Source organism: Lathyrus oleraceus, chromosome 6 (assembly GCF_024323335.1).
Source record: "Lathyrus oleraceus cultivar Zhongwan6 chromosome 6, CAAS_Psat_ZW6_1.0, whole genome shotgun sequence".
NCBI classification, from domain to species: domain Eukaryota; kingdom Viridiplantae; phylum Streptophyta; class Magnoliopsida; order Fabales; family Fabaceae; genus Lathyrus; species Lathyrus oleraceus.
The window spans coordinates 71,630,091-71,774,269 of NC_066584.1; positions in this window are offsets into that span (position 1 = coordinate 71,630,091).

The following is a 144,179-nucleotide window of genomic DNA, read 5'->3' on the forward strand; positions in this document are numbered from 1 at the left end:
GACATTTGTCACTTGTTAACGATACTTCATTTAAGTCAAGCATATAGACATTGTTCACACGAAGACCATTAAACATGCTCTTCTTATCATCAGTATGCACAATTTTGCAACAATCTTTTGAAAATGATACATTGTATCCTTTGTCGCATAACTGACTGATGCTAAGTAGGTTATGTTTAAGACCTTCGACAAGCAATACGTCAGAAATAGTAGTGGAAGAGGGATTTCCTACACTACCTTTACCAAGTATTGCTCCTCGGTTATTGTCACCATAAGTTACATATCCCTTCTTCTTAGCCACGAAGTCAATGAAGAGAGATATGTCTCCTGACATATGCCTTGAGCATCCACTATCGAGAACCCATCTTCTCTCGGTAGTCTCGAGGCATTGTACCTGTGATAAGATAATTAACAAAAGGAGGTACCCAATGGCTTATTGGGTCCTGAGTGGTGAGAAGCAAATTGGTTGCATTTGGGCATCCATTGATAAATGCCTTTAGGAACTAAAAATCTCCTAAATCTACACTTAGCAATGGAATGACCTTTCTTGCAACAATAAAGACAAGAGAACTTTTCATTTTGATTACTTTTGCTATCTTCATCCTTTATAACATATTTGTACTTTTGATATGGATTAACCATACTTGTTCGAAAATTAGATTTATCAATAGCAAAAGTAATCTTGGGCTCAAGAGCCTTGTTAAGTTTGGCTTTTAGGTTCCTTACTTCACCTTGCCAAATGTAACAAGTATCACACCCAAAGTTCATCATTCTACTTTTAAGGTCCTCATAACTAGTTTTTGTGCTTTTCACTATAGAAGCCTTAAGTGCCTCAAGTTTCCTTTCGGATTCTTGGATTTTTTGTTCTAAATGAGAAAAAAATTTCTTATTTGAGGCAAGCCTTTTAAAGGCCTCTTTTGCTTCATAGTGTAAAGTTTCAAAAGCAGTTTGTAATTCTTGGTGGGACATACTAGAGGAGTTTTCGTATTTAGAATGTCGTACCTGTTTCTTCTTATTCTTTTGATGAGCAGAGAGACATAGATTTGCATTTTCATCTTCATCACTTGAGCTTTTATCGTCGGAGGAGTCGCTATCGCTTTCCCAAGCAATATATGCCCTCCTTGGCTTTGATGGTTTCTTATGCGATTTGTATGAATCTTTTTCTTTTGTCTTTTTATTCATCGGACAGTCTGGTTTGTAGTGACCCGGCTTTCCACACTTGTAGCACGACCCTCTAGTTGTTTTTCCTTTGAAGTCATCATTTTTGGAGAACCTAGATTGCTTCCGGAAGTTAACTAAGTTCTTCTCGGAATGTTGGATGCCGTTCTTTCTCACGTAACGGTTGTAGCGTTTGACGAACAGCCCCATATCTTCACTCTTGTCCTCTTCTTCTTCGTCACTCGTAGAATAATCACTTTGCTCTTTTGCTTGAGACTTTGAGGAGGAAGTCTTTAGAGCAATTGATTTCTTTTCGCTCACCTTGGCTTTGTCTTTCTTATCTTTCCTTTCATGTTGTTCCAAGCTTAATAGAACTTGTTCGTGCTCTTGTAGTTTGCCGAACAATGTTGTTAAGTCCAAAATGGTAAGATCGTTTGCCTCTTTGATGGCGGTCACTTTTGGCTGCCATTCCCTGTTAAGACATCTTAAGATTTTATTAGTAGCAACATCATTGGAAATAGGTTTACCTAGTGAATGTAATCGATTGATTAGATGAGTGAATCTCTTTTGCATGTCGGCAATGGTTTCCCCTTGCTCCATGAAAAAGAGATCAAACTCTTGCGTTAGTGTATTGATTCTAGCCAATTTAACATCGTTCGTCCCCTCATGGGCAATTTGAAGTGAATCCCACATGGCCTTAGCAGTAGGACAATGGGATACACGATAGTATTCGTCTACCCCTAATGAGGAGATTAAGATGTTTTTGGCTTTCCAATCATAGTTGTATTTCTTTTCATCATCATCGGTCCATTGTGCTTCAGGCTTAGGCACTATTTCATTATTCTCATTGGTCATGGTTATTTCAATTGGACCATTGAGAATAACATTCCATATTTTTCTATCTATGGAATTTATGTGCACCCGCATACAGTCTTTCCAATAACTATAATTTTCACCATTGAAAACGGGAGCTCTATTGTAAGCCCCTTTAGGTTCGTTAGCCATTTTCTATCAATGTTGTATTTTTGAAGCACGGAGTGAACCGGAGCTCCTGATACCACTTGTTAGACTATGGCACGGATCTAGAAGGGGGGGTTGAATAGATCCCAATTAAAAACTTTAGTCGGCGCTACCAATTTAAAAGAAAAATTGGTTTTAAAAATGTTTTTAGGTGCGGAAGCGGCCGAGGAAAATTAGTCTAAAAACGAACCGTTATTGGAAAACCGGATATGCGTTAAGCTAATGGATATTTGATTGAAAGAGATACAATTCACTACACACAAAGCACAATCAATTATATAGTTCACTTATTTGCAAGCCTAGTTCCAATGAATCAAAATACCAACTTGAAACTCAATGCAAACTTAAGGCAATTTTGGCTTAGGCAATTTTACAAACACTTGGTGTGCACAAACACTCCAAGTGATTTTTGAGTTGAGTAAGTGTTTCGATTTATCCTAGTACAATATGTTATTGTACTTAGTATTCCAACAACAGTTTGCAACACTTTCTCAACTTAAATCAATGTTTGTCAGAAAATTGCTTAAACTAAAATCACTTAAATTTTAAGCTGAAAATTAACTTGTGCAGAAAATTAAAGAAGACAGAGATTTGATGAGGCAGTTCCCCCGCCGTCCTCGCTTCGGGGTACGTCTGCCCTCAATTCTAAAAATAGAATTGAGATGATCAATAGATATAACCTGTGATGTTTAATCGTTTTTACAAGGAGTGCAGAGTATGTAAACAACAGAATTTCGCAATATGTTGAATGATACTTCTTCTCCTTGCCCCTTGATTCAAGATGAATCAAGACCTTTGATTGTTGATGTTTGACCTCCGTTTCCTGCCGCTCGTTGATGAACCTTCCGTTCTTCAACCCCTTGGCCCGGCTGATCACGAACACGAACGAATCAAACCCGAATTCTTCACTGCTCAATCACCGACTCCGCTACTAAACTGATGAAGACTTTCTCTTATCAGTTACCTTCGCTCAGCTGAATGATAATGAAGCAACCCGTCCAAAAACCCCCAAACGCAAACCGGTATTGGAGGATAAAACCCTAATGGTTTTATTCAAGAAAGAACCTGCCAAGACTTCAACTCGAACTCGATTCTTCAATCGCTACCTCGAACCTTATCACCTTCAAACTATCACAAATCGCATCAAAAGTTATTGTGTGCAGTTGATGAATTTTGAACTGTTGAAGATGAAGATGATGAATCTTTGACAACTATTTCACTCTTTCTTGTTTCCTTGAACACTTGTACTCAAAAATTCAAATGTTGGTTAATAGAAGTGTTTTTACTTCTATTTATAGTAACAGACAAAACCAAACAGACAGAACAGAAATTTAAACTTTGAAATAACTCAGAAAACTGAGTTTGCGCGCGAACGGTCGACCATAGGGTCAGCGCACGCTGACCCGTGGGGCACGCGCTGACTGCATGCGTCGACGCAAGGGATTTTTGCGCCGACCCGTGAGTTAAGCGTCGACCCTATGCGTCGACGCAAAGGGTTCTTGCGCTGACTCCCTCCAGTTTGGCCAGAGCCTTTGCGCCGACCCGTGAGCTTTGAGCTGACCCCTATGGTCGACTCAAAGCCTTTAAATCTGCAAAAAAGCTGTGGTTAGTGATTTTCACATATTTGGTCATGATCACGCTTTGTTTATATGTCTTTAATGATTATAGTAGCTTTAGGATAACGTGAAAAAGGATATGGTAGGTAACGTGATGCATTTGTTCGTAGACTTGCATGGTGGTCTTTTGTCATCATCGAAACTTGACATCGTATGTTGTATGAGACTTTGTCTTTACAACCGTGAGAACATTGATCCCTTTAGAGTACCTGTTATGCAATGTTATGTTATGCTATGCAATGTATGAAATGTTTTCAATGTTTAAAGTCCTTGAAATGGTTAGTACAATGCCATGATGTCATGATGTCATGATGTTACGATGTTAAGTAAGTAATAAGCACAAGCAAGTCACACAACAATCACCCATAAGTTTTAAGGCTTGCATGAGTTCCATAGGTAAGTACCCTCCCCACTGAAGTTTGGTTGGTTCAACCTGTCCTAGAATAGTAATCGGGTTCTAGAAGGATCTCAAATCATTGACCTTTCTTTAAGTCCACTTCAGTGCAACACCAAGTGGTTGACCAAAGCTTCCCTAAAGTCCAATCTCAAAGAGTGTAGTATCGAGTCTCAACCAACCCCAGTCGGAACCGAAGTCAGTTATCTCACTACTTTCTAATGGCTAGGATGAGTCAATTAGGGTTCTAAAGGTCTGGTTAATGCTTTGATGACACCACGCGGAAGCCAAATTTTTCCTCAAGTAAACATGAGAAACATCAGGACATCCAAAGTGTCACATTAACCGTAGCCATCATTTTGACCATTCCAGTATACGCCGGATAGTCGCGATGATCTTTTGCTACTTACCTAAGGTACACTAGATCCGGGTGTAGGATCTTTCACTCAAGCATAAAATACCCAAGCAATCCCTTAAAAGTAAATCAGACAATTTAAATAAGTGATCTTGTTTTTAAGGTAACCTCTCTTTTTAATTCTCCCCAGCAGAGTCGCCAGTTCTGTCATACGGTGAACTGACTTCGTGTGTTTTTGCTTTGGAAAGCAAATGTCGCGGATAGCAAGAGTCGCCACCGACTTTTCTTTTATCCAATAAGGAAAGGCGGAAAAGAACAGGAAAGACCTTAATTAGATTTTGGGTTCGGGAGGTACATTATACAAAGGGAAGGTGTTAGCACCCTTTGTATCCATGGTTATCCATGGGCTCTTAATTGCTTGATCACTTATATTATTTTCCTTGTCTGAAAAAAAAGTGCTTGTGAATTGCTTAGAAAATGTTTTGAAAAGAGAGTTTAACTTTGTAATGATTCTTGTACGAATGTATACAAAGTATTTATCTCGTTTAATTTTGAAAGCTGTTTAGAAAATATAACTTGGTAATGATTCTAGTATGAATGTATACCAAGTGGTGATTTTCTAGTAGATGTTTTGCAAAGTGTGAGGTGTGAAAAGTATTTTGAGTTGTGATCCAGCATTTAGGAGTTATACCTACCCAAGGTCTTTATGGGCCTTTCCTATCCTTATGAGGGTAAAACTGTCCTTACTATTGAGAAGTAAGTAATCTTATCCCTTTGGATGTAAAGGGACATCGTAGGGTCATCGATTGGTCATTGAAGGCAACATTTGTAAGGATACCTTAGCATTCGGAGGGATGATCATCATTTAACCGTAGGCTACACCGAAGGGTCATCGAGGGACAAAATCATATATTCGCAGGCAACATCCGAGGGAAAATGATTTATTTTATAGGGACATGATGATTTAATCGAAGGGTCTTTGCTAAGTGTATCCCCACATTCGCGGGACATGACCGTAATACCGTAATATCGTGAGGCAACAAAGAGAGGTCCGAGATCACATGTTCAAAGGCAATATTTTATAATCAATTAGGTAGTTATAATCAATTAGGTAATTAGGTCCATATTATAATCAATTAAGTAATTATGAGGAATCTCCACATTAAAATCAATTAGGTAATTAGGATGAATCTCCACAAGGGTATCCCACAAATAAAGTGGAATACCTTAGCCAGCTACCTTTTCCGGGAGTATGTGAACCCTTACAAAATTCAGCAAACAGGTCAGAATACCAAATCAGGGTGCGGTCAAGAGTTGCACCCAACAAAAGGCATCACAACAGAAATAGTGTTAGGCAAATACTGCATGATTACAATAAAACAGATCAGATAGGCAAGAATCAGAACGAAAAAATCAGCGACTGTCACGTTCGCTTCTGCCTCGCCTAGCGACGGCTTAGCGAATGCTCGCTACATGCTCGCTTAGCGATGTGCTAGCGAGCGGCTGCGGGTTCTGGTTTTAGAACAGTACGATTCCAGCAAGCTTCACGCCCTATGGCATCCATCACAGAAATTACATGGTTAAACATTCAAGATATTCAGGCATATTTAAATCCACATGCGAAACCTCAAATATATTTATGAATTCAATTATAATATCACATGTAAATTAAGAACATAAAGCGGTAATAGTAATGCAAACCTGTTTGCAAATGAATTGCAACCTTGAATTGGCAAGTCGGATTGAGTTGGGCGGAGGTAACCTTGGTGCAGATGAGTTTCCTTCAGGGTTTCCTTTAGGGTTACTCTGAATTCTCTGGGTTAGCCTCCAGGGTTTGCTGTGTTGCTTCTGTTAGGGTTTCCTTGCTAGGGTTTCTGTCCGTCTGCCTCTGTCTTCTTTTTTCTCCTTTTTCTGACTGAAGTGTTGGTATTTATAATGCTTTTTCGTGACCTAATGGGCTCAGAATGAAGCCCAGAATTTTCTGGTATTCGCAAGCTTCGCTAGGCGAGTGGAGTAGCGAAGGGTTCGCTAGGCGAAGGAATGGCTCGCCTAGCGAGCAAGCCAGTTTAGGCCATTTTCTGGATTTGGCCATCTATGTGTTGGGTCTTTATTCTTTTAAGGTCAATGCCTTGAGTAATGAGTTGGAGTGCCTTAAAAAATGTCTTGCAAAATTAACGGGCAAATTTTGGGGTATGACACACCCTACGTAGTTTTATTTTATATTTAATTTACGCAATAAATTATGTGTGGGGTTTAGGGTGTTACATTAATTGTATCAGAGGAGGTCGGTCCGTTTGGACATGTTGTTTAATTATGTGTGTTTCCTAGTATGTGACATGTGTGTGAGAACATTGTCAATGCTTGTTTTGTTTTCAATTTGCAGGTTTGGAATGAAACTAGTGGGGGAGAAGCGTCAGCTTCTCTTGGATATTTCAACTATATAGAACTTGGACATTATGTTACGGCATACAAGAGTGTAATGTTGGCTAGTTAACATGTTTTGAGAATGTTGTGCTTTTCCTGAACTCAAAGAGAGGTCGGATTCGAGGATGGTATCGGTTAGCAAAATGGTGTGATCCTTGAGGGAATACGGTCAGGTGTTCTCGTTGGTCGCTTCCTTGTGAGGGGGGAGGCGATGTTTTGGCCAGAGATGAGCTAGTGGTGTGTTGAGTATCGTGACGTGTTCCCTGAGGATGTGTACAGTTTGTATTTTGCTAGAACAAGTTGATGTTATTCTTGGAATGAATTGGTTGGAGTTAAACCAAGTGTTTACCAATTGTTTTGATAAGTTGGTGCAGTGTGTCGCTGATTGTAAGAGCTCAAGTGATGGTAAAGTTGTGTTTGTCCTAACACTGAAGATGTTGTGGATTCGAGATTCTTGTCTGCCGGTCAAGTTGGGAAGTCTTTACGGAAAACGATCAGGTATTGTTAATATTGTTTCTTAGAGAGTAGAGAGCGATGTGATAACTAGTGTTATGCTAGTGGTGTGTGATTCTTGATGTTTTCCTGAAGATATATTTGACTTACCTCCAAAGCGTGAATTTGAATTTGATGGAGGTGAAGAGTTACGTTTGTATTAGCTAAGCAAGTGAGAGATTATGTGAAGGATATGGCCCAAGTGTTTGTGATGTTAGCTTCATTGGAAGCTAGAGGAAGGGGAGTAGTTCGGGATCTTCCTGGAGTGTGTGAATTTCCTGAAGTGTTTCCTAAAGACATCAGTGATTTGCCTCCAGAGCGCAAAGTGGATTTTTCTATAGACTTAGCACCTGGTACTAGTCTGGTGTCGATGACTCCTTATAGAGTGTCTGCTTCAGAGTTGGGGAATCGAAGAAGCAACTAGAAGATTTGCTTGAGAAGAAGTTTCTTCAACCAAGTGTTTCTCTGTAGGGGTGTGTCAGTGTTAGTGAAGAAAAGGGACGATAGTATGAGGCTATGAGTGATATGTGAATTGTATTGTAGGCATTGAAAGAGAGATATTTGTACGCAAAGTTTTTCCAAGTGCGAGTTATGGTTAAATAAAGTGAATTTCCTTGGTCATGTGATTCTAGTGGTGGTATAGTTATGGATCTATCGAAGATAGATGACATGTTACAATGGGAGACTCTGAAGTCTGCCACTGAGATTAGAAGTTTTTCTTGGATTGACTGGTTACTATAGGAAGTTCATTAATGTTTTTTAAAATTTAGCATTGTCGTTAACTCAGTTGACTCGAAAGGGTTAAGCCTAGGTTGGGATATGCATTGTGAAAAGAGTTTCCAAGAACTCAAGAAGAAGTTGATGTCTGCTCCATCTTTGATTTCGCCAAATCCAAGTGAGTCCTTTGTTATATATTGTGATGCTTCAAAGATGGGTCTGGGAGTTATGTTGATGCAGAATGGTCAGGTTGTGGCTTATGCTTAGAGACAGTTGAGATTTCATGAAAGGAATTACCATACGCATGATCTTAAGTTGACAACAGTGACATTCATGTTGAAGATTTAGAGGAACTACCTATTTGGCTCCAAATTCAAAGTGTTCAGTGATTAAAAGTGTTTCAAATATTTATTTGATGAGAAGAGTCAAATATGAGGTAGATGAGATGACTTGAACTTCTTAAGGGTTATGATTTTGATTTGAGTTACCATCCGGGTAAAGCTAATGTTGTAGCTGATACGATGAGTAAGAAGTATTTACACAGGTCGATGCTTATGGCTCAAGAGTTAGAATTGATTGAGCAATTCAGAGATATGAGTTAGTTGGTGGAGAAACTCCTAACAGTATGAAGTTGGGTATGTTGAAGCTGACGAGTGGTATCCCTTAAGAGATCGAAGAAGTCAAAGATCTGATTTGAGTTAGATAGATCGTCTCACATTAATTAACCAAGGTACTGAATGTGATTTTCGAGTTGATGAAAATGATATGATGATATTCAGAGATAGAGTTTGTGTTTCTGATGTACCCGAATTTAAGAGGAGTATTCTTGAAGAGGGTCACATAAGTGGATTGAGTATTCATCCTGGTGCTACGAATATGTATCAAGATTTGAATAAGATGTTTTGGTGACCAGGAATGAAGAAAGAGGTTTCCGAACTTGTGTATGCTTGTTTGACCTTACAGAAGTTAAAGATCAAACATCATAAGTCATTGGGTTTGATGCAACCATTGAATACTCCAGAGTGGAAATGGGATAGTATTTCCATGGATTTTGTAACAGGTTTGTCGAAGACTTCAAAAGGATGCGATTCAATTTGGGTGATTGTGGATAAATTGACCAAATCGGCTCATTTTGTACCGATGATGATAAATTATCCTTTGCAGAAGCTGGATGAATTGCATATAGATGAGATTGTGAAGCTGAATGGTAATCCTTCAAGTATTTTGTCAGATAGAGATCCGAGATTTACATCAAGGTTTTGGGAGAGTCTGCACGCTACTTTGGATACTAAGCTGAAGTTGAGTTCTTCTTATCTTACGTAGACGGACGATCAAATAGAGAGGACTATCCAGTCTTTGGAGGACTTGTTCGGGGCTTGTGTGCTAGAACAAGGAGGTACTTGGGGTGGCTACTTATCGTTGATTGAGTTTACCTACAACAATTTCTATTCTAGTATCAGAATGGACCATATGAGGCGTTGTATGGTAGGAGGTGTAGAACTTATTTGTGTTAGTATGAGTTGGGCGAATGTTTTGTGCTCGGACTTGAGATTGTTCACTTGACGACTGAAAATATCAAGATGATCCAAGAAATGATGAAAGTGTCGCAGATTCGTCATAAAAGTTACCATGACAAGACGAGGAAAGCTCTTGAACTCCAGGAGGGAGATCACATGTTTTTGAAAGTTACACATGTAACTGGTGTTGGTCAAGCTTTGAAGTCTCAAAAGCTCACGTCGCATTTTGTTGGTCCGTACCATATTTTACAAAGGATATGAGAGGTGGCCTATCATATTGCTTTGACGTTGCCGCTTGCTAATCTTCATGGTGTGTTTCATGTGTCTCAGTTGAGGAGATATATTTCGGATCCATCTCATGAGATCCAGGTGGATGATGTGCAGGTCGGAGATAATCTGACGGTTGATGTATCACCCGTGCGGATAGAGGATCGGGAAATGAAACAGATGCATGGTAAAGAGATTGCCTTAGTAAAGGTAGTTTGGGATGGACCAGTTGGTGGGAGCATGACTTTGGAGAGTGAGAAACAGCTGAGGGAGTCGTATTCGACTATGTTTTCCTCATGTAATTTTCGAGGGCAAACATTTCTTAAGTGGGGGAGAGTTGTAACACCCCGAATTTAATTAATTAATTAATTTGAATTATTTATATTTTTATATGACTAATTGGTGTTTTAAATTAATTGTATATGATTGTGGGGGTAGGCATCCTTGAAATAAAAGTATGAGGGGAGTAAGAGTTTGGTATAGTTGTTGATAATTAATTAGAATTCTAATTAGTGATTAAAATAAATAGTGTTTTATTTGAATTAATTAAATACATAATAAAATAACTAGAATATGAGCATCTAAATTAAATAATGAAATTTAGTTATTTTACTTATTTAATGGGGATAATGAGAATTTTTAATAATTAGCCTATAACTATTTTATGTAATTGGTTGAAATAAAATAGAAGAGTAGAAATAGTAGGGAGAAAAAGAAGAATATTATTAGTATTATTTTATTAAAAGAAAATTAGAGTCAAGAGGGGTATGGTGGTAAATAAGATGATAAGTGAGGGTAATAGTGGAAGTTCCTAATTGAGGGGGGATTAGGTTAATGATAAAAAAGGTTAGTAAGAGAGTTTGAATGGTTTTACGTAAAATAGAATTTTATGGTGAGAAGAGGCAAGGGTTAGGGCTAAAGGAAAACTCCATTGTTAGAGCTTGAAGTGTGCATCTTATTGGAAAATCTAAGGTAAGGGTGAGAACTTGTTTCAATAGTAAAGGGTATGATAGAAGGTTAGAATGGAGGAACCCTTAACCTCCTTAGGATTAGGTGTTTTGATTCATAATTTTGAATTGGGATGCTATGATGGTTATTATGTGATGATTATATGATGAATTTCGTGTGCATTATATGCGTGTATTTTTGTGTTTTGATGATTGAATATATATTCACCATTGTTGCAATTTCGAAGGTTTTAGGCATAATCTTAAAAATATGATTAAATGATTTAATTGTGTTAAAACTGTAAATTAACTTTAGATAACTAGAGTATTACATGAGTTGTAATTTTTTAAATATTTTCCTTTTTACGGAATCTAAATCGGAGGTCCGGAAGGCCTCCAACAATGAAAAATGCAGAAAATTCTGCATTATGTCCGTCACAATCGCGAACCTTTTTTATGTTTTTCGGTCGAAATCGTTTTGGCCATTACTTTTGATCTATAAGTCAAACTCGAGTGTCGTTTGAAACATTGAATATCTGAAATAAAGGGCTATAACTTTGTTTCAGGGATAAAATAATTTTGATGATTATTTCATGGATGATTTTAGGGTTGAAGAAGATGAAAATTGTGTTGGAAATTTTAGAAAACAATAACTTTTTAGTAATGCCTTCGTGCATGGTTTTGATCATAACTTTCAACTCGTGAATCATTTTGGGTTGGGGTTTGAAGCATTAGAAATATGACTCTAAGAGATATAATATGATGGTGATAAGTGAATTGTTTGAGTATTATTCCTATGCCTACTCTGTTGGTGAAGTTTTTGTTCATACGTTCGGTTAATGAATTGTTGACATATCCCGACGATTTTGGTCATAACTTTTATTCTGTAAGTCCGATTTTGATGTTGTTTGAAGCGTTAGAAAGCTAATGCTCATACCCATAACATGGTAGTGATTGTTGATATGTTTTAATAATATTAACATGCCTAGTATATTAATAAATTTATTGGTTTATACATTTGGTTGATGAGTCGTTGCATTGTTGTAATATCGTGGTGTGATAATTATGTTGTTATGTCGATGATGTTAAGATGTTGACGAGTTGCTTATGTTTATTGATATTATTCATACGGTAACACGAATTGGTTGTTGCAGATGAATGATGTGATGCATTAATGATGAGATGTGTGTGGGGATCCTTTAGGTGAACCTTGTTGTGTTAATGCATGTTATTTGAGAGTCATGCATCTTGGTGTATGATCGGATGCGAGTAGCTAATTCTTATTATGAGAGATTAGTGAAGCGTTACCTATGTTGATGGTAACGATTTTTGGTGAGCCTCGATTCCATTGTGATGGATCGAGTGCTAGTAGCTAATTCCTATTATGGGGGAATTAGTGAAGCATTACCTATGGTGATGGTAGCGATTTTGGTGTGCTCCGGTTCCAAGAGGGAATCGATCCTATGGTGGGGATCATAGAGTGAGATGAACCTGAGTGTTCATATTTGGTACCACATGTGTGTCAAGTCGGTGTTGAGTACATTGCATAAGTGTTGCATTTGTATTGGTTGTTGTTGATGTGTTGTTGGATGAGATGTTGCTGCATATGATATTAATGATAATTGAGATGTGGTTTTGTATGATGTTGACGATAATTGAGATGTTGTCATGTATGATGTTGATTATGATTTAGATGTAAGAATGCGATATATTGTTGTACATGATTGTGTAGATGTTGTACTCTATTTTTCATTTTATATCGTTATTATTGAAATGAATTCTCACCCCTTCTCTTTGAATGTTGCATTTACATGGGCATCGTGTAAATACTCAAGAGTAGTATTGTTGAAGTAAGTAGAAGGTAGCTCTTAGATTACTTCTTTATTTTTTCGTTTTTACTAGTGGTACCTTGCTCTGATCATGTAACATCGGGTTGGGTTAAATGCCTATTTTATTCCTTATGTCTGATTATGTTGAAGTCATAAGAATAATTTTGTTGTTGAGAATTCTTAAGATGTTGAGTTGATTGATTACAACTATCTTATTTTGTTATTACAATTGAAGTTGAGACTAGATGTTATTACTTGCTTTATCTTCCATAATTGTGATGATAATTCTGCTGCAATGATACTTTAAAATGGAAGTGAGCATACAGTGACAAGTTATAAATGTCTTATTTTGTAAATATATAATACCAATAAGATGAGAAGGATGTCATGTAAACATCCTAGGTATGATTCAAATAAGTAGGATGTCGTGTAAACATCCTTATTAGAAATGTGTGTATTGAAATTTACTGTTGAAATCCGTGTTATAGAGCAGGTCATGCGTGTTATAAATGTGTGCTACGTGGTTTTATTTTATATTTAATTTACGCAATAAATTATGTGCGGGGTTTAGGGTGTTACAACCTCAATGCACATGTTTTACGATATATAACCCTTGCATCATCACCAACTCTATCAACATCCATAGTTGCAGCCATGTGGTTTTCATACAGATCCACCAAGAATGTAAATCTAGCATGACATCCTCTAGTGTCATCTATCTCCTATTGGGATTTTCCTGGGTTAACTCCCAAATAATTCATTGTGATGTCCAGTGCCTCAGGTTTACTCGCTCTATAGTAGTTTTATTATTTTCTTGTGATCGAAAGATGTATGAGGCGTGATGCATCATAAAGTGTGACGTACATCTCATTGATCGAAAGATGAAATGACAATATCTTTATGTGTCATCTCTCCATAAAATCAGACAATAAACCGTTGTTACTATAATCATATTTAGTCTTGCATATATCCTACATCCCAGATAGCTGCAAGACATTCTAAAACCATTGTTCATTAGGTTGCACCAGCTTTGCAACCTTTCTACTGTGGTTTGTACATTTTAACATATCACGACATTACAAAAAATAAATACATTATCGTCAAACAGTTAAATATTATAACGAAAATGTTCAAAAAAGCAATTAAAGATGTATGCTACCTCTCCCTCCCACATGTGCCTAGTAGCATGGTCTGGATACATAGGAAATAATGAGTGGTCTTTGGGGACTCCTATAAAACCATTAGGCACAATAGGATATGAGGCAATAGGGGACACATGAATTCAGGAAGACGATGTCAGAGACACATGAACCCAAGAAGACTATGTGTTAGCATCAAATGAAGTTTCTTCAATTATAGGTCATAAGGGTCTAGCTTTCTCCATGCAAAGGGAAGCATGTTGGTTTACTCTACCATGTCTCATTCTTTGTTGATTTCTAGTCATTTTTCATATAAGCAAACAAGAAAAATCATGTCATAACCAAATAAGGTATTGCAAACCAAACTAAAAAAACAGGTAAGTCTAAATTTCGTTATTCAGATTAAGGGTTCATATTTCAAAATTTGTACTAGATAAAATCATCATAGACGAAGTAGAAACAGAGCATGCACGGACCCTAAGCTCTACTGTTCAAAATTTCAAAGCAGGGCAGTTCAGGACAAACAAATATGACATATTTATTGCATATAACCTAATGTATCATACTTATAAACTATTTAGGTAATGCAAGCATGTCAAATAAAAAAGGTATTGAAATGGACAACTTATCAAATGTTTGCTCTATTTGATCTTGGATTGATTATAGTATTGTGGGTAGAACTTAAGAGACGTGCTAAGCTTCAATTCAATGGAGTAGAAGTTTTGAGAAAGCTTGAAATTTTTTGTAACAAAAGTATGCTCTAATTTGCTATGAGTTTGCTTTGTTTCTTGAAACGAAAAAAGGGAGAGAGAAAGGTTTGAGCGCAAATACTTAAACAAACACGTTCAAATTTCAATCTCTGTAGAAATTCAACCTCCCTAACTTACGAATTTGCTATGAGTTTGCTTTGTTTCTTGAATCGAATATGTTTTAAAATGCGTGGTTTCGATATTGAGCATATGTGTGGTGTGTTGATGTGCGTCTGGAATTCAACCTCCCTAACTTACGAATTCAGGTTCTAAAGTCCATAATTTTTTAAACACCTACTTTGGCATATTCTAGAGAGAGATTATTGTGTATTTAGCGCGCCCAAACTTTAAAATCCTGAATATATAAGTATTTTTTTTAGAATTTTGTAGGAGTGTGTGAGCAAAGAGATTTAACTTGACACCTCCCCCAATTAAACTCCCCCCTCCCAATACTTTCATATTGCCAAAACTGCCCCTCATTGTAATTTGAATGAAATTTACGTTTGAAATTTTCGGTAGGCAAAAATGAAACTTTCGGCACGTGCAAAATTTCTGGTAGTGTATTTTAAATTTCCAGCATACCGGAAATTTCACAATTTTCGGTATGTTCCAAATAATTCCGGAAATTTGAAATTTACTGGTTGATAATGGAAATTTCAACCAAAGTGAAATTTTTGGTAGTGTTATTTGTGTGAAATTTTAAACGCTCGAGATTTTGCCGGTAGTTTTGGATGACTGTGATTGCACCGACAATTTTCTATGGTCCAAAGTAAGTGCAAAGTTGTATAAATATGGGGTGACCTATTGTTTGATAAAAAAACATCTCAAAAAATGTATATTCCTCAATTTTTGATTAAGGCATAAGTGTACTTCAGCGGAGTTTCACCTCCCATAGAGTTTCGGCTTCCGGATGACACCGCATCTCTCGCCGGCCTGACGTCCAAGTTGAATGAATTGTTGTCCGATAGAAAAAACAGAAAGGTGAGAAAAATCTAGTTTCGTGAAGATTATATTGATACTGACGGAAGGGTGAAATACAAACTTGTTAAGTTGAAGACAGATAAAGATGTGAAGAATATGCGAAGATCATTTCGCTGTAGGATAACAAATGGGTTGATCGAGTTAGATGCTAAGATTTAAAGGTCTTTCGACGATATAATCAAGATGATGAAATGTCTAGAATCATCTCGTAGTGTCTAGGTTTTCTTATTTATCATTGTTTTTGAAAGTTATGTAATTGTTTATCAAATGTTAGTTTATGCTGATGTATCATGAATGGAAGATCAAAAATAGTATGTAATAAAAAAGTTTATGATGAAGATGTATGAGTAATATACAAATAATACAAATAATACATAATATATAAAAGATGTCTAAATATTCCCCCATCGGCTATGTGTGTTGTCTGAGCTAATCCAGTATAAACATCGCCATTTGGATTCATCAAATCCATGAGGTTATCCATAATTATTATAATCATCTGGAGACGTTGTTGGTCATCGACATCTGTAGTAGGCGGCGACACGTCATTAACAGGTATTGTAGCGGGGTATCCGTTACCTTTAGATTTATTGACTAAATCAAAAGTAAATCATACAATTCGAGTCGCCACCGCACTTCTATTTATCCAAAGGAAAGGTTAGAAAGCGAACAAAAACCGAGAAGTTTTATCAAGTCAAAAACTAATAAAAATGCCAGGGATCAGGGTAAGGGGGTTGGTTATGCAATGGGAAGGTTTTAAGCACCCAAAACATCCTAGGTACTCCTAGGGAGCCCTTCTCACAATTGTTGCAAGATAGGTTGGTATTTGTGAAAAATTGTTTGTGCAAATATGATTGGGGAGATGAGAGAAGAATGTACAAATTATTTACAATTTTGTGTTTGAATGGATAAACCCACTGCCTACGTACCATCTTAAAAAAGATTAGGATCAAAACCTCGTAGTTTGGGGTAAAAATCTCAAACAAGTTGGTGAATTGATTGGTTCAAAAGCCTTAAGGTCTTTTGTTATGAAAAGAAGTTTGGAAAATCAAAAGCATAGTGCTTAGGTTTTTAATTTTGAAAACAAATGTTAATGTTTGCACAAAAGTTATGGCTTGGGTTAGAGTGGAGGGAAGAAGAAGAATGGCTAAGTCCTAAACATACAAAGATGAAGGAAGAGAAATAAAACCACAAATGGAGTTCCCTTCTTGAGATCATAGTGATGATCCAAGTAGCTCCCATGCTTTGGAATAAGCAAGCAAATAAGCAAATACTCAAACAATCAATCACATAATAATCAAACTCCTAGGAATCTTCCAATGGCTTTTGTATCTCTCACTTTGGATGCTCATGACAATGGTTCTTCAATTTGGCTCAAGTTGGAATCCCTAGCACAAGAACACACACATCAAAAAGTTCTAAAATACAAACAAAGAATGGGCAAGAGGGAGTTTAGAAATTAGGATCCTTTTAAGTTCATCTTCAAGATTAAGCATTCTAAAGGCATGCATCTCAGTTGCTATTTGACATTATAACACTTTAAAGGCATGAGGCCTAGTTGCTCTTTGACTCCACTTTGCATAGGGAATATCCTAAAGTCTAAGTCCTTTTATCCATTTGATTTTGGTTCACAACAATCAAAACAAAACACAAGCACAATAGTATATACACAATGAAATTCTAGTTAACAGACTTTCGATGTCACACGGGATGTTATGACATCCAATTCTGCGCAGACAAGAATTATGCAGAACTTAAAAAGTAAGTGCAGTAAATAACACAAGGAATTGTTTACCCAGTTCGGTGTCACACACACCTACGTCTGGGGACTACCAAGCCAGGAAGGAAATCCACTATTAGTAGTATTAATTCAGACCTTAAACCAACAGTTTAATCCTATCACTTAATACCTACCGAATGCAATTTCAATCTTACACTAAGATCAGAGTTCCTACTCACTCCCCCTCAATCACCTCAGTGATTACAACCTTTAATTAGATTAAAGTTAATGGTGAAGTCACACTTCAAACAACTCTTGATTGTGCTTAATAACTTTAATCAAGATACACAACACTCACGCTTAAAAGCTTAGAGTGACACAACACTTACAACTCAATGAACACCCTAGTCCAATGCAATCATCTAGGTGATAATTGCTTGGCTCACAAGATACACCTATTACAAGACACACACAAAAATACAACAGTGAAGTATGATGGACCAATAAAATATTCACGCCTAAAAAACCCACGAGTTCTGAAAGAAGGATTGCCATCCTTTTATATTGCAACACTTGGGCCTTGTACTTGTATTTCCTAAAATTAAGGTTAAGCAAGTTAACCTAATTTCCACATATTAGGGTACTAACAAATAGGCTATTTGTTAGGTTCATTAATTGTAGCTCAGTTGTTAGTTTCCTGGATTTTAGCTCAGCTGTTGGACTCCTGAAGAATAGCCTGAGAAAAATACTGAAACAGAAAAACTAACCATCCTACACTTTAGCATATGCTGTCAGGGATGAATGTCACAACATTCAGTTTGACGACCAGAACATATACCATATGCTAAGTCTGTTATTTTCCTAAAAACAGACTGTGCTAAATGCTGTACTGTAGCATACCAACCAGTCTATACTTCAATATCAGCTTACAATAATAAATGTCAAAACATCCAGTTTGACATTTACACAATGGCCTTATGCCAGGTCTGTTATTCTCCTGAATAAACAGACTGAGATACATACTGAACTGAAGCAGAAAAACCAACCTGCCTATTATTCAGTATATGCTGTCACTAATGAATGTCATAACATCCAGTTTGACATTTAGACAGTAGGCCTTATGCCAGGTCTGTTATTCTCTTGAATAAATAGACTGAGATAAATACTGAGTTATAACAGACAACCAACTATTCTAAACCTCAGTATCTGCTGATAGGGATGAATGTCACAACATTTAGTTTGACATTCAGTAAATCTTGTATTAGTTAAACCTGCAGCATACTACTCAAGTATGTCATGACATCAGAGTACAGTTAGATGTTCTAACACAAAATGCAGCCAATCAAACAGCTCCATGTCGCATCCTGCGAAAAATCAACCGGCGAGGCTCAAATGAAAACAACACACAGAGCCGCCACTGCGCGTTATTTATCCCAAAATAGGGAAAGGAAACGCTCAGAGAAACCTGGAAAGAACATGGTCTCGCGACCAAAGAGAAAGGGTAAGGGAGTCGGTTACGCAAGGGGAAGGTATTAGCACCCCTCACGTCCGTCGTACTCGACGGGATCCACGTCCTAAAATAAAGAATAGGTTGCTAAACATCACACACACACACAGGGAACGCAGGTGGGGGTTAAGAGGAACGAGCTCGATAGGGTATCGCACCCTATGCCTACATATCTTGTCTGGAACAAGAATCAGAGCCACTGTAGTTCGGCTTACGCACGCCAAACAACACAAAACATACAAACAAGCAAGGGTGGCAAACATGGAGCCCGACAACCACTTAATGGAATTACGTCAGCATCCGAACCAAAACACGCGTAAAACGGCAAACGTGGAGCCCGACAACCAATCATTGGACTTACGTCGGCATCCGAACCAAAACACACAATCAGATAACAAGTAAACACACGCAAAAAAGGAAAAGGTTGCCCGGAGTGGTCTCGCACGACCACCTGCCTACATACCTCGTCTGGAACAAGGATCAGGGCGATGTAGTTCCCCTGAAAGGGACTGAATTGCTAGCCAGAAACCAGGGAAAGACACACTACTAGGGAGCTGGACTCGAGCCTAGTGTTGTCATGCATCGTTTACCCTAAGTTCGGTTTTCTATCCTACTTGCATAAGCAAACTACTCCTATCCAGGAAAGAAGCAAGCACACAAGCATACAAAATAATTCAAGCATACATCAAATGAGAACAAGCACCTCAAACAGATATCCACATAGCACGCACTATAACCAAACAAGTGGGCTCACACAATAGGTTTGACTGCCTCAGCAAGTCATCTGTACAGGCTGTGTTTGCTCTTAACCTTGCCATTACGAGGCTAAGGTGAAGCAGCTGAAAGGTGAAGTGAGGATCAGACCTCACAGCTCTTATCCCTGACCAGGGAGAGCTTCTGACAAATGAGCATGGGTCCAGAATGGGGGAACCCTTCTATACTCAGAGACTCTGACACAATGTGCACTGCACAAGATCTTGGGCTTGTGATCTCAATGCTACAACCATGTAATGGGAGCAAGGAGAAGACTCAACTGAATAGTGGGGGATAGATTGCATATCCCTACCTTCCACCAATTGCCTTGATTAAGGACTTTACCTGCTTAGGCACAATATTAAACAATCACAAACATCGCCTCTTAAGGAGGACTTCAGACAGTTTGCCCGGTCAAATAACAGACCGGGTCTCCAGACTACATGAAGTTAGGAAGTTATACCTCAATGCAAGTTGCTTAAGCAAAGCAAAGCAAAAGTTCACAAGGAACTGAGCAACTAAAAGTACCTGGAAACAGTCAAACACAGTTAGTACTCAGACATACAAAAATAAACAGCAAGTATTAATCAGTCAGACTATACAAACTAATGCACAACAAAGGCAAGCTATGAGCTCAGGCCCAAGCTTCACAACCTATAAAACAATGTTATGTTAGTGTAAAAACATCAAACAACATCATTTCAATCAACTTGGATCATTCTCCATGAGCCTTATGCTATTCATCCTGAAAAATCAAGCAAATATTAGCAACTAGACCACTAGGCCAAGCCTAGGGTCCAAAAGTGACAAAAATTCCTAAACAGCAAGGTATCTCTAACCAAACTCAAATTAATGTCAAACAAAAGCCAACACAATTAATCCCATGTCCATATCATTCACCATGTTCATGTTATGCACAAAACAAGGCAAACTAGCTCAAATGAAGCATCAAACATGCAAACAGAACTATTGCATTCAAATCCACATCAAAACAATTCTAAAAATTCTCAAATAATTTACACCTAAACAGGACCTAATCCAGGTCTAGCATGTCAAATTTTAGCCTAATTGGGCAAAGGGAACCATGTCAATGGAAATCAACAAAAACAGACACAATTTCATGCTCCAATTCACACTATCAACCCATGCATTTACCTCAAAAATTCACAAGTCAATGAAAACAGTAAAGAAATGAGTGAGACCAAAACAGGGACGTCACATCATGTGTCTATTACAAACATATCAAATTTCATGATCACACAATACCATATGAGCATTTCACATTGATTCTACCAACCTATGTCACATGAACTTGCAAATTCAACCACCAGAGATGAAAAATAGCAATCAATTTGAAAATGCCACATAAAATTCCACAAAAATTCACATAGCATCTTAACATGTTAATCAAGCATCATGCAAAATTTCACATTAATCCAACAAGTATAGGTCACTCAAAAAAATCCAGCAAATTGACATAATGAGGTGTGACACAAATTGTCACACCTAAGTTCCAAAATTCATAACTCAATGACCAGGAATCAAAAATTCATAAAGTTTACATGGAAATAAACATCAGCCAGTCAACAATCATCACAAAAATTTTCAAGAATTTATTTGCAACTATGAGAATTTCATGAACAAAATGGCAAAGTGTATCAAATTTACATACATGTGAAACAAACCTAAGTCAAACATAATTTCTACCATGCACAACTTTGACCAATAGGTCAAAAAACATCTACAGTCAACAAGGAAGTCAAAGAAAAAATTCTCATATTTTTCTGAATTTTCTATGATTTTTTATGAATTTTTTAACATGTTAATGATTTTTTTAAGAATTATTTGAATTAATTAAAGGTACAGTGGCACTATCGTAATTAGTTACAGACGGGGGCGGTAAACACCGTATTTGAAAATTCAAACGGAATTTCAGATCAAATGCTGCTTTGTTCATCGTTTTCGCCCAGATTTTCCAGAAAAAGCAAGAACATGAAGATCCATGAATCTCAACCAAAATGAACAAATGGATAGCCGTTGGACTCGTCTAAACATGTAGATCTCAAATATCAACTTAATCTAACCTAAATGTTGCTATATCACGCGAATCGATCAACTTAGGGTTTTGGTTCGAAACTTCAAATCCAGATTTCATGCGCTACAGTTATCTATTTCTAAAACTAATCATATCACTGAACTCTACGTGGAATGAACTTTAAAACGCACATAAGCTTCAAACAAATCATGAAATTCGAAAAATTGCAAAACCTGGAACGGCAGTGTCGTGTTGATGTTCTTGACGCGTTTTGGCTTCAAACAGATACGAAACAAGCTTCAAGAAGTTGAATTCCAGGCTCAGGTTCAATTGATTCCACTCCTAGCGCGCGAAAACTCAACTTGCCATTGATGGAGCTCGTGTGTGCAGTCACGATTCAAGGCCTTTTCCAATCCAAACTCCACAAACAGTTGAAGATGATGATGAAAGGAGATTGATGCAAAAAGAAATTCGAAGATTGACCAAGATTTGGAGAAGTTTGATGAATTTTTAGGTTTTGTGTTCTTGAGGAATTTTGAGAGAATGAAGAGTTTTCAGATCTGGTTTTGGGATGTGTGTGTTTCTGTTATGATTTGGAAGTGATTAGAAATATATATGGTACCTTAATCCAAGCTTAAACATGTAATTAGCCAACTTGCATTTGATTAGTGAAAATGTTAATTTTCAAGTGAGGGACAAAACGGTATTTTCACATACAAGCCAATGCCAGCTCATGGACAGCTCACACACTCTCTAAATGACATGTGTGAGCTGTTGCAACTTGTCTCACTCTCATTGGATGCATATTTCTCATTTTCACCATGTGATTGCACTTTGTCCAATTTTGCACTTTCATTTTACAAGTCAAATTCCAAACCATGAGGCCTAGCCATGAAATGATGATTCCAACAAGTTTCAAATACCATTTGTGAGGTGTAGCAAAAATCCCCACTCAAAAATTCCAATTATTTCACAAGTTGGACAATTTTGCCCCTGGTCCATTTAACTGTCCAGTTGAAATTTGACTTTTTGCATTGACCACTTTTGGAAAAATCCAATTATGCACCATGAAAGTACATGTCAAATGGAGTTTGTGCATATAAAGAACTTGCAATTTGGACAAACCATGTGGAAGTTATGGCCTCCTGATAATGGGTCATTTTTGAATTTCACTGAGCCATAACTTGACAACCATACATGGGATTTTCAAGTTCTTGGACTTTTTGGAAAGGTGAGAACAAGATCTACAACTTTCATGTTGAACAAATGTTCATTTGAAGCTTCCTTGGACATGTAATTTTGAGGTCAAAAACTTTCCATTTTTGGAAACTTCAATTACAAGTCACTTTCTATTTTTGGCAGTTTTTGTCCTGACTTGATTTTCTTCATTCTTAAGCTTTGAGATGTCAAATAACCCTTGTTCCAACATGAATGAAGTGCATCCAACTCATTTCCACCCCCAAATCCATCAGATCATGTACAGTTGACCACAGTTGACTTTTTCAACTGACAGATGAATTAGGCAATGCATTGATCAAATTAAGCCCCAATCTCCAACTGAAATAGCTCAAGGGTGACACCCTAGCCTCAATAAGCACAAAATAATCACATTATGAACCCCATATCCATCACAGACCCCATCTCCTGATTGAGCCCTGACTGGCCCAATGCAACTGATTAGGGTTGACCAGTGGTCAAAACCCTAATCTCAAGGAATCTTCTTCAATCACTTGATTCTTCTGATGATAACCAACCATGGTGATGATGATGTATCAATTCAATCAAGATGAAGACCAATATCCATTGAGAACCATGAGATCCTAATTCACAGCCCAATCCTCAGATGGCCAATGATCAATCAATAAAACCCTAGCTTGCACTTTGACTTTCTCATCTCCTGATCAAGACTTGAGAGGATGGCTTGCACAATGTAACCACATGATATGCAATATGCAATGCCTAATGACCTAAAAATGATATGCAATATATTAATGCTAGTCCCAAGAGAAGAGGGCAAATTTTGAGGTGTTACAACTGCCCCTATTCAATCCACTGTGAACCTGTCGATATAAATAGCCTCGGCTTTCAGATGATCAGGATGAAGAGTGATTGAATACCAAGAACAGACGAACAATTTGCACTCTGATGGGAAAATAATTAACAACACCTGTCAGAATCGGCGAAGAAGCAGTCTTGAAGAAAAATCCGTCGGGAACGGAGAAAACTCGGCTTGAACCCCAAAACAACAACGTCGACCTGGATACCAAAATAAATGGTAACGCAGGGATAACCATGGCCTGAACACCACTCATCCGCTCGGGATTATTATTTCTCTTTTTCCGCTTTTCTTGAACCCCAAGGTTTTCTCTATTTTTTATTTTCTTGAACCCCGGAATTTTCTCTTTGCGCAAACGATCCTCGGACCTCTGCATTTGAACCCCACTCTCCTTTTTGCCAAATAATGAACCCCAATCTCCAGTCTGAACCCCAGTCGCCTGACGATAACTCGCGATCGCTAATATGAACCCCGTTCTCCAGAAAATGCCGCAACATCTCCTTTTCTCCATTTGAACCCCATCTCCAGAAAATGTCTCCACATTTCCTTTTCTCCATTTGAACCCCGTTCTCCAATCTCTCGTGATAATTCCGCTGGCAACGCCGGAAATAACACCAAACACCACTCTGAGGGCGACATATCAGAGGGTACACCTTCACAAAAGGAAGGTAACATGTGCATCTCTTCTTCCGAAGACACCCGGAACGACCTCCACTGGCATCCGCCAAAGTCTAAGGTGACACATGAACAGAAGATAATCCCAAGGACCTCATCCTGGATATAGTCTTCAACTCTATCTCCATTTGAACCCCAGAAAATGCCTCAGCATATACTCTTCTCTGATCGAACCCCGATCTCCAGAAAATGTCGCAACATCTCCTTTTCTCCATTTGGACCCCGGAATCGCGCTGATCGCGTAACGTCTTCTAATATCATTTCCATCTCTGTCCGACGGAAACATTTCCTCCAATATCGCACTACTGGGGGAACACTACTGATCTGACGTCATGGTACCACACTCCTCAGAGTAACACTTTCAACCAGACACTGACTGATGACTGGGAGAAAACTCGACGTTTACTGGACATCGAACAATGATGTTGACAGGACATCGAACAATGATGTTTACAGGACATCGAACAATGATGTTGACAGGACATCGAACAACGATGTTGACAGGACATCGAACAATGATGTTGACAGGACATCAAACAATGATGTTGACAGGACATCAAACAAGGATGTTGACAGGACATCGAACAATGATGTTGACAGGACATCAAACAATGATGTTGACAGGACATCAAACAAGGATGTTGACAGGACATCAAACAAGGATGTTGACAGGACATCAAACAAGGATGTTGACAGGACATCAAACAAGGACCGACCAGACATTAAACAATGACTGGGAAATAACTCGACGTTTACTGGACATCGAATGATGATGTTTACTGACACCAAAGAAAGCTCGACCAGACACTTACTGATGACTGGGAAATACTGTTGTTCCAAACTCACAATGCTGAACTCCTCGGAGTATCGTCTTCACTATCCGGCAAAACCAAATCCCAAGCGGTAACCACGGCTTGAATCGCGCTGATCGCGTAACATTCTCCAATCTTCATTCCCATCTCGGCCCGACGGAAAATCTTCTTCCAGTATCGCACTACTGGGGTACATCTCTGATCCAATCATGAGGCTAAACTCTTCGGAGTAACACCTTCACTGTCTGACACAACCACTCCTCAAACGGTAACCACGGCTTGAGACTAGCTCTATGCTTGCAACAATGATGCATGATCTTTTTTCTGCGTAATGCTCCATACTTATGGAAATGCTACGCGATTTATTATTTTTCTATGCAATATGCTATGCTTATTCTACATGATGAATGCATACAAAATATCCCCTCAAGGGATTCTGCTGGGGAGCACGAGACACTCCGTTGAGGAACTCGACATTGCTCCAACTCCGCCCTGCTGGGGAATACCACTGCTGCTGGGAAAAGGTAACCCTTGCTGGGGAAGAACCTCCTTTGCACCCAATCCGCTCGAGAAACTGCTGGGGATAAGCACCACCAACACTCTGTGGGGATACAACAGTTTTTGACTTGCTGGGGATATCAATCCCGACTCTGCTTCGAGAAACCGTCACAGATACCTGACGACTTCACTGGGGAAATGCTCACAGATACTCTGCTGGGAAAATAGCCACCTCCAGGCCTGGAAACTGGGGAAGCATCGATCTGACACCTGCTGGGGATAACCATCCTGACCCTGCTAGGGAAACGAATACTACTCCGCTGGGGACAACCCATGCAATCCATAGGTAGAATCAACTCAGCTGAGGATGCAAAAGTTCGTCCGCTACGGGAACTTGTCCAATCCACTGGTAGGATGCACACTGCTGGAGATATATTTCATTGAAACCCGCTCCACTCGGGGATAGCAACCTTCAGGTCTGGCTGCTGAGGAAACACCATTGTAAACCTGCCGGGAATAACCATCCCTACTCGGCTGGGGAAATCACAGACCTTGGATCTGCAGGGGAGCTAGTCCTATAACTCTGCTTGGGGACCTAGCTGGGGAAATGAGAAAAGTTGGTACAGAACACCCGTCGACTTATCGAACCATGGTATCCACCTTCCAGTCTCGCATCAGCTTTCCACTTTTGAGAATTCCCCGACTCGTCTGGACCTTTTCTGCTCCATCATCTTGTACTCCAAATCGCCCCGCGCTCGACGAGAAACGTACTCCTGGGATTATACAGAAATTTCAATCTTTCGACTTTGAAGAGTCTTCTTGATTAATTTCAAAGGTCGTCGTACGCCTCGTCGTCTCTCCGTCCTCTCTCATGCACTCGTCCCTGGTCGGACTCTGCGGGGAATTACATACTTCCAAGTCTTCCGACTTTGAAGAGTCTTCTTGATTATCATCAAGGATCGTCGTACGCCTCAACGTCTCTTCGTCGTTCTTTCATACATTCGTTCCTGAGCGAACTCTCTGGGGATCTGTTACAAAGCCTCCACATCAAACCTGCAAGTGAGTGAAGAATATCTAACTGTTCCTGCAAAACAGATCGTCAGATAAAACCGTGCCCCAGGCGTGTCAAGATTTCAACACTTGGGTCACTCAACCTTCCAAATAAGATTTCCAGTTTCAATCTTATAAACATGCATTGGAAGGAACCTGTATGTCTTAAAAATGCAAAATTCTTTATCAAAAATATCTGGATGTTTTTGCAATCAAAGCGGTAATGAAAAACAAAAACAAAATTATTTGACTGAATATGCATTTTATTGATTGAAAAATGTGGCTCAAATTGAGCAATACAAAGGAAGCAACTCCTGAAAAGAGGTAATTGCGCACAAAAGGAAAAATCTATCCTAATGGCAATGTGAAACCCGTGATCTCATCGAGTTCCAACTCGGTTACACCCCATATGTCCTCAGACTCTCCATGCTTTCTGCCTTCTGAACAAGATGATTCCGACTGATCCCTACCGGGTATTATCCGTGATGCTTTAACCAAAGTGCAAACGATCATGCTGGATGCAGTTGTTCGTTTCAATCCCTCTTTTGCCTGGACCGCCCTTTCGGGTTTTCAGTCCACCGGGATACCCATTTTTGCCCAAGTCGCCTTTTCAGGTTTTCGACTTGCCGGGTGTACAATCTTTCATTTTTATCCCTAATTTTTGCCCGAACCTTTCTTTCTGTTTTTGGTTCGCCGGGATGCCCATTTTTGCCTGGACTATTTTATTCTTTTCGTCCAGTGGGTCTCTTTACACGAAGTATTTTTTAACTGCGTCCGCATTCACAGGGGATGGAAAATCCTCGCCATCCATGGTCGTTAACAACAAGGCTCCGCCAGAGAAAACCTTCTTGACCACGAATGGACCTTCATAATTCGGCGTCCATTTGCCCCTTCGATCGTTTTGAGGAGGAAGGATCCTTTTCAACACCATATCACCTACGTGATATACCCGAGGTCGCACCTTCTTGTCAAAAGCACGCTTCATTCGTTGCTGGTACAACTGCCCATGACAGGTGGCCGCTAGCCTCTTTTCCTCTATCAGGCTCAACTCTTCGTACCGGGTCCTTACCCATTCAGCCTCTTGCAACTTTACGTCCATCAGGACTCTCAAAGAGGGAATCTGAACCTCAACCGGTAGCACAGCCTCCATCCCATATACCAATGAGAAAGGAGTTGCCCCAGTAGACACACCGAAGATCAATACCCAGGATACCAGTTTCCTACTCAATCACACCGTCGTTGGTGTATTCAAACGTTATCCGGGCAACAAAATCTTATTCTCCTTAACCTCCCCATCAGACATCAGAATCCGTTCGGATTTGGGGTCAGGCCCCTCCTCCGGGATCGGTCACTCTCAATCTTTCGATTTGAGTACCTCGAGATGTCCTCATCAGGGAACTCAAACTTCATCGGTTGATAACCTCAACGGGTTGCAGAGAGATGTAATCAGACAATACACCCCTTGATTGCTTTCTGAGCGGATCACAAATCAGTCAACATTCTTTTGCTCTCCCGCCACCCGTCCGGTCGATGCTGGCTTCTCAAACACATACTCGATCAGATCCATCTCGGAAATCCACAAAGTGGCATGAATCAGCATATACTGTCTCAGTCGGCGAGCAACCTATGCCAAAGTACATCAAGTTTTCTCGAACAGTGAATGTATTGTTTCACAGTCGATAAACTTTTTGCTAAGGTAAATTGCATGCTCTCTTCGACAAGACGCATCATGCTGACCCAATACACCTCGTAGAACCCTCGAAGGCCGTCAAGTACAGATTAACAATTGCTCATTCCACAGGAAGTATCAGAATCAGAGGTTCCTGCAACTTATTCTTTTTTATTCTTCAATGCCCCTTGGCAATCATTATTTCACCTGACCGTTTGATCTTTTTTTTCAACATCTTGAATATAGGTTCGCACGTGGCTGTTAGATGGGATGTGAACCATGACAGATAGTTCAATCTTTCGAAGAAACCACGAACCTCTTTTCTTTATCATCGGTTCAGGCATTTTTTTTTTTAAAGCAGGATGAACCTCGATTCCTTCCTTACAATGAACCCCAACATCTTACCGGATCGCACTCTGACAGTGCACTTATCTGAATTCAACCTCAATCTGAATTATCTCCACCAGATGCCCCCTCTTCTGTTTCGGGACTTTGCTATCATGTCATAGCGTAGCATTCAACTTCATGATGAATCATATCATGAAACAAAGTCACCATGGCTCTCTGATAAGTAGCAACGGCGTTCTGCTTCTCTGGAGGACAGTTTTCTCTCCATGGTAGCTTGTGCACAATGACACCAGTATTCGACCCTGGCATATCCTGACATGACCAGGTGAAGGTATCCACGTGCTCCTTCAACAAGGCTACCATTCTGCTTTCGACTCGCCTCTGAAGCGGCTCCAATTTTCACTTCCTTCCTGACCTCGGTGGTGCTTGGAATAACAATCTCAATCCGCTCCGCATGCGGCTGAATCACCCTCTCCTCTTGTTTCAACAACCTGGCTAATTCCAGCAGATCACAATCTTCTTCGCCTTCTTCTTCGGCCTGATTGCTCGGATTGTCGAAGTCATATGAGGGGTAACCAAATTGTTATCAACGAGATTCAGAGAATTATTTTTGTGAATTTTGGGACGAGACAACTCAAAAAAGGAAAATGAAAATAAACATTGCCATTTTTATTTGTTTTTAACTGCAAAAATAAATGAAAAACAGGGAACACCGCTTTTTGACTGAAAAACATCCATTTATTAATGATGCAGAAAATGCAAATTTAAACATGAGGTGGCCCTTACAATGAACCATTACGTGTCGGGCAACACGTATGGCTTTCATGCAGATAAAATCAAAACAGAAATCATTACTCTTCCAGATGAGTAACAGTGCTGATCTCTTAAGCCTTCCAGCTTCCTGGTACGCACGGCTTTATCCAACCATTGATCTTGCAATTACCATCAGTCTTTTCACCCACTGTACAGGCGTGATCCAAATCTTCAGCAATTGCGCTCACCATTGCCTGACCATGTGTCGGCATGGGATTAGCATTAACGTTGGGAGATGGAGCAAAGTTGATAGCCTTGGAGTCTACCAGATCCTGGACAACATTCTTGAATGCTCTACAGCCCTCAATGTTATGCCCCGGTGTTCCAGAATGAAATTCGCACTGGGCGTTCTCGTCATAGTTAGGAGGCCTCTGATCTGTTCTCATCGGAACCATCGCCCTCGGCTGAACCAACCCAAGATCCATCAGCTTTTTGAACAGAACAGCGTATGTCACGGGCGGCTTATCAAAATGGCGATCAATCCCTTTACCTCTCATTTGATACCCGGCTCTCTGTTGAGGTGGCTGACGTTGCTGTCTGACTGACTGATTACCAGCAGGGGTGGTTACCGCAGCAGTGTGCTGGTAGTAACGATCCCTACCGTGTCCTCTTTGGGCATACACAGCACTTGATTCACCCTCATTCTTGCGCTGACCATTCCCGAATGGCTTCTTTGCTCCTGATGACAAAGCATTACCTTGTATCTTCCCCATTTTCAGCCAACTTTCAATTCTTTCTCCTGCCACCACAATGTCAGCAAAGTTGGTTACCGGACAACCAACCATCCTTTCAGCAAAAACCCCTTGCAGGGTACCCATGAATAGATCCGACATCTCCCGATCCACCAACGGAGGTTGAACTCTGGCAGCCAACTCCCTCCACCGTTGTGCATATTCTTTAAACCCCTCACTTGACTTCTGAGACATACCCTGCAGCTGGGTACGACTCGGAGCCATATCAGCGTTGAACTGATACTGTTTAAAGAACGCATCTCCCAGATCCTGCCAACTCTTGACATCAGCAGACTTTAGCTTGGTGTACCATTCCAGAGATCCTCCAGACAGACTATCTTGGAAGAAGTACATCCAAAGCTTTTGATCTGTAGTGTATGCAGAGATCTTGCGGACGAAAGCTTGAAGATGAGTTTCCGGGCAGGAACTCCCATTGTATTTGTCAAATGAGGGCGCTTTGAACTTCTGTGGGATCACAATCCCCTCGACCAGCCCCATGTTGGACATGTTGACAAACCCCGGAGTAGCATGGCTTTCCAGAGCCCTTACCTTCTCTGCCAGCAACTGAATCTCTTTGCTTTGAGGCTGAACATTGTACTGACCCAAAGGCTCGTTGTGCATCGAGAACTGATCAGCCTCTCTGTCCTCCTCCCTGTCATCATCAAACCCATAGAAAGGAGGCACAAAATTGTCCTTCAAATTCTGCCCCAGACCGGGCCCAGGTTGACCACCAGCACCAAAACCAGCAGCATTGTTGTTCACCATACCCACGGTTGCTCTTTTTTCACCGTCTCTGGATCCACCCAGCCCCTGATTGGAGACACCATCCAGATTAACAACACTGTTAACAGCTGAAGCCCGCTCGAGCTTTTCAACTTTGTCAGCCAAAGCTTTCTGATCAACTGCAAAACCCTGTATGATGTTGATCAGCTCAGTCATCTTGTCCTTCAGCTCGAGGAGATCAGTACTTGGGAGATCCATCAGTCGAGGAGTGTTGCGCCTGGTGAAGTATCTGTGAGGTCGGGTTGAGTGCAAGGGTACAACTCTACGAGCACGAGCAATGATTCCTGCAAAACAGCAAACAGGTTAATATGCATGAATGCAACGTCTATCCATACGAGGAAGCTTCTGTCTTTCGATCCTGGTTTCATCGAGACAGATAAAATTTCGACAATAACATTCTGGCATCAGGATGTCTCTCGACCAGATTCTCAATCGATAATACTCCCCATATGGCTAAACGTGGTTTAGGTGCAGATGAATGCAAACTGAGAATGATGCAGATGAATGAATGCAATGCATTGCCATCCCCCAAGTCATCTGATCATCTGTTGCTCTGAGTCACAGCCTTGATCTCTGAACTGATCACAACCATCTGAGGAATATGTAACCACAAATCCAACTCAAGGGTTCCGAAATAAACGGAAGACAGATACATCATCATCATCATCAGTCTCTGAGCAGATCACCACAATCCTCTGAATCGGCCCGGGGAATCCTGAAATAAACGGATCCCCACTGATAAATATCACGGACAGCGCTCCGGCGTCACCGTAATAAATGGCCATAAATCCGACTTACAAATAGGACTCTGATCCACGGAACAAATAGTCACCATCTGAACACCAACAGAACATGCATCTGTAAGAATCAACCCTCCCCTCACAGGTAAATTCTAATCAGGTCACCCTAAGGCGGATAATAGTCTCGACAATCGGGCAGAGATACTCAATGGGTTTGCCCTTTCGGGTGTGCCATTGTAGCTCCCTTAAGACCGTCTAAACCAAAGATCCGGGAAATGATCGTTCACCAGAGTCAACAGCCCAAAAGAGATAACCCAACCAAAGTGGAAAATCCCACTGGAAGAGCATTTCTCAGATGAACCTCGTCCGGCTTGTGGTATGTCACGTCGCAACATCATGCCCAACCGACATGTGAGCGACACGAGACCACGCTAATCCTAGGTGTATACTCGGGCCTGGGTTTTAGCCCCACTCAGAACACCCACCCCAAACAGAGGAAACACCTGCACAGAGGACGACAACATGATAGTATGATGCATGCAGACATTAATGCAAATATATACACAGTCAGAATAATAAATGCAATAAATCAAACACAATAAGCAACCCAAACCAATCCTAAAACGCTAGGAAGGACTCGCTTAGGGACGATGGACCAGCATAGGTCTACATCGTATTCCCCAGCAGAGTCGCCAGCTGTCGCATCCTGCGAAAAATCAACCGGCGAGGCTCAAATAAAAACAACACACAGAGCCGCCACTGCGCGTTATTTATCCCAAAATAGGGAAAGGAAACGCTCAGAGAAACCTGGAAAGAACATGGTCTCGCGACCAAAGAGAAAGGGTAAGGGAGTCGGTTACGCAAGGGGAAGGTATTAGCACCCCTCACGTCCGTCGTACTCGACGGGATCCACGTCCTAAAATAAAGAATAGGTTGCTAAACATCACACACACACAGGGAACGCAGGTGGGGTTAAGAGGAACGAGCTCGATAGGGTATCGCACCCTATGCCTACATATCTTATCTGGAACAAGAATCAGAGCCACTGTAGTTCGGCTTACGCACGCCAAACAACACAAAACATACAAACAAGCAAGGGTGGCAAACATGGAGCCCGACAACCACTTAATGGAATTACGTCAGCATCCGAACCAAAACACGCGTAAAACGGCAAACGTGGAGCCCGACAACCAATCATTGGACTTACGTCGGCATCCGAACCAAAACACACAATCAGATAACAAGTAAACACACGCAAAAAAGGAAAAGGTTGCCCGGAGTGGTCTCGCACGACCACCTGCCTACATACCTCGTCTGGAACAAGGATCAGGGCGATGTAGTTCCCCTGAAAGGGACTGAATTGCTAGCCAGAAACCAGGGAAAGACACACTACTAGGGAGCTGGACTCGAGCCTAGTGTTGTCATGCATCGTTTACCCTAAGTTCGGTTTTCTATCCTACTTGCATAAGCAAACTACTCCTATCCAGGAAAGAAGCAAGCACACAAGCATACAAAATAATTCAAGCATACATCAAATGAGAACAAGCACCTCAAACAGATATCCACATAGCACGCACTATAACCAAACAAGTGGGCTCACACAATAGGTTTGACTGCCTCAGCAAGTCATCTGTACAGGCTGTGTTTGCTCTTAACCTTGCCATTACGAGGCTAAGGTGAAGCAGCTGAAAGGTGAAGTGAGGATCAGACCTCACAGCTCTTATCCCTGACCAGGGAGAGCTTCTGACAAATGAGCATGGGTCCAGAATGGGGGAACCCTTCTATACTCAGAGACTCTGACACAATGTGCACTGCACAAGATCTTGGGCTTGTGATCTCAATGCTACAACCATGTAATGGGAGCAAGGAGAAGACTCAACTGAATAGTGGGGGATAGATTGCATATCCCTACCTTCCACCAATTGCCTTGATTAAGGACTTTACCTGCTTAGGCACAATATTAAACAATCACAAACATCGCCTCTTAAGGAGGACTTCAGACAGTTTGCCCGGTCAAATAACAGACCGGGTCTCCAGACTACATGAAGTTAGGAAGTTATACCTCAATGCAAGTTGCTTAAGCAAAGCAAAGCAAAAGTTCACAAGGAACTGAGCAACTAAAAGTACCTGGAAACAGTCAAACACAGTTAGTACTCAGACATACAAAAATAAACAGCAAGTATTAATCAGTCAGACTATACAAACTAATGCACAACAAAGGCAAGCTATGAGCTCAGGCCCAAGCTTCACAACCTATAAAACAATGTTATGTTAGTGTAAAAACATCAAACAACATCATTTCAATCAACTTGGATCATTCTCCATGAGCCTTATGCTATTCATCCTGAAAAATCAAGCAAATATTAGCAACTAGACCACTAGGCCAAGCCTAGGGTCCAAAAGTGACAAAAATTCCTAAACAGCAAGGTATCTCTAACCAAACTCAAATTAATGTCAAACAAAAGCCAACACAATTAATCCCATGTCCATATCATTCACCATGTTCATGTTATGCACAAAACAAGGCAAACTAGCTCAAATGAAGCATCAAACATGCAAACAGAACTATTGCATTCAAATCCACATCAAAACAATTCTAAAAATTCTCAAATAATTTACACCTAAACAGGACCTAATCCAGGTCTAGCATGTCAAATTTTAGCCTAATTGGGCAAAGGGAACCATGTCAATGGAAATCAACAAAAACAGACACAATTTCATGCTCCAATTCACACTATCAACCCATGCATTTACCTCAAAAATTCACAAGTCAATGAAAACAGTAAAGAAATGAGTGAGACCAAAACAGGGACGTCACATCATGTGTCTATTACAAACATATCAAATTTCATGATCACACAATACCATATGAGCATTTCACATTGATTCTACCAACCTATGTCACATGAACTTGCAAATTCAACCACCAGAGATGAAAAATAGCAATCAATTTGAAAATGCCACATAAAATTCCACAAAAATTCACATAGCATCTTAACATGTTAATCAAGCATCATGCAAAATTTCACATTAATCCAACAAGTATAGGTCACTCAAAAAAATCCAGCAAATTGACATAATGAGGTGTGACACAAATTGTCACACCTAAGTTCCAAAATTCATAACTCAATGACCAGGAATCAAAAATTCATAAAGTTTACATGGAAATAAACATCAGCCAGTCAACAATCATCACAAAAATTTTCAAGAATTTATTTGCAACTATGAGAATTTCATGAACAAAATGGAAAAGTGTATCAAATTTACATACATGTGAAACAAACCTAAGTCAAACATAATTTCTACCATGCACAACTTTGACCAATAGGTCAAAAAACATCTACAGTCAACAAGGAAGTCAAAGAAAAAATTCTCATATTTTTCTGAATTTTCTATGATTTTTTATGAATTTTTTAACATGTTAATGATTTTTTTAAGAATTATTTGAATTAATTAAAGGTACAGTGGCACTATCGTAATTAGTTACAGACGGGGGCGGTAAACACCGTATTTGAAAATTCAAACGGAATTTCAGATCAAATGCTGCTTTGTTCATCGTTTTCGCCCAGATTTTCCAGAAAAAGCAAGAACATGAAGATCCATGAATCTCAACCAAAATGAACAAATGGATAGCCGTTGGACTCGTCTAAACATGTAGATCTCAAATATCAACTTAATCTAACCTAAATGTTGCTATATCACGCGAATCGATCAACTTAGGGTTTTGGTTCGAAACTTCAAATCCAGATTTCATGCGCTACAGTTATCTATTTCTAAAACTAATCATATCACTGAACTCTACGTGGAATGAACTTTAAAACACACATAAGCTTCAAACAAATCATGAAATTCGAAAAATTGCAAAACCTGGAACGGCAGTGTCGTGTTGATGTTCTTGACGCGTTTTGGCTTCAAACAGATACGAAACAAGCTTCAAGAAGTTGAATTCCAGGCTCAGGTTCAATTGATTCCACTCCTAGCGCGCGAAAACTCAACTTGCCATTGATGGAGCTCGTGTGTGCAGTCACGATTCAAGGCCTTTTCCAATCCAAACTCCACAAACAGTTGAAGATGATGATGAAAGGAGATTGATGCAAAAAGAAATTCGAAGATTGACCAAGATTTGGAGAAGTTTGATGAATTTTTAGGTTTTGTGTTCTTGAGGAATTTTGAGAGAATGAAGAGTTTTCAGATCTGGTTTTGGGATGTGTGTGTTTCTGTTATGATTTGGAAGTGATTAGAAATATATATGGTACCTTAATCCAAGCTTAAACATGTAATTAGCCAACTTGCATTTGATTAGTGAAAATGTTAATTTTCAAGTGAGGGACAAAACGGTATTTTCACATACAAGCCAATGCCAGCTCATGGACAGCTCACACACTCTCTAAATGACATGTGTGAGCTGTTGCAACTTGTCTCACTCTCATTGGATGCATATTTCTCATTTTCACCATGTGATTGCACTTTGTCCAATTTTGCACTTTCATTTTACAAGTCAAATTCCAAACCATGAGGCCTAGCCATGAAATGATGATTCCAACAAGTTTCAAATACCATTTGTGAGGTGTAGCAAAAATCCCCACTCAAAAATTCCAATTATTTCACAAGTTGGACAATTTTGCCCCTGGTCCATTTAACTGTCCAGTTGAAATTTGACTTTTTGCATTGACCACTTTTGGAAAAATCCAATTATGCACCATGAAAGTACATGTCAAATGGAGTTTGTGCATATAAAGAACTTGCAATTTGGACAAACCATGTGGAAGTTATGGCCTCCTGATTATGAGTCATTTTTGAATTTCACTGAGCCATAACTTGACAACCATACATGGGATTTTCAAGTTCTTGGACTTTTTGGAAAGGTGAGAACAAGATCTACAACTTTCATGTTGAACAAATTTTCATTTGAAGCTTCCTTGGACATGTAATTTTGAGGTCAAAAACTTTCCATTTTTGGAAACTTCAATTACAAGTCACTTTCTATTTTTGGCAGTTTTTGTCCTGACTTGATTTTCTTCATTCTTAAGCTTTGAGATGTCAAATAACCCTTGTTCCAACATGAATGAAGTGCATCCAACTCATTTCCACCCCCAAATCCATCAGATCATGTACAGTTGACCACAGTTGACTTTTTCAACTGATAGATGAATTAGGCAATGCATTGATCAAATTAAGCCCCAATCTCCAACTGAAATAGCTCAAGGGTGACACCCTAGCCTCAATAAGCACAAAATAATCACATTATGAACCCCATATCCATCACAGACCCCATCTCCTGATTGAGCCCTGACTGGCCCAATGCAACTGATTAGGGTTGACCAGTGGTCAAAACCCTAATCTCAAGGAATCTTCTTCAATCACTTGATTCTTCTGATGATAACCAACCATGGTGATGATGATGTATCACTTCAATCAAGATGAAGACCAATATCCATTGAGAACCATGAGATCCTAATTCACAGCCCAATCCTCAGATGGCCAATGATCAATCAATAAAACCCTAGCTTGCACTTTGACTTTCTCATCTCCTGATCAAGACTTGAGAGGATGGCTTGCACAATGTAACCACATGATATGCAATATGCAATGCCTAATGACCTAAAAATGATATGCAATATATTAATGCTAGTCCCAAGAGAATAGGGCAAATTTTGAGGTGTTACAGCTGCCCCTATTCAATCCACTGTGAACCTGTCGATATAAATAGCCTCGGCTTTCAGATGATCAGGATGAAGAGTGATTGAATACCAAGAACAGACGAACAATTTGCACTCTGATGGGAAAATAATTAACAACACCTGTCAGAATCGGCGAAGAAGTAGTCTTGAAGAAAAATCCGCCGGGAACGGAGAAAACTCGGCTTGAACCCCAAAACAACAACGTCGACCTGGATACCAAAATAAATGGTAACGCAGGGATAACCATGGCCTGAACACCACTCATCCGCTCGGGATTATTATTTCTCTTTTTCCGCTTTTCTTGAACCCCAAGGTTTTCTCTATTTTTTATTTTCTTGAACCCCGGAATTTTCTCTTTGCGCAAACGATCCTCGGACCTCTGCATTTGAACCCCACTCTCCTTTTTGCCAAATAATGAACCCCAATCTCCAGTCTGAACCCCAGTCGCCTGACGATAACTCGCGATCGCCAATATGAACCCCGTTCTCCAGAAAATGCCGCAACATCTCCTTTTCTCCATTTGAACCCCATCTCCAGAAAATGTCTCCACATTTCCTTTTCTCCATTTGAACCCCGTTCTCCAATCTCTCGTGATAATTCCGCTGGCAACGCCGGAAATAACACCAAACACCACTCTGAGGGCGACATATCAGAGGGTACACCTTCACAAAAGGAAGGTAACATGTGCATCTCTTCTTCCGAAGACACCCGGAACGACCTCCACTGGCATCCGCCAAAGTCTAAGGTGACACATGAACAGAAGATAATCCCAAGGACCTCATCCTGGATATAGTCTTCAACTCTATCTCCATTTGAACCCCAGAAAATGCCTCAGCATATACTCTTCTCTGATCGAACCCCGATCTCCAGAAAATGTCGCAACATCTCCTTTTCTCCATTTGGACCCCGGAATCGCGCTGATCGCGTAACGTCTTCTAATATCATTTCCATCTCTGTCCGACGGAAACATTTCCTCCAATATCGCACTACTGGGGGAACACTGCTGATCTGACGTCATGGTACCACACTCCTCAGAGTAACACTTTCAACCAGACACTGACTGATGACTGGGAGAAAACTCGACGTTTACTGGACATCGAACAATGATGTTGACAGGACATCAAACAATGATGTTTACAGGACATCGAACAATGATGTTGACAGGACATCGAACAACGATGTTGACAGGACATCGAACAATGATGTTGACAGGACATCAAACAATGATGTTGACAGGACATCAAACAAGGATGTTGACAGGACATCGAACAATGATGTTGACAGGACATCAAACAATGATGTTGACAGGACATCAAACAAGGATGTTGACAGGACATCAAACAAGGATGTTGACAGGACATCAAACAAGGATGTTGACAGGACATCAAACAAGGACCGACCAGACATTAAACAATGACTGGGAAATAACTCGACGTTTACTGGACATCGAATGATGATGTTTACTGACACCAAAGAAAGCTCGACCAGACACTTACTGATGACTGGGAAATACTGTTGTTCCAAACTCACAATGCTGAACTCCTCGGAGTATCGTCTTCACTATCCGGCAAAACCAAATCCCAAGCGGTAACCACGGCTTGAATCGCGCTGATCGCGTAACATTCTCCAATATTCATTCCCATCTCGGCCCGACGGAAAAGCTTCTTCCAGTATCGCACTACTGGGGTACATCTCTGATCCAATCATGAGGCTAAACTCTTCGGAGTAACACCTTCACTGTCTGACACAACCACTCCTCAAACGGTAACCACGGCTTGAGACTAGCTCTATGCTTGCAACAATGATGCATGATCTTTTTTCTGCGTAATGCTCCATACTTATGGAAATGCTACGCGATTTATTATTTTTCTATGCAATATGCTATGCTTATTCTACATGATGAATGCATACAAAATATCCCCTCAAGGGATTCTGCTGGGGAGCACGAGACACTCCGTTGAGGAACTCGACATTGCTCTAACTCCGCCCTGCTGGGGAATACCACTGCTGCTGGGAAAAGGTAACCCTTGCTGGGGAAGAACCTCCTTTGCACCCAATCCGCTCGAGAAACTGCTGGGGATAAGCACCACCAACACTCTGTGGGGATACAACAGTTTTTGACTTGCTGGGGATATCAATCCCGACTCTGCTTCGAGAAACCCTCACAGATACCTGACGACTTCACTGGGGAAATGCTCACAGATACTCTGCTGGGAAAACAGCCACCTCCAGGCCTGGAAACTGGGGAAGCATCGATATGACACCTGCTGGGGATAACCATCCTGACCCTGCTAGGGAAACGAATACTACTCCGCTGGGGACAACCCATGCAATCCATAGGTAGAATCAACTCAGCTGAGGATGCAAAAGTTCGTCCGCTACGGGAACTTGTCCAATCCACTGGTAGGATGCACACTGCTGGAGATATATTTCATTGAAACCCGCTCCACTCGGGGATAGCAACCTTCAGGTCTGGCTGCTGAGGAAACACCATTGTAAACCTGCCGGGAATAACCATCCCTACTCGGCTGGGGAAATCACAGACCTTGGATCTGCAGGGGAGCTAGTCCTATAACTCTGCTTGGGGACCTAGCTGGGGAAATGAGAAAAGTTGGTACAGAACACCCGTCGACTTATCGAACCATGGTATCCACCTTCCAGTCTCGCATCAGCTTTCCACTTTTGAGAATTCCCCGACTCGTCTGGACCTTTTCTGCTCCATCATCTTGTACTCCAAATCGCCCCGCGCTCGACGAGAAACGTACTCCTGGGATTATACAGAAATTTCAATCTTTCGACTTTGAAGAGTCTTCTTGATTAATTTCAAAGGTCGTCGTACGCCTCGTCGTCTCTCCGTCCTCTCTCATGCACTCGTCCCTGGTCGGACTCTGCGGGGAATTACATACTTCCAAGTCTTCCGACTTTGAAGAGTCTTCTTGATTATCATCAAGGATCGTCGTACGCCTCAACGTCTCTTCGTCGTTCTTTCATACATTCGTTCCTGAGCGAACTCTCTGGGGATCTGTTACAAAGCCTCCACATCAAACCTGCAAGTGAGTGAAGAATATCTAACTGTTCCTGCAAAACAGATCGTCAGATAAAACCGTGCCCTAGGCGTGTCAAGATTTCAACACTTGGGTCACTCAACCTTCCAAATAAGATTTCCAGTTTCAATCTTATAAACATGCATTGGAAGGAACCTGTATGTCTTAAAAATGCAAAATTCTTTATCAAAAATATCTGGATGTTTTTGCAATCAAAGCGGTAATGAAAAACAAAAACAAAATTATTTGACTGAATATGCATTTTATTGATTGAAAAATGTGGCTCAAATTGAGCAATACAAAGGAAGCAACTCCTGAAAAGAGGTAATTGCGCACAAAAGGAAAAATCTATCCTAATGGCAATGTGAAACCCGTGATCTCATCGAGTTCCAACTCGGTTACACCCCATATGTCCTCAGACTCTCCATGCTTTCTGCCTTCTGAACAAGATGATTCCGACTGATCCCTACCGGGTATTATCCGTGATGCTTTAACCAAAGTGCAAACGATCATGCTGGACGCAGTTGTTCGTTTCAATCCCTCTTTTGCCTGGACCGCCCTTTCGGGTTTTCAGTCCACCGGGATACCCATTTTTGCCCAAGTCGCCTTTTCAGGTTTTCGACTTGCCGGGTGTACAATCTTTCATTTTTATCCCTAATTTTTGCCCGAACCTTTCTTTCTGTTTTTGGTTCGCCGGGATGCCCATTTTTGCCTGGACTATTTTATTCTTTTCGTCCAGCGGGTCTCTTTACACGAAGTATTTTTTAACTGCGTCCGCATTCACAGGGGATGGAAAATCCTCGCCATCCATGGTCGTTAACAACAAGGCTCCGCCAGAGAAAACCTTCTTGACCACGAATGGACCTTCATAATTCGGCGTCCATTTGCCCCTTCGATCGTTTTGAGGAGGAAGGATCCTTTTCAACACCATATCACCTACGTGATATACCCGAGGTCGCACCTTCTTGTCAAAAGCACGCTTCATTCGTTGCTGGTACAACTGCCCATGATAGGTGGCCGCTAGCCTCTTTTCCTCTATCAGGCTCAACTCTTCGTACCGGGTCCTTACCCATTCAGCCTCTTGCAACTTTACGTCCATCAGGACTCTCAAAGAGGGAATCTGAACCTCAACCGGTAGCACAGCCTCCATCCCATATACCAATGAGAAAGGAGTTGCCCCAGTAGACACACCGAAGATCAATACCCAGGATACCAGTTTCCTACTCAATCACACCGTCGTTGGTGTATTCAAACGTTATCCGGGCAACAAAATCTTATTCTCCTTAACCTCCCCATCAGACATCAGAATCCGTTCGGATTTGGGGTCAGGCCCCTCCTCCGGGATCGGTCACTCTCAATCTTTCGATTTGAGTACCTCGAGATGTCCTCATCAGGGAACTCAAACTTCATCGGTTGATAACCTCAACGGGTTGCAGAGAGATGTAATCAGACAATACACCCCTTGATTGCTTTCTGAGCGGATCACAAATCAGTCAACATTCTTTTGCTCTCCCGCCACCCGTCCGGTCGATGCTGGCTTCTCAAACACATACTCGATCGGATCCATCTCGGAAATCCACAAAGTGGCATGAATCAGCATATACTGTCTCAGTCGGCGAGCAACTATGCCAAAGTACATCAAGTTTTCTCGAACAGTGAATGTATTGTTTCACAGTCGGTAAACTTTTTGCTAAGGTAAATTGCATGCTCTTTTCGACAAGACGCATCATGCTGACCCAATACACCTCGTAGACCCCTCGAAGGCCGTCAAGTACAGATTAACAATTGCTCATTCCACAGGAAGTATCAGAATCAGAGGTTCCTGCAACTTATTCTTTTTTATTCTTCAATGCCCCTTGGCAATCATTATTTCACCTGACCGTTTGATCTTTTTTTTCAACATCTTGAATATAGGTTCGCACGTGGCTATTAGATGGGATGTGAACCATGACAGATAGTTCAATCTTTCGAAGAAACCACGAACCTCTTTTCTTTATCATCGGTTCAGGCATTTTTTTTTTTTAAAGCAGGATGAACCTCGATTCCTTCCTTACAATGAACCCCAACATCTTACCGGATCGCACTCTGACAGTGCACTTATCTGAATTCAACCTCAATCTGAATTATCTCCACCAGATGCCCCCTCTTCTGTTTCGGGACTTTGCTATCATGTCATAGCGTAGCATTCAACTTCATGATGAATCATATCATGAAACAAAGTCACCATGGCTCTCTGATAAGTAGCAAAGGCGTTCTGCTTCTCTGGAGGACAGTTTTCTCTCCATGGTAGCTTGTGCACAATGACACCAGTATTCGACCCTGGCATATCCTGACATGACCAGGTGAAGGTATCCACGTGCTCCTTCAACAAGGCTACCATTCTGCTTTCGACTCGCCTCTGAAGCGGCTCCAATTTTCACTTCCTTCCTGACCTCGGTGGTGCTTGGAATAACAATCTCAATCCGCTCCGCATGCGGCTGAATCACCCTCTCCTCTTGTTTCAACAACCTGGCTAATTCCAGCAGATCACAATCTTCTTCGCCTTCTTCTTCGGCCTGATTGCTCGGATTGTCGAAGTCATATGAGGGGTAACCAAATTGTTATCAACGAGATTCGGAGAATTATTTTTGTGAATTTTGGGACGAGACAACTCAAAAAAGGAAAATGAAAATAAACATTGCCATTTTTATTTGTTTTTAACTGCAAAAATAAATGAAAAACAGGGAACACCGCTTTTTGACTGAAAAACATCCATTTATTAATGATGCAGAAAATGCAAATTTAAACATGAGGTGGCCCTTACAATGAACCATTACGTGTCGGGCAACACGTATGGCTTTCATGCAGATAAAATCAAAACAGAAATCATTACTCTTCCAGATGAGTAACAGTGCTGATCTCTTAAGCCTTCCAGCTTCCTGGTACGCACGGCTTTATCCAACCATTGATCTTGCAGTTACCATCAGTCTTTTCACCCACTGTACAGGCGTGATCCAAATCTTCAGCAATTGCGCTCACCATTGCCTGACCATGTATCGGCATGGGATTAGCATTAACGTTGGGAGATGGAGCAAAGTTGATAGCCTTGGAGTCTACCAGATCCTGGGCAACATTCTTGAATGCTCTACAGCCCTCAATGTTATGCCCCGGTGTTCCAGAATGAAATTCGCACTGGGCGTTCTCGTCATAGTTAGGAGGCCTCTGATCTGTTCTCATCGGAACCATCGCCCTCGGCTGAACCAACCCAAGATCCATCAGCTTTTTGAACAGAACAGCGTATGTCACGGGCGGCTTATCAAAATGGCGATCAATCCCTTTACCTCTCATTTGATACCCGGCTCTCTGTTGAGGTGGCTGACGTTGCTGTCGGACTGACTGATTACCAGCAGGGGTGGTTACCGCAGCAGTGTGCTGGTAGTAACGATCCCTACCGTGTCCTCTTTGGGCATACACAGCACTTGATTCACCCTCATTCTTGCGCTGACCATTCCCGAATGGCTTCTTTGCTCCTGATGACAAAGCATTACCTTGTATCTTCCCCATTTTCAGCCAACTTTCAATTCTTTCTCCTGCCACCACAATGTCAGCAAAGTTGGTTACCGGACAACCAACCATCCTTTCAGCAAAAACCCCTTGCAGGGTACCCATGAATAGATCCGACATCTCCCGATCCACCAACGGAGGTTGAACTCTGGCAGCCAACTCCCTCCACCGTTGTGCATATTCTTTAAACCCCTCACTTGACTTCTGAGACATACCCTGCAGCTGGGTACGACTCGGAGCCATATCAGCGTTGAACTGATACTGTTTAAAGAACGCATCTCCCAGATCCTGCCAACTCTTGACATCAGCAGACTTTAGCTTGGTGTACCATTCCAGAGATCCTCCAGACAGACTATCTTGGAAGAAGTACATCCAAAGCTTTTGATCTGTAGTGTATGCAGAGATCTTGCGGACGAAAGCTTGAAGATGAGTTTCCGGGCAGGAACTCCCATTGTATTTGTCAAATGAGGGCGCTTTGAACTTCTGTGGGATCACAATCCCCTCGACCAGCCCCATGTTGGACATGTTGACAAACCCCGGAGTAGCATGGCTTTCCAGAGCCCTTACCTTCTCTGCCAGCAACTGAATCTCTTTGCTTTGAGGCTGAACATTGTACTGACCCAAAGGCTCGTTGTGCATCGAGAACTGATCAGCCTCTCTGTCCTCCTCCCTGTCATCATCAAACCCATAGAAAGGAGGCACAAAATTGTCCTTCAAATTCTGCCCCAGACCGGGCCCAGGTTGACCACCAGCACCAAAACCAGCAGCATTGTTGTTCACCATACCCACGGTTGCTCTTTTTTCACCGTCTCTGGATCCACCCAGCCCCTGATTGGAGACACCATCCAGATTAACAACACTGTTAACAACTGAAGCCCGCTCGAGCTTTTCAACTTTGTCAGCCAAAGCTTTCTGATCAACTGCAAAACCCTGCATGATGTTGATCAGCTCAGTCATCTTGTCCTTCAGCTCGAGGAGATCAGTACTTGGGAGATCCATCAGTCGAGGAGTGTTGCGCCTGGTGAAGTATCTGTGAGGTCGGGTTGAGTGCAAGGGTACAACTCTACGAGCACGAGCAATGATTCCTGCAAAACAGCAAACAGGTTAATATGCATGAATGCAACGTCTATCCATACGAGGAAGCTTCTGTCTTTCGATCCTGGTTTCATCGAGACAGATAAAATTTCGACAATAACATTCTGGCATCAGGATGTCTCTCGACCAGATTCTCAATCGATAATACTCCCCATATGGCTAAACGTGGTTTAGGTGCAGATGAATGCAAACTGAGAATGATGCAGATGAATGAATGCAATGCATTGCCATCCCCCAAGTCATCTGATCATCTGTTGCTCTGAGTCACAGCCTTGATCTCTGAACTGATCACAACCATCTGAGGAATATGTAACCACAAATCCAACTCAAGGGTTCCGAAATAAACAGAAGACAGATACATCATCATCATCATCAGTCTCTGAGCAGATCACCACAATCCTCTGAATCAGCCCGGGGAATCCTGAAATAAACGGATCCCCACTGATAAATAACACGGCCCGGGGAATCCTGAAATAAACGGATCCCCACTGATAAATATCACGGACAGCGCTCCGGCGTCACCGTAATAAATGGCCATAAATCCGACTTACAAATAGGACTCTGATCCACGGAACAAATAGTCACCATCTGAACACCAACAGAACATGCATCTGTAAGAATCAACCCTCCCCTCACAGGTAAATTCTAATCAGGTCACCCTAAGGCGGATAATAGTCTCGACAATCGGGCAGAGATACTCAATGGGTTTGCCCTTTCGGGTGTGCCATTGTAGCTCCCTTAAGACCGTCTAAACCAAAGATCCGGGAAATGATCGGTCACCAGAGTCAACAACCCAAAAGAGATAACCCAACCAAAGTGGAAAATCCCACTGGAAGAGCATTTCTCAGATGAACCTCGTCCGGCTTGTGGTATGTCACGTCGCAACATCATGCCCAACCGACATGTGAGCGACACGAGACCACGCTAATCCTAGGTGTATACTCGGGCCTGGGTTTTAGCCCCACTCAGAACACCCACCCCAAACAGAGGAAACACCTGCACAGAGGACGGCAACATGATAGTATGATGCATGCAGACATTAATGCAAATATATACACAGTCAGAATAATAAATGCAATAAATCAAACACAATAAGCAACCCAAACCAATCCTAAAATGCTAGGAAGGACTCGCTTAGGGACGATGGACCAGCATAGGTCTACATCGTATTCCCCAGCAGAGTCGCCAGCTGTCGCATCCTGCGAAAAATCAACCGGCGAGGCTCAAATAAAAACAACACACAGAGCCGCCACTGCGCGTTATTTATCCCAAAATAGGGAAAGGAAACGCTCAGAGAAACCTGGAAAGAACATGGTCTCGCGACCAAAGAGAAAGGGTAAGGGAGTCGGTTACGCAAGGGGAAGGTATTAGCACCCCTCACGTCCGTCGTACTCGACGGGATCCACGTCCTAAAATAAAGAATAGGTTGCTAAACATCACACACACACAGGGAACGCAGGTGGGGTTAAGAGGAACGAGCTCGATAGGGTATCGCACCCTATGCCTACATATCTTGTCTGGAACAAGAATCAGAGCCACTGTAGTTCGGCTTACGCACGCCAAACAACACAAAACATACAAACAAGCAAGGGTGGCAAACATGGAGCCCGACAACCACTTAATGGAATTACGTCAGCATCCGAACCAAAACACGCGTAAAACGGCAAACGTGGAGCCCGACAACCAATCATTGGACTTACGTCGGCATCCGAACCAAAACACACAATCAGATAACAAGTAAACACACGCAAAAAAGGAAAAGGTTGCCCGGAGTGGTCTCGCACGACCACCTGCCTACATACCTCGTCTGGAACAAGGATCAGGGCGATGTAGTTCCCCTGAAAGGGATTGAATTGCTAGCCAGAAACCAGGGAAAGACACACTACTAGGGAGCTGGACTCGAGCCTAGTGTTGTCATGCATCGTTTACCCTAAGTTCGGTTTTCTATCCTACTTGCATAAGCAAACTACTCCTATCCAGGAAAGAAGCAAGCACACAAGCATACAAAATAATTCAAGCATACATCAAATGAGAACAAGCACCTCAAACAGATATCCACATAGCACGCACTATAACCAAACAAGTGGGCTCACACAATAGGTTTGACTGCCTCAGCAAGTCATCTGTACAGGCTGTGTTTGCTCTTAACCTTGCCATTACGAGGCTAAGGTGAAGCAGATGAAAGGTGAAGTGAGGATCAGACCTCACAGCTCTTATCCCTGACCAGGGAGAGCTTCTGACAAATGAGCATGGGTCCAGAATGGGGGAACCCTTCTATACTCAGAGACTCTGACACAATGTGCACTACACAAGATCTTGGGCTTGTGATCTCAATGCTACAACCATGTAATGGGAGCAAGGAGAAGACTCAACTGAATAGTGGGGGATAGATTGCATATCCCTACCTTCCACCAATTGCCTTGATTAAGGACTTTACCTGCTTAGGCACAATATTAAACAATCACAAACATCGCCTCTTAAGGAGGACTTCAGACAGTTTGCCCGGTCAAATAACAGACCGGGTCTCCAGACTACATGAAGTTAGGAAGTTATACCTCAATGCAAGTTGCTTAAGCAAAGCAAAGCAAAAGTTCACAAGGAACTGAGCAACTAAAAGTACCTGGAAACAGTCAAACACAGTTAGTACTCAGACATACAAAAATAAACAGCAAGTATTAATCAGTCAGACTATACAAACTAATGCACAACAAAGGCAAGCTATGAGCTCAGGCCCAAGCTTCACAACCTACAAAACAATGTTATGTTAGTGTAAAAACATCAAACAACATCATTTCAATCAACTTGGATCATTCTCCATGAGCCTTATGCTATTCATCCTGAAAAATCAAGCAAATATTAGCAACTAGACCACTAGGCCAAGCCTAGGGTCCAAAAGTGACAAAAATTCCTAAACAGCAAGGTATCTCTAACCAAACTCAAATTAATGTCAAACAAAAGCCAACACAATTAATCCCATGTCCATATCATTCACCATGTTCATGTTATGCACAAAACAAGGCAAACTAGCTCAAATGAAGCATCAAACATGCAAACAGAACTATTGCATTCAAATCCACATCAAAACAATTCTAAAAATTCTCAAATAATTTACACCTAAACAGGACCTAATCCAGGTCTAGCATGTCAAATTTTAGCCTAATTGGGCAAAGGGAACCATGTCAATGGAAATCAACAAAAACAGACACAATTTCATGCTCCAATTCACACTATCAACCCATGCATTTACCTCAAAAATTCACAAGTCAATGAAAACAGTAAAGAAATGAGTGAGACCAAAACAGGGACGTCACATCATGTGTCTATTACAAACATATCAAATTTCATGATCACACAATACCATATGAGCATTTCACATTGATTCTACCAACCTATGTCACATGAACTTGCAAATTCAACCACCAGAGATGAAAAATAGCAATCAATTTGAAAATGCCACATAAAATTCCACAAAAATTCACATAGCATCTTAACATGTTAATCAAGCATCATGCAAAATTTCACATTAATCCAACAAGTATAGGTCACTCAAAAAAATCCAGCAAATTGACATAATGAGGTGTGACACAAATTGTCACACCTAAGTTCCAAAATTCATAACTCAATGACCAGGAATCAAAAATTCATAAAGTTTACATGGAAATAAACATCAGCCAGTCAACAATCATCACAAAAATTTTCAAGAATTTATTTGCAACTATGAGAATTTCATGAACAAAATGGAAAAGTGTATCAAATTTACATACATGTGAAACAAACCTAAGTCAAACATAATTTCTACCATGCACAACTTTGACCAATAGGTCAAAAAACATCTACAGTCAACAAGGAAGTCAAAGAAAAAATTCTCATATTTTTCTGAATTTTCTATGATTTTTTATGAATTTTTTAACATGTTAATGATTTTTTTAAGAATTATTTGAATTAATTAAAGGTACAGTGGCACTATCGTAATTAGTTACAGACGGGGGCGGTAAACACCGTATTTGAAAATTCAAACGGAATTTCAGATCAAATGCTGCTTTGTTCATCGTTTTCGCCCAGATTTTCCAGAAAAAGCAAGAACATGAAGATCCATGAATCTCAACCAAAATGAACAAATGGATAGCCGTTGGACTCGTCTAAACATGTAGATCTCAAATATCAACTTAATCTAACCTAAATGTTGCTATATCACGCGAATCGATCAACTTAGGGTTTTGGTTCGAAACTTCAAATCCAGATTTCATGCGCTACAGTTATCTATTTCTAAAACTAATCATATCACTGAACTCTACGTGGAATGAACTTTAAAACACACATAAGCTTCAAACAAATCATGAAATTCGAAAAATTGCAAAACCTGGAACGGCAGTGTCGTGTTGATGTTCTTGACGCGTTTTGGCTTCAAACAGATACGAAACAAGCTTCAAGAAGTTGAATTCCAGGCTCAGGTTCAATTGATTCCACTCCTAGCGCGCGAAAACTCAACTTGCCATTGATGGAGCTCGTGTGTGCAGTCACGATTCAAGGCCTTTTCCAATCCAAACTCCACAAACAGTTGAAGATGATGATGAAAGGAGATTGATGCAAAAAGAAATTCGAAGATTGACCAAGATTTGGAGAAGTTTGATGAATTTTTAGGTTTTGTGTTCTTGAGGAATTTTGAGAGAATGAAGAGTTTTCAGATCTGGTTTTGGGATGTGTGTGTTTCTGTTATGATTTGGAAGTGATTAGAAATATATATGGTACCTTAATCCAAGCTTAAACATGTAATTAGCCAACTTGCATTTGATTAGTGAAAATGTTAATTTTCAAGTGAGGGACAAAACGGTATTTTCACATACAAGCCAATGCCAGCTCATGGACAGCTCACACACTCTCTAAATGACATGTGTGAGCTGTTGCAACTTGTCTCACTCTCATTGGATGCATATTTCTCATTTTCACCATGTGATTGCACTTTGTCCAATTTTGCACTTTCATTTTACAAGTCAAATTCCAAACCATGAGGCCTAGCCATGAAATGATGATTCCAACAAGTTTCAAATACCATTTGTGAGGTGTAGCAAAAATCCCCACTCAAAAATTCCAATTATTTCACAAGTTGGACAATTTTGCCCCTGGTCCATTTAACTGTCCAGTTGAAATTTGACTTTTTGCATTGACCACTTTTGGAAAAATCCAATTATGCACCATGAAATTACATGTCAAATGGAGTTTGTGCATATAAAGAACTTGCAATTTGGACAAACCATGTGGAAGTTATGGCCTCCTGATTATGGGTCATTTTTGAATTTCACTGAGCCATAACTTGACAACCATACATGGGATTTTCAAGTTCTTGGACTTTTTGGAAAGGTGAGAACAAGATCTACAACTTTCATGTTGAACAAATTTTCATTTGAAGCTTCCTTGGACATGTAATTTTGAGGTCAAAAACTTTCCATTTTTGGAAACTTCAATTACAAGTCACTTTCTATTTTTGGCAGTTTTTGTCCTGACTTGATTTTCTTCATTCTTAAGCTTTGAGATGTCAAATAACCCTTGTTCCAACATGAATGAAGTGCATCCAACTCATTTCCACCCCCAAATCCATCAGATCATGTACAGTTGACCACAGTTGACTTTTTCAACTGACAGATGAATTAGGCAATGCATTGATCAAATTAAGCCCCAATCTCCAACTGAAATAGCTCAAGGGTGACACCCTAGCCTCAATAAGCACAAAATAATCACATTATGAACCCCATATCCATCACAGACCCCATCTCCTGATTGAGCCCTGACTGGCCCAATGCAACTGATTAGGGTTGACCAGTGGTCAAAACCCTAATCTCAAGGAATCTTCTTCAATCACTTGATTCTTTTGATGATAACCAACCATGGTGATGATGATGTATCACTTCAATCAAGATGAAGACCAATATCCATTGAGAACCATGAGATCCTAATTCACAGCCCAATCCTCAGATGGCCAATGATCAATCAATAAAACCCTAGCTTGCACTTTGACTTTCTCATCTCCTGATCAAGACTTGAGAGGATGGCTTGCACAATGTAACCACATGATATGCAATATGCAATGCCTAATGACCTAAAAATGATATGCAATATATTAATGCTAGTCCCAAGAGAAGAGGGCAAATTTTGAGGTGTTACACTCCAAAGCATGTCATGACATCAGTCAAGACATTATAGTCCAGTTAGTGTTTTACCACAAAATGCAGCCAATCAAACATCTACAAACTCCCCATTTGGCAAATTTTTGGCTAAAACAACTTGGCATCCCAACAGAGTTCACAGCAGCGGAAAACACACATCTAGCAGGGGAATTTACCTAGCTAATGCACTCAGAGCAGCAACACACTCAACACACATAGAAGTTAAATAAAAACTTCTAACAACAGCACACATACAAAAGTTAAATAAAAACTTCAAACAGCAGCACACATACAGATAACACACTCACACTCATCACACATAGGAGTGGAACATCAGGCTGCAGCACAACCTCTGGATTAGAGGATCTTCAATATTTGTTTAATCACATAGCAAATAATCTGTTGTCCTGGGGCATCACATGTGTTACTCCCCCTTTTTGTCAAAAATGTTGCCAAAGCATCACCATAAATTACAGTTCAAAATAAAACAGAATTACACATACTTGTCAGAAACACAATCTTGATTTTACTTCACAGTTTTAATCAAGAATACCCCCTCTTGATCTTGCTTTACAACTTTGATCAAGACACCACCCACTTGATCTTGCTTCACAGCTTTGATCAAGTAGTCACACACTCTTGCTTTACAGCAGGTACACCCATATCAGATGCCATGACTTTGAGTCTGACATCTTGAACCACTCCTGCATGAACACTTTCTTGAAATCCAGCAGGCACATAGGCTGTCTCATGTTAGGATATCCCCTTAACATCTTGTTACCACACTTGCAGCAAGTAACATAGCTGTGATCTGTTGTCCAGTCATAGCACACTTTCAATTGTTTAATAGGTTGAGATATTAAACAATACATCCCAAACATCATTGGTTGCTATAAATCCTCAGAAAGGCATATTCCCAATTTTCCCCTTAAATTTTCAAACTGAGTAGCATCCAGAGCCTTTATGAATATGTCAGCAAGTTATAGTTCAGTGGCTACATGTTCCAAGGTAATCACTTTGTCTTCCACCAGATCTCTGATGAAGTGATGTCTAATGTCAATATGTTTGGTCCTGCTGTGTTGGATGGGATTCTTGGAAATATTGATGGCACTGAGATTGTCACAGAACAATGTCATGACATTTTGAGAGACATTGTACTCAGTAAGCATCTGTTTCATCCACACCAGTTGGGAACAACTGCTTCCAGCTGCTATGTAGTCAGCCTCTACAGTGGACAGTGATACACAATTCTGTTTCTTGCTGAACCATGATATGAGATTGTTTCCCAAGAAGAAACATCCTCCTGATGTGCTTTTTCTGTCATCAACACTCCCAGCCCAATCAGCATCACAATACCCAGATAAGACAGGCTCAGAGCCATGAGTGTATAGCATACCATAGTCACAAGTCCCATTGACATACTTGAGAATCCTCTTGACTTGATTTAAGTGGCTCACTTTGGGTTCTGCTTGGTATCTAGCACACACTCCAACTGCATAGGAAATATCAGGTCTACTTGCATTTAGATATAGTAGACTACCTATCATGCTTCTATACAAGCATTGATCAACACTGGGACCTCCTTCATCTTTGGTTAATTTTAAATGAGTAGGTGCAGGAGTTCTTTTGTGTCTAGCATTATCCATACCAAACTTCTTAACTATGTTTTTGGCATATTTTCTTTGGGAGAGAAACATATTTTCTGACATTCCACCAAAGACAATATCATCCACATAAATTTGGGCAATCATGATTTTGCCATCTTCATCCTTCACTAACAGGGTCTTATCTATCCCTCCTTTCCTGTACCCATGAGAGGTCAGAAATTCAGTCAACCTTTCATACCAAGCTCTAGGAGCTTGCTTCAACCCATACAAAGCTTTCCTCAACTTGTACACATGTTTAGGCAGGTTAGGATCACAGAACCCTTTAGGTTGTTCCACATAGACTTCTTCATTCAAGTATCCATTTAAAAAGGCACTCTTCACATCCATTTGGAACAATTTGAACTTCAGAATGCAGGCCACACCTAACAACAATATTATTGACTCAAGTCTTGCAACGGGTGCAAACGTCTCATTAAAATCAACCCCTTCAACTTGAGTATACCCTTGTGCCACTAGTCTTGCTTTATTCCTAGTGATTACTCCTTTCTCATCAGACTTGTTCTTGTAAATCCACTTGGTACCAATGATGTTAGTCCCTTCAAGTCGTGGAACTAGCTCTCATACTTCATTCCTTTTAAACTGCTCCAGTTCATCTTGCATGGCATTGATCCAATATTCATCAGTCAGGGCTTCTTTCACATTTTTTGGTTCAACCTTGGATACAAAACAGGAATTTGAGCTAATTTCCCTTGATCTGGTAGTCACACCACTATTGGGATCCCCTATGATAAGATCCTTAGGGTGGTCTTTCTGAATTCTGATAGACGACACTTTGTTGGATGCATTTACCTCACATTCAGGAGGAATCTCCTGTACTTCTTCAGACTTGACTGGTATGTCTGTTGAAGTATCAAGGAATGTTCCAACATCCTCTATGACATCGACTCCTTCCTCTTTATCATCCACAATAACATTTATGGATTCCATCAGGACATTGGTCCTGGAGTTGAATACTCTGTAGGCTCTGCTGTTAGTTGAGTATCCTAGGAATATACCCTCATCACTTTTGGGGTCCATTTTCCTTCTTTGTTCACGATCTGTAAGAATGTAACATCTGCTTCCAAAGATATGAAAGTACTTCACAGTAGGTTTTCTGCCTTTCCATATTTCATACAGAGTGGACGAGGTTCCTTTTCTCAAGGTAACTCTATTGTGAACATAGCAAGCTGTATTCATAGCTTCAGCCCAAAAGTGCATAGGAAGCTTCTTTGCATGAATCATAGCTCTGGCAGATTCTTGAATGGTTCTGTTTTTCCTTTCAACTATCCCATTTTGCTGAGGAGTTATAGGAGAGGAAAACTCATGACTTATCCCTTCAGACGAGCAGAACTCATCAAACTTGGAATTTTTAAACTCTGTCCCATGGTCACTCCTAATTCGGATCACACAACTGTCCTTTTCCCTTTGAAGTCTGATGCACAGTTCCTTGAAGACGTCAAATGCATCTGATTTTTCTCTGATGAAGCTTATCCAAGTGTATCTGGATTGGTCATCAACAACCACATAGGAATATCTCTTTCCACCCAGACTTTCAACCTGCATAGGTCCTATTAAGTCCATGTGCAAAAGTTCTAGAGTTTTGGATGTTGTAGGATGTCCTAGCTTAGGATATGACATCTTGGTTTACTTGCCAACCTGGCATTCTCCACAGACTCTTCCTTCATCAATAAGCAGCTTTGGGATTCCTCTAACTGCTTCCTTGGATATGATCTTTTTCATTCCCCTTAAATGAAGATGACCAAGACGTCTATGCCACAGCTTCACCTCTTGTTCTTCCTTGACTGAGGAGCAAATTGTGGAGTAGTTTGAGACTTTAGGTTCCCATAGATAGCAGTTATCTTTGGATCTGGATCCTCTCATAACTTGCTGATTATCGCCATTCGTCACAACACATAGCTCCTTAGTGAACTGAACATAGAACCCTTGATCACACAGCTGGATTATGTTGATGAGATTAGCGGTTAGTCCTTTTACTAACAGCACATTATTCAGTTCTGGAACTCCAGAGCTATCCAGTTTACCCACACCTTTGATTTTTCCTTTAGCACCATCACCAAAGGTCACATAACTGGTAGTGTGAGGTTGTATATCCACCAATAAATTCTCTATACCAGTCATATGTCTTGAGCAGCCACTATCAAAGTACCAGTCTTCTCTAGTAGATGCCCTTAGAGCTGTGTGAGCTAACCTAGCAACCCATTGACGTTTCTTGATGGGGGCATTGTGCTTATATGCCTTATGCTTAGGCCTGACATGAGGGGTTTGGTTAGGATAACCATGCAACCTGTAGCAGAAGGCTTTTATATGACCAAATCTACCACAATAGTGACATCTCCATCTCTGAAATTTCTTCTTCTGATGGTTACTCATCCTGGTTCCCTGATGTTGAGACATTGGTTGTGACTTCTACTTGAATTTCTGAACTTCAGCCTTTGAGCGTTTGAGTTCAGTTGAGGATTTCTTCACAAAGCCTAAACCAGACATGGCTCCTGACTTCTGTCCCACCTTTAGGATCTCTTCCAATGTGTCTGTTCCTTTATTTAGCATTCTGATGGATTTTGTCATTTGATCTAGCTTGGAGGTCAGCAAGGTTATCTCACCATTTAGACCATCTATGACTGTCAGATGCTTCTTTTTCTCATCCTCCAGCTCCTTGATGAGGTTCTTCTGCTTTTCTCCTTGGACACGCACTTCTGCGCTTTTGACACATAGCTCTTTATATGATGCAATAAGTTCATCAAAAGTCAGTTCATCTCCACTTGAGTCATCATCAGATGCACAGACACTAGTTAGTGCAGTGACATGTTTAGCAGATTCTCCTTCAGATTCACTCTCAGAATCTCCTTCAGACCAGGTGACAGATAGCCCCTTCTTTTGCATCTTGAGGTAAGTAGGACATTCAACTCTAACGTGTCCAAAACCTTCACATCTATGACACTGGATTCCCTTGCCTTGGTTGAACTTTTCTTCAGAAGTTGATCTTTTCCTGATGTCAGACGAGATGTTCTTGACATTTGGTCTACCTTTTTGATCAATCTTCTTTATGAACTTGTTGAAATGTCTCTCAAGCATGGCTATGGCTTATGATATGCTTTCATCACCTCCAGTACTTCCTTCTTCTGACTCCTCTTCAGTATTTGATACAAAAGCTACGCTTTTGTTCTTCTTTTCAACATTCTCACACAAGCCCATTTCAAAAGTTTGGAGAGAACCAATAAGCTCATCAACCTTCATATTGCTGATATCTTGAGCCTCTTCTATGGCTGTGACCTTCATGGCAAATCTCTTTGGCAATGATCTGAGAATCTTTCTTACAAGTTTCTCTTCAGCCATTTTCTCACCTAAGCCACTAGAAGTGTTGGCAATTTCAAGAATATTCATGTGGAAGTCATGAATAGTCTCATCCTCTTTCATCCTCGGATTTTCAAACTTGGTGGTCAGCAACTGAAGTTTAGACATCCTCACCTTGGAGGTACCTTCATGAGTTATCTTGAGGGTATCCCAAACTTCCTTAGCCAGCTCACAGTGATGCACCAGTCTGAAGATGTTCTTACTTATTCCATTGAACAATGCATTCAAGGCCTTAGAATTTCCAAGGGCTAATGCCTCTTGCTCCTTGTCCCACTCTTCTTCAGGAATTTGCATATTGACTCCATCTTTACCTGTCTTCGTTGGATGTTCCCATCCTTTGTTGACAACTCTTCAGACTTTGCTATCTAGAGACCTCAAGAAGGGTATCATTCGAGGCTTCCAGTCATCATAGTTAGAACCATCCAGCATGGGTGGTCTATTTGAGTATCCTACATCCTTGTCCATGGTACTAGAACGTAACTTCCCTAGATCTCACCCAGAAATTAACAGGCAGGGTGCCTGCTCTAATGCCAATTGAAATTCTAGTTAACAGACTTTCGATGTCACACGGGATGTTATGACATCCAATTCTGCGCAAACAAGAATTATGCAGAACTTAAAAAGTAAGTGCAGTAAATAACACAAGGAATTGTTTACCCAGTTCGGTGTCACACACACCTACGCCTGGGGGCTACCAAGCCAGGGAGGAAATCCACTATTAGTAGTATTAATTCAGACCTTAAACCAACTGTTTAATCTTATCACTTAATACCTACCCAATGCAATTTCAATCTTACACTAAGATCAGAGTTCATACTCACTCCCCCTCAATCACCTCAGTGATTACAACCTTTAATTAGATTAAAGTTAATGGTGAAGTCACACTTCAAACAACTCTTGATTGTGCTTAACATCTTTAATCAAGATACACAACATTCACGCTTAAAAGCTTATAGTGACACAACACTTACAACTCAATGAACACCCTAGTCCAATGCAATCATCTAGGTGATAATTGTTTGGCTCACAAGATACACCTATTACAAGACACACACAAAAATACAGCAGTGAAGTATGATGGACCAATAAAATCTTCACGCCTAAAAAACCCACGAGTTCTGAAAGAAGGATTGCCATCCTTTTATATTGCAACACTTGGGCCTTGTACTTGTATTTCCTAAAATTAAGGTTAAGCAAGTTAACCTAATTTCCACATATTAGGGTACTAACAAATAGGCTATTTGTTAGGTTCATTAATTGTAGCTCAGTTGTTAGTTTCCTGGATTTTAGCTCAGCTGTTGGACTCCTGAAGAATAGCCTGAGAAAAATACCAAAACAGAAAAACTAACCATCCTACACTTTAGCATATGCTGTCAAGGATGAATGTCACAACATTCAGTTTGACGACCAGAACATATACCATATGCTAAGTCTGTTATTTTCCTAAAAACAGACTGTGCTAAATGTTGTACTGTAGCAGACCAACCAGTCTATACTTTAATATCAACTTACAATAATAAATGTCAAAAGATCCAGTTTGACATTTACACAATGGCCTTATGCCAGGTTTGTTATTCTCCTGAATAAACAGACTGAGATACATACTGAACTGAAGCAGAAAAACCAACCTGCCTATTATTCAGTATATGCTGTCACTGATGAATGTCATAACATCCAGTTTGACATTCAGACAGTAGGCCTTATGCCAGGTCTGTTATTCTCCTGAATAAACAGACTGAGATAAATACTGAGTTATAACAGACAACCAACTATTCTAAACCTCAGTATCTGCTGATAGGGATGAATGTCACAACATTTAGTTTGACATTCAGTAAATCTTGTATTAGTTAAACCTGCAGCATACTACTCAAGTATGTCATGACATCAGTCAAGACATCAGAGTACAGTTAGATGTTCTAACACAAAATGCAGTCAATCAAACAGCTCCAAAGCATGTCATGACATCAGTCAAGACATTATAGTCCAGTTAGTGTTTTACCACAAAATGCAGCCAATCAAACATCTACACACAATTATATGCTCAAGTGAGCAAAAGGCAAATTGCATTAACCTAAACATGAGCTCACGTGAGGAAAGGGCAAAAGCAAATGAATTATATGTACAAGATATTAAATTGCATAAAGTAAATTGCAAAAATTAAATGACTTGAATTAAAAGTTAATGGTCAATAGTTAGTGTTAGTGTGTCATAAGGCAATTTAGTGCTATGTTAAGCAATCGTAAGTGGACTAATGTAGTAGTCACACCTATCTGAGGCAGGTGAATAAAAATATAGGCAACAAATACAAGTTATAGACCTTGACTAGTAAGCCAAGCTCCTACAACTTGGCATGCCAAAAGAAAAATGCGAATGATCTTGTATTGATTTAGGTTTTTTGCTTGATCAAGAAGCAACTTATCCTTAATGCAAAGCCATTCACTTGATCTTTGATCAAGATGAATTAGATTTGAAAAAAGGAAGGTTAAACCTCCTATACATCAAGGCTAACCATCAATCTTTAACTCATTTATCAAAAAGAAAAAGATGAAGAAGAAGATGAATAAGAATGTACATTAATGGACTTCAAATGAAATAAGCAAATTGCATTGACCAAAGACAAATGGAATCAAGGGCAAACAATAGTAAACAGAAGCAAAATGAAACTTAGAAGTCAAGAAACAAATAAAATATTTTTGGTATTTTTTCAAAATTAAAATAATACTTGAATTAAAATAAACAATTAAAGGTCAAACTTCAAATCCATTTCAAATCAACTTTGAAAAGTCCAAATGGATCATCCTAGGTTCAACAAGATCAAGCAAGGTTTGACAAAAAATTTCAGCATATTTAGAAACCAGAAACTATTTTTAAACAATTAAAAATGAATAAAAAATAACCTAATTGAATTAAAATCTCAAATAAATCTCAAATCAATTAATAAATTAATGAGAATATTTTTCATAGATCCATCATTATTCAAAGAGATTAAGAAAATATTTTTGTATTTTTTGAATATTGGAAACTATTTAAAATGAATTAAAAATAACCAGAAAAGGGAAAATTCACAAAAAATAGCAAATGACAAAATAAAAAATATTAAAAATCATTTTTAGAAACTAGACAGACTGATCATCTCTTCCATCCCCAGCCAGGCTCTGTTAAATATTTCTATCATTAGACAGAAATCAAGTATCCCCAGCTAAGAGAGGGTCATCGATACAAATGTCTCCAACCAGAATATTGGGATTTATTTTCCCCTGGAAGAACCTTCCTCATGCATAGTTCATTCATTACATCATTTCACAGCATACGCATGCATACAACATTCATATTTATTTCCGAAAGCATAAAACATCTCATGCATCATGACATAGCATGAAGCTAACTTTATTTTTCAGGTTAATTATCCTCCTGATACCGTCAGAGTAAAGATCCATTCAGACGGACATCTTTATCGATCGCGTTCAAGATTCACATACATCTCTCAGATATAATCCATATGAACGTCCATTCTGACAAGCACTCTAATATCCTCCTAATGGTGGCATCTTTAAGCCCACCCCAGACATTTACTGCAAATACAACAAATATTATCAGATACAGCCTAACATACGGTTCATTCTGATTCAGCTCAACATATGACTCCTTCAACTCAGATACGATCTAACGTACAATCCATTCTGACCTTCAACAACTCCAATACGGTCTAGCGTACGACCCATTTGGATCTTCAAAACCTCAGATACTGCCTAGCGTATGGTACATTCCGGGGTGTAGTCTAGCGCACGACTACTTTCTTCTTCAGATACAGCCTAACGTACGGCTCATTCTGCAACTCCAATACGGTCTAACGTACGACCCATTTGGATCTTCAACTCAGATACGATCTAACGTACGATCCATTCTGACCCCTTTTCAGATACAGCCTAACGTACGGCTCATTCTGCAACTCCAAAACGGTCTAACGTACGACCCATTTGGATCTTCAAATCCTCAGACACTGCCTAGCGTACGGTACATTCCGGGGTGTAGTCTAGCGTACTACTACTTTCTTCTTCAGATACAGCCTAACGTACGGCTCATTCTGCAACTCAGATACGATCTAACGTACGATCCATTCTGATCTTCAAATCCTCAGATGCTGCCTATCGTACGGTACATTCCGGGGTGTAGTCTAGCGTACGACTACTTTCTTCTTCAGATACAGCCTAACGTACGGCTCATTCTGCAACTCAGATATGGTCTAACGTACGATCCATTCTGATCTTCAAATCCTTAGATGCTGCCTAGCGTACGGTACATTCCGGGGTGTAGTCTAGCGTACGACTACTTTCTTCTTCAGATACAGCCTAACGTACGGCTCATTCTGCAACTCCAATACGGTCTAACGTACGACCCATTTGGATCTTCAACTCAGATACGATCTAGCGTACGATCCATTCTGATTCTACCTTCGTCAGATACAGCCTAACGTACGACTCATTCTGCGATTCAGATACGATCTAGTGTATGATCCATTCTGATCGTTTATCCTCAGCAGTGTATGACCCATTCTGATCTTTCATCATCAAACTTCCTGGATGGCATCTCTAAGCCCATCTCCATCAAGACTAACCTTTGATTAACAAGTGCAAATTTTTTGGGCATTCTAGTGTTCAATAATCTTCCACCTCCAGACCACGAATGGCATACGTACCATTCTAACTCTCTCGGTTCAAGAATATTGAACAGGGGCAACTGTCATACCCCAAAATTTGCCCGTTAATCTTTCAAGACACTCCAACTCATTGGTCAAGGCATTGATCTTAAAAGAACAAAGACCCAATACACAGGTGGCCAAATCTAGAAAATGTCCCAAACTGGCATGCTCGCTAGACGAGCAACTCCTTCGCCTAGCGAACCCTTCGCTGCGCCACTCGCCTAGCGAAGCTTGCGAATACCAGAAAATTATGGGCTTCATTCTGAGCCCATCATGTCACAAAAATTATTATAAATAGCAGAACTTCATTCAGAAAAAGGGGACAGAGGCAGACGGACAGAAACCCTAGCAAGGAAACCCTAACAGAAGCAACACAGCAAACCCTGGAGGCTAACCCAGAGAATTCAGAGCAACCCTAAAGGAAACCCTGAAGGAAACTCATCTGCACCAAGGTTACCTCCGCCCAACTCAATCTGGCGCCAACCCTAAGAGTGACTTGCCAATTCAAGGTTGCAATTCAGTTGCAAACAGGTTTGCATTACTATTATCGCTTTATGTTCTTAACTTGCATGTGGCATTATGATTGGATCTATAAAAATATCTTAAGTTTTTGCATGTGAATTTAAGTATGTATGAATATCTTGAACGTTTAACCATGTAATTTCTGTAATGGATGCCATAGGGTTTGGAGCTTTCTGGAATTGTATTGTTACCAAAACCAGAACCCGCAGCCGCTCGCTAGCACATCGCTAAGCGAGCATGTAGCGAGTATTCGTTAAGCCTTCGCTAGGCGAGACAGGGGCGAACGTGACAGTCGCTGATTTTTCTGTTCTGTTCTATGCTTATCTGATCTGTTTTATTCTAACCATGCGTTATTTTGCCTGACATTCCTACCGCTGTGTTTCTTTTGTGGTGTAATTCTCGATTGCACCCTGATTTGGTATTCTGACCTGTTTGCTGAATTTTGTAAGGGTTCACATACTCCCGGAGAAAGTAGCTTGCTAGGTATTCCACTTTATTTGTGGGATACCCTTGTGGAGATTCACCCTAATTACCTAATTGATTATAATGTGGACCTAATTACCTAATTGATTACAACTACCTAATTGATTGTAAAATGTTGCCTTTGAATATGTGATCTTGGACCTCTCTTTGTTGCCTTACGGTATTACGGTATTACGGTCATGTCCCGCGAATGTGGGGATACACTTAGCAAAGACCCTTCGATTAAATCATCATGTCCCTATAAAATAAATCATTGTCCCTCGGATGTTGCTTGCGAATATATGATTTTGTCCCTCGATGACCCGTCGTTGTAGCCTACGGTTAATGATTATCGTCCCTTCGAATGCTAAGGTATCCTTACAAATGTTGCCTTCCATGACCAATGGATGACCCTACGATGACCCTTTTACATCCAAAGGATAAAACTACTTACTTCTCAATAGTAAGGACAGTTTTACCCTCATAAGGATAGGAAATGCCCATAAAGACCTTGGGTAGGTATAACTCTTAATTGCTGGCTCACAACCTAAAACATTTTTCATACCTCACACTTTGCGAATACTAGAAAATCACCACTTGGTATACATTCGTACTAGAATCATTGCCAAGTTATATTTTTCTAAACCGCTTTCAAAATTAAACGAGATAAATACTTTGTATACATTCGTACAAGAATCATTACAAAGTTAAACTCTCTTTTCAAAACATTTTTAAGCAATTCACAAACACTTTTTTCAGACAAACATAAGTGATCCAGCAATTAAGAGCCCATGGATAACCATGGATACAAAGGATGCTAACACCTTCCCTTTGTATAATGTACCTCCCGAACCCAAAATCTAATTAAGGTCTTTCCTGTTCTTTTCCACCTTTCCTTATGGGATAAAAGAAAAGTCGGTGGCGACTCTTGCTAACCGCGACATTTGCTTTCCAAAGCAAAAACACACAAAGTCAGTTCACCGTATGACAATTTGGAATTGTGAAATTAGTGAAAATTGGTCATAAAGTTCAAGGTGTAAAACATGTGCATGTGAAATTTTCCAAAATGGACCAACTTCAAGCTCTTCTGTTTCAATGATGCAAGCTTCAAATGGAAAACTTTCAACATCAAATTAGTAGATCTTTTCAAGACAATCAATTTGGACTCAAATTTTGCATCATTTGGATTTTTGATAAGAAAGTTATGGGCACTTGAAGTTGGACTTTTTCACATTTCAATGCCTTTGGCCCAAAGTGACCTATAATATTTTGCATTATCACATGTATTTATTTTAGGATTATGGAAATTTGTTCAACATAAAAAATGAATTAGAAATCTTAAACTTTCCAATGCATTTGATCCCACCTAAAAATCATAAAAAATGAGTGAGTTAGGTCCTTGGGAATTTGACCTAAAATTAGGATTTTAGTCAAAATGACCTATAATGTTTTGAAATGGGTGATGACCTTCCAAGCTTCAAATAAATTTTTGATGAACATGAAAGTTGTTCATATGGTTCTTAAGAACATTTATTCTCTTGGGGTCATCTTCATTTTACAAACACATCAAAAGTTAGGTCTTAGTGGACTTTAAAATAGTTAGATGAATTGACTGATCAACTTCTCAAGTCCAAACTTCAAACCTTGATGAATTGATGATTGAGGACACTCAAATAAGTTAAAATATGCATGAAATTATGATTGAAAGAACTTCACTTGATTGTATTTGATCATGGGTTGAGGTTGCTTCATGAGCAAGGCACAGTTGATGAACAGATGAATTAGGGTTTCCTTGGGAAACAAGCCTCAAGCCCTTTGGTTTTCTTTGATCAAATTGAAAAATTGAGATACTTTGGAGGCATATATGATGAATGAGAGCTTTGGGAACCATTGTCATGCTTGCTTTCCACTTCATCTGGCCATATCATTGAGCATAGGGTCTCCTAGGAGCCTCAGATCTTATGATTGCTCAAGCTACAAAACAAAAGATGTTAGTGACGTATTTTTGTGTTTTTGATTAGTAAACAAAAGAAGAAAAGCAATAATATACAATTAAAGCATGCTTGGTGGTCTCAAACCAACTCACACAAGTTCCAACCCAAGGGTTAAGGAGCCAAGATGTTATGATCCTTGAGGCAAGATGTAAATGCAATGATATGATGCCATGAGGGATCTTAGGGTCAAAATTGGGGTCTTACAGGTACCCCAACATCAGAAGGCCCAACATCACATGTATCCTCAACAGATGGAGTGATGCAATGGTGTGATACAATAAGGTGCCACTCTAAGTAACCATCTTCACACTGCGATGGATATTGAACCCTAACTGCTCGATCTCTAATGCCACGACTGAATATGATGAAGTTACTCTAAAACCACCAATCAATGCCCTCAGATGGTATATCTAGAACTGGTTGTGGGATATTATGAATATAACCATATTGTCGCAGACACCTTTCAGGTAAGTGTCTAGCAACAATATTCTCCCACACATATAACATGAATATAATGAAGACTCCTCAAACTCACGATGGACTCTATGATCAAAGTATAATGTTCACATGACATACTGGAAATAATTGTAACTATCGGAAATTTTAGAATTTTCGATTAAAAAAATGAATTTTGTATCCATACCGGAAAATTTAAAATTTTCGATAAAATAATCAAGTGTTTATAACTACCGCAAAATAATTCCGAGAAACCAAATGGGATTTTATACTTGAAATTTTGAATTTCCGATAAAATTGAAAGCCTTAATATCAAAAATTTGGAATTTTTGATACAAAATCCCAATTTTTTTTTACTTTTACAGTAAAAAACATATTGTTTTTTAAATTCCTGATAGTTGTTTCGAAATTTCCGGTATCGTCTCAAAATTTTAAACTTTTATATATAGTTGTTTCATAATTTAACATGTGATACTATTCAGTAAATCATGAGCATAAATACAAATATATATATATATATATATATATATATATATATATATATATATATATATATATATATATATATATATATATATATATATATATATATATATATATATATCACTTAAATGTGCTTGATAATTGGATGAGGAGTAGTTAAGAAGTGTTGGAAATCCACCACAACCTATGGAGAATTTCAACCAATCTTGATGAACAAGATTGCTATCACTCACACAATGACAATAAAAGAAAAGAAAAATGGAGCAAGAAAATAAAGAACGATGAAGGAGAAGAAGAATATTCTGTAGAATTTCTCTCTGCCCACAATCTGTGGAAAATTTCTTATTCACTTTGCAACTGCAAAATCGGTGAATACAATGTTATGAATACAACATTCACTTCATTAGAAGAATAAATGTTACTCTCTTTATTTATATATTTATGTTAACTTTCTCCCCAAGCCAAAGCCCAGAACTATAAAATCCCAAAATAATTAACACTACTAAAAATAGGCCTAAGTCAAAATTTTGTGTGAAGCAACATGCTTTATCACATGTATTTCTTTTAGGATTATGAAAATTTGTTCAACATAACAAATGAATTAGACATCTTAAAATTTCCAATGCATTTGATTCCACCTAAAAATCATAAAAAATGAGTGAGTTAGGTCCTTGGGAAGTTGACCCAAAATTAGGATTTCAGTCAAAATGACCTATAATGTTTTGAAATGGGTGATGACCTTCCAAGCTTCAAATCAATTTTTGATGAACATGAAAGTTGTTCATATGGTTCTTAATAAAATTTATGCGCTTGGGGTCATCTTCATTTGAAAAACACATCAAAAGTTAGGTCTTAGTGGACTTCAAAATAGTCAGATGAATTGACTGATCAACTTCTCAAGTCCAAACTTCAAACCTTGATGAATTGATGATTGAGGAAACTCAAATAAGTTCTAATATAAATGAAATGATGAATGAAAGAACTTCCTTTGATTGTATTTGATCATGGGTTGAGGTTGCTTCATGAGCAAGGCACAGTTGATGAACAAATGAATTAGGGTTTCCTTGGGAAACAAGCCTCAAGCCCTTTAGTTTTCTTTGATCAAATTGAAAAATTGAGATACTTGGGAGGCATATATGATGAATGAGAGCTTTGGGAACCATTGTCATGCTTGCTTTCCAATTCATCTGGCCATATCATTGAGCATAGGGTCTCCTAGGAGCCTCAGATCTTATGATTGCTCAAGCTACAAAACAAAAGATTTTAGTGACATATTTTTGTACTTTTGGTTAGTAAACAAAAGAAGAAAAGCAACAATATACAATTCAAGCATGCTTGATGGTCTCAAACCAACTCACACAAGTTCCAACCCAAGGGTTAAGGAGCCAAGATGCTATGATCCTTGAGGCAAGATGCAAATGCAATGATATGATGCCATGAGGGATCTTAGGGTCAAAATTGGGGTCTTACAGATGCCCCTATTTAAGGTCATTCTAGCCGGAGATATGAAGGTTAAAATCTTCGTATCGACGAGGTAGAATGGGCTTAAATAATAGCAAAGAGACAAATTTTGGTCCCTAAGAGACCTCATGATGCGAATGTATGTATGCAAAAGTTAATACTCTGTGGGGATATATGTCCACAAAGGAAAAAGAAATCAGGAGAAACTGAAAAATCCATATGAGTAATACGCTCATAAATGGGACAGAGACTCCGGGGAGTAAAGGGGACTAAAATGCGTGAGCAGGTCACGACTTAAAACTTGCTGAGAGACACGAAGGGATTCCATGGAAATAAATCAATGGAAAGACTCGAGCTGATGCAAAGATGCATGTATTGGGGAATATGCCAATACAGCGAAATTATCCACAAAGGATACTTCGGATAAAAAATTCGGACTCAGGTTGGGAAAATCCACTAAGGGACTCCGATGGTGAACGTCCACAACAAACTCAGCTGAGGGAACAACAAATGAGGTATTACCGGTTACTGGGTAATAAGCTCAAGGAGACATGTGATCAAAAAACCGGTATAAGGGTGAGAGAACAACACGATCGGGGAGAACGAGTATCTAAGACCGGTATAAGGGTGAGAGATATCAATCATCCAAAACATCTGAGGAAAATCTAAAAAGGTATATTTCAACTGAGGAAAATCTGACTCCACAGGGGATAAAAGTCATAATAGGGAGCAGAAGGAAGGAACACCAGGGATGCCGGTTACTGGGCATATAATAGGTGACCAACCATGCGTGAATTGAGGAATATTTCCAAGATACTCATCATCCGAAAGGAGGGCTGAAAAAGCGAACTCAATTATGGGATGAGCATTCGATTCCATAAGGAAGTACGAATCTTACTCGATTGGGGAAGAACAAGACTTCGACTGAATAACGCATGAGATATATTATCTATTACCGTCAGAACGTAGATAACACACTCGCATGGAAGATTATGCACAACCGGTTACTGGGTTAATAAAGGATAAATCGACCGAAAAGAAAGGACATCGGGATACCGACTACTGGGTATAAAATAATGACCAATCAAAGGGGAGAAACAGTCATTACCAAACAAAGGGTAAATGAAAGATGACTCACTAGGGATAAATTGCTTTATCAGAGCAATTATCCGAGAGATATATCACTAGTTACTGGGAGATATACTCAAAAGTGAAGGAATATCAATACCGAATATTGGATAAAGATAACCAACAAGGAGGGGACTACATCTACCGGTTACTGGGTAGAAAAACCACAAAAGAGAGTAATCGTCATCGGTTAGGATGAACAAAATCAAGGGTTAACTCTGCAAGGGGATAAAAATAGGGTTTACAACTACCGGTATGAGGGTAGAAAACCACAAAGATAGGACTTACAACAATCGGTTATTGGGTAGAAGGCCACAGATTCCGTCGGGGAAAAGATGGACAATTACTGGTTACTGAGCAATCATTCATCTGAACTTTGGGGAATCGCAAGGGGAAATAACAAGAAGAGTCAATCTAGGAACAAACTAGAGAGACACAATGAAACAAGACTCAACCCAATGAGGATATAACTCAGGGGAGTAATTCCATCCCAATACATGTTTTGGGAGGAAACAAAAATAATAATCATCCACGAGGACATAACTCAGTGGGGAATATGGAAGAAAGGGGTAGCCACTTTCTGCCTATGGGGGCTGACTCTATATGGAGAGATCAGACACAAACATCTGCTTGGGGAAATATATATCACCAAATAGCAGGAGACAACAAATAAAGATATATGGCAAGGAATGCAACGTGAATATCTGAATGTTAAAATTATGCATGTATATACATGGTTTATGTATGATGAAATGCTGACAAACAGACATATCTAACACAAACAGGTCCAGGAAACAATGGACAAACATCAGGTACTACATCTCAAAAGAGAAAGCCAGGCCTACTGGAGAAACATCCAATCTGGTGGAGGCCACAGATACCAGGAAACAACAATCTCTACAGGGGAACAAAGGCCAATGCTGAGAATCAAATAGTGTCACTGCCGGGAACGAAGACTACTGCCAGTGAAACAAGCAGGATCACCGGGGATCAGAGACTACTGTTGGGAATAAGCAAGGGATCACAATCACCAAAGCCGAGAATCTTCCAACAGTACGCAGAGACAAGGATAAGATCAATCAGAGAAGCAACTGTTGGGGATCTTATCAGGAAATGATGTGAAATTCTGTGGGGAACAACCACCAAACAGAAGTACATCAAACAATATTCACTTCTAATCACGGCAGGAAATATCCCTGCTGAGGAGAAGGAGAACCAGTCACTCCGCTGGGGAAGGAATCAACACATCTTCCTCAGAAGTTCCAACGCCAAACTGAAATCAGGGAAAGTCTTGGCTGGGGAGCTAAACACGGATAAGATCCGTCGTAGAGGCAATTCTACTAGGGAAATTATCAGGGAGAGAAATGAAACCCTGTGGGGACCAACCACCAAACAAAAGTTCCAAAACCAACACAATTTCCTCGTATTGCTCGAGAAACCAAACTCTGCCGAGGAGAAGAGAATCACCGCTCCGCTGGGGAATAGAAAATAAACATTTTCATCACCCACTCTGCTCAGGAGGAACACCATCCAAGAAGGAGGAATCAACAAACAGGTTGTGATCAGACAAACTCCATTGTGGAAACACTGCTGATGACTGAACCGGGCACAACCTGTAGGCGATCAATTGGAGATAACCTGCTGGTGCCCGTACTGGGGAGTTAAAAATGGGATCAACCCTGCTGAGGATGATCAAGAGGCAAATCTGCTGGAGATCAATGTAGGCGAATCCACAAGGGAAAAGCTACAACCCAAATTGTTGAGAATTCCACTCATGCTGGGGATTTCCTGCTTACTCTTGCGGGAGAATTCCAATCTGAATGAGGGAATACCAACTTCCTCGAAAGGATAGCATGTCAATTTATCAATCTATAAGGGATTTTAGGTCAATCCACACAAGGGATGACAACCATATAATTAATAACACAAATGCTAAATCCAGCCTCACTAGGGAGCCAGAAGATCAAGACCAAACTCCAAACTCTCTGGGGATTTGGTGAGGTGTTAGAGACATACTCCTCTAAGCAAAAACAGGACCAAAGTTCCAGACTCTCTGGGGAATTTGGTGATGCATAATCTTCTTTTGCGCTTGCGGAGGAGACAACCTGAAAGATAATGAAGAGGATACAAGTATGCTAGGAATAATGAACAAATGTCTTACCCTTTTAGAGATCATACTATCCTTGGGAGAGCATTGAAGATGTCCCAATTATCCTTTTTGTCATTGTGAATGTTCACTTTGTTTAAAAACAATTTATGAAAATTTTATTTATTTAAAACAATGATATTTATCAGTTAAAAACATGCAAAATATTCGTTGAACAAAACAAATAACAATGCAAAGAATTGGATAAAGGCTCAAATTTATTTGATAGAATGGTAGCCTGCAAATGGCAAGACTCCATGGATCTTTACAAATTTGAAATTGGTGATATATATTGGAAAAGGGATACATTGAACATAATGACCGTTTCTCCCCCAACTCTGAATCCGATGTATTTAAAGCTTCAATTGACGATGACTGAGTGAAATTCTTCGACAGAAAACAGCTGTAGAACAAAGTTTTGCCAGGATGCAGTTACTTGCCAAATCCCTAATTTTTGCCTAGATTGCCCCAAGGTGAGGTACTCAATCTAGCGGGATATATATTCATTTTTTCATGTCTCTAACTTTTGCCTGGATCGCCCTTTCGGGTTTTCAATCCACCGAGACGCTCATTTTTGCCTAAACCGCCCTTTCGGGTTTTCAACTTAGCGAGTTATTCTGTTTTTATATTAGGCGAAGTATTTCTTGACTGCATCTGAATTCACAGGACGAGTGAAATCCTCCCTATCCATAGTTGTAAGTATCAAAGCACCGCCTGAAAAGACTCTCTTAACAACATATAGACCTTCATAGTTTGGAGTCCACTTGCCCCTGGAATCGGGTGCGAAAGTCAAAACTTTCTTGAGCACAAGGTCACCTTTTCGAAACACACGAGGCTTGACCTTCTTATCAAAGGCTTTCTTCATCCTTTGCTGATATAACTGACCATGGCACATGGCAGTTATCTTTTCTCTTCAATTAAATTCAGCTGGTCATAATGACTCTGAACCCATTCAGCCTCGGTCAACTTGGCTTCCATCAAGACTCTCATTGATGGGATCTCCACCTCTAATGGGAGCACAATCTCTACGTCATATACAAGGGAGAAAGGGGTTGCCCCTGTTGAAGTGCGAACAGATGTACGATAGCCATGCAAAGCAAATGACAACATCTCATGCCAATCTTTGTACGTAACAACCATCTTCTGGATAATCTTCTTGATGTTCTTATTAGCAACTTCAACAGCCCCATTCATCTTGGGTCTATAAGGAGAATAATTATGATGTGCAATCTTGAACTCGCTACACAGCTCTTTCATCATCTTGTTGTTCAAGTTAGATCCATTATCAGTAATGATCTTATCCGCCACACCATAACGGCATATGAGTTGATTCTTGATGAACTTCACAACCACCTGCCTGGTCACGTTTGCATATGACGCCGCTTCAACCCACTTGGTGAAGTAATCAATTGCTATGAGAATAAACTTGTGGCCATTCGACGCTTTCGACTCTATCATGCCAATCATGTCAATTCCCCACATGGAGAAAGGCCATGGTGATGAAATCACATTTAGAAGTGTCGGGGGAATATGAATCTTATCCGCATAAATCTGACATTTATGGCATTTCTTCACATATTTGCAGCAATCAGACTCCATTGTCAGCCAATAGTAGCTTTCTCTCAACATCTTCTTCGCCATAGCATGTCCATTGGAATGAGTACCAAATGGACCCTCATGGACTTCAGTCATCAACTCTGCTTCGTGTCTATCCACGCATCTGAGCAAAACCATGTCGAAATTCCTCTTATAAAGCACATCGCCATTGAGGTAGAAGCTGCCAGATAATCTCCTCAAAGTCTTTCTATCTTTAACAGATGCCCCAGGTGGGTAAATCTGACTCTGGAGAAAACACTTGATATCAAAATACCATGGCTTATCATCTTTTACTTCTTCTACTGCAAATACATGAGCTGGTCTATCCAAGCGCGTCACAGTAATATTGGGGACTTCATTCCAGAGTCTCACCACAATCATCGAAGCAAGTGTAGCAAGTGCATCTGCCATCCGTTCTCATCTCGAGGAATATGATGAAAGTCAACCTCAGCAAAGAAAGTTAAAATCCTCCTCGTATAATCTTTATATGGGATGAGGCCAGGCTGATTCGTCTCCCATTCACCCTTAATCTGATTAACAACAAGGGCCGAATCACCATAAACATCAAGATGCTTGATCCTAAGATCAATACATTCTTCTAAACCCATAATACAGGCCTCATATTCCGCCATATTATTCGTGCATTTGAAAGTGAGCCTTGTTGTAAAAGGAAAATGGGTGCCCTGAGGAGTAATAATCACTGCCCCAATACCATTTCCATATTGATTTACAACGCCATCAAACACCATGCTCCATCGGGAACCAGGCTCTGGCCCTTCATCGAGTGTAGGCTCATCACAATCTTTCATTTTCAAATACAGAATCTCCTCATCTGGGAAGTCGTACTGAACTGACTGATAATCTTCAATTGGTTGATGTGCCAAGTGGTCAGCCAAGATACTACCTTTAATAGCTTTCCGAGCTCGATACTCAATATCATACTCAAACAATAGCATCTGTCAAATGGGCAATCCTCCCAGTTAAAGCAGGCTTCTCAAAGATATACTTAATTGGATCCATTTTGTATATCAACCAAGTCGTATGATTCAACATATACTGGCGTAATCGCTTAGCAGCCCAAGCCAAAGCACAACATGTTTTCTCAAGCATTGAGTATCGAGACTCGCAATCGGTGAACTTCTTACTCAGATAGTATATAGCATACTCCTTATTCCCTGATTCATCTTGCTGACCAAGGACACAACCCATAGAGTCTTCAAGAACTGTCAGATACATAATCAAGGGTCTCCCTTCCACAGGCGGAGACAGAATCAGAGGCTCGGACAGGTACTCTTTAATACTGTCAAAGGCCTTCTGGAAATCTTCGGTCCAATCATGACGCTGATCTTTCCGGAGGAGCTTGAGTATTGGTGCACATATGGCAGTCATGTGGGATATAAATCTGGAAATATAATTCAAGCGGCCAAGAAAACCTCGGACTTGCTTCTCAGTTTTGGGCGCAGGCATCTCTTGTATTGCTTTGACCTTGGCAGGATCAACTTCAATACATCTCTCGCTGACAATAAAGCCCAATAACTTGCCGGAACGGACTCCAAATGTACACTTGTTAGGATTCAGACGAAGCTTATAGTTCTTCAAACGCTGAAAAAGCTTCAACAAGTGCTTAACATGTTCAACTTCCGTTCTCGACTTTGCAATCATATCATCAACATATACCTTGATCTCCTTGTGCATCATATCATGAAACAAGGTAGTCATAACTCGTTGATACGTGGCTCCGATGTTCTTCAAACCGAAGGGCATCACTGGATAACAGAATGTTCCCCAAGGTGTGATGAATGTTGTCTTCTCCATATCCTCGGGTGCCATTTTGATCTGATTATATCCGGAAAATTTGTCCATAAATGAGAAGACATTGAATTTAGTTGTATTGTCTACCAACATATCAATATATGGTAGAGGAAAATCATCTTTTGGACTAGCTTTATTCAAGTCTCTATAGTCCACACACATTCAGACTTTTCCATCTTTCTTAGGCACATGCACAATATTGGCCACCCATGGAGGATATGTAGAAGTCACCAGAAACCCCGCATCAATTTGCTTCTGAACTTCTTCTTTGATCTTCACTGCCATATCAGGATGAGTTCTTCTGAGCTTCTGCTTTACAGGCACGCACTCAGGCTTCAAAAGCAGGAAATGTTGCACGATATCAGTATCCAGACCAGGCATGTCTTCATATGACCAGGCAAAGACGTCGACATACTCTCGTAGCAACTCAATCAACCCCTTCTTAACAGATTCTTCTAGGAGTGCCCCAATCTTCGCTTCTCGCACACAATCCTCAGACCCCAAGTTGACTCTTCCCAGATTCTCAAGATGTGGCTGAATGATCTTCTCTTCGTGCTCAAGCAGATGGGTAATCTCATCAGGAATCTCTTCAACATCATCTTCCTCTGCCTCAAATATAGGGAACTCAAAGTTGGGAGATGGTGTTGGATCATTATGTTCAATGGGTTTGATCAACCTGCATAATAATTTTGGATATAAAAGAGATTTTAGAATTCAAACAAGGAAAATCATTATGCAGATGAAAAGATTGATTTTATTCTATTTTTTGAGGTTTTATGTGATCACCAATTTCATGCAAAAAGCGAAAAGTGAAAATAATTTGAAAAACAAACATTTAACATGAATTTATTAAATGAAATATCATTGTATTTATGGGCCAACAATCTCATCAATTCTCCTTTTGGCATGGGAGAAGGGCTTTTAAACAAAAATGAACATTACGTTGACTTATGGACAACTGTTGGAACATCAACAGCGACCCAGTTATTGCAGACCCCTCCAGGGATGACAAAGTTGCCAGAATCTTCCTCTGCATCATCTTCCACAACAGCAGCAGCTTCTTGGTCTTCGACCGTGTGGATGAAACCACCACTCTAAAACAACCCATGATTGTTGAAAGTGCCTGAAGAATACCATATGCTAGCCCGGGATTTATTGTCTTCCAGCTTGATCATTTGTCCTAAACCAGTAGTTACGCCATGCTCAATGGCCAACTTCGCATCATTGTAGGACGCAAATGAAGAAGTTCCTTTCTTAGAAGGCTCAGCAATAGACAAGGCTTGGAACGGCGTCCCAACCTCCTCCTCAGCATCAATATAAGAAAAGGAAGACAGATGGCTAACCAAGAGAGCCTTCTCTCCCCCTACCACCACCAACTTTTTGTTCTTGACAAATTTCAACTTTTGGTGTAGGGTGGATGTCACGGCGCCTGCCTCGTGAATCCATGGTCTACCTAACAAACATCTATATGATGGGTGGATATCCATGACCTGAAAAGTGATCTGGAAATCACTTGGTCCAATCTTGACTAGGAGATCAACCTCGCCAATCACAGTTTTGCGGGATCCATCAAAAGCTTTTACAACCACTCCACTCTGCCTCATGGGATGCCCCTGGTAAGAAAGTCTGGCGAGAGTGGATTTTGGCAACACATTCAGTGATGATCCAGTGTCTACCAGCATATTAGACATGGCATCATCTTTGCAATTCATGGAGATGTGAAGTGCCAAATTATGGTTCCTTCCCTCCTCAGGGAGATCAGCGTTACAGAAACTCAAATTGTTACAAGTAGTAATGTTTGCAACAATGCTATCAAATTGCTCTATTGTGACGTCATGATCTACATACGCCACGTCCAACACCTTCTGCAGAGCTTCACGGTGTGGCTCAGAGTTCATTAACAAAGACAACACAAATATCTTTGATGGTGTTTGTAGAAGCTGATCTACAACGTTGTACTCACTCCTCTTGATGAGCCTCAGCATCTCATCACAGTCCTCTTTCATCATACCATTCGGGCCAGCAGGGACAGGATTTTTAGCAGCAACGGAGGCAGGTCTATTAACAGCAAGTGCCGGATTCGGAGAAACAACAGAATTCCCAACCGAACGAACAACACTATCAGCAACATCAACCCTTCTGGTGTCAGCCTGGGGTTTCAGCAACGCCGAGAAAACACGACCACTACGGGTCAGACCGCTGACATCAGCAATGTTAACAACAGAAGTGGAGGGTAGAGGAACCTCCTTCCCATCTTCCAATGCCACAACATTATAACGATAGGGAACAGCCTTGTCAGAAGAATATGGCACAGGGCCAGCTGGCTTGATTATGAGAGCAGGAGAAGCCTTCTGCTTGCTGCTATCATATCGGATGACAACAGGCTCGGGGATCCTGAATACTGACGATATCACATTAACTTCATCATCCTCATCGCGATTATGAAGTATTTCAATTACACCTTCGTCCAGCATTTCTTGGATGTCTTTTCTAACCTGACGACATCCTCTCTCATTGACAGTGCAAACACGACATCTGTCATGGTCATGCTCATAGTGACTGTATCCACACAACAGTCTCTGCATCTCGACCAACGATTTTCGGATATGGCTGACATATCAGACCTTATACTTGCCAGGGCAACCCTGAACCATGTTGACAACAGATTTCCCATGCTCGGGCAATGGGTTCTTCTTGACATTATGACCTACGTCCTCGAAAAACAATATACCACTCCTCACGAGGTCTTGAACCTTGGTCTTCAGCGGGTAGTAGTTCTCCACATCATGTCCGGGAGCACCAGAATGATAAACACAATGAAGCTCAGGCTTATACCACCACTGAGGGTTGGTAGGTATAGCAGGTGGGTCACGTGGAGTGATCAGTTTCCTCTCTATCAAAGAAGGATAGAGCTCTGCATAGGTCATGGGAATAGGATCAAAATTGACCCTCTTCCTATCATAGCTTGTACTGGTCTGATTATTGTTTCGAGGATGGTAGGCCTGCTGTTGAGGACGGTGTTGTTGTTGATACTGTTGATGTTGCTGTTGCTGGTTATGATGCTGATATTGCTGATTTTCTCTGAAAACAGGTGCTATATGAGCCACCTGGTACTGGTTACCGGTGGGACGCACGGTCTTCCTCTTCACAGAGGGTCTTCTGGATTTGACATGGAAGGTCACAACATGTGCCTCACCATCTTTCTTCTTACCAAACGCCCCATAACGTTTGGCAGAAGACCCTTCTTCTCTAGTCAGACGCCCTTCCCTGACTCCTTCCTCCAGACGCATCCCCATATTCACCATCTCGGTGAAGTCAGAAGGAGCGCTGGCAATCATCTATTCATAATAGAATTAGCTCAAGGTCTTCAAAAAGATCTTGGTTATTTCTTTCTCTTCCAGCGGAGGCACAATCTGTGCAGCTAATTCTCGCCACCTCTAGGCGTACTCCTTAAAAGTTTCCTTGTCCTTCTGGGACATGGCCCTCAATTGATCCCTATCGGGAGCCATATCCATGTTATATTTGTATTGCTTGACGAAAGCTTCGCCAAGGTCGTTGAAGGAGCGGATGTTCGCGCTGTCCAAACCCATGTACCATCTCAGGGCGGCATCGGACAGGCTGTCCTGGAAATAATGAATGAGGAGTTGATCATTGTCGGTCTGAGTTGACATCTTTCTTGCATACATAACCAAGTGGCTGAGAGGGCAAGTATTTCCCTTGTACTTTTCAAAGTCAGGCACTTTGAATTTTACAGGGATCTTGACATTCGGAACAAGGCAAAGTTCAGCAGCAGACTTGCCAAAGAGGTCCTTCCCTCTGAGAGTTTTGAGTTCCTTGCGAAGCTCAAGGAACTGATCATTCATAGCATCCATCTTTTCATACACGTCTGGGCCCTCAGATGGCTCAGAGTGATAGATGGTGTCGTCTACTCTTGACATAGTATGCACGACCAGAGGTGGCACAGCGAGGACCGGGCTAGATGCCGGTAGAGAAGCAAACGTTGGGGCGAGAACCTCAGGAACAAAATTCGTGGGCATCCCCCAGGGAAACCCAGCTGGCATAGCAGTAGGCGCAAAGTGGGCACTAACAGCAGACACTGTCGAAGAGGCAATCTCAGAAATGACTGTCCTCTGGGGAGGAGTTGAAGGCGTTGGAGTAGACTGGCTCTGGGCGGCCAAGAAAGACTCCATCAGGGTAGTCAATCTTGCCACTTCCTCCTTGAGTTCCCGGTTCTCTTGTTCTAGGTGACCCATCAGTCTTGAATAGTTGGCTCTGGTGTAGTACCGATGCGTCACCTTGTCTTCAAAATAAATGAAGAACACAGAGTTAGACCACTGAACAAGAAGCCTGGAGCAAAACCTGCTTATGCACATGATGCATGCAATGCTTGTGCATATGATTTATTTTTTAATCAGAGGAACTTTAGAGTCCTATTTGCAAATGTTTTGGAAATATTAATCATTTAGACATATATGGAAATATCATATCAATAATATCTGGAAAATATTTTTACACAAAAGAAGTACAGTCTTGGTAACCAAATACAATAACACGAGAGAAGGAAAATGAACATCCTATGGAACCCTAGAAACAATCGTCCAAAGCTCTCAAACTGGAACATAAGCTGCACGAAGCCTCTTCACCTCTCTCTCATAGGCTGCCTCCATATCTGCCTTTCTTTGGCTAGTCGATCGTACTTCCTCTTCCAAAACTTGGAAGACTGAGGAAGAAGAGAAGTCACCACATCATCAGGCTCATCGATAACCTGATGCTCAAGAAACTCTATCAATGCATCCTTATCTCTAAGCTGCTGAAGTAGCTCTTCTCGTTCACGGATCCAAGCACGCGAACGGTCTTCGTCTCTCAACTCCTCTACTCCTTGGTCAGGGAGGGTTGAAGGCCCAGCCACAACCAAAGGTGTAGGTATTGGATAATCATAAGGCATAAGGTACTCAGAAGCTCTTCTCCTCACCCACGAGGTATAGGGTTCCAAAGCAATGCAATTCCTCGGACCAAGCTCTTTCCTTTCCTTCTTATGAATCTTCCGCCAAGCGCGGACCATCCTGCCCTTCAAGTTTTGGGGATCTTTACCCTCTTGAAAGAACACATCCTCTAACAAAATGTTATTAGGTTTATCCTTTAAAGGGAACCCAAGCTGACGACGTGCCAAGATAGGGTTGTAGTTAATCCCACCACATGTACCAAGAAGAGGCACATTAGAGAATTCACCACAAGAGTCGATAATCTGCACACCATCATATACACGGTTGTACCAAAAGATATCATCATTAGTGAGAGACATAAGTCTCGTGGACCACCGTAGACATCCTTTGTTCTCCTTGAAGGCGACCGTCTGAGGCAAGTGCGAAATAAACCACTTGTACAACAGAGGCAAACAGCACACAATGGTACCACCACCCTTTGCATTCATCATATGCAAAGATAAATAAGTGTCACCCAACAGAGTAGGAATGGGATTAAGAGTAGAGAAAATCCTAATGGCGTTCACATCCACAAACTTGTCGATGTTGGGGAATAACACTAGCCCATAGATGAGAAGTACAAATATGGCCTCAAAGGCGTCCTCACTCATGGCCTTCCCATACAAGGTAGCTTGAGCAATGAGGAACTCAGAAGGGAGACCTTGAATTCCACCTTTGGTAGTCATATGAGCACCCACAATACATTCATCTATATGCAACATATCAGCAATCTCTTGAGAAGTAGGGACCCCCTCCAAGCCACTGAACGACAACTGATCTAGAATAGGTATACCCACAAGATAGGCATACTCCTCAAGCGTAGGCAAAAGCTGGAAATCCGGAAATGTGAAGCAACGGTACAAGGGATCATAGAACTGCACCAATACACTCATCAGACCTTCATCCACTTGAGTAGCAAGAATAGACAAAAGCTTCCCATGAAGAGCCTTGAACTCCAAGGGATCTAATACATAGGATGTCAAACTCCTTAACTCTTTCAAGTCGGGTTGTCTGAAACTGTACTTCTTTGTATTCCTTCTTTGTCTATCCATGTCTGAAAATTTGCAAATAGACCTCTTAAGTTCCTTGAAAATTTTCTCATTGTTGATGATATGGATGTGTATGAATGCATGAATGCATGGATGCAACAATCACACTCAAGGATCAAGTAAAGCACACCACACAAAGGTCATGGGATGGATCAAGTCATCCTTAATATCAATCATCCATTTTGGTGGATTATGGTTTACACATTATCAACACCTAAGTTCCATTAATATTAAGGATACACAAGAACGAATCGACCATGAATCAAGGGTTTGTTGCAAGTCACGAGCATGGAGTCTCGGTTAAGAACCACCCAAAGGGAGTGTACTAGGGTTAAAACCTGTCAGTCATGTTCTACAAGAGATTCCCATAGTCATCATCCCATCTTTTGGATATTATCGGATAAACGACTACTCGTATTCCAAAAATATTCTCGAGAGAGACTCTTATGATTGTAGTATCGGGTAACAATCGTATCAAATCTTACACTTGAACGATCTTCGCACTACGTCCTAAAAATAGGCCAAGATGGGTTTGGTAAACTAAGATCCTTGGCTTCTTAGGCCTATATTGGAAAGAGTAATGCCTAACCACGACTACTCGTGTGACATTATTGATCCCAACATAACCTCCACCAAGTAAATGGGCTTGCAAGTTAACTTGCTAAGGAATAACTCCACACAAGTCAACAAGACTATGCCATTCTCCTATCCTAAGTGCACTCGAGTTCGGGTATAGAACTCATCTCACAAATATCACCAAGCATACAAGCAATTAATATATCAAGCAATTCATGCATTACATACATTACAGTAATCCCAAATTTGCATAAAAATATGTCACAAATAATATAAACAATACAATACAACAAATATGAAAAGTAGGTAAACCCCACTAGGAAAATCTTCCCCAGCAGAGTCGCCATTTTTCTGTAGTGGGGTATTCGTTACCTTTAGATTCATTCACTAAATCAAAAGTAAATCATACAATTCGAGTCGCCATCGCACTTCTATTTATCCAAAGGAAAGGTTAGAAAGCGAACAAAAGTCGAGAAGTTTTATCAAGTCAAAAACTAATAAAAATGTCAGAGATCGGGGTAAGGGGGTTGGTTATGCATTGGGAAAGTTTTAAGCACCAAAAACATCCTAGGTACTTCTAGGGAGCCTTTCTCACAATTGTTGCAAGGTAGGTTGGTATTTGTGAAAAATTGTTTGTGCAAATATGATTGGGGAGATGAGAGAAGAATGTACAAATTATTTACAATTTTGTGTTTGAATGGATAAACCCACTGCCTACGTACCATCTTAAAAAAGATTAGGATCAAAACCTCGTAGTTCGGGGTAAAAATCTCAAACAAGTTGGTGAATTGATTGGTTCAAAAGCCTTAAGGTCTTTTGTTATCGAAGGGAGAAAACTCAATCTAAAACCACAAATCCACCATGTGAGGATAACTTCAACATTCTAGTGAGGGGTTAACCCTATAATAAGCATGAAAGTCTTATTGTCCATCACTAAGGATATAGGTGAGTATTATATCAACCTCAAAGATAACTCAAACCTAATAGCTAATGTTTATGAAACGTTTTGATAAGAAGTGGCCATTGAAACCACAAAATAATTAAATGAGTTTTATTTACCAATGAAAAGTATTTACAAAGTATGGTCAAAGTTGACTTAAGGATTCAATTCAAAATAAGTGTTATGAAAAGAAGTTTGGAAAATCAAAAGCATAGTGCTTAGGTTTTTAATTTTGAAAACAAATGTTAATGTTTGCACAAAAGTTTTGGCTTGGGTTAGAGTGGAGGGAAGAAGAAGAATGGCTAAGTCCTAAACATACAAAGATGAAGGAAGAGAAATAAAACCACAAATGGAGTTCCCTTATTGAGATCATAGTGATGATCCAAGTAGCTCCCATCCTTTGGAATAAGCAAGAAAATAAGCAAATACTCAAGCAATCAATCACATAACAATCAAACTCCTAGGAATCTTCCAATGGCTTTTGTATCTCTCACTTTGGATGCTCATGACAATGGTTCTTCAATTTGGCTCAAGTTGGAATCCCTAGCACAAGAACACACTCATCAAAAAGTTCTAAAATACAAACAAAGAATGGACAAGAGGGAGTTTAGAAATTAGGATCCTTTTAAGTTCATCTTCAAGATTAAGCATTCTAAATGCATGAGGCCTAGTTGCTCTTTGACATTATAGCACTCTAAAGGCATGAGGCCTAGTTGCTTTTTGACTCTATTTTGCATAGGGAATGTCCTAAAGTCTAAGTCCTTTTGTCCATTTGCTTTTGGTTCACAACAATCAAAACAAAACACAAGCACAATAGTATATACACAATTATGTGCTCAAGTGAGTAAAAAGAAAATTGCATTAACATAAACATGAGCTCAAGTGAGCAAAGGTCAAAAGCAAATGAATTATATGTACAAGATATTAAATTGCATAAAGTAAATTGCAAAAATTAAATGAATTGAATTAAAAGTTAATGGTCAATAGTTAGTGTTAGTGTGCCATAAGGCAATTTAGCGCTATGTTAAGCAATCGTAAGTGGACTAATGTAGTAGTCACACCTATCCGAGGCCGATCAATAAAAATATAGGCAACAAACACAAGTTAGAGACCTTGACTAGTAAGCCAAACTCCTACAACTTGCCATGCCAAAAGAAAAATGAGAATGATCTTGTATTGATTTAGGTTTTTTGCTTGATCAAGAAGCAACCTATCCTTAATGCAAAGCCATTCATTTGATCTTTGATCAAGATGAATTAGATTTGAATCAAGGAAGGTTAAACCTCCTATACATCAAAGCTAACCACCAATCTTTAACTCATTGATCAAAAAGAAAAAGATGAAGAAGAAGATGAATAAGAATGTACATTAATGGACTTCAAATGAAATAAGCAAATTGCATTGACCAAAGACAAATGGAATCAAGGTCAAACAATAGTAAACAGAAGCAAAATGAAACTTAGAAGTCAAGAAACAAATAAAATATTTTTGATATTTTTACAAAATTAAAATAATACTTGAATTAAAATAAACAATTAAAGTCAAACTTCAAATCCATTTCAAATCAACTTTGAAAATTCCAAATGGATTGTCCTAGGTTCAACAAGGTCAAGCAAGGTTTGACAAAAAATTTCAACATTTTTAGAAACCAAAAACTATTTTTAAACAATTAAAAATGAATAAAAAGTAACCTAATTGAATTAAAAACTCAAATCAATTAATAAATTGATGAGAATATTTTTCATAGATCCATCATTATTCAAAGAGGTTAAGAAAATATTTTTGTATATTTTGAATATTGGAAACTATTTAAAATGAATTAAAAATAAACAGAAAAGAGAAAATTCACAAAAAAATAGCAAATGACAAAATAAAAAAATATTAAAAATCATTTTTAGAAACTAGAAATTAAAAGAAAAATAATGCAATTGGTCCCATATTTTTTTGGAATTAAAATGAAAGAGTTATGATTTTTTGAAATAAAAGGAAATAAAAGAAATCAAATCAGAAAATGAAAAATGGGAAAATATATGGCGCGTTGGATCCAGTCTCATTAATTGAGCTGACACATCCAAAGGCTATCAGCGCGCGCCTACCAAATGCCTTAGTCAACTGAGACACACAAGGCATTAAATAAAGTCATAAGAATGAGAGGCTTTGATTAGATCTGGGAAACAAATCCAAGGGTACATAATTGATCTGGCAAAGAGACGGTGGTGTACACCACCGTCTTCTCCGGCGAGGATGAAGATTCCGGCCAAAGTTGCAGACAAACAAAACTTAGCCAAATGAAGCGATCCTTATATCATTGGAAAGTTGGGGTGATGTACATCACCCCTGTACCATTGGTTTTCCTTCTAGATCCCCATAGGAAAAGAAATCAGAAGAGGAAAATAATGGAGTTCAAACTGAACTTGATGATTTTGCAAAATTAAAAGCACAATTCAAATGCCTCTAATGAGAGGACTTCAGCCAAACCAATAAACACAAGAAACAAGCAAGAATCAATGAGTTTCGAAGAAAAAAAGTTTGAACATCCACCTCTGAAATGTAGATCTATGGAGCATAATTCTCACAGTTCTTGATTACAGTTCACTCTTGAGATGAAGATGAAGCAAGGCCAAGGAATTTTAAGTCCAATGATCAACCAATGAAGTTGAAAATTGGATCTGAAATTTTGAAATGAAAGAGAGAAATTCCTTTAGGTGAGGTTGTGGATTCAATTTTGCAGCATCTAAGGCGCCTTCAGGTTGGAAAATAGTGAAGCTCAGCTCATGTATTTATAGCAAGGCAAGGTGGAAGCATGGGAAAATCACGTGCATGAGTGAAGAGGGCCTCCATGCATGGGCCTGTACAGGTGCATGGAGGGCCCAAATTCAATGCCAAATGAGTATTCAGGTGTAAACAAAGTGAATTGGACGTGTACATGCAATTGATTTGGAGTGTGCATGAAGTTTTCAAATGGTTTCCATAATTGCACCAAAATCTTCTCCTCTTCGAAACTAGCCTTTACCAAAATGAAACATGGCCTTGTGGGTAATGGTTGGAAATGTCTTGACATGAGGATCAATTTTTATGTTGAACAAAACTTCATTTGGAATTGGGAAATTAGTGAAAATTGGTCATAAAGTTCAAGGTGTAAAACATGTGCATGTGAAATTTTCCAAAATGGACCAACTTCAAGCTCTTCTGTTTGAATGATGTAAGCTTCAAATGGAAATACTTTCAACATAAAAGTTGTATATATTTTAAAGGCAATAAATTTGGACTCAAATTTTGAATCATTTGGATTTTTGATGAGAAAGTTATGGGCACTTGAATTTGGACTTTTTCACATTTCAATGCCTTTGGCCCAAAGTGACCTATAATGTTTTGCATTATTACATGTATTTATTTTAGGATTATGAAAATTTGTTAAACATAACAAATGAATTAGACATATTAAAATTTCCAATTAATTTGATCCCACCTAAAAATCATAAAAAATGAGTGAGTTAGGTCCTTGGGAAGTTGACCCAAAATTAGGATTTCAGTCAAAATGACATATAATGTTTTGAAATGGGTGATGACCTTCCAAGCTTCAAATAAATTTTTGATGAACATGAAAGTTGTTCATATGGTTCTTAATAAAATTTATTCTCTTGGGGTCATCTTCATTTGACAAACACATCAAAAGTTAGGTCTTAGTGGACTTCAAAATAGTCAGATGAATTGACTGATCAACTTCTCAAGTCCAAACTTCAAACCTTGATGAATTGATGATTTAGGACAATCAAATAAGTCCAAATATGTATGAAATGATGAATTAAAGAACTTACCTTGATTGTATTTGATCATGGGTTGAGGTTGCTTCATGAGCAAGGCACAATTGATGAACAAATGAATTAGGGTTTCCTTGGGAAACAAGCCTCACGCCCTTTGGTTTTCTTTGATCAAATTGACAAATTGAGATACTTGGGAGGCATATATTATGAATGAGAGCTTTGGGAACCATTGTCATGCTTGCTTTCCACTTCATCTGGCCATATCATTGAGCATAGGGTCTCCTAGGAGCCTCATATCTTATGATTGCTCAAGCTACAAAACAAAAGATGTTAGTGACATATTTTTGTGCTTTTGGTTAGTAAAAAAAAGAATAAAAGCAATAATATACAACTCAACCATGCTTGGTGGTCTCAAACCAACTCACACAAGTTCCAACCCAAGGGTTAAGGAGCTAAGATGCTATGATCCTTGAGGCAAGATGCAAATGCAATGATATGATGCCATGAGGGATCTTAGGGTCAAAATTGGGGTCTTACAGGTACCCCAACATCAGAAGGCCCAACATCACATGTATCCTCAACAAATGGAATGATGCGATGGTGTGATACAATAAGGTGCCACTCTAAGTAACCATCCTCACACTGCGATGGATATTGAACCCTAACTGCTCAATCTCTAATGCCACGACTGAATATGATGAAGTTACTCTAAAACCACCAATCAATGCCCTCAGATGGTGTATCTAGAACTGGTCGTGGGATATTATGAATATAACCATATTGTCACAGACACCTTTCAGGCAAGTGTCTAGCAACAATGTTCTCCCACCGCATATAACCTGAATATAATAAAGACTCCTCAAACTCACAATGGACTCTATGATCAAAGTATAGTGTTCACATGACATACTGGAAAGAATTGTAACTATCGGAAATTTTAGAATTTTTGATTAAAAAATGAATTTTGTATCCATACCAGAAAATTTAAAATTTCCGATAAAATAATCAAGTGTTTATAACTACCGCAAAATATTTCCGACAAACCAAATGGGATTTTATACTGGAAATTTTGAATTTCCGATAAAATTGAAAGCCTTAATATCGGAAATTTGGAATTTTTGATACAAAATCCCATAAATTTTTACTTTTACAGTAAAAAACATATTGTTTTTTAAATTCCTGATAGTTGTTTCAAAATTTCCAGTATCGTCTCAAAATTTTCTTTTATATATATATATATATATATATATATATATATATATATATATATATATATATATATATATATATATAACTATATATATATATATATATAACTTAAATGTGCTTGATAATTGGATGAGGAGTAGTTAAGAAGTGTTGGAAATCCACCACAACCTATGGAGAATTTCAATCAATCTTGATGAACAAGATTGTTATCATTCACACAATGACAATAAAAGAAAAGAAAAATGGAGAAAGAAAATAAAGAACGATGAAGGAGAAGAAGAATATTCTGTAGAGTTTCTCTCTGCCCATAATCTGTGGAAAATTTCTTATTCACTTTGCAAGTGCAAAATTCTGTGAATACAACATTCACTTCATTAGAAGAATAAAGGTTACTCTCTCTATTTATATATTTATGTTAACTTGCTCCCCAAGCCAAAGCCCAAAACTATAAAATCCCAAAATAATTAACACTACTAAAAATAGGCCTAAGTCAAAATCTTGTGTGAAGCAACATGCTTTGACACTTCGACACACTAACACAACTCAATAAATTAGGTAATTCGACACTTCCTTGCTTATGTCAAGCAACCTGCTTCGACACAAGGAATTACAATTCAACACACCACCTAATTCATTGTGTCTGAGCTATCTACATTCATCAAAGCTTTTAGTCTTCTGAGCACTTCGACTTGCATTCCCTTCGTCATGATGTCTGTAATCTGACTCTCAGTTTTGCAGTGTTCCACATTCATCTTCCCATCTGCTACCTGCTTGCTTCGACCATGTGCTATCAGATTTTTCGCCAGATTGATAGCTGACATGCTGTCGATCTTCATGGTAATTACTCCATGAATCTTCGTTGTTATCTCTTTGACCAGATTCACCATCCATGTTGCTTGACATGCACAAAGAGAAGCATCTATGTATTCTATTTCGCACGATGATAATGTCACTACTGGCTCTTTTCTCAAACTCCAAGCAACTGGCGCACCACCTAGTATAAACACATAGCCAGCTGAGGATTTTTGATCCTCAACATCACTACACCAACTTGAGTCGAAGTATCCCACTAGTTTGCATTCTTTTCCTTCATCAGCTGCAGGAAACAAAATGCCATAGTCAAGAGTTCCTTTCAAATACCTTAGTATCCTTTCTGTCGCTGGTAGATGCGATACCTTTGGATTTTGCCTAAATCTACTCACCATACCTACATTATATGCTAAGTTAGGCCTTGTGTGATAAAGGTATCGAAGTGACCCAATAAGTATTCTATATTGGGTTAGGTCAACATTATCTTCATATGAATCTTTCGACAGTTGTAATCTGGGCTCAGTTGGAGTCGAAGTTGGGTTGCAATCTTGCATCTCAAATCTCTTGAGTATTTTACCTGCATACCCTATTTGATGCATCATCAAACCTCTATCACTCTTGCAGAATTCGATGCCAAGAAAATATGAAATGTCACCCAGATCTGACATTTCGAGTTCCTTATTGAGATCACCTTTGAAGTCTTCGATCTCCTTCTTGCAGCTACCTGTTATCAACAAGTCATCGACATAGAGACATAGTATAAGAAATTCACTCTTTCTTCTTCTTACATATATTCCATGTTCATATTTGCACTTCTCAAATTCCTTCTCCCTTAGAAAGCCATAAATCTTCTTGTTCCAAGCTCTTGGAGCTTATTTAAGTCCGCACAGGGCTTTATGCAGCCTGTATACTTTTCTTTCTTTGCCTTGCTTCACAAATCCAGCTGGTTGTGCAACATAAACTTCTTCTTCTAAGGGGCCATTCAAGAATGCACATTTCACATCCTTCTGGCACATCTGCCAATTGTTTATGTTTGCTAGACCAACAACCAACCTGATTGTTTCGATCCTAGCAACAGGTGCAAAAACTTCATCGAAGTCGATTCCTTCTTTCTGAAGAAATCCTTTCGCCACAAGTCTCGCCTTGTATCGAATCCCTTCTCCTTTGGGATTAAACTTCACCATGTATACCTACTTCACATCGATTGCTTTCTTGTCTTGGGGTAATTTGACAAGTGACCAACTGTTGTTGACTTCGATTGACTTCAGTTCTTCGTTCATTACTTTCACCCACTTCAAATCTTTCAATGCATCAACTACACTGACTAGTTCAACGTCTGCGTAGAAAGCATAGTGTATCAGCTCACCTTCTTCATTGACCATATCATCTGATGTAATCACATATTCTTGCAACCTTGCAGGCATGTGTCTTGTCCTTTGAGGTCTGCTTGGGCCTGCTTCACCTCTGACTTTTTGTCGAACTTCTCTTTTGACTTCACTAGATGGTTCTGAAGGAAAATTGTGATCCAAAATGCAACGGAAATTAAAAATTTTCCTTTAGTGATCCTTACGAATGGGAATAATCAGTGATAGAAACCGTTACCTCTTGTGGCGATTGAAACCTTTGATGCAGATCTAAGGAGTGATCACGATCGTTGAATGGTGACAACGCCTCTACGCATTCCACACAAACGAATTTCTTCAATCTCAGTGCTAGTTGCTATGAATGAAGGCTTTGAGTGAGTGAGAGAGAGAGAGAGAGAGAGAGAGAGAGAGAGAACTAAATTTCATCAAGTGAAATGCTTATGCACAAGGGTTCTATTTATAGAACCACTTGTGTGGGATGCAAGCTAAAAAACCCACTTAAGTGTATGTGGCCCATATCTTATGGTATACCGAAAATCACCTAAGCGTGTGGTACCTTACCATATTTCGTATTCTACCTAAGTGCACCGTACCTTACGATGTTCTACAATTCGCTTAAGTGCACCGTACCTTACGATGTTCCTCATTTACTCTGTCTCTCATCAACCTGTCCTTTTGTGTGTGACCCTGTAGGTTTTCGTGATATTGACAATTATATTAAATCACGTATTTAACATAATAAACAGTGAGCGGTATCTAGCAACACATCACTGCTACCCAATACGCCAAAATGTCATCTAATATGACAAATCCCTTTTGTGATAATACTTGTGTGTACAATTACCCTTTTGTCCTTATGTCTATATTGAACACAAGGCATAAACTGTGTCATCCTTGTCCAGTTCAATGTTAGGACCTTAGACATTTATCTTATTACGCAGGATGGGTAAATTCTATCTAGGTCACTCATGTCCCTCAGCATGCTTCGTGGAGTACCCATCAACTTTCTTTTTGGTCATCTAGTTATGGACAATGTTTGATCAGCAATAAAACACTCGACTCTACATCTAGGGTCCATAGTGGTTTCAGGTCGAAGGGTGGTATACACCACTATCACAATGAGAATAACTTATGACACTTTGCATAACATTATATGTAGTATTCTCATAGCGGGTTAATCCAATATAAATATTATTCATAATATTCATACCTATGTTTAAGACTTGATAACTCCTTATCCATGATCCATGAGATGTGATCATCAGTCTATACACATAATGGTTTTAATGCTTTAATGTTATCCCACTTCACAACAAAGCTCGATTATAGATACTTTAAGAATAATGTCCTTATGTTTAATGGGATCTCATGATTAAGTCACACTTGATACATTAAACAGACTAGCTATTCTAGGGGCTTTATTAAACAAACATAATAAAGAAAAATCCTTTTATCATTAATAAATAATTCGATACAAGTATCAAAACTATTTACCCCTAGGGCTTACACCAACAATCTCCCACTAGCACTAGAGCCAATCATGCATACCCTTAATACCCATAGATCTAGTATGTCCATCATGCTTCTGCTGCACAAAAGGCTTTATCAATGGGTCAGCAATATTGTCAAGTGTAGGTACTCTGCATATTTTCACATCTCCTCTATCTATTATCTCTCGAATGAGGTGATAACGCTTAAGTATGTGTTTAGATCTTTAGTGAGATCTAAGCTCCTTAGCTTGTGCGATAGCACCATTGTTATCACAATAGAGATCAATGGGATCCACAATGCTAGGAACTATGCCAAGTTCACTAATGAACTTTTTGATCCAAACAGCTTCCTTTGCTGCACTTGAGGCAGGAATATACTCAGCCTCGGCTGTAGAATTATCAATTGTATCTTGCTTTGAACTTTTCCAGCTCACAGCGCCACTGTTTAAACATAACACATAACCAAATTGCGATCTAAAGTCATCCTTATCTATCTGGAAGCTAGCATCGGTGTATCCAATTACAACAAGCTCTTCATGACCTCCATATATCAAGAATGAGTCCTTAGTCCTTCTCAAATACTTAAGGATATTCTTGACATCTACCCAATGAGCATCATCGGAATCAGATTGGTACCTACTTGTTGCACTTAAAGCATACGAGACATCTGGTCGAGTACATAACATGGCATACATGATAGATCCTATTGCAGATGCATATGGAATCTTATTCATGTGATCCCTTTCTTCCTTAGTAGAAGGGGATTATGTTTTTGATAGACATAGACCATGTTGCATAGGTATGAATCCTTTCTTGGAATCATGCATATTAAAGCGTCTAATCACTTTGTCTATGTATGTACTCTGACTTAGGCCAAACAGTTTTTGTGATCTATCTCTATAGATCTTGATTCCTAATATATAGGTTATTTCACCTAGGTCCTTCATAGAAAATCATTTTACCAACCAAGTCTTTAGTTATTTTAGGATAGGGACATTGTTTCAAATAAGTAATATATCATCTGCATATAATACCAGGAAGACGATCATACTCCCACTAACCTTCTTGTAGACACAAGGCTCATCTTCATTCTTGATGAATCCATATTATTTTACTGTTTCATCAAAACAAATATTCAAGATTCTGGAAGCTTGCTTCAATCCATAAATTGATCTTTGTAACTTGCATATCTTTTGGGCTTCTTTTGGTATGTCGAATCCTTCAAGTTGTGTCATGTACACATCCTCAAGAAGATTCCCATTAAGGAAAGCAGTTTTGACATCCATCTACCATATTCCATATTCATGATATGCAGCGATAGCAAGTAAAATCCGAATAGATTTAAGCATTACAACTGGTGAAAAGGTTTCATCATAGTCAACCCTATGAATTTGTTTATATCCTTTTACAACCAGTTTTGCCTTATAGGTATGTACCTTACCATCCATGTCAGTCTTCTTTTTAAAGACCCACTTGCATCCTATAGGGTTAACTCCTACATGAGGCTCTACCAAGGTTCAAACCTAGTTTGTGTACATGGAATCCATTTCAGATTTCATGGCTTCTAGCCACTTCTCAGACTCAGGACCAGTTATGGCCTCTTGATAGGTCACATGCTGATATTGATCCATGAGTAGTACATCAACTTGATCAGTTATGAGATATACATATCTCTCAGGTAGGTGACATATCCTGCTTGACCTACGTTGGTCTTGTTCTACTTGAGCAGGTCGCTCTTCCACAACTAATTGTGTTTCCTACTATAATTCCTCCATAGGTTTATCAATGCTTTGTGATTCTTGAATTTCTTCAAGCTCTACTTTCCTCCCACTTATTCCTTTGGAAATAAAATCCGTTTCTAGGAAGACTCCAGTTCGAGCGACAAACACTTTGCCCTCAAAAGGATTGTAGAAGTAATACCCTCTTGTTTCTTTAGGATACCCCACAAATAAGCATTTGTCAGATTTGGGCTCAAGCTTAGTTGAAATTTTTCGTTTCACATAAACTTCGCAACCCCAAATCTTTATGTAAGACATATATGGTTTCTTACCACTACATATCGCATATGGTGTCTTCTCAACCTTTTTGGATGAAACACGGTTAAATGTGTAAGCTGTTGTCAATAGTGCATGTCCCCAAAAGGAGTTTGGAAGATCGGTGTGACTCATCATGGATCGGACCATGTCTAACAAGGTTCGATTTCTTCTCTCAGATACATCATTTCATTGGGGTGTTCCAGTAGGAGTAAGTTGGGATAAAATCCCACACTCTTTCAGATGGTCATCAAACTCTAGGCTTAAATATTTACCACCTCGATCTAATCAAAGAGTTTTAATATTCTTACCTAGTTGGTTTTGTACTTCATTCTTGAATTTCTTGAATTTTTCAAAGGACTCTGATTTGTGTTTCATTAAATACACATAACCATATCTACTGAAATCATCAGTAAATATGATGAAGTACTAAAAAACTCCTCTAGATGGTATGATCAGCGGTCCACATACATCAGTATGTATGAGGGCCAAAAGATCATTAGCTCTTTCACCTTTTCCTGTGAATGAAGACTTTGTCATCTTTCCACTTAAACAAGATGTGCATGTCTCATATGATTCATAATCAAAAGAGTCCAAGAGTCCATCTTTATGGAGTTTGGAAATGCGTTTCTCATTTATGTGGCCTAATCGACAATGCCAAAGGTAAGTTGGATTTAACTTATTAGGTTTCATCCTTTTAGTATTAATGTTATAAATAGGAATTTCAAGATCAAGGACATATATTCCATTGTTTATTTGTGCAGTAACATATAATATATAATTCAAATAAATGGAGCAACAATTATTCTTTATTATGAATGAAAAACCAAACTTGTCCAAACAAGAAACGAAAATAATATTCCTGCTAATTGCAGGTGCATAATAACAGTTCTCTAACTGAATTATTAAACCACTAGGTAAAGTCAATACATAAGTTCCTACGGCTAAAGCAGCAGGCTTTGCTCCATTGCCAACTCGTAGGTCAACTTCACCTTTTTCCAAATCTCTACTCCTTTTTAGCCCCTGCACATTGGTACAAATATGAGAACCACATTCAGTATCTAATACACATGATGCAGAAGTAGATAGATTAATTTCAATAACAAAAATACTTGAAGTTGAAGTCTCTACTCCATTCTTCTTACCTTCCAGGTACTTTGGGCAGTTTCTCTTCCAGTGTCTGGTCTTACCACAATGGAAGTATGCGTCATCCTTTGCTATGCCTCCACTAGGCTTCAAAGCAGGAGCAGTGGGTTTGGGTTTGGAAATTTCCTTGCCTTTCCTTTTACCACCCTGCTTGGTGGCCCTTTTATTCTGTTTCTTTCCATTTCCGATCATCATAATGGACTTCCCTTTTGACTTCAGATTCTGCTCAGCAATTCTTAACATGCCTAGCAGTTCAGGAAGAGTTTCTTCCATATCCTTCATGTTGAAATTAAGGACAAATTGACTGAAGCTCTCTGGCAACGATTGCAAGATCAAATCAGTCGCAAGTTCCTTTCCGAGGGGAAAACCCAACCTCTCAAGGTTCTCCACATACCCAATCATCTTGAGCACATGAGGACCTACAAGGGCTCCCTCATCTAACTTTCCTTGAAAAAGGGCTTTTGAAACTTCAAAGCTTTCATGCCTTGTATGCTCTTGATAGAGCATCTTCAGGTGTCTGATCATATCAAACATTGTCATGTTCTCATGTTGCTTTTGCAACTCCAAGTTCATGATAGCTAGCATGAGGCAAGCAGTTTCATTGGCATCATCAACATGCTTCTTCTAAGCATCTCTTTCTGCCTTAGGTGTATAACTAGGAGGTTTCTCTTTAGGAACAAGTTCCTCTAAGATATACAACTTTGTATCATGCTTGAGGAGAATCCTCAGATTTCGGTGTCAATCCAGAAAATTTGTCCAAGACAATTTTTCTTTATCAAGGATTGATCGCAAAATGTTGTTAGAGGTGTTTGTTGTCATGGTAATCTACATGAAAAATATAAAAATATAAGTATCATTAAAATAACATATTTAATTAGGCCTTTAATTAAATATGCTCCCACTATTTTACTCAAAACAAATGACCCTCACCATTTGACTCGAAAAATCCCGTTGGAAGATTTTCTAGTGGGTCGAGATCCACATTTCACTTTGTTTTAAGTCCGTGTAGGAGGATTACACAAAACTAGGTTATTTAGGTAGGAACTCCTTCCAATTGTATCTAATACAACTCTTGAATATTTTAGTTGGGTGAATAACTCCTTATTCCAATCCATTACGTGGATTTCCAACTCTTGCTTCTAAATGTACATACTCTTATTATAATTTATTTAGTTAAGTTTGACCCATTGTTTTAACAATTGGATATTACAATTATCCCATCGCATCTTACTAATATAGAACATGCACCTCGCGTAGGTGAAACCTACATTATTTGATACTAGTCTTGATGAGTGCTAAAACTTGGAAAGCATAAACTTAATATTTAATTTGAGGGAATTTGCAATTATTTTGATCTCACCGGCTTATTTATCATATAAATCGTCTCTCACATGCATCAACATGCATTCACATGCATCAACATATATAAAAAATGAAACAATTATGGCCCCTAACGCAATTGTTCTCCCAAGCCAATGTGAGAACCTAAGCTAACCTAATATCGATCTAAGCTTCTCCAAGCAATATCTTCAAGGTTGTCCTCCTTTGATATTGTATTTTTCTCTTTCTTCATAACATTACATTACATAAAAGAAACTCGTTTTACATACGAGGGAGTGATATGAGAAAAGAAGTTGCATTAAGAGATTAAAAGAGAGGCACGACACGCATGCCGCATTTTAAAATCCAAAAAACAAAATAAAGAAAAACTAAGGCCATAACTGATCACCACAAGACAATAATAATAAACACATTATTATTAATTTAAATTCTGATAATTAAATAAACCAAATTAAATTTCGGCGATTGATCACACTACGCAGAGTTAGTCGGGGGTTCCACTGCCCGATCAATGGATGGTGGTTTCGCTGCGGGGTCAAGGGGACAGCGCCCCGACGCAAAATTTTAATGAACAATTCATTTGAAATCAACGTCGTTCTTCGCATCAACACTTGATACTTTAAAACACAACTCTTGTGCAGTCACAACCCTAATCGCATAACTCTTTGACAACACAACCTTTATACTGTCATGAACCCAAATGCAACAATTTCATACCGTCAAACACACATCGATTGATTATTCAGTATGATTGATCAACACGCCATTGCTTCACCATAGTAATGTCGTATTTCGAAGCAAATGACCATTGGTCGCTCAAAGGAATAACAATCATTAAGTGTTTGAATGAACGAAATAGAAACACTATATCATATATACCATATTTTGCATCAGAATTACTTATATCATATATATAAATTGATCGATCTCATTTGTGTAACCTATGGACGATCGATGTATCGCTGCTTCACCATACCAACGTCGGATTCTGAAGCATAGTCAACATCAATCATCCAAATCGTACACATATGATTCCAAATTTAATTACTCGTTTATTATTTAATTTATTCTGTCTTTTAATCGTATTAACACAAAAAATACAGAAAATAAACAACTATCACATGCATGGTTTCGTAAGTGGCTCTGAAACCACTGAAGGAAAATTGCGATCTAAAATGCAACGAAAATTAAAAAAATTCCTTTAGTGATCCTTACGAATGAGCATGATCAGTGATAGAAACCGTTACCTCTTGTGGCAATTAAAACCTTTGATGCAGATCTAAGGAGTGATCACGAGCGTTGAATGGTGACAATAGCCTATACTCAGTCCATACGAACAGATTCCTTCTGTCTTAATGCTAGCTGCTACGAATGAAGACTTTGAGTGTGAGAGAGAAACGAAATTTCATCAAGTGAAATGCTTCTGCACAAGGGTTCTATTTATAGAACCACTTGTGTGGGTTGCAAGCTAAAAAACCCACTTAAATGTATGTGGCCCATATCTTATGGTATACCGAAAATCACTTAAGTGCGTGGTACCTTACCACATTTCATATTCTACTTAAGTGCATCGTACCTTACGATGTTCTACAATTCATTTAAATGCACCGTACCTTACGATGTTCTTCATTTACTCTGTCTCTCATCAATCCGTCCTTTTGTGTGTGACCCTGTAGGTTTTCGCGATATTGACAATTATATTAAATCACGTATTTAACATAATAAACAGTGAACGGTATGTAGCAACACATCACTGCTACCCAAGACACGAAAATGTCATGCAATTTGACAAATTCCTTTTTGTGATAATACTTGTATGTACAATTACCCTTTTGCCCTTATATCTATATTGAACACAAGACGTAGACCGTGTCATCCTTGTCTAGTTCAATATTGGGCCTTTAGACATTTATCCTGTTACGCAGGATGGGCAAATTCCATCTAGGTCACTCATGTCCCTCAACATGCTTCATGGAGTACCCATTAACTGTCTTTATGGTCATCAAGTTACAGACAATGTTTGATCAGCAATAAAACACTCGACTCTTCATCAAGGGTCCATAGTGGCTTCAGGTCGAAGGGTGGTATACACCACTATCACCATGAGAATAACTTATGACACTTTGCATAACATTCTACGTAGTATTCTCATAGCAGGTCAATCCAGTATAAATATTACTCCTAATATTCATACCTATGTTTAAGACTTGATAACTCTGTATCCATGACCCGTGAGATATGATCATCAGTCTATATACATAATAGTCTTAATGCTTTAATGTTATCCCACTTCACAACAAAGCTCGACTACGGATACTTTAAGAATAATGTCCTTATGTTTAATGGGATCTCATGATTAAGTCACACTTGAAACATTAAACGGACTAGCTATTCTAGGGACTTTATTAAACGAACATAATAAAGAAAAAGCCTTTTATTATTAATAAATAATTCGATACAAGTACCATAAGTATTGGCCTTTAGGGATTACACCAACAGGTTCATCACATAAGATTCTCACTGAATCCTTATTAACATTCTCAATCCAATCCCATTCCTTAAGCTCGTATATGATGACGTCCCTGTTGATTACCACTTGCTTATTCACTGGGTCGAACAACTTGTATCCTTCTGTTGAATGATATCCTATCAGGATCATCTGACTCGACTTGTCATCAAGTTTTCTTCTCAACTGATCTGGCACATGTATATGTGCTATAGATCCAAACACCTTCAGGTGACTCAAGCTAGGCTTGACACTAGACCAACATTCTTCTGGCATGATTACTTCTAGCTTCTTCTTGGGACATCTGTTCAGGATATATGTTGCAATCGACACAACTTTTCCCCATAATTCTTTGGGTAAATGCTTTCCTTTCAACATACTTCTCACCATATTCATGATGGTTCTATTCTTCCTTTCTGCGACTCCATTCTGCTGTGGAGTGTAGGGTGGCACTACCTCATGCATAATCCCTTCTTTCACACATAATACGTAAAACTCTTTCAACACATATTCTCTACCACCATCAGTCCTTAGAATCTTGATCTTTCGACTGCTTTGTCTTTCGACCGTAGATTTAAACTTGGAAAATACCTCGATCACTTTACTTTTCTTCTTGATCAGGTAAGTCCACAGTTTTTGACTGAAAAAATCATCTACGAATGTACCAAAGTATTTGTTACCTCCAATAGAATCCACCTGGATAGGACCACATACATAAAAGTATATGACTTCAAGAATTGCCTTCGACCTACTTCCTGCATCCTTACTGAAGTTGTTCTTGGGATGCTTCGCCTGCACACATTCTTCACACACTTCGTTTGGAATATCAATTTCTGGTAATCCCGAAACCATATTTCTTCTCTTCAAACCTCTGATGTCTTTGAAGTTAAGATGAACAAGTCTATAATGCCACATCCATTCATCTCTGTTGGCTGCTGTTGCAAGGCACTTATGCTCATCCATATTAAGCTCAATCTTGAAGGTTCTATTATGAGACATTCGATCCTTCAAGATCAACCTTCTATTTGAGTCGAGAACTCTCATTATCTTGTCTTCGATCAACACCTTGTAGTTCTTTTTGACTAACTTCCTTATGATAAGAAAATTGCGCTTCATGCCTGGTATGTACAACACATTTGAGATTACTAACCTCTTGCCATCTTTCCTCATAATCAGAACATCACCAACACCTTCAGTTGCTAGAGTGTTGTCATTTGCAAATTTCACCATGTTCTTCATTGAGGGCTTTATGTTGACAAACCAATCTTTCCTTCCAGACATGCATACTGAGCATCCTGAGTCCAAGTACCACCGGTCCTTGAATCTCTCTTCATCTCTTGTTGTAGCCATCAACAATGTCTCTTCTTCTTCATGTTTCTCCAGTTTTGTATAAGTTTCTTGATTCTTCTACTTTTCTAGACAATCACTAGAATATTGACCATACTTCTGACAATTGTAACATTGAATGTGACTCATGTCTGGCTTCTGACCACCACCTCTTCCTCTACCTACAACACCACCTCTTTGGTTGCCTTGGTTCCAAAGTTTTCTCTGATTCGACCAGTTTCCTTCTTGTTGATTTCGACCAGTCAAATTGTTGTAGCCTCCTCTGCCTTTGTTGCCATTCCAGCTTCATTTGCCTTTTCTTTCTTTTGCTGAATGAGCCTACAAAGCCATATCACTCTTCGACTTTCCTGCATCTCTTTCATCCATTCTTTGTTCATGAGATTCAAGCGTCCCTTGTATTTCTTCCTTTATCAGTTTTGAAAAATCTTTCGACTCTTCTATGGCTACTACCACGTGGTCGAACTCTGGAGCCAACAACCTCAAGATCTTTCCAACGACAGATCTTGATGTCAACACTTCTCCATATACCTTGATTTGATTCACCAGTTTCGTAACCTTGGTGAAGAAATCGGTTATGCTTTCATTTTCTTCCATCTGAAGCAATTCATACGTCCTTTTGTGAGTTTGAAACCTCACCTCTTTCACCTTCTCTGCGCCTTCAAAGACTTCTCCAGAATTTTCCATGCTTCTTTCGTTGACTCTTCATCACCAATTTCTTCAATGTTATATGCATTAACACATTGGTGGATTATAAAAAGAGCTTTATTATTTTTCTTCTTCAATTATTTATGTGCAACCTTTTCTTGATCTGTCGCATTTTTTGCAAGCGTTGTTACTTCTTCCTTCACAAGATCCCAAAGATCTTGATAACAAAATACAACCTTTATCTGCTTGCACCAATTCTCATAATTGTTATTCTTGAGATTCAGAAGATTTATTGGAAAATGCTCGTTTAGATGATTCATTGCCATCATGATTTTCTTCCCACTAATCGTTTAAACCGAAGCTTTTGATACTAGATGTTAAAATCCACCACAACCTATGGATAATTTCAATCAATCTTGATGAACAAGATTGTTATCACCCATACAATAATAATGAAAATAGAAGAACAATTGAGAAATGAAATAAAGAACGATGAAGGAGAAGAAAAATATTCTACAGAGTTTCTCTCTGTCCACAACCTGTGGAAAACTTCTTTATTCACTTTGCAACTGCAAAATTCTATGAATACAGTGTTATGAATACAACATTCACTTCATTCACTACGCCAAAAACTGGAATAGACAGCGCACCTTAGAGGGCGCTTTCTTAAAGAAGCGCACTCTAAAGTGAAGAGAAAAATAAGGAGGAATAGACAGCGCACTTTAGAGGGCGCTTTTGTAACAAAGCGCCCTCTAAAGTGAAGCGAAAAAATAATGAGGAAATGGAGGGACACCAATAGAGGGCGCGTTTATGAAAGCGCCCTCTAAGGGTACCCTTAGAGGGCGCTTTTAAAAAAGCGCTCTCTAAGTCCATGTACATTTCCAGTTTATAAGGCGCTTTTGGAAAGCCTTAGAGAGCGCTTTTAGAAGCGCCCTCTTAGGCCCCCTTTAGAGGGCGCTTTTTTTACACAAGCGCCCTCTAAGGTTCCCTTTAGTAAACATTAAAATTATAACATATAATGCATGTCTCTTTATTTTCCCTCTCTATATGCTATTTCGTTTACGTAACTGGGTTTTCTCTCTACTGCGATTACTCTCTACTGCGATTACTCTCGTCCTCTGTTCGTTCTCCCTCCCTCACCGTCGTCGTCGTCGTCGCCTTTTTCTGCTGCTGCGTTCACGTTCACTGAGTTATCTGCGTCCACCGTCGCTGTTCACTTTCTTCTCCATCGTTACCGTCACCTTGAAGGTATTTCTCTTCTCCATCGTTACCGTTCACTTTCTTTAGGTGTTTGATTAGGGCATTTTCTAAACTGAGTTTTACATTTTGTACATTATGTTGATTAATGTTGTTTAGGGCAAACGAGCACTATATGGTGTTCATGAGCACCTTGTTGTAAGGTTTTTTATTTCTGATTGAAAACTGATGTCATTTGGAGTGTGTTTGAGCTTGTGCTTGGAAGTTTGATGATTATGGATGCAAGTTTGTTCATGTTCCAAACACCATAAGTTTGCATTGGTCTTTTGTATGCAGTAGGTGTGTGTGAGTTTGTATTCAATAATGATGAAAAAAAGAGAGAGTTTAGATTGTTGTAACATGAGAGAAATGGAAGGTATATGAATGTGTTTTTTGTGTAGCTTCACGAATATGGTCATTGTCTTACTTGGGTCTTATTGAATCATTTCTATATTACAGATAAAATGGCTAACCAAGACGATACCCATGACGCGAGTGGATCACGTAACAATGTTGAAAAAGAAATCAAACGAGGATTGACTGTTATGAAGTCAATCATTCGTGCAAGAGACAAGGGTGAAAAATTCGAAGTATATTGGAGTGCTGAAGACCAACTAATTGAGCCTAACGGTTCAATGTTGGCAAGTTACATTGGTTCCCTTGTTCGACAACATATTCCGATTACATGTGATAATTGGAGAAGTCCGGAATTGAAGGTTGGCAAAGAAAAAATATGGTCCGAGATACAGGTACTTACCATATATTATTATATGTTTTTTTTGTCGACTATTTGTTGACCATATATTGTTATAATATTACTTATAATAACACACTCCATTTGTATGTTTTTTAGAGATCCTTTCACATCGATGAAAGCCGGCAAAAATATTGTATTCAATTGGCCGGAAAAAGACTCCGAGGATTTCGATCCTTTTTGTCCAACAAATTTCTCAAGGATGAGGAAGGAAACTTTGTTGAAGCAGAACGACCAATGAAGTATGCGGAGATTATTTCAGCCGAAGAATGGGATAACTTTGTCGCCAAACGAAGAAACGAAAAATTCCATGTAATGTCTATTAATTATGGTATTATACAATTGTTAAGTTACTTGGTTCTAATATGCCTTAAACTTTTTTATCCAGGAAGTAAGCGACAAAAATCGGAAAAGGGCATCAAAACCCGCGTATCCGTACAAAAAAGGGCGTACGGGATATGCACGGTTACAACAAAGAATTGTGAGTATATTCAAATGCTATGAGCTTATACATTGTCACAATATGTTATAATTGATGATCTTATAATCTGATTCAATTTGTAGCTAGCCGAGGAGAAAAGTGACGCAACATCTCTTCCGGAGCACGTATTGTGGAAGGCTGCTCGGGTTGGGAAGGATGGGGCTGTCGTTGAAGCGGTTCAAAATGTTTATGACGAATGTGTAAGTATATGTAACATTATTTCTTTAATTATATCGAAAATTTTGTTAGACATATAATTCATTTTTAATCTCCTCTAATAATATTTCAGGAGACTTTATCCCAAACCTTACCTTCAATCGAGGTCCAGGATTGCAGGAGCGTACTTAGTCGAGTACTAAATGTTCCTGAGTATTCCGGTCGTGTGAGGGGTAAGGGTTTTGGTGTGACTCCGTCGTCATTTTATAAAAAACCAAAAACAAAAAATCCTACCAACAAAGAGGTGATGGAGACCTTGGCGGAGTTAAGGGCACAAGTACTCGAACTGCAAAAGGAGAATGCAAGGTATAGAGAGGAAATGTGCGGTTCCGAGGCAAAAGATACTAGTGACCGAGCTAGTATCAATTGTCAACCGAAATTTCCCGAGGTAATTATATATGTTATTATGAAATTAAAATAGCACTTTTTTACTTGACACATATACACGTTAACAATAACATTTATTATTGGTTTAGGGCATTACACCTTGTCAGCTGTATCTATCGTCAACAACTTATCGCATAGTTGGCAAGGGAAAAGTGCACAACACTTCGGGTGAATTACTTCACCATAATCCCCTCCCGGTGGGATATATGAAAGTTTCGGTTGACCTTGTATTAGATACCGACGCGCTTCTACCATTACCTGACGTTGTTTCAGAGACAACGTTGATGCGAGATGCAGTCGGATCCTTTGTTGGATGGCCGTCAGATCTAATTTTCCCAGATGCCGAGGTATATATGTTCTAAATGATTATGAATATTTAGTATTCACATTTCAATTCAGCTACAATTATGATATTTAATCAATCCTTATTACATGGTAATGTTAGACTCCTACAAGACCCACACATAAAGCTGGTAAAGGGATTTCAAGACGCATCGAGTTGGTTGCATCTCAAAAAGAGGTACAAATATATATACCCATTGAATTATATAAGCAACGATTCTGTTGCATCACAAAAAGTCATGATTTAATTTATATGAATTTTTAGGTTCCCGGTCGAAAGTTGAAAAAAGCTGGTAACGATATTCCAACGACGTCCGGGACAAAATCTCAAATTATGATGCGTCTTGAGAAAATGGTGGAAGAGTCCGATATTATGCACGGCGCCATCCGTAGTGTAGATTTTGATGAAGGTGTTTTCGGAATTGCTCATTCCGAAATAATTGCAAAGGAGGACATGCAACAACTTTTTGAACACGAAGAATTGGGCATCGCTGTCATTCATACATACATATGGTACTCCGATCAATCTATTATTTACTTAGTTGAACAATTTATTTACACATTTCAATGAGTAGTCTAATGTTTATTATGTTTCTATTTAAGGTATATGTATGTAACATTGATGCGGGGAACTGAATTGTGTAACCGATTCAATTTTATTGCTGCTTCCCGTATCAACACAACGTTTATAACGAAAAATCCAACATCCGTAAAGAATGAACTAGTCGATAGATTCATGGTGGCTGGCGATAATACTACACCCAGTTTGTATTTTTTACCGTTTAATTCTGGCAACGGGTTAGATTTTCTTTCTAATAATTTCATTCTAATCTATGTATATCTTTTACGTAGAAAATTTTCATGCATCTAAATTTTTGTTTTATTTTACAGTGGTCACTGGGTGTTGGTTGCTATGGATCTTTCGAGACTAATGGTGTATTATCTCGATTCGTTATCGGGTGATTGGAGTAAATATCCGAGTATGAAGAAGACGGTTGACGCGTAAGTGAAATTCCCCTAAATATTCGTGTGTATTTGTATATTTAATTATGTCTGTCAGATTGATCTCAATATACGTTTTTATTTTGTTAGGGCAATACTAAAATTTAGATCGAAAAAGAATTACCGTAATAGGAAGGACATTACCTGGGTCAGAGTTCAGGTATATATTAAGTATCTTATTTTTGCTTATAATAGTGTTTGTAAGAAATTAACTATATATATATTGTTTGTTTTTCTGTGTAGTGTCCTCAGCAAAACAATTCGGTCGATTGCGGATTTTTTGTATTGAGATTTATGAGAGATATCATTGCGTTGAATCGTATAGACATCCCAAAAATGGTATGGAATAATAACTTAGGGTTTATTTTAATATTATCGGATATTTCATCTAATTTGTTACTAAAGTATGAATATGTTTTATTCTCTTAATTGTAGTACTTTGAGGAATACAAATCTTACTCAAGAGCTCATTTGGATGAAATGAAGGATGAATTGTGTCAATTCATTGTTGATCAAAGAATCATATAGCTAGGTTGTATATTGTTGTACATATATGTATGGAATGTTGTTGTTGTATGCTGTTGTTGTATATTGTTGTTGTACTTTTACTAAATCATGAATATGTTGTTGTATATTGTTGATCAAAGAATCATATATTAATGTTGTATATATGGAGGATTAATGTTGTATATAAATGGATTCATGTTGTATATATCAATGGATTAATGGTGTATAACATTGGATTAAAGGATGAAATCAATATGAATTTTACACTTTTGCAGCATGCGAACAGGTTACCAATTAAATATCCACTGTTTTTCAAATAATTTTTTTAAAAATAACTAACACTTTAGAGGGCGCTTTCTGTAGGAAGCGCCCTCTAAACACTTTACATTGACAACTTTAGAGGGCGCTTTGTCCAGAAAGCGCCCTCTAAACACTTTACATTGACAACTTTAGAGGGCGCTTTTTCCAGAAAGCGCCCTCTAAGGTGTCCCTTTATGGACCACTCCAGAGGGCGCTTTTTTCTGAAAGCGCACTATAATGTGGCCCTTAAAGGGCCACTTTAGACAGCGCTTTCTCCAGGAAAACAAAGCGCTGTCTTTACCTATGCCAGCGCCACTTTAGAGGGCGCTTAAAAGCGCTGTTATAGGCCAAAATAAGCGCCCTCTTTTCCCTTATTTGGCGTAGTGATTACAAGTAAGGGTGGACAGGAACCGTTCACCCGGCCAAATCCACCGGTAACCGAAAAAGAAAACCGAAATGGGCGGGTTCAAACGGTCTATCGGGCCCGTGATTAAATTTAGCAGTTTCAATTGGGTTTATATGGGTGGGTCGGGTTCAAAATTCAGAACCGCGGATACCCTAACCCGCCCAATTGAGATACCCTCCTAGGGTTAGTAATTCTTTCCAGCCAAAGTTCATTCTTTTTTTTCCTGTTCTCTCACTCACACCCAATACCAGTAAGCATTTTCTTGTTCTCTCACTCACAGCCGTACCTCCATGAAAATCTTCTAGCTTCAATTCTCAACATCGTTCCACCACCATCATTCACCACCCACCACCTTCAACTCTCACCACCATGAAATCCTAGATCTAACGATCACTCACGATAACCGCACCACCGACAGAGACTGAAGAATCTGCTGAAGAGAAACCACAAGAGTGCTCTATGGTTTTTCACCATCAGGATCAGTTATATGATTTAGATTCTTCCTTTTATATGTGCTTCATATGTTAACATTACAAGTTATGACATTTCATTCTTGTTCAGATGCGGTGCTTGAAACAGTTGCAATAGAAAAGAGACTGTCACTAGTCAAAGCACGGGAAGAAAGTGAAAAGTCTAAAGCAGAAAACAAGTAACAACTTGCACCATTTATTGCTTTTTTTCATACTTTAAGTGTTTTTTTTCATACTTTAAGTGCTTTTTTTCATACTTTAAGTGCTTTTCTTAGGACCTTTCAAATTGTTTTTATAAATTATCTTGTTGAACTAATAATTAAAAGTAAATTATGCTGGTTAATAAGCTGAAGTAAGTTAATCCAAACATTCTTAAGTCATTGTAGAAATTCAGTACATTTCATTTTCAACTCAAATAGCTATCATCTATTTTCATGTTATTTTATTTGTTAATGACTTTTTAATTTTTACTTCGTTTCTATTTTAAATTTTGCAACCTGCTTTTCCTTCAATTCATGTATAATTCCCTAAATTTTGTTCTATAAAGTATATTTTGTTTACTCTACTCAGTTTCAAAATGACATGTCCTTATTGTATTGTAATGTTATAGTTTAGCTTTATGGTTATGACTTGTGAGATGTATATTGTATTGTTACAAGAACTTTTCTTATAACTCTGAAATTTGCAAGCGTCTAACAAGAGAGTGTACGTTGAAAGAAGAAATTGAAAAGTCTAAAGCAGAAAACAAGTAAGGGCTTGCACCATTTATTGCTTTTTTTTTCATACTTTAAGTGCTTTTCTTAGGACCTTTCAAATTTAATTATCTTGTTGAACTTATAATTAAAAGTAAATTATGCTGGTTAATAAGCTGAAGTAAGTTAATCCAAACATTCTTAAGTTATTGTAGAAACTCAGTACATTTCATTTTCAACTCAAATAGTTATCATCTATTTTCATGTTATTTTATCTGTTAATGACTTTTTTCAAATAGCCAATTTTTACTTGATTTCTATTTTAAATTTTGCAACCTGCTTTTCCTTCAATTCATGTATAATTACCTAAATTTTGTTCTATAAAGTATATTATGTTTACTCTACTCAGTTTCAAAATGACATGTCCTTATTGTATTGTAATGTTATAGTTTAGCTTTATGGTTATGATTTGTGAGATGTATATTGTATTGTTACAGGAACTTTTCTTATAACTCTGAAATTTGCAAGCGTCTAACAAGAGAGTGTATGTTGAAAGAAGAAATTGAAAAGTCTAAAGCAGAAAACAAGTAAGAGCTTGCACCATTTATTGCTTTTTTTCATACTTTAAGTGCTTTTCTTAGGACCTTTCAAATTTAATTATCTTGTTGAACTTATAATTAAAAGTAAATTATGCTGGTTAATTAGCTGAAGTAAGTTAATCCAAACATTCTTAAGTCATTGTAGAAATTCAGTACATTTCATTTTCAACTCAAACAGCTATCATCTATTTTCATGTTATTTTATCTGTTAATGACTTTTTAATTTTTACTTGATTTCTATTTTAAATTTTGCAACCTGCTTTTCCTTCAATTCATGCATAATTCCCTAAATTTTGTTCTATAAAGTATATTTTGTTTACTCTACTCAGTTTCAAAATGACATGTCCTTATTGTATTGTAATGTTATAGTTTAGCTTTATGGTTATGACTTGTGAGATGTATATTGTATTGTTACAGGAACTTTTCTTATAACTCTGAAATTTGCAAGCGTCTAACAAGAGAGTGTATGTTGAAAGAAGAAATTGAAAAGTCTAAAGCAGAAAATAAGTAAGAGCTTGCACCATTTATTGCTTTTTTTCATACTTTAAATGCTTTTCTTAGGACCTTTCAAATTTAATTATCTTGTTGAACTTATAATTAAAAGTAAATTATGTTAGTTAATAAGCTGAAGTAAGTTAATCCAAACATTCTTAAGTCATTGTAGAAATTCAGTACATTTCATTTTCAACTCAAATAGCTATCATCTATTTTCATGTTATTTTATCTGTTAATGACTTTTTTCAAATAGCAAATTTTTACTTGATTTCTATTTTAAATTTTGCAACCTGCTTTTCCTTTAATTATGTTGATTATGGCTCCTTCATTTTTCAGTGATGGGTCAGCCTAATCAAACTATACCTACTCAATATGTCATGAATGAAGTTGGTTCAACAGCAACAACTGAAGTTGTTGGAGCAGAATTAGTTAATACCCAACCTACAAAGAAGAGGAAAGCTAGTGCAAGTGGTTCTAGGCAATCATCTGCTTGTTGGGAGCACTTTATTAGATTACCAGATGACTTAGTTGATACACCAACTGTAGCTTGTAAACACTGCCACAAAAAATACCTATGTGACCCTAGGACTCATGGCACCACCAACATGAACCATCACATTCTAAAATGTGCAAAGAAGCCTAGAACCACTGATCCCACCCAAACTATTCTTACATACCCCTCTGTAGAAGGATCTAGTTTGGGTCATGTTAGCTCCAAATTTGACAAGCAAGCTTGTAGAAAAGCTTTGTCAATTTTTGTGGTTCTAGATGAACAACCATTTAGTGCAGTTGAGGGGGAAGGTTTTAAGTACTATTCTAAAGTAATGCAGCCCCAATTTACTCTCCCATCTAGGCGTACAGTAGCTAGAGACTGTTTTCAGCTACACTTGGATGAGAAACAAAAACTAAAAACCTTCTTTAAGTCTGACTGCAATAGAGTAGCACTTACTACTGATTGTTGGACTTCTATCCAAAATCAAAACTACTTAACCCTTACGGCACACTTTGTGGATAACGAATGGAACTATCAAAAGAGAATTATAAGCTTCACAGTTATTCCAAACCACAAGGGTGATACGGTAGGTAGGAAGATTGAAGAGGTGTTAAGGGATTGGGGAATTAGGAATGTGTCTACTATAACTGTTGATAATGCAACTTCAAATGATGTAGCTGTAGCATATTTGCATAGAAAAATATCAACTATGAATGGGATGATGGGGGATGGAAAATGTTTTCATATGAGGTGCGCTGCTCACATATTGAACTTGGTGGTAAATGAGGGTTTGAAAGATAAGCATTTGTCTATTACTAGTGTTAGGGATGCTGTTAGATTTGTCAAGTCCTCACCACTTAAGAATGTTTGGTTACTCCCTCTATTTATAGATTTTGGTTAGCTTGCACCCCAAGTCAGAGCCCAAAACTATAAAAGCCCAAAATAGTTAACACTACTTGAAATAGGCCTAAGTCAAAATCATGTGTGAAGCGACATGCTTCGACATTTCGACACACTAACACAGCTCAACGCACTATGTGATTCGACACTTCCTTGCTTTTTTCGAGCAACCTGCTTCAACACAAGGAATTACAATTCAACACACCACCTAATTCATTGTATCTAAGCTATCTACATTCATCATAGCTCTTAGTCTTCTGAACACTTCGACATGCACTCCCTTCATCATGATGTCTACAATCTGATTCTCAGTTCTACAGTATTCCATATTCATCTTCCCATCTGCTACCTGCTCTCGAAGATAATGGAACCTCATTTCGATGTGCTTGCTTCGACCATGTGCGATCGGATTCTTCGCCAAATTGATAGCTGACATGTTGTCGATCTTCATGTTAATTGCTTCATGACTCTTCATTGTTATCTCTTCGACCATATTCACCATCCATGTTGTTTGACATGCATAAAGGAAAGCAGCTACATATTCTGCTTCGCACAATGATAATGTCACTACTGGTTCCTTTCTCGAACTCCAGGCAACTGGTGCACCAGCTAGCATAAACATATAGCCCGCTGTGGATTTTCGATCCTTAGCATCACTACACCAACTTGAATCGGTGTATCCGACTAGTTTGCGTTATTTTCCTTCATCAGCTGCAGGAAACAAAATGCCATAGTCGGGAGTTCATTTTAGATACCTTAGTATCCTCTTCGGCACTGCTAGATGTAATACCTTTGGCTTCTACATGAATCTACTCATCATACCTACAATGTATGATAAGTCAGGCCTTGTGTGATAAAGGTATCGAAGTGACCCAATAAGTCTTCTATATTGGGTTGGCTCGACATCATCTTCATCTGAATCTTTCGACGGTTGTAATATGGGCTCAGCTGGAGTCAAAGTTAGGTTGCAATCTTGCATCTTAAATCTCTTGAGGATTTCACATGCATACCTTCTTTGATCTCTACCACTCTTGTAGAATTCGATGCCAAGGAAATATGAAATGTCACTCAGATTTGACATTTTGAATTCCAGGTTGCTCAACAAAAACAAGGAAGTGTTGAATCACCTAGTGTGTTGAGTTGTGTTAGTGTGTCGAAGTGCCAAAGCATGTTGCTTCACACAGGATTTCGACTTAGGCCTATTTTTAATAGTGTTAACTTTTTTGGCCTTTTATAGTTTTGGGTTTTGGCTTAGGGAACAAGTTAACCTAAATCTATAAATAGAGGGAGTAACCCTTATTCTTGTAATGAATTGAATGTTGTATTTATAACATTGTATTCACAGAATTTTGCAGTTGCAAAGTGAATAAAGAAGTTTTCCACGGGTTGTGAGCAGAGAGAAACTCTACAAAATATTCTTTTTCTCCTTCATTGTTCTTTATTTTCTTTCTCCATTATTCTTCTCTTTTCATTATTATTGTGTGAGTGATAACAATCTTATTCATCAAGATTGATTGAAATTCTTTATAGGTTGTGGTGGATTTTAACAATCATAACAATTTAGAAAATTGTCACTCCAACCACCGTTATTATTTATGATTTGCTTAAGATAGTTATTTGCAACGATTTTATAGTGTATTTTATTTGGTGTTTCATTTTCAATGCTGATTGTGGCAAATCAAACTGTCACATTATTTTGTCTAAAATATTTTTAATTAACGTTTTAATTTTTAATTTTTAATTTTTAATAATATTTTTTCTTTAACTTTTTATTTTATTTTTGCTAATAATTTTTTATTTTTTTTCTATAAATTATTATTTTTGTTTTAGTAATATTTTTTTATCTTTTTTTTTTCTTTTAACTTTTTCTTTTATTTTTTTATAACTTTAATCACAAAATTCTGCTATCAAAGGAGCATCACAATCACAATGCTAAGAAAATTGTACTATTTAAATATTATCTATTTTAAAAAATTAAATATTTATACATCAAACTTAAATAAAATAGTTTTAACATTCAAAGGATAAATTGTTACAATTTTTCCTACTAATAAAAGAAGTCTTCCCATCACCATTATGTCCAAACTAACTGAATCATTCCACTCGAAGAACACCAAAGAATTTCCTCAGATGATATTCAAATGATTAATTATTTAGATGACATATTTTTGAGTTACATTAGCGGCCATGATCTTTTAATGCATATAGTGGAACACAAACTCTTTTCTTCAATTTATTAGACAGTTAATAATGAGTTTAATACCAAAGACGATAGCACAAAATAGAAGGAAATGTAAGCAACTTTCTGTATGAGTGCACTGAAATCGACAGTAGGTAATCTTATTATGTTTTTTATTCAACCTTTGTAATTTTTCATTTCTTGTTATTAATACTCTTAATCAAAATAAATGAACAAAATTACAAGATTTGGATGAAAATTAAAAAATAATGGTAAATATGGTGATGACTCAAAACAAAAAATTAACTATAGTGATGATTCAATCTAATCCTCTCAAACCTTTAAGAATTAAGATAACATTTATTCTGCTCTTACTCTTAACAAATACATGAAAGTAACCATAGTTGGTGCCACACTCCTTAAGCCATTTAGATATATAAGAATCAATTAAAAATCTTCAATTCTAAGAATATATTACTGTGATTGTCTTGTAGGTACATAGAAGTTTTAAGTCTGTGGGTGGGAAATGGGACTTGTTTGAAAAATAAGGGACTGTTACACACAACATGCTATCTTCAAACATGAGGGGCATAATCACTACGCCACATAATGTTACATATACTTACACATTCGTCATAAACATTTTGGACCGCTTCAACGACAGCCCCATCCTCCCAACCCGAGCAACCTTCCATAATACGTGATCCGGAAGAGATGTTGCGTCACTTTTCTCCTCGGCTAGCTACACATTGAATTAGATTATAAGATCATCAATTATAACATATTGTGACAATGTATAAGCTCATAGTATTTGAATATACTCACAATTCTTTGTTGTAACCGTGCATAACCCATACGCCCTTTTTTGTACGGATACGCGGGTTTTGATGCCCTTTTCCTATTTATGTCGCTTACTTCCTGGATAAAAAAGTTTAAGGCATATTAGAACTTAGTAACTTAACAATTGTATAATAGCATAATTAATAGACATTACATGGAATTTTTCGTTTCTTCGTTTGGCGACAAAGTTATTCCATTCATCGGCTGAAATAATCTCGGCATACTTCATTGGCCGTTCTCCTTCAACAAATTTTCCTTCCTCATCCTTGAGAAATTTGTTGCACAAAAAGGATCGAAATCCTCGGAGTCTTTTTCCGGCCAATTAAATACAATATTTTTGCCGGCTTTCATCATGTGAAAGGATCTCTAAAAAACATACAAATGGAGTGTGTTATTATAAAGTAATATTATAACAATATATGGTTAACAAATAGTCAACAAAAAAACATATAACAATATATGGTAAGTACCTTTATCTCCGACCATATTTTTTCCTTGCCAACCTTCAAGTCCGGACTTCTCCAATTATCACATGTAATCGGAATATGTTGGCGAACAAGGAAACCAATGTAACTTGCCAACATTGAACCGTTAGGCTCAATTAGTTGGTCTTCAGCACTCCAATGTACTTCAAATTTTACACCCTTGTCTCTTGCACGAATGATTGACTTCATAACAGTCAATCCTCGTTTGATTTCTTTTTCAACATTATTACGTGATTCATTCGCGGCATTGATATCGTCTTGGTTAGCCATTTTATCTGTAATATAGAAATGATTCAATAAGACCCAAGTAAGACAATGATTCAATACGTGAACACATTCATATACCTTCCATTTCTCTCATGTTACAACAATCTAAACTCTTTTTTTTTTATCATTATTGAATACAAACTCACACACACCTACTGCATGCAAAAGACCAATGCAAACTTATGGTGTTTGGAACATGAACAAACTTGTATCCATAATCATCAAACTTCCAAAAACAAGCTCAAACACACTTCAAATATATCAGTTTTCAATCAGAAATAAAAAACTCAGTTTGCCCTAAACAACATTAATCAACATAATGCACAAAATGAAAAACTAAGTTTAGAAAATGCCATAATCAAACACATGAAGAAAGTGAACGGTAACGATGGAGAAGAGAAATACCTTAAAGGTGACGGTAACGATGGAGAAGAAAGTGAACAGTGACGGTGGAAGAGGATAACGCAGTGAACGTGAACGGTGAGGGAGGGAGAACGAACGGCGACGATGACGGTGAGGGAGGGAGAACGAACGATGAACGGTGAGGGAGTAATCGCAGTTGAGAGAAAACGAAATAGCTTATAGAGAGGGAAAATAAAGAGACATGCAGTATATGTTATATTTTTAATGTTTACTAAAGGGGACCTTAGAGGGCGCTTTTTTAAAAAAAGCGCCCTCTAAAGGGGGCCTAAGAGGGCGCTTCTGAAAGCGCTCTCTAAGGCTTTCCAAAAGCGCCTTCTAAACTGGAAATGTACATGGACTTAGAGAGCGCTTTTTCAAAAGCGCCCTCTAAGGGTAACCTTAGAGGGCGCTTTCACAAAAGCGCCCTCTATTGTTGTCCCTCCATTTTTTTTTTGGCTTCACTTTAGAGGGCGCTTTGTTACAAAAGCGCCCTCTAAAGGGGGTCTTAGAGAGCGCTTTAAGCGCTCTCTAAGGCTTTCCAAAAGCGCCTTTTTTAGAGTACATGGACATAGAGAGCGCTTTTGTAATAAAGCGCCCTTTATAAAGGGGACATTAGAGGGCGCTTGTGGAAAAAAAACGCCCTCTAAAGTGGGCCTAAGAGGGCGCTTACGAAAGCGCTCTCTGAGGCTTTCCAGAAGCGCTTTATAAGCTGGAAATGCACGTGGACTTATAACAGCGCTTTATTAAAAGCGCCCTCTAAGGGTAACCTTAGAGGGCGCTTTCTAAAAAGCTCCATGTATTGTTGTCCCTCTATCTCCTCCTTATTTTTTCGTTTCACCTTAGAGGGCGCTTGTGGAAACAAAGCGCCCTCTAAAGGGGGCCTAAGAGGGCGCTTATGAAAGCGCTCTCTAAGGCTTTCCAGAAGCGCTTTATAAGCTGGAAATGCACATGGACTTATAACAGCGCTTTATTAAAAGCGCCCTCTAAGGGTAACCTTAGAGGGCGCTTTCTAAAAAGCGCCATGTATTGTTGTCCCTCTATCTCCTCCTTATTTTTTCGCTTCACCTTAGAGGGCGCTTTGTTACAAAAGCGCTCTCTAAAGTGCGCTGTCTATTGCTCCTTATTTTTCGCTTCACTTTAAAGAGCGCTTTTGTAGTAAAGCGCCCTCTAAGGTGCGCTGTCTATTCCAGTTTTTGGCGTAGTGAATGAATGGATTTCTATTGCGCATAGAAGCCGAGAAAATGTTGAAAAATAATGTTGAAATGAATAGACATTTTAAAATAGATGTTTAAGATGTTGAATTGTAATTTTTTTCGTGTTAAAACATGTTGCTCAATAGAAATAAGAAATTATTCAATTGTGATAGCAGTTGAAATGTCGAAATAACATTATACTTATTCATATAATACATATTTTATTAAAAGATATATAAAATTTATAAACAATGACAATTTTATAATTAAAATTAAAATTAAAATTTTAATGTTAATCATTAATATCCCATTTAAAAAAAATCTAGGATCTAATATAGGTTACTTTTATTACAAATAAATGTTTTAATGTAAGATAGCTGCTTTTAAGAAAAAATAAGTATAAAATAATAAAATGATAATATATATATATATATATATATATATATATATATATATATATATATATATATTTATACCTACTTTTAAAAATATTAATTGTGATATAAAATATTCAGGTTTATATCTCCTTTTCGAATTGACATATGATATTTAATAAAAAAAAGTTATTGGATCAAATATAATTTTTTTCCAATCATTTCATATTTGTAGGAAAAAGTTATATAGATAAAAAATTTACGAAATCTTTTGTCCTGTTCATTTTGATCTTTTAAACATAGTTATGTAAAAAGTTTCAAAAAATTATATAGAAATAAGTTTCATAAATTTGTTTGATATATTATTATAAAAAATTGAAGTTATTAGTAAAATTTTAAAAATAATTATCAAACTATTGAAATAAATTTTATAGAAGTACCATTTAGATTTGTATTGTTATCTTCAATTTCCACTAATAAATTATTATTTTTATTTTTATTTGTATCTATACTTGTTAATTTCTACACTTTTAACTTAATTATTGGGCAGAAAAATTATTTAAAAATTTAAATATATTTTTACATTTATTTTAATAAATTTATCTAAATTTATCTTTTTATGTTTTAATTAAAAGTTTAACTCTTTTATTTATTTATTTTTTTAGTTTTAAATTTCATATACAAAATTTTGAGTTGATATGATCCTTAATAAAAATATAATTTCATATAATAAATGAAAATTTACAAATAATTCAATTAAACAAATAAAAATAATTAAAATTAAAATTGTGAGGTTAAATAAATATTTTCTAATTGTCTTTTTCAATAATTAATTATTTTTTCACATTTATTTTATATATAGTTGTGGACTCTACCTACAAAGAAAAATATAGAAGCGTGAAATATTAGACTAACACACTATTTAATATAATAATGATTAATTTCATATTTTAATTATCCACACATATATAATCTTAATTATTTCCTAATTAAAAAAGGAATTAAATAAAAACCAAAATAGTAATGATAATAATAAGAATTAAATGCTATTAAATTTTCTTATTTTCTATACCAAATATTATAGAAAATAATAGGTATTAAAAATACAAGAGTGTTGATATATAAGTATTGATGGCGATGTACTCGTGTGGAGCATTTTTTTTTTTGAAAACTTAAGACAAATTTGGTTTCTTTGATCCTTTTATGATATTTAATAACAAATCTGGTAGTCATAATGATGAAGTTATGCAAGCATTCTTACAATATAAGATGTATAATCATCCTAAAAAATGTTTCTTTGGATCATGTTTAAATGTGTAAGTGCATATTACTAATTAGATTGTCAAATTATTTGTATGTTATATTTTTGTTTATATGTGGCAATACAAACAATTGGTTGTAAAATCACAACAATCATTATCAATTATTTGTAGTTTATTCGGATGATAATATTGTTTATTGGTTTTATATTGCGTATAGAAGCCAAGAAAGTGTTAGAAAAAGAATGTTGAAATGAATAGACATTCTAAAATAGATGTTTAAGATGTGGATTGTAATTTCTTGTGTTGAAACAGGATGCTCGATATAAATAAGAAAATATCGAATTGTGATAACGGTTGAAACGTCGAAGTAGAGTATTTTGATAGGAATTTTGACTTAGGTTTAATTTTGTAGTGTTAGCCGAATTAAGTATTTTAGACTTTGCTTGAGGAGTAAACAAATCCAAAATTTATAAAATAGGGAGTAACCTCTATCATTGTAATATAATACATATTTGCCGCAAAAATATCTTCTTCTTCTTTTCCTCTTAAATCTTAATTTTTTTTTCCTTTCCAAATTCAATTTTCTTTTTTTCTATAGATTTTAATAACTTTTTGAAGATTTTAATAAATTTTTTTGAAGAAAAATTGATGAATTTATAATATAATAAGATTGAATAGAAGTCTTTTGTAGAAGCATCACAGAAAATAAGATACACAAAATTATATGAGGAGGCATTTTTATACTCAATTCGTCAAGCCATGTTGGATGTCCACCGTGAAGGTGTAGTGATATGAGTGATATATGTACCCCAAGTTTAATCATATGGTCTTCACTTAAAACCATAACTTTTACACGTTCATAAATATTGATAGGAATGTTTTTACTCCTTAATCAAACGAGCCAATAATTGACTAAGGAGTACCAATAACTATAACAAAAACAGACAACAAACAGATAGAAAAGGCAAATATGTAAAACCTAAAACTAACAAGCCACATAAATAAACTCAAACTCTGAAACAAGCATCACCCTCAAAGAACTACACCAAAGAGGAAGAGAAAACTAGATCTCAATTCAGGAAGAATACCACCACCGGATAAAAACAAATAAGCATTTTTATGAAAAACACATTTAACGTCAGATGCAAAATTCATTTAATCTCGATTATTTAGGCGAGATAACGAAGAGCGTCATGCAAATATATCATTTTATCCCTCGGTTACTAAAAAAACGAGGGATGAAGCTATGTGCACATGAGTTCGATCCTCAGCATATGTATTTTTGATTATTTTCAGAACTGGATAGCGCGTCCAATCATAACTCTCAGTGTTGTGTAGAACAGTGTTGTGTAGAACAGAGGTAATATGTATATGTTATTACCTAGGTTTTATATAAAAATCGAGGGGATATTTTTTTTAGTACTATGATATGCACCTGTATTCCATCCTAGGTTTGATCGTTACTTTTGTATACTGCTCTTGAAATCAAAAGTAGGTAATTCTTATTGAAGGCACGTGAGCCATTTATCGACAGATTCCAAGGAACATGATCTTAATTAAAAGCATAAATGAGTACTCATTGGGAAAAAAATCCTAAAAGGAGAAAGGGGAGAAAAGGGTGATCTCAGGACAATTACTAATTTTATTTAAAAGCAACCATGGAAATTTCTCAAATCCTGCTTTCATCACCAATTTTTCTATATCAGCACAGCGAGTAACCAAATGATTTCAGGCATCAATGATCTAAAGTATGATATCAGAGGCTTCAATAACCTTTACCAAATCCTTGTAAGAGGCTCTATCTGAACTATTAATTGAAAATCAAAACCCTCTTACCCTTACTCTCTACAAATCATAACCTTATTCTTCAATGAAACTCTCTTGCTCATCTCTCTCGAAAGGGGAGCAAATCCCTTATCATTAGCAGAAGCTCGACAATAAGAACCCACTCCTGATCGAAGATCATAAATCTATTCTTCAATGAAACTCTCTTACACATCTCTCTCGGAAGGGGAGCAAAATCCCTTATTATTAACAGAAGCTCAACAATAAGAACCCACTCGTGATCGAAGATGAAGTTCCTCTTTAACTTAAGAGAGATTTTGCAAAATTTCACCCGTAGACCTGAGGGTAGATCGAATCCAGGGAGAATAACCTTGATGGACCAAAGGTTATTAATGGAAGCCTCACCCAAAATAATTGTATCATCTGAATACTAAAGATGAGAGACTACTAAGTCATAGGAACCCACACAAATACTCCATAAAACCCAAGTCTTTCGCTCTAGAGAACAAGCCACTAAGCCATTCACCACTAGGAGAAAGAGGAAGGGATTAAGTGGTCCCCTTGCTTTAACCCTTACGTAATACTAACCTCTTTAGTCAGACAACCATTAACCATGACAACAATATTATCAGAGAACACACAAGCACGAATCCAACCTCTCCACCAAACATTAAACTTGAATTTAGAAAGCATACAGTCAAGAAAATACCGCCTAACAATCATTTTAAAATAAATTTTATTTACTAAAATGATAATTATCTTGAAACCGAAACATAATTTAACATGTGATACTATTGACTAAATCATGAGCACAAATACAACTTTTATATATATATAGTTAGCGACTATGAATTGGTTGAATTGGATCAGTTGCTGATGGCCTTGGATCACGTGGAAGGGACTGCAAATAAAGCTCATCAAATTTCCCCGCCATCAACAGTTCATCTTGCAAAGGCCTACAATCGACTCCAAGTTGAGAAGAAACAACCAGAACAAAGAAAATGATCATTATAAATGTAAAAAGGTTCCTCGTAGTGTTATAAGATAATGCCATTCCCATGAGATATTTAATTTGAACGTACAAGTTTATTTGATAACAAGCACTGAGATTTGAGGACAGGAATGATATGTTTTGGAACACACACATGTATATATAGTAGTTAACTTTCCTTGCACTGAAATTCGCTTAGCTTGACGAAGTATAAATTCGTGTGGTTTGAACCTTGCATGTAGAAGGAATCAAACGTGTTAATTGGGCACCGATACTAAACATGAAAAACAAGTATCGTCATATGAGAAATGAAATATGCAACTGTGACTTATGAGTTGTTGATGATTTGACTAATTGTTCAAAAAATAAAATGATAAATCAGTAAATTTCCAAAAAAAACATAAAGTCAAAGCTGAAAGCAGATAACATAAGCGTAACATGTGCGAGGAAAATAAATTTTGATTTATGTGTGAAAATAGATGATAATTTTAAGTCACACATACTTTTACATAATGTATAACCTCGTCTATTTTCCATTTTCTTTTGCACTAATTAGATTTAGGTGACGCAGACTAGCATTTAACATGTTTTGTTTGATGTGAAGGATTTGATAGGAGCATAAGAATGATTTACTACAGATAATGTGCAGATATCATGCTCAAGCTATTCCACCCTCTTGAACATTTACAAGCTATTCAATATATACGACATTCACTTGTTTCTCTTGGCTTCCAAGAAAATTATTTAGATTCTTCTCAACCAACTGTGGTAATTCTTAACTCATTTTTAACAAAATATGTGCATTCTTACCTATAAATCACATCTTAGGGTTTTTAGTCATGAGAAAATAATACAATTCTATTTCTCAATTGTTCTGGTTCCTAAATTGTTTTCACAAAATATAATTATACGTGCTTTTTATTGTTTTCCCCCTTCCATTCCTTATGTTTCAGCTTAATATCGTGAAGCGTTATTTCTATTTCCATGATCTCTCACAAAAATATAGAGAGATATTAACGGTTAAACTAACCGATAAATTAAGATTTTTACTATGTACTTTTTCTCGATACTAATCTAAATCTATAATTTTTTTTCCCACATTGATAGTGAGTTCAAAAATATGTAGCATCTTTAAATAGAACTTATTTTGGTTTTCTAATATAGAGACTTTATTACTTTGTTACTTTGTGTCTTCTATTTTAATCAATTTCATGTTAATTTTACTTTGCCTTAGGGTAGAGAAGAAGGTCAACTAAGTGCAGCATAAGCCGTTGAAATGAAAAATCAGCAAACTTTAAGGTGATAATCTGAACTTTTTTCTTATACTCTATTCTTGTGTTGCAAACTTACAACCCTGTGTTATGAAGTATGCTCTGTGTTATATATCATTGTTTGTTATGGAATTTCAAGTTTGTTATCAGTTACTTCAAGAAATCCCATGAAAATAAGATGAAACTTCATGATTACGAGACAAATAACATTTTATGATATTTTATTATTGAATTAAATTATTATTATATTGAATATAAAAACTAATTTGTTTTTATTACATTTTGAAAACAAATACTCATAATTCATCGGTGCCAATGCGATTGCACGTATATCCAGATCAGAATCCGTGCGAACGTACGAGTTATTACAATTTTTGTACAATTAAAGAAAATAAAGATAAAATATTTAAAATAATGTATGAATTCAAACATGGGCAAAATATATTTATTTATATTACTCATATTTATTTATAGAATTAAAATCATATTTACAAATACTATACTATGTTATTTGTTGATATTTATAAAACTAAATGATTGCATAAATATTGTTATAAATAATGTCAAAATAAAATTAATATTTACATACAGAAAAATATACCATTGATCCAAATATTATTATATATGACAAACTATATGTATGATCCAAATATAAATAAAAATATATTTTTCTTTTAAAAATAATAAACTCTCTTGGTTAAATAATTTTGTCTTTCTGTTTTTTCATTCTAATTATATTTTAGAAACAAATGCGCGTAACACACCAATACCCGTGGGAACGCACGAATATCTAGACCAAAATTCGTGCGAACGCGTGAATTATTAAATTTTCTTTTATAATTAAAGAAAATAAAAGTAAATATATTTAAAATAATGTATGAATCCAAACACGGAAAAAATGTTGTTATTTTTTAATTATTTCAATTGATAATATTTTTTATTTTAAAATTATTTTTAATTTAAAATACAATATTTGTTAAGAAAACTAATGGAAGTGAGCTATATATTTTTGATGTAATAATTTGACTAATATATGAGCACTTTTTTTTTTCTATTCATTTTTATTGCATTTTGAAAACAAATACACATAACTCACCAATACCTGTGCACGAGTATCCAGTCCATAATTCGTGGGAACCCATAGGTTATTATATTTTTTTCTTAACTTTTTTTTGTTAAAGAGAACAAATATTTTTATAAATAATATCAAAACAAAAATAATATTACATACAAGAAAATAGACCGTTCATTCAAATACTTATAAAAAATTTATATTTGTGATTCATATATAAATCAAAATACATATTTCTTTTAAAAATAATAAACTATTTTAATAAAAGTTTATTTTTTTTTACATTCTTATTATATTTTAAAAATAAATGCGCATAACATATCAGTAATCATGCGAACGCACATGGATTCCACTAGTTTCATCATAAAAAATTAATAATAAATGTCATGGTCATATGATGGATATTTAAATATTTTATTGATAACTATAAATAATATCTAAAATTTATAAAACATAAAATAAAATAAAATTTAAAAATTACAATAAATAATCATAAAATATTAAAATGTAAAAGTACACACCATATTCAACTAACACCTTTATACTCAACAATGCTTTAACCGCTCGGTTGCCCCACCCAAATTGTAAGTTATATAGAAAACAATATAAAAATTAATTATTCGATATTATAATTTTTACACCACCACCAACAATAATACTTTATATATATATATATATATATATATATATATATATATATATATATATATATATATATATATATATATATATATATATATATATATATATATATATATATATATATATATATATATTTAGCGATAATGAATTGGATCGGGTGTTGATAGCTTTGGTGGTTCACGTGGAAGGAACTGCAGATAAAGTTCATCAAATTTCCCCGCCATGAATCCATCATCTTGCAAAGGCCTACAATCGACTCCAAGTTGAGAAGAAACGACCAGAACAAAGTAAATGATCATTATAACTGTATAAAGGACCCTCCTAGTGTTATAAGATAAAGCCATAGGAATGATATGTTTTGGAAAACACTCACATATGTGTATATATATTAGTTAATTTTCCTTGCATGAAATGCTTGTTTTTGAAATTCATATAGCTTGATCAATAAGTAATTCGTATGGTTTGAACTCTTGAATATTGAAGGAATCAAACTTGTTAATTGGGCACCAAAACTAAACATAAACATGAAAACGAGTATTGTAAGATACGAAATTAAATATGCAAGCATGACTTATGTGTTGTTGATGTGGAGATTATTTATTAGATGATTTGACTGATTGCTACAAAAAATGCTAAATCGAACTATGAATTGTGGAGAACTAAACTTCCAAGAAAAACATAAAGTCAAGGCTGAAAGCAGATAAAATGAGGGCAACATGTGAGGAAAACAAGTTTTGATTGATGTGTGTGTGAGAAAAATAATACCGTCAAAAGCATTACAATTTTATTAAATTCACTTTATTAATGTACAGATTAATAATTAAAAAATATAATTGAAAAAATAACAATCATTTTAATATTGAAAAATGTGATTGACATTAATTTTGAAATAATTGTTTTTTCTAAGTCACCAGAGTTATAACGGGATTAGAGATCTAGACAAACACGTTGGGCATGTGGGCAACCGACTAGATTACTATCATGCCGCCGAGGACGTAAATACAAACTCTTTGCACTAACCACAATTGAATCTGCCATAACCTAGTAGAAATCTCTTCAAGATAGAAGCGTAGATTCTTAGTCTAACATGTGCTAGTCTTTTAGCGTTCATTTCACCACAAGGAATAGACAACCAACCACTATGATCTTTTAGCGTTCATTTCACCACAAGGAATAGACAACCAACCACTATGGTCGTACTCAACAAAGTTACACAAGCCAAAAAGGAATTCGTGCATTGACTGTTTCATTTATGGATCAATGTGCTTGCAATTATAGTCAAAGTAATTCAAGATAGTGAAGTTTAATAATGACAAAGCTTCAAGTCAACTAAGTAACTAGTTAATTTTGATGAAGAAAACACTTAAAGTTAAACATTTATTATAGATAGCTTAAGCATTCAAAGATGTATAACATGGTTAATTATGATATCCTCTCGAACTAAGCTATGATCTTGAAGATCAAGATATCTTAAACGATCACTAGTGGTTTAACCTTTCAAATTCTAAGAAGATGGTAATCGACATGAAGATATCTAAAGCATCATCAAGAAGCCTCTAGATTCCTGTGTGATGTTAAACTCAAAGATAATTATGCCAAGACTTGAAACTTCATAGTTTAGAAATAGAGGAAGTGAAAAATCTCACATGATCGTATTTGTTTGAGTAATAAGTGTTTGTAACGACTGTTTTATTTTCTATATTTTATTTTACAATTATTTTATTATTTATAAGGTTTTGATTGGTTGTTTCTAACCAAGAAGTTTTAGGTGCGATTTGACCTAAAATTTCTCATTAAATATATATTGTAGCATATTAAAATATAAATTATATCTTGCAACATTTTTTTTAATGACAATTATAATGTATTAAAAGAGAGACGGAAGAAAAACAACTACAAAGTGCAGCTAAAAAGGCACAACATGTGCACTACAACCTCATAAAAAAGCATAAGGCTAAAGGGAAAAAACGCACAAATCAAAATTTAGAAAATGCAAAACAAAAAAAATCTACCGACAAAAGAATCATGTTATAGTTCAGGAAAATGAGACATGGTCAACAGAAAAATGAATCATGTTATAGTTCAGGAAAATGAGACATGGTCTTCTATCAAATTAGATAAAAAACAAGCATACCTCGATGAACTTCCAAGAAACCATTTTCAAGTAAGCTGAGATATATTTGTCTTTCAAGACCTCCCCGTCAATTAGCAATCATGAAAAGATTAAATTGTTCATGGTTTTCTATAGAGTCCATTCCTCTATATGCCAATTTATGATAAAACCACCTTTAATTCTAGTTAAATCTCCTAGAGAGGTAAAACACTTTCGATCCTCAAACATAAATACTAAATCTATGGTAGATTTTGAATCGAACTAATTCAAATGATTTTTTTCCAATAAATAGAAAGAAAATCACTTCCTATTTTCAATCACTGGTAGAAAGTACAATCACTTTTCTTATTAACAATGTCACCACACGCTTGGTGAACAAATACAAATTATGACTACAATTTTGAATAATATTTTTAATTTGACTTGAGTTCCAAGATATATAAATTTTGATATTCCCTTCCACTTGAATACAATTCAAAAATATAAATATATTTTAAGTGCTCGAAATGTTTAGGAAACTTTTATACGATGTATGAAATTTATGCATGAAAAGTTTATGTCAAAAAGTTATGAACACATAGCAACAATAGATGAATTGTTTGAAAACTAAGATGGGAAGAGGTGATTATAACAGTGAAAAATTATGATATTTATAAGTTATAGGATACCTCTAGAAATTAGTAACAATACTTGAGAAAATGATCATGAGAATTTGCAATATTTTAGAAATGTACTATGATCAATTGATGAAGAGGTATGTCAATGATTCAGAATTTTTCCATATGTTAAAGAGGTAAATCAATTTACTCAAGGAGGTCAATCGATTTACCTATCCTAAATGTACATAAGTTTGAAGGAAATGAACCAGGTAAATCTATTTATTCAAGAGGTAAATCGATTTACCTCTTTTGCTTTTCAAAATTTTGTTTTACTGAACCAATGTAAATCGATTTACTCAAGGAGGTTAATCTATTTATGTTCTTAAATCTTTGAAATTTTTCTAAGTTAAAGATGCAACTTTGAAATAATGCATGCAAAAATGTTAGAAATGATTTAGATGAAAATGTTTTGAGCATCTAACATATATACATAAATGAAACACGATTGGTACCTCAATCTTCATGATTCAATCCTTTAACTTTCAAAACTTATGCAATATTGATATTTGATTTCAATCTTTTTCTTCTTTTATCTTTCTTCATTAATAAGATTTTCTCTTCACCAAAACTTAATTTAAGATAGATGAAGAATATCTTCTTCAGGATATAGAGGTATAGTTTCACCTATTAAGACAACTATCCTACCCAACCACTGAAAAATCATATACCACAAAGAAGCAGAGATATAACAAGTAGCAAATAAGTGGGCATTCAACTATAAAAACCCAACACATAACCTACTGGAACAACCAACATGATCTAAAATAACCCGCCAATACAGAGTTTCTCTCTAGTTGGGATCTTAACCTGAGGAAGCTACAAAGAAAAGACTAACACTTATGAGGGAGCCCAACTACCCCAAATAGAAGATAAAGAACAACCTAATACATAAGTTAAAGAAGAAGAAACATGAGACTCAGACAAATTGAAGTAGGCCGATGCAACAATATAGTTACTATCATTGCCTGACAACCAATGTAACACCGTAAGTCCCGAAAATTAGATTAAAAAAATTACTCGAAAATTTAAGGTGTTACCAATGACAACCCTTCCATCAAACATAGATATTTTGAAAACACATAGCGGAAAATAAAACAACATACAACACCTATAATCGCATGCTCATATTCACTTAGGGTATCATCACAACGAAAACAAATTAATCGTGATAAGAAAACATATAACTTCAAATTTGGGTCTTATAAAGACTTAACTTGCTCAAAAAGATTCAAAAAGGAGTTTCAATATCCCACTCTCAACAACTTTAAAACAACACTACATGATAGTCGTTTAACTTCGACAAGACAAGTAAGTCGACATCAAACATAATAAAGAAAACATTTGTTCGCCCCTAGTGTTACAAAATCAGAGCAAAGCAACTAATTAAAAACGATAACTATAGAAAATAACTCCAAGATCTATTTCTCACTCACATCAGCAACTCTACTCCTGAGTATCTGAAAGATGTCCATGGTGGATAACATCAAGAAAATGGGGTGACTATTCATATCAATAATTCAATGGCATAAGCTACAAGGTAGAAATCAAACATCTACACATTTAACAACAATCACACAACATCATTCTCACACCCAATCCATTAACATACACAAAACAATCACATATTCATCATTTAAAATTATACAATGAGACTCACAACCTCAACTAGACTCATATGCATGCGGTACCATATCATTATCAATTGGTTCACACAAGAACCAGGTTCAACCTACTCGAACCCCGAGTCTACCTTGCTCGGATTCAAGACAAGTCACCAATCCACCTTGCTCGGACTGCAACTTGCCTCTTTCATCAACAACAACGACATAATGAATGCATGTCACAACACATTAATGCAACAAAAATATAATGTTTAAAGTCCCCTCCCGACAATAAATAAAACATGCATTGACCCAACGATAATAAAGCCCCCCCCCCCCCTTCTTTAGCCTCATCTCCATTCCCAAATTCTAATTTTACGCATGATAGAAAACTCCCTAAAATTAGTTTATCTCTTAGTTTATATAATTAGGGTAATCAAAATAAAATTATAAACTCACCTCTCCCTTACTAACATTCTCACTCCTTTCTCCCATCTATTTTTTATAATTCTCATTTCAGCCACAAACTCTCTATTTTCCATTTAATTCATTAAATTAAAATAAAATTATTATTTTAATTACTAAAATAATTCCTAATAATTCTAGCCCACTTCTTCCAATTTCTAATTACTACTACACCCTTATTTCGAGGTCAACACCCCTATCATCCAAATTAATTCAATTATCAAACATAATAAGTAAATTAAAATACAAATAAATCAATTAAAATAATAACTCAAAATCTGGGGTGTTACAACTCTCTCCCATTAAAGAATTTTCGCTCTCGAAGATTACCTTAAGGAAACAGATTCAGATACGTCTCCCTCATCTAGCTCTCAAGATTCCAAGTTGTTAGACGGTGTGGCTAGTGATCGAGAGGGGGGGGGGGGGGTGAATAGATCACCTCTTTGAAAATAAACGGATTTAAAATTTTATCAGAGTTATTGAAACTTAGCGGAAAATTTCAGTCCCGAATCGACTTCCGTCTATTCTAAACCGCTACTAGAAAACCGGACACGCGAATTTATTGCTGGACTTGAATTAGAATGACAAAGATTATTAACACCAGAATCTTATCAAATTGAATGCACTTATCACTAAATCCTAATTCCAATGAATAAAACTCAGCTGACAGTTTTGTCAAACTGTTGGTGTGTATGTGATCAATGATGAACAATGGTGGACTTTAGTTAAAGAAGTTTTCTTGCCACTATTGTATCATGAAAAATACAGCCACAACACACTAACTGGAATTACAAAACTGTTGAAAACGAAAAGAGGGATAAGGAAAGAATACGATACGCTGAGATTTGGTAAGGAAGTTCCCCACGTCGTCCTCGCGTGTGGGTACGTCTCCCTCTCAATTTCAAATGAAATTGAGAACTGTAATTATCAATAATGCCGAATTCGTTGATACAAGGTTACAATACAAAGACAGAATTCTAAATCCCAAGAACTTCTTCTTGTATGAAACCTCCACTTGATCTGAGCTCGATCAAGAATTTCCTGCAAGAAATTGCAAACAATTCACCGATTCCACGACCTGTTTGCGAAATCACCCGATTTCCAAACCCTACGCTACGGCTGAATCTGTTCTGCAAACGTGACTAACAAACCCGCAAGAACACTCCAGTTCTTGAAGGACAAACCGTCTGGTTTTTCCTCGAAACCCCCTTCAACCTTCAACTCAGCTAGATCCTCGACCGTTCCACTGAATACATCAGCTAGATCCTTGATCGTACCACTGAACGTTATCTCGTTGATCCTTTAATCCGAAGAACAAGAATGATTATGTGTTGATGTTCTTAAAGAGAAGAGATTGAGAAGATGAAGAAGATGAAGTCTCTTTCAGGTTTCTAACTGCTCAAAAACAATTGCTGCTACACACTCCTTTGATCTTGTGTTCAACTGTTTTTCTCTTCTGAATTCGTGTCTTGCACTGCTGTCACACTACTTCTTATATATGAAAAACAGAAGTTGTTAGTGAACAAAACAGACTTATGCATTGATACAAAAGGTTATGCATCGATGCATACTGTAACTTGATTAATTTTAGAGAATTAATGTAAGCATGTATCGATGCCAAGCTCGTATGTATCGATACATAGAGCATTTTAACTAAGCATGTATCAATACAAGACTCGTATGGATCGATGCATAGAGCATTTTAACTGACTATGTATCGATGCAAGACTCGTATGGATCGATACATACTGAAGCAAAAACGTTTTATGATTTACAACAAATTTATGGATCGATGCATATGAACATGTATTGATACATACTGACACAAAATAGTTTTTATGGGTTCTTTTAAGAGATGTATCAATGTGGATCTTTATGTATAGACATGAAACAATAGTATAGGCTAAAGACACAAATGAATCATGTAAAATAATGCACAACCACCAATTAGACAATGATCACACAATTTGCTATCATTCAAAACTTATTCAATGTAAAGAATTTGCTCACAAACTCCCCCTTTTTGATGATGGCAAATTTTTTTGGCAAGATGTGTGATTCTCCCCCTGAGTTTGTGCATATCTGTCAACATCAAAAAGAAGAAAAAACAGTTTTATCAAGGCAACATGTTGTAGCAGGGCACAGCAAAAATGATAAAGAAGCTATCAATCACAAAGAAGAAAGCTTAAAAAGTAAAGAATCACTCACAAAGAATGACAAATGTGGGCAATAACATCAGAAGTAAACAGAAAGTAATAAGCATTTAAGTAGTAGGAAGTGTTTGAAAATTACATAAGCCAAGACATATATTGTACAACTAATCCAAAAAGAACTTAAGCAATATGCAATGAAATGCAGTGAGATGAAATGATGATGGTTTAATGTGGATTATAGCCACCACAGGACTCTTCGTCATCTCTATCAGGATCTCTGAAGCTTGGCGGAGGCGGAGGAGGAGGCATTGCATCTGGATTGTGGCCCATAAAGGTGTAGTGCCGGAACCGGTCCTGAACTTCAACACTTCTGAATCTGTCCATAATACCAGGATTGGCACGGCAGTCGTCCATAAAACCAGACATTTCATTGTAGAAGACTTGGTGCCACTTAACCAAGTCCGTGTGCCAAGAGTGTTGGTTATGGTACATCCGTGTATGCTCGTCATGCCACTCACGATGCTCCTTATGCCACTCATTTTGTTGTACGTGCCAGGACCGTGCCTCTTCATGACGTTCTTGGTTGGTGATCAGTCACCATTTATGCTAGACAGTCCACTATTTAACCGTAAATAAGTAAGGTAAACTGTGTAAATTGAAGCATTTTTAGTTAGATAGAAGCTCAATTCTATAATATTAAGTGTGTTGTTACTTATGAGTTTCTTGAGGATATTTTACACTTTTTGGTATGTTAGCAGGTAAAAAGCTAGTTTGGAAGCTCAGGAAATCAAATGTAAGATGCGAAATCGAGCCCGAGCAAGAAAACGGAAGAAAAAGCCAATTTTTGGAGAACCAGCTGTCCATACGCGTATGGCCTTACATGATACGCGTATGGACCTTCCCAGTACGCGTAGCATACGCAAATGACCAGAGGGATGGAAAATTCAGCCAAAAGACCAGCTTCTGGTGATACGCGTACCAGTCTGGCTGATACGCGTACCAGTCTGGGCAATACGCGTACCAGACTGGGCAATACGCGTATCAGAGGTTGTGTTACGTGCAGTACACGTTTGAGACCAGCCAATACGCGTATGGGACAGCTCAATACGCGTATGGAGCACAAAATCAGGAAAAATCCAACTGAAGAGCTATTAAGAGGCCAGACCACGATTTTCCGGGGGTTGGACATTTTTTGGAGAGAAAGGACGCGTTTTGAGAGCTGGAGACTCAACGAATATCAAAGGATTCATATGTTCAAGAGTTTTCCGACTATTGAAGATTGATTCCTCACGAAATTCTGTAATGACAACAATATTAATCTTTGTTTTTACTTTTATTATGAATAGCTAAACCCCCCATTGCTAGGGGGGTGACCCTGATTCTGAATGTGACAGATTTGATGTTTATGACAGTATTGCTTATTTCTTCTTTTCCATTAATTTGTTCTTATCGCCGTTCTTTGTGCTTTATTCGTCGGACCAACGAATGATGATTAATATGAATAGTGTAAGCTGGACAGCAATTATTCATTGACCTGGATAAGAACTTTGGATAGTAAAAATAACCTAGGACTAGGGATTTTCTATCTGACCGGTAATTCTTGATATGTGAATGCTTGAGTATGAACCTAATTGTTTATGGACATAGTAATTAGGTTACATAATCAAAGGTCTATTACTAAGGACTCAGGAATAGATACCCTTGAGGACCGGAATTAAGTTGACAGGAATATTGTCTAAGTCTTCATAAATTATATCTGTTACAGGAAGATTCATTCACCGAACCCTAGCAATCTTCTCTCATTTGTATCTCGTTCAACCTTTTTACTTGTTTTCTTTATTTGAAATTGGTAGGATAATTACTCACCACACAAAAAACCCAAAGGCTTTTGTCTAATTGAAACAATCTATAAACTCTGTATTGTCAAGCAGTCCTTGAGATCGACAAACGGGGAAATTTCCTTTTATTACTACAGTGAGAAAAATAGTACACTTGCTATTTTCCCATCAAGTTTTTGGCGCCGTTGCCGGGGACTGCCAAAGATAGTAGAGTTTATTAATTTGTTTTCAATTAGAATTTTGTTGCTCTGCATCTAAAATTTTATTTATTATTAATTGTATTTTTATTATTATTATAACTAACTTCTGTCTAATCTGTGTATGCGAGGTAAGGCCTCAGCTGATTTTCATTTTGACGCAGAATCAGAGAGAACATTGCGCAAAAAGCTCAGAGAAGCTAGAAGAAAGAAACTGGCCAACTCTGACACCGAAGAACCGGTCACACCTGTCACACCAGTTTCTGTACACTCCGAAAAATCTGAGTCAGACACAGATTCACATCCAGACACTGAAAACATGGCTGCAGACCCACCTCCAGCGGAAAGACTTTTAGGTGATTATGGCAGACAGAATAACCCAGCAGTGCGGTTGACCATTGTTAACCAACCTGTTAATGTTGCTCACTTCCAATTACATCCCTCAACTATCCGCCAGTTAGAAAGCAAACCTTTTGCAGGAAAGATCAATGAGGATGCAAACAAGCATCTGCAGAGGTTTCTGACTATGACTACATCATTGAAAATTGATGGGCATTCTGAAGAGGCAAAGAGATTGGTCATGTTCCCTTTCACATTATCTGAGGACGCTGAGGAATGGTTCTATTCACTACCCGCAGGAAGCATTACTACTTGGCAACAAATGGAAACAACATTCTTGAATGAGTATTTTCCTGCTTCTGTGTATATCCGTAAGAGGTATGACATTGTGAATTTCAAACAGAAAGACGGAGAGACACTTGGAGATGCATACAAAAGATTCAAGAGATGTTTAGTTGCATGTCCTACACATAATCTGGATGAAACTGAACAAATGCAGAATTTTGTAAACGGGCTGAAAATGAAAACTAAGCAACTCATTGATACAGCTGCTGGTGGCTCATCTAATTTTTCAACAGCAACCGGTATCAAAAAGATCATCGAAGCTATTGCAGCAAATGAGCATTTGGAATTATATGACCGTACTGTGAATCAGCCAGAGGGAAAAATTGACTTGAAATTAGCAAATCAGGTAGTGAAAATGGAGGACCAGGTTGCTGCTGAGGTTGAAAGAAGATTGAAAGCTATGAATTTAGGTACCCAGACTGTTGCTCAAGTGCAACCGGTTCCGACCATGATTTGTGAGATTTGTAGTGGACCACACTTTACCATGCATTGTGTTGCAACCGCAGAACAAGTGCAAGCTATAAATTACTTGAGGCAGAATAATCCCTACTCAAATACTTATAATCCGGGGTGGAAAAATCATCCTAATTTCTCTTGGAAAGATCAGCAAGGTAATATTCAGAACCAAGGACCTCCACAACAACAACCACCGTACCAACAGCAACCTTATCAGCAACAGGTACCGAAGAAAGCGGTTTGGGAGATTGCTATAGAGAAGATGGCAACTCATAATATGCAATTTCAGGAGGAAACCAGGAATAATCAGAAAAGCACCAATGCATCCATTAAAAATCTGGAGATTCAATTGGGTCAGATAGCACAACAGATAACAAATTCCCAAATACCAGGTGCATTACCTAGTGCAACAGTGACAAATCCGAGGGAGCACAATAATGTGAGTGCGGTAACAACAAGAAGCGGGAAATCTGTTGAAGATCTTAAGAAGAAGGATGAAGAAGAAGATCAACTGCTTGAAGTGGACCTGGAAATCTTAGAAAACAAGACACCAACTGAGGAAGAAAGTGTGACACTGCCGGTGGTGCAAGAAAAGCTACCTGAACCAAAACCCATCATTAAGCTTCCATTCCCACAAAGAAACAAAAAGAAGAAGCAAGATGAGAAAATTTTTCAGAAATTCATGGAGTTGTTCAGGAAACTAGAAATCAATATTCCATTCTCTGAGGCACTCGAGCAGATGCCTATCTATGCGAAGTTCATGAAAGACATCATCTCCAAGAAGCGCATCACTGACACTGACCCTGTTATATTAACTGAAACTTGTAGTGCTATTTTGCAGGGTATGAAGATTCCAGTAAAGAAGCCAGATAGAGGTTCTGTGACCATCCCGTGTACCATTGGAGATAGGTCTTTTAAAAGGGCGCTGATTGATTTGGGGGCTAGTGTTAGCCTTATGCCCTTGTCTATTTACAGGAAGCTGGGAATTGGAAATGTTCAGGATACCAGAATGACACTTCAATTTGCTGACCACTCAGTGAAGAGACCTTTTGGGGTAGTTGAGGATGTTCTGGTCAAAGTTGATAAATTTGTTTTTCCTGTTGATTTTGTAATTTTGGAAATGCCAGAAGATGAAGAGATACCTCTGATTCTGGGAAGACCTTTCTTAGAAACAGGTAGATGCATGATAGACATTGAGGGAGGTACCTTGACCCTAAAGGTATATGATGAAGAACTCAGAATTGATGTCCGGGAAACTATGAAACATAAAGAGGAGATGTGTACAAACCACTCTGTTGAAGTAATTGATCAAATGGTAACTAGCACAATGCAAAGAAAGTTTCCTGAATTACCATTGGAAAGAGTTCTTAGCCTGTCGGTCAGAGAGATTGAAGAGAATGATGATGAAAAAGAAAAAGAAGTGCTTGCCATGCTGGATACACAACCTCTTTGGATGAAATCCAAACCACGTCGGTGGGAGGATCTGAGATCCTCACCAGAATTAGAAAATGAAAAGGTAAGTAAACCAGGTATAAATTTTGAATTAAAACAATTGCCTGTAAATCTTAAATATGTCTTTCTAGGATCTGGAACAAATTATCCTGCTATTATCAGTTCTGAGCTAAATGCCATAGATGAGGAAAAGTTGATACAGGTACTAAAGAAGCATAAAAGTGCTATTGGGTGGACTATTGAGGATTTAAAAGGTATTAGCCCCACAGTGTGCATGCATAAGATACTGATGGAGGATAATCAGAAACCAGTAGTGCAACCACAGAGGAGGTTAAACCCAGCAATGAAAGAAGTGGTAAGGAAAGAGGTTGTAAAGTTGTTAGATTCGGGAATGATTTACCCCATTTCTGACAGCTCGTGGGTGAGTCCAGTGCATGTGGTACCCAAGAAAGGAGGAACCACAGTAATTTTAAATGAAAAGAATGAACTGATCCCAACTCGCACAGTGACAGGGTGGCGAGTATGCATCGATTACAGAAGACTGAACACTGCAACAAGAAAGGACCATTTTCCTCTCCCGTTTATTGATCAAATGTTAGAAAGACTTGCAGGTCATGAGTATTATTGCTTTCTGGATGGATATTCGGGATACAACCAAATTGCTGTAGCCTCGGAAGATCAGGAAAAAACTGCATTTACATGTCCTTATGGTATTTTCGCTTACAGACGGATGCCATTTGGGCTGTGCAATGCCCCAGCTACTTTTCAGAGATGTATGACATCTATATTCTCCGACATGCTTGAGAAGTATATGGAGGTGTTTATGGATGATTTCTCTGTGTTTGGTTCTTCTTTTGATAATTGTTTAGCTAACTTGTCTCTTGTTTTGCAAAGATGTCAGGAAACTAACCTTATTCTCAATTGGGAGAAATGTCATTTCATGGTGCAGGAAGGAATTGTGCTAGGACACAAAATTTCCCACAAAGGAATTGAAGTGGATAAAGCCAAAGTGGAGGTGATAGCTAACCTCCCACCTCCTGTGAATGAAAAAGGGATAAGGAGTTTTTTGGGTCATGCAGGTTTTTATCGCAGGTTTATTAGAGACTTCTCAAAAGTCGCAAAACCGTTGACTGATTTGCTAGTCAAAGACAAGCAATTTAATTTTGATAAAAACTGCATGGTAGCTTTCGAAACTTTAAAGAGTAAGTTGATCAGTGCACCTGTTGTAATCGCCCCCGATTGGTCCTTACCTTTCGAAATAATGTGTGATGCAAGTGACCTTGCTGTGGGGGCTGTCCTAGGACAGAGAAAGGACAAATTATTGCATGTGATTTATTATGCTAGTCATGTCCTTAACCCGGCCCAAATGAATTATGCAACTACCGAAAAGGAGTTGTTGGCCGTGGTTTATGCTTTTGACAAATTTAGATCATATTTGCTTGGTTCAAAAGTCATTGTGTATACTGATCATGCTGCTTTAAAGTATTTGTTTGCTAAGCAGGAATCAAAGCCGAGACTTTTGAGATGGATCCTCCTCCATCAGGAGTTTGATTTGGAAATCAAAGACAAAAAGGGGTGCGAGAACACGGTCGCGGATCACTTATCTCGCATGTCCCCAATCAAAGAAACTGAGGAGGATCATCCTATTCGGGACACATTCGTTGATGAGAAAATACTTGCTGTTCAGGAGATACCATGGTTTGCTGACTATGCGAACTATGTGGTAGGTGGGGTTATACCTGATGACTTTAATTCTCACCAAAAGAAAAAGTTTCTTTATGATTGCAGGTTATACCTATGGGATGATCCATTTCTCTACAAAAAGGGAGTGGATGGTTTGATCAGAAGATGTGTTCCAGAAAGAGAGCAAGCCGATATTCTGAAAGCTTGTCATAATTCAGAGTATGGTGGACATTTCAGTGGAGATAGAACTGCAGCAAAAGTCCTCCAATCAGGTTTGTATTGGCCGTCACTATTCAAGGATGCAAATTCTATAGTCCGAGAATGTGACAGGTGCCAACGAATGGGTGACATTACAAAACGGAATCAGATGCCGCAAAACTCCATGCTAGAAGTGGAGCTGTTTGATGTTTGGGGAATTGATTTTATGGGACCCTTTCCGCCATCATCTGGTAAGAATTACATATTGGTTGCGGTCGATTATGTGTCAAAGTGGGTAGAAGCTGTGGCATTACCAACAAATGATGCTAAAGTGGTGGTGAAGTTCTTGAGGCATAACATCTTCTCTAGGTTTGGGGTACCACGGGCTTTAATTAGTGACCAAGGTACGCATTTTATAAATAAACTCTTGGAGAATCTGTTGAAGAAGTATAATGTAAAACATAAGATAGCCACACCATATCACCCCCAGACGAGTGGGCAAGTGGAAGTATCCAACCGTCAAATAAAGCAAATCTTAGAAAAGACGGTAAGTGCTTCTCGGAAAGATTGGTCAGTAAAGCTGGATGATGCATTGTGGGCATACAGGACTGCATTTAAAACACCAATAGGTATGTCCCCCTATCAATTAGTTTACGGTAAGGCTTGTCATTTACCACTCGAACTCGAGCACAGAGCTTTCTGGGCCTCCAAATTCCTAAACTGTGATCTTTTTAAAGCTGGTGAATCCCGAATTCTTCAACTTCATGAGTTGGAAGAATTCAGGAATCAAGCTTATGAAAATGCCAAAATTTACAAAGAACAAACAAAAAAATGGCATGATCAAAAGATACAGAAGAGGGAATTTCGGGAGGGACAACTTGTACTGCTATTTAATTCCAGGTTGAAGCTGTTCCAAGGGAAATTGAGGTCAAGATGGTCAGGACCGTTCGTCATTAACAAAATACTTCCTTATGGAGCAATAGAGCTTAAAAATGAGAAGAATGGCGACACCTTCAAAGTCAATGGTCAGAGGTTGAAACCATACAATCCCGGTGAAGGGGGACCGATTGAAACTGTTAAACTCATCTGAGTATGAGGTGTTCCGTCGAGCCATGCGACGTTAAACGAAGCGCTGCTTGGGAGGCAACCCAAGGGAGGTTTGATTGTTAGTGTCATTTTATTTTTGCCGAGTCAGTTTTTTTTAGAAAATCAAAGAAATGAAAACAAAAAGAATTTTTTTTTTTGAAAATGAATCTGCCAATACGCGTATGGGTCTTATGATACGCGTATTGGACACCAAAAATGCACGCCTCTGGTGAAACGCGTATGATACGCGTATAGACGAATCATACGCGTATCAGTTTTATGGGGCTGCATATATAGTTTTTGTCCGTACAGACTTCATTTTCTCACTTTTTCATTACGTATTTTCTGCGTATTACTGTGATTTTTCTCTGTTTTCTTCTTTTTCATTCAGTCCACAGATCAATATCATGTCTCAATCACCAAACGAGGTCAACACATTCCGTACCACCTACCATGAAGATAGATATGAGCAAATCAAGCGTCGCAACATGGTCGAAGAAAAACATTGGATGTATCAGAATGACACGTATCCAGAGGTCACTAATATTCTGAAAAAGCAGAAGCTGATATACTTCAATGACAAAATCCAACCGGTTTCACTGGATCTGATCTGGGAGTTCTATGCCAATGCACTACGGGTAACATCTGATGAGGAAGACCCCACAGGGAATGCATCGTTCGTTTCATGGGTAAGGGGCAAAGTGATCAAATATGATGGGAAGACGATTAACAGTGTGCTGAAATGCAAATTCTATGATTCTGTTTGCTCATTTGCCGAAATGAAACGGTCTGACAAGAACTACTGGTCTTACACTGATATGAAGAACTCACTGATTAGGCCAGGTCACGATTGGGCACCCACTTCAAAAATTTCTCTGGCGAAGATTATGGTGGTTGATCTCGCTCCGATTCCTAAGGCATTGGCTTATTTCATTCATCACAATTTGAGTACGAATCGGAGCGGGTCAGAATTGATATCCGAACGTGCCCTGCTTCTCCATCAGATCCTGCATCAGAAACAAGTGAATATTGGACAGATCATCGCTACTGATATGGATGACATCGCTTAGTCGCCTAAGAAATCCTTAGGCCACGCGACTGTGATTTATCTGCTGTGCAAGAAAGCGGGTGTTCCGGATTTCTCTGATTCGCTGATGTTGCGACCGGCTGCACCGTTGAACGCCCATTGGATGAAGGAGCGGACGGTCACAGATGATCCGCCCCGACCTCTGAGGCAACCACGAGACAGGGAGGGAAGCACCAGTGCTCCGCACCAGGAGGCTCAGCCGAATGCAGCAGAGACACAGCCACCTCAGCCTCCTCCAATTGATGAGAACTCCAGAGAGTACCGGATGCAGATGTCCCAGTTTTGTGTTATGCAGGACTTCTGTTTTCAGTATGGGCTGTCAGGGAGAGTTCTGACTCATCAGACTGATCTGTGGGAGGAGGCACAGCGCTTCAGAGATAGATTCTCCGGACCGCCTCCAACACCTCATTTTGGCCAGTTGACCTTTCCTTGGTGGAACCAGCCAGTTCAGATAGGGGGAGAGATTCCACAGCAGCCACCGCAGCAGCCACCGCACCAGACACCACCTCAGCAGCAGCATACTCCGTCGGGCAACACAGAGACATTGACGCCTATCTCTGCCTTCGCACGAGGGCACACTATGTTGGATCCGACAGATATGATTAACTTTGATACCCATATGCAGGACGGTGGACAGAGTGATTGATTTTGATTATGTTTTTTTGTACTTTTGGTTGTCTTTGTGTAATTTTTGTTTTTTTTTAGTTATTCAGTTTTAATTTCTGTTGCTTTGATGTAACCACCTATTATGGGTTGGCTTATTCTAATGAATTTGATTTGGTTTACCTCCAGTTTCCTGTTTATTTCATTAGATACGTGACTATGTCTGGCTATTGGTTTTCTTGATCACGTACACCAACTACTTGGGCGTTCTCTCTTTCAGTCCCCTGACTGTAGATACTGTTGTTTATGATTGGACGCACTGGTTAAGATTAACATCAGAACCACGAGCATGAGCTTTGAACTCAGAGGTATGATAGAACAAGTCAGCTTAACCCGTCCTGGTGAGTTCATAAAAAGCCAAACACTTATTATCATATGAGCGATATCAGGTATGTCTTTATCAATCTTGGTTTGCGTACGTTCTTTTGTTATTATTAGCTGTACGAATACACACACTGAGGCATGTTTTTTGTTTATCACCTAGAGCCTTTCTAGCCATCCCATTATTATTATTATCCATTGTTTTACCCTGTTGAGCCTTTAATCATTTATGGTTGATATACCCGTTTTTTTTTTCTAAAGCCATGACCTTGGACCTATCTTACCCTGTTCAGAGTATGTGAGAATTGATTTCATCTCTACGTTTCGATCTAAGTTTGGGGTTGCTGTTGGTATAGCAACCTTTAAGTTTGGGGTAGCTTTGCAGTACATGAATAGTAGTGAATGTCGTATAAAAGAAAAAAAAAAGAAAAGAGAAAAAAATAAGAAAAAGAAAAAAAGAAAACAACATGAAAAGAAAGAAAGAGAAAAGCGAAGAACAGCTTTTGAAAGATGCTACATTCACTAGAAAGAAAAGGCAAAGAGGATTGCATAACCCTACAGGAAGAATAGAAAAGAAACGTAGTAAAAGAATGACTTCATGTACTCTGAACCAAAAAAAAAAAAAAAAAAAAAAAAAACCCTAGGTTCAACTTTCATAGCCTACCTAAACCCAAGCCCCGTTACAACCCTAAAAGACCTCAAAAAGTGTGTGTGAGTGTACATGTTGATAGGATAAGAGAATTTATTCAAACTGCTGATTTGATATTGCATATTGTGATTTGAGAGTGATAACACTTTAACCCAGAGAGACTTGGTGAGAGTGTGATATAAGCTGACAGGTAAAGTCATATCTTTGAGGGAAAGAGTTTCTAGCTCGTTGGCTATGTGGAAGAATCAGAAAACCTGAAAAACATCAAGAGGTCCAGTGCGAAAAATTTCAGCAGTATTGTGGTAAGAACTGTTTTACAGTAAGTTTGGGGTGACATGATCTTTGATGGTAATAAAATGTTACTTGAGGACAAGCAACAAGCTAAGTTTGGGGTTGTGATCAGTCACCATTTATGCTAGACAGTCCACTATTTAACCGTAAATAAGTCAGGTAAACTGTGTAAATTGAAGCATTTTTAGTTAGATAGAAGCTCAATTCTATAATATTAAGTGTGTTGTTACTTATGAGTTTCTTGAGGATATTTTACACTTTTTGGTATGTTAGCAGGTAAAAAGCTAGTTTGGAAGCTCAGGAAATCAAATGTAAGATGCGAAATCGAGCCCGAGCAAGAAAACGGAAGAAAAAGCCAATTTTTGGAGAACCAGCTGTCCATACGCGTATGGCCTTACATGATACGCGTATGGACCTTCCCAGTACGCGTAGCATACGCAAATGACCAGAGGGATGGAAAATTCAGCCAAAAGACCAGCTTCTGGTGATACGCGTACCAGTCTGGGTGATACGCGTACCAGTCTGGGCAATACGCGTACCAGACTGGGCAATACGCGTATCAGAGGCTGTGTTACGTGCAGTACGCGTTTGAGACCAGCCAATACGCGTATGGGACAGCTCAATACGCGTATGGAGCACAAAATCAGGAAAAATCCAACTGAAGAGCTATTAAGAGGCCAGACCACGATTTTCCGGGGGTTGGACATTTTTTGGAGAGAAAGGACGCGTTTTGAGAGCTGGAGACTCAACGAATATCAAAGGATTCATATGTTCAAGAGTTTTCCGACTATTGAAGATTGATTCCTCACGAAATTCTGTAATGACAACAATATTAATCTTTGTTTTTACTTTTATTATGAGTAGCTAAACCCCCCATTGCTAGGGGGGTGACCCTGATTCTGAATGTGACAGATTTGATGTTTATGACAATATTGCTTATTTCTTCTTTTCCATTAATTTGTTCTTATCGCCGTTCTTTGTGCTTTATTCGTCGGACCAACGAATGATGATTAATATGAATAGTGTAAGCTGGACAGCAATTATTCATTGACCTGGATAAGAACTTTGGATAGTAAAAATAACCTAGGACTAGGGATTTTCTATCTGACCGGTAATTCTTGATATGTGAATGCTTGAGTATGAACCTAATTGTTTATGGACATAGTAATTAGGTTACATAATCAAAGGTCTATTACTAAGGACTCAGGAATAGATACCCTTGAGGACCGGAATTAAGTTGACAGGAATATTGTCTAAGTCTTCATAAATTATATCTGTTACAGGAAGATTCATTCACCGAACCCTAGCAATCTTCTCTCATTTGTATCTCGTTCAACCTTTTTACTTGTTTTCTTTATTTGAAATTGGTAGGATAATTACTCACCACACAAAAAACCCAAAGGCTTTTGTCTAATTGAAACAATCTATAAACTCTGTATTGTCAAGCAGTCCTTGAGATCGACAAACGGGGAAATTTCCTTTTATTACTACAGTGAGAAAAATAGTACACTTGCTATTTTCCCATCAGTTGGCAAGCTCCATCTGTTGAAGCATTTGAGTGAGCTACGCAGTGGATGTTGAAGATGAAGTACCGCCGGAGACCGGAGGAGCCGTTGGTTCAGGTACATAGTTGGTTGGATACCACCTTTGTGGCACCCAATCACCCCAACCAACATTGTCATCAGCTGCAGGCACATCTGCTTCGTTCACATCATGCATTTCTTCATCTGGTTGATCTTCAACTACATGAATGCGTTCAGAAGGCACATCAAAATTGTAGATTCTTGTTTTGGATTTCCTTTCAAAGAAATAGAAACATTGACGGTCCTTGTCCCACCGATATCCCATATGAGATAAAGTGGAAGAGTCAAACTCTTGAGCAGCAGATGGTGATATGAGAGGAACTAAAGGGATTGCAACATTCCAAAACTTAAGAATTTTCATTATTTGAGACGCATACCCAAGAGCAACATTCTTGGCACTGTTACGCACGAAAAAGAGACGCTTCACAAAGTAATTTGCCAAATTCAATGGAACCTTATTTTGAAGAATATACAGGAGATGAATGCTTGCCCTGTCTAACCTAGAATGTCCACCGTTTGCTGGACGCAGAATGTGCGAGATAATCCAATGGAGTATACGAGGAATTTTCTTTATCATACCAGATGTAACATGTTCATCCTCACCCAGCGGTCTGTCCAGTTTCAAGATAGATGGAGTAAACTCCTTCAGGTTAAATCCAGTATCAAAATGCAGGTCATGCCAGGACTTGAAATTAAGCGACGGAAGCGGAATTTGAAACACTGTTTCCCAATCAGTAGCTTCAAAAGTATAGGTTCTGACACCGATAGAACACTTAAACATATATCCTCTACCAGATTGTAAGCCAGCATAAAATGCACGGATAAAATCCTCATGGTAATCATCCTTTGTAGACAAAAATGACCCAAGTTTTTGTGCATGAAGGAGTTCAACCACATCATTGAGATGCAAATGAATAGCATCATGTTTATCGTAAACATGGGGTTTCATAACTAACCTTGTCTTGAAGGAATCCTCAAACTCAGTAGCAATAGTAGGATGAAGCAAATCTAAGGCATTTGGAGGAATTTCTGGTAACTGCTGGGAAGTGTTAACCGGTTCCTTTCCTTTTCCTTTTCCCTTTGCTCTAGCTGGAATGGTTCTTGGAGGCATGGTGATGAAATATTGAAGAAAAGTGAGATGAATTTAGGGTTTTGGAGAGTATGATGATGAAGGAAATTAGGGTTAGCCGGAGGTTTTGGGAGGTATGGTAGCTGCTGATACTAAGTTTGTGAAGAGAAGTGATAAGAGTTGCTGATGTGTCGATCCATGAGTGAGAAAAAAATGCATTTAATCCAAATAAGAGTCAGTATGTGTCGATGCATATGGGCATGGATCGATCCATGTCACGTATTTTTGTTTTTAAAGAGTCTATGTATCGATACACACGACGGATGGATCGATACATACTGAACCAATTTTGACAGATTTGAAATGAGAAAGACATGAATCGATACATACATGTTCGTATCGATACATACTGATGCTACACCAAATTTTAATTAATTTTATGCAGTATGGATATGCATTATGAAGTATGTTATGATAAGTATGCCCAAGTATGATTCATAAATCAGATTTTAATGTTCAAACAATATATGCAAAGAAATTCACATAAACGAGAGTGAGGAATTTTGTTCTAACATACACAATCACATAGGTGTAAAAGAAATATAGAAAGGAGTGATATTACCTCTGTTGATGTAATCTTGTGAGGTATAAATGAAATCTAAAGCAAATCTCATCAACCAAGGTGAGGCATAATATAGATAAGAATAAACATGCTTAAGACAATAACGAAGAGAGATCTAAAATCCCTAATTCACGACGAATGTTGAAGAACGGTTCCGTTGCCAAAGGTTTAGTGAAAATGTCAGCAAGCTGGTTTTTAGAATCAACATGCTCAAATACAACGTCTTCTTTTTCAACATGGTCGCGAAGATAGTGATGTCTAATCTCTATGTGTTTAGTGCGTGAGTGTAAAACAAGATTTTTAGTAAGGTTGATGGCACTAGTGTTGTCACATTTTATTGGAATACGTTTGAGTTGAATGTTAAAGTCTTGTAGTTGTTGCTTTAGCCACAAAATCTGAGCGCAACAACTACCGGCTGCAACGTACTCAGCCTCTGCAGTTGACAAAGCCATAGATACCTGCTTTTTGCTATGCCAACTTACCAAGGAGTTTGAAAACAAGTGACATGTACCACTCGTGCTTTTCCTATCTGATTTGCAGCCAGCAAAATCAGAATCGGAGTAACCTACTAAGCTACAATCACTTCCTTTGGAATACCAAAGCCCATATTTAGATGTTCCATGAAGATATCTAAATATACGCTTAACAACTTTTAGGTGTGATTCCTTAGGATTTGATTGATATCGTGCACACATACAAATACTAAACATGATGTCAGGTCTAGAAGCAGAAAGATACAGAAGAGATCCAATCATACCTCTGAACTTTTTGACATCTACACTCTTACCATGCTCATCTTTATCTAGATTTCCGTTGGTAGGCATAAGGGTGTCAATTGATTTTGAGTCATTCATTCCAAAGCGCTTGAGTAGTTCTCTACAGTATTTTGTTTGACATACTATTGTACCCTCATCTAGTTGCTTTATCTGAAGTCCTAAGAAGTAATTCAGCTCCCCCATAACACTCATCTCAAATTCACCCTGCATAACCTTAGAAAATTCTTCGACCAAGTGTATGTTAGTTGAACCAAAAATTATATCGTCTACATAAACTTGAACTAAAAGAATGTGCTTTCCCTTGTGTTTAATAAAGAGGGTATTATCCACTTTACCTCTTGAATATCCATGATCAATTAGAAATTTGCTAAGCCTTTCATACCAAACCCGAGGGGCTTGTTCGAGACCATACAAAGCTCGTTTTAATTTGTAAACATAATCTGGATTTTCAGCATTCTCAAAACCAGGAGGTTGTGAGACATACACCTCTTCATTTATGACACCATTTAGAAACGCACTCTTTACGTCCATTTGGTAAAGCTTAAAATTATTAGAACACACATAGGCAAGCAAGAGGCGTATAGCTTCAAGGCGAGCAACTGGAGCATAAGTTTCCTCATAATCTATGCCCTCCTCTTGGTTATACCCTTGTGCTACTAAACGTGCCTTGTTCCTAGTAATCACTCCGTTTTCATCAAGCTTATTTCTAAAAACCCATTTAGTACCTATGATATGATGATCTCGCGGACGAGGGACAAGTTCCCAAACGTCATTTCTTTTAAATTGATTAAGCTCTTCTTGCATGGCCATTAGCCAAAATTCATCAATCAAGGCCTCTTTGCCATTTTTAGGTTCTACTTGTGAAACAAATGCGAAGTGAGAACATAAATTACTTATCTTAGAACGAGTCATTACTCCCTTTGAAATATCTCCCAAGATGTTGTCGATAGGATGGTCTTTTGAAGATTTCCAAGCTGGTGGAAGGTCATTCACTTCAGCTATCCTTTCTTCCTCATCTTCTTCATGACTAGTATCTTCCTCCTTCTCATGGGCAGCTGTTCTGGACTGATCAGTTTCCATAACACCTTCCTTGAGTATGTCTTCTGTAGATACACCTGCGTCATCAAAAGAAATACCTTTTCCGACACTTTTCGGATAAGACTCATCAAAAGAAACATGGACAGATTCTTCAACAGTAAGTAAACACTTATTATATACTCTATATGCTTTACTTGAATGTGAGTATCCAAGAAAGATACCTTCATCCGCTTTTGCATCAAACTTCCCAATATTTTCCTTACCATTATTCAAAACAAAACACTTACAACCAAATACGTGAAGATGTGACAAGTTTGGCTTTCTTCCTTTTAAAAGCTCATAAGGGGTTTTATTTAAAATAGAACGAATTAAGATCCTGTTTAAAACATAACAAGTTGTGCTAACTGCATCAGCCCAAAAATATTTTGGTAATCCACCCTCATTTAGCATTGTTCTTGCCAACTCCTCTAAAACACAATTTTTACGCTCCACAACGCCATTTTGTTGTGGAGTTCGAGGAGCTGAAAAGTTATGCTCAATACCATACTTGTCACAGTACTTATCAAAGTGATAGTTTTGAAATTCACCACCATGATCACTACGAATTGTAACTACTTTGGAATTCATTTTGTTTTGGGACAGATTTGCAAAATTCTTAAAAGCAGAAAAAGTTTCATCTTTGCTATGAAGGAATATAGTCCAAGTAAATCTAGAATAGTCGTCGACAATTATAAAACCATAATAATTTCCACCTAAGCTCTTTGTCCTAGAAGGTCCAAAGAGATCCATATGGAGAAGCTCAAGGGGTCGTGAAGTTGAAATTACATTTTTAGATTTGAAAGAGACCCTTGTTTGTTTTCCCATTTGGCACGCGTCACATAGGTGGTCTTTTGAAAATTTTATTTTTGGAAGACCGACTACTAGATCCTTAGATACAACCTTATTAAGCAAATCGAAATTAACATGCGCTAAACGTCTATGCCAAAGCCAAGAATCATCATTCAAGGTAACTAGACATTTAGTACTTGTTAAAGATACATCAAAAAGGTCAAGCATATAGATATTGTTTACTCTTACTCCCTTAAACACAACATTCTGTTCAGCATGTTCAATTATGCAGAAAGTTTTTGTGAAAGAAACTTTATAGCCCTTGT